This window comes from Plecotus auritus (genome assembly GCF_963455305.1).
Source record: "Plecotus auritus genome assembly, chromosome: 1".
NCBI lineage: Eukaryota > Metazoa > Chordata > Mammalia > Chiroptera > Vespertilionidae > Plecotus > Plecotus auritus.
In genome coordinates, this window is record NC_137770.1 from 65,759,696 (window position 1) to 65,886,944 (window position 127,249).

At 38.6% G+C, this 127,249-nt stretch overlaps 2 protein-coding genes across 6 annotated transcripts; both read right to left on the reverse strand.

Moving 5' to 3' along the window:
• Positions 1-1,326: 1,326 nt before the first annotated feature.
• SLC12A1 (solute carrier family 12 member 1) lies at positions 1,327-96,313 on the reverse strand. 2 transcript variants are annotated; one of them, XM_080645639.1, is made up of 28 exons: positions 96,267-96,313; positions 94,539-95,165; positions 84,277-84,411; positions 84,055-84,130; positions 78,716-78,811; positions 78,094-78,189; positions 75,585-75,724; positions 73,223-73,333; positions 71,227-71,338; positions 68,971-69,098; positions 62,631-62,715; positions 58,993-59,144; positions 57,703-57,810; positions 57,265-57,388; positions 55,401-55,502; positions 53,252-53,407; positions 49,932-50,031; positions 49,044-49,155; positions 39,904-40,044; positions 36,619-36,725; positions 32,741-32,823; positions 19,575-19,718; positions 16,773-16,904; positions 16,421-16,532; positions 11,061-11,147; positions 5,083-5,218; positions 3,634-3,701; positions 1,327-2,643 (listed from the first exon to the last, which is right to left on the reverse strand). In XM_080645639.1, exons 2-28 carry the CDS (start codon positions 94,953-94,955, stop codon positions 2,508-2,510), a joined length of 3,396 nt encoding a protein of 1,131 aa, XP_080501765.1. In that variant the 5' UTR covers positions 94,956-95,165; positions 96,267-96,313; the 3' UTR covers positions 1,327-2,507. The 2 variants fall into 2 exon arrangements, with proteins under 2 accessions (XP_080501765.1, XP_080501764.1); XM_080645638.1 differs by lacking the exon at positions 78,716-78,811.
• A 4,518-nt stretch (positions 96,314-100,831) lies between these two features.
• CTXN2 (cortexin 2) lies at positions 100,832-109,685 on the reverse strand. 4 transcript variants are annotated; one of them, XM_080674369.1, is made up of 3 exons: positions 109,603-109,685; positions 109,268-109,381; positions 100,832-101,242 (listed from the first exon to the last, which is right to left on the reverse strand). In XM_080674369.1, the coding sequence occupies exon 3, from the start codon at positions 101,183-101,185 to the stop codon at positions 100,940-100,942; it is 246 nt and encodes an 81-aa protein (XP_080530495.1). In that variant the 5' UTR covers positions 101,186-101,242; positions 109,268-109,381; positions 109,603-109,685; the 3' UTR covers positions 100,832-100,939. The 4 variants fall into 4 exon arrangements, with proteins under 4 accessions (XP_080530495.1, XP_080530494.1, XP_080530496.1 ...); XM_080674368.1 differs by lacking the exon at positions 109,603-109,685 and having other exon boundaries at positions 109,268-109,559; XM_080674370.1 differs by lacking the exons at positions 109,268-109,381; positions 109,603-109,685 and adding an exon at positions 109,109-109,196.
• Positions 109,686-127,249: the final 17,564 nt, after the last annotated feature.

Consider the following 127,249-nt stretch of genomic DNA (forward strand, 5'->3'; position numbering starts at 1 on the left):
AGAGAAAGCTGGACATCAATGCACATTCTTGGGCAACTTTCTCCTGCTGAGAAAGATAAGTGTGGACAGAAAGATGAGGGCTGGTTGGGTTAACAGAGTTGGGTGAAGCAAAGGACAAGGGCAGGACCCTGAGGGCTACAAAAATAAGCTGGCATCTGGCTATAGCCCCATTCTTTCAAAAATTTGCCCCTCTAACCTATCCCAACACAGCTGCTCTTCATCTTAAAACCGTCAGTCCCTCACTGCCACCCATCCCTTTCAGTCCATGTTTTCTCCTTTGTTAATATAGAAACCAAGGGACTTTAGTCACTCTCTTGCCAGTAGCCCCCAGAAATAAATAACTAGTTTAAGGTAAAACCACTAATAAGTGGTGAGGCCAGTCTGAAGGTTTCTGTATATGTGTGTGTATGTGTGCATGTGCGTGCGTGTGTGTGTGTGTGTGTGTGTGTGTGTGTGTGTGTGGCTGTAGTTTAACTACTACTTTATATGGCCTCTTTGGTTGGCATGGTGATGTCCCACCCAGACTTTGTTTAATGAAGGACTCAGTGTCCCAGCAACTGTGAGACTTCCGCTCTCAGGCCCCCAGGGATCCCGCAGCTGCAGAGAGCTGCCTCACCCAAGTTCACACCCCTGCCTGGCAGGCCACATCCAGTGACTGAGCAGTGAGGGCGAATAAAGGCCTGGCCCTCTCAGCCCTGCTTGGGACTGATTTGAAGGGATCTTCTGTCTCCAAAGCAACCGGTGGATCAGCTGAGGCTGCCCTTGGGTCTGCATCACAGCTCACCTTTTCCTCTACCCTTCCTGCTTCCTCCCCCTCCCTTCTGGGGGTGTGGATCCCAAGGGCACTCCTTAGTAAACTTGCTCCACAGTAAACTCTCTCTCAGAGTCTGTTTCCCAGGGAACCCAAACTGAAACAGCCTCTCAAAGAAACAAGAGCCAGACTCTGCGGTTACAGAAGTCAACACTTCTCACCTTTCCCAGAGACCCTCCCAAGTGTTTCAGAGAATGTCAGGCCTAAGAGGAAGCTGGGCACACCTGCCCCTGGTCAGGGCTAGTCATTTGGGTTTCGGGTGCATAGGGCTCAAAAGAGAGGGTCTAATCCAGGGCCAAGTCAATGCTCCCACACTAGGAATGGGGATAGCCTGCTGCCCAAGCTTCGCTGATTCTTGTCTCCCTGGTCATCTTTCTCGGCGGAGGCCGGAAGTCCTAATCTCAAATCCCCGTTTTAGACAGCCTTCAGATGAGCACATGATAGAAATTTTCAGGCCCACATCTGCTACACCATTGCACTGTGATCTTAGTGACTGAGAAATAAACACATGACCTAGGCCAAAGCAAACAAATTTCAGTGCTTTTATTTCAAGTTCATTGTTTCCCTTACATTTTATCAGTTAGAATAAGAAGTCAAAACATGTCAGGAAAAAAATCAAGGCATGCATCAGAAAATAAAATTTCATTTTTTAAATGTGATTAAGTATTATAGGAATGGAAAATGGGAAATGGAAAAAAAATCAGTACTTATATATTTCAAATTTTGCAAGCTTCTCCACTTCACATTTTAATTGCTCTTTTAAATCCATACAATCACTATATAAAGTAACTAAGTAAATGATTTAGGATATATTTCTTTATAATGTCTGAAAATTTGTGGTGCTTGGTTTTCAATTGCTAGACATCTATGAAGATTTCATCTGTGCTAACCACTTAATTAGAAAAATATGCAAAGTAATACTATGGTGGAAATTTTCATATTTAATAGGAAGAAAAGTTAGTTTCTATATTAAGAATGGAGTATATTTCATTTAATTAGAATATGTGCTGCCTTCTAATCCAGCTAATATACATTTCAGTCAGCAGCAAATTGAAGCTGTATGTTATCAATGATCGCTCAGATCATTCTAAGTATCTAATCTGTGCTACATTAAATAACCTTATTTAGGTAACTGCTTTAAACATTTTGTAGACTCAAGTACTTCTTAAAGTTTTCAGTTATTGATTTTCAAATCTTCTTTGTAGGTATAAGCCTCTCAGAAGGGCAAGCATAATCACGTTTCCTGCCCAGTTGGTCTTTTCCTTTGATAACCACCCCTGTTACTCTACTAGCCTGTCAATAAGCATTTAATGAGAACCTGCTGTGGGGCTGAAGCCTCTATGGGGGCCTAGAAGCAAACAAAAGATTAGGTCTGCCTGGAGAAGCTGACAATCAGGTTGCTGGTTTTCATGAGCATAAGCCAGCATGGATTTGCTTAATTTTCTTGTTTATCATCAGCAATGACAAAAGATGTTTTTTAAAAGGTGTACCATTAGCTCTGACACTGCCCTTAAGCTGATAGAAAAGAAAATAGTTCCCATTAACTAACAAAAAAATAGTGACAAAGTCTATGTAGAATCCTGTGGTATTGTCTTCAGAGGTTTGCATAACCACAGATCAGATTTACACTATAAAGTACTGGACTGGTTTTTAATTATCCATGCATTAAGTAAAAATGTGTTCTAATTTTTCATGTTTAAGAGTAAAATGTCAGGACATTTTTGTGGTTTCCTCTGACTAGTAAGACAGGAGGGAGGTTTTTCGTGAGGATTTCCAACCAAGCCATGTACAGCCAATCTGATATAGATCCTTTTCTTGCCACCGGAAGGCTCCTGACAGCATGGAAGAAAAGCAGAAAACAAAGGTGACAATTACTACAGACAGTAGCATCCCTAGTTGTCTGAGCTATTTAATAAGCAGTGTCCTGAAACTTTTATACCTCTCCTCCCCGAAATGAAGGCACTGAAATTATTTTGAATATAGATATTACACCAATGTATTTCTCAGATAATACAAATATCTATAAAGCAGAACAGTAGACTTAGGCATTGTAGAGACAAAACACAAGTATAAAATTTCACTCTTCTTTAAATAGAAAATATGATCAACCAATACTTCTCCCCCTTTTTTGGCAGAAATAATTTTTCTCAGTAGTTTAAAGCTCTTATATTTGGGAGAAACCTTAGAAACCAGCTATCAAACCACTCAGTTCAGGAGACCATTTTATATCTTTGATGGATAGGTCTCCAGGCTAGATCTTGCTTGAAGATATACTATCTACCTTTGTACATATGAGCCAGTTCATGAGCTATCAATGTGAAATAGTTGGAGATCTTCATATTTAGCTATCAATCTTTAGGTAAACGAACATTAATATTTTCAGCAGGTGCACCCCTAAAATTTGTGGGGTGAAGGGTCTCACCTTGGCCTCTCGATATATGGCAAGGAGCCTTGTGAATATGCAGTGGATGCCACACCTCAGGAGCACCTACCCAGCGAAGGGGCCTGTGAGCCTTGTTAGTTGGCATGAAGCTCGTTAGCAGGGAACCCAGGGCCAGGGTCCTGAAGCAGGCCTTGAGGGGCAGCCCAGGTTCTAGGTGGGCACTGCCCTGGACCTTAGAGCAAGTGGGGCCTTCAAAAGCCCCTGGGGCCCAGTTTTCTAGGTTTTAGGGTGACATTTATTTGCCTTCACTGTCTAAAATCCCACATGTTCCTTTTTTTTTCTTAACTTGACACCTAAATAGGCATGAGCTTTTCAATTGATTAACCCATTTACTGAAGATTTCTTTGTAATATTCTTAAATGTCTGCAATGTTACTTACAGGACTATCAGGTTAGCAGCTCTCGAGTGCTCCTGTAAGAGTTCATTCAGTCGAACTTGGCGGTAACTCTGTGGACAACATTCAGATTTTGTTGAGGGCTGTTTTCCCAGAATTATGAATAAGAATTTCTCTTCTTACCTCAAATTATGGACAAGTAGAAAAACCTCATTTTAAAAAATATTACAGTTATTTCATTCAGGATTGGAAACATACCGTGTTTTAAAAACTCATGAGAAACTTTAGAAATATAAAGTATAAAACCAGACTGTCCTTGTGCTATAGTGGCTTATTAAAATCTAAGGGAGGGACGAAGCACCCCATATGGATAACAGTAAAAAGATAACAGTAAAATGTGAATGGCCAGTTCTGGGACTAGAAAAATGAAGAAGAAAACTAACCTAATCTTGATACCAATTTGATATTTTAAGACTATATATTAAACATTAGTCTACCTTTCTTTAAGCTCTTTGGATATTTTGTCAGCATAGGGAACTGGTTTCAACTAAAATACCACCAAAAGACTAACTTGGGCAAATAATTACAATGGACTATTTTGCAGTGATAAGAGTAATAATGTATATTATTATTACATTTCACTGGTTTCAGAAATGTATATTATTATTATATTTCACTGGTTTCAGAAGTGCAATTTGCTCAATTATATGAAAAGTCCTTGTTAGAATTGGGCAGTTTAATACACACAAAGTTTATGATTCTTAGCTCAGTAAATAGTCTCCTAAATTTGAAAGGTTTTTACTATCTCTTGCTCTAATTTGTTCCAACTTCAGCTCCTAATGTAGTTTATTTACATTTTGTAGTTTAGAGGTCCTTGTAGTCCTTACCTTGAATGTCCAATCCAACTCAAATGCCAATTCTTCTACTTTATTCTATGTCCCTGCCCTTTTCATCTTCTCATCATCATGACTCCATTCATTGCAGGCCAGATGAGGGTAACTCCCATCTTGTGGGGTTTTCTAGAAAAGCTCAGCATTTTACACCCATCCTGTGAGCCTGATCCAACTTTCAGCTTCATTATACAAATTTCATATTTTCTCAGGTCCCTATGCTAGTTTTCATCGCTATCTTTATAATATTAAAACTTGTTGTTATTGGTCAAATTGTGTGTCTATCTTTATCTACTTTGCATACATATTGACTTAAATTATGTTAGACTGATGGGTCTGTCTCCTATAAAATTAAACTTGAGAGGCGATTTTAAAATATCTATCAATAACCTGTGTTTCTTTAAAAGGAATTGATTTTATATTAAATGAATAAAAAGTCTTCTAAATCCTCATATCCGGTAATATAATTGAAAAGCACTTGAAAAACGAAGGATCTTAAATAATGAAATCCTATAACAGATACATTACTTCTTGATCTTTAAATCAACCACTGTTTTCTTTTTCAGACAGAGAGCAAAGTAGAAATTAGGGACGACAAGTCTACCTTTTCCTTGATTGCTTCCAGTTCCGTATCTGTGATTTTCCATGGAGTTTCTCTCTTTAATTTCTCAGCAGTTGTTAAATCTTTGCAGCTTTCATGGAGACGGTATGGTTCTATCATCTCTTCAAAGACTTTCCAGCTGAAATAGGAAGTATAAAGGAGGCCTCACGATGGGAAGCTAACACATTATTTCACAGATACTCTAGGTTTGACTGGCTCTGCTGGCTGCAGATCAGAGCTGCATGTCATGGAAATCTTTTAAGAGTTATCTTTGCCAGGGACATGCTGTGAGTAAAACCGTGACTATAGTACTGCCTCCCTATCCAAGGAAAGGCCTTAACAGGTTTGAGACCTTGTTAACCTTCTAGGTCTTAGATCCTCAGTATAAGCACACAAACACATAGATAGCAACTATTCTGCAAGTACATTTTCTACGTAGTATAGCCAAAGACAGTTGTTATGTAGACACTTTAGCCCATAAATGAGTTTCCATCAGCTTATTTTATAGATTCCATAGAAGACCTGTGTGAATTAATGTAGGAGATAAACTAGGTTCCTTGGGATTTGGGTAGGGCTGCCCTCCTCACCTTCAGTCCACATGGTAACTCCCACTCATGGCAGGCAGGAGGCTCTGGGCAGGTGGGAGAAAGGCAAGGGCTCCCACAGGTTTAGTGGCTATAGAACTATTTGAATGTTGGCTGCAGATAATGCAGCCTTTGTCTTTCTGCTGTTGTTGCCTGAGCTTTTCAAATTACTATTAGGTGCATGTCAAAAGAAAGAACAAAAATCAATAATATTTTAATGTCTAAAAACCTGAGGCCGTTTTAGAGTAATTAAGAAGAAATCATCTAGTAGAAAACTAGTAGTATGTCAGCACTGTGGAACATTTAAAAAATTGCTGAAAAATCTCACTCTCATCTTTCATAACAATCTCATAAGATCTAGTTTTTTAAACGATAGAGCAAAACAAAGCTTATTAACTTACGAGGGTAGTTGTCTTTGATATGCAACTCTAAGATGATCTCAAATGTAAATACTTTTCTTCTGTTTTATATAAAGTAGCTTACTTATAATTTAGTAACTTTGGAATAAGTGATAATAAGATTCAATGTGCTGTTTGTTAGGCTAAGAAATCAAAATATGAAGCCATGAGTTCAATGATCTCTTCAGTTGGGGTGATTTGGGATTCTCAGATCAGAGTGCACAGATAACAAAGGAGTATGGTATGCCTAGCAGTGTGCCTTTGTTGAGGATTGGAAAAATACTTAAAGCAGTAGGTTTCTGAGAAGTTGGCTTATTTAGAATGGTAGACAATGACAAGGAAGGAAGAAGATTGATATGCCCTGTTATTCTTTCGACCACACAATACTTCTACTTGCAGTTCATTCCAACAGTGCTGGGCTTTCAAAAGGATCTTTGGTGATAATCAGTGTAAAGGTGCTGGCCTAGGAGAGAAGAGCCTGGGTTCTACCATGAGCTTTTCCACTGTCCTCCTCGACATAGGTAACCTGGCTATAAAAGGGGGTAATGGTGGCTGTTCAGAGCTGACATGAGGATTGGTTTGAGGGTCAGTGTGATGATTTGGGTGCAAGTGCTATAAAAAGTGTGCAGTTCCTGTAAAATCAAGGCATTCATTTACTGCACAGCCACAGGACTGAGGTTAGCAACTGAGAGGCTCTCTGTTTAAGCTCCCCATACACCTATTTTGATCAGGATAAGAGTTTTCTTTGCATCTTAGCCCAGATGCAGAAAGACCAGTTCAAAAATAGTTTCCTAAGAAATAGAAGGTGGAATGAAGGTTGCTTGTTGTCTCCTCAGCATTTATACTATGCTTCCCCATTATAGTCTGGGTGGGAATGACTCCATCCCCAGCATCAGCCAATCAGCACAATTCTTCTATTCCTTCTGCTAGAGTGGTTGGTCAGCATAGGCACATAACCCAGCCACCCTTGATGAACGAGGACCTAGCATTCCAGTTGACCATGGCGACTGGTGCAGTGACTTAGATTGGTACAACCTAAGTGGTGCCTATGACCTGAATTCAATGACTGAAGAAGACACAAACTTTTTCACTGAACACAAATTAGCAAATTTGTAGTCCTGGTTGCTATGGGCAGTCATCTTATTTTTATTAGCAAAATCAACTTTGACTGATGATTTCATAATGGAAGGTACAGTAAAGAGAATGGAAGAGAATTAGTCCTTGGCTGCAAAATTTACCTTCCAGATCAAGATTTGCCTGAAAGCCAAAATACACTTGGATTTTTCAGTGATGTTTGAACATAATTTCTATTACTTAAGTCTCTATTCTTTCACATGCAATTGAAACATGCTAAAGTGACACAGAAGGTTATCCTGGGGCTGTATTTGCCCAGTTGTTTTCTCTGAACCCTTACTACTCTTTGCCTATGTTTATCTTTGATTTCTTTACCCTAAAGTTCGCCCTTGAGCTGGTAATTTTCTTTTATTTTCTTCCTTTCTTTTTTTAATCCTCACCCAAAGATATTTTTCCATTGATTTTTAGAGAGAGTGGGAGAGAGAGGGAAAGACAGAAACATTGATGTGAGAGAAACACATCAAACGGTTGCCTCCTGCAAGGGCCCCAACCAGGGCCTAGTCTGGGGAGGAGCCTGCAACTGAGGTATGTGCCCTTGACCGGAATTGAACCAGGGACCCGTAAGCTGGCACTCTATCCACTGAGCCAAACCGGCTAGTAATTTTCTATCTTCTAGCTAGGTGATCCAAAGCTAGCTCAAGATTTCTATTTTGATTCTTATTACATTAATTTTCTTCTATTTTTTAATCAACTATAGAGTAGGCCAAGCATTACATGCTATTAAAAATAAATGAGAATTAATTCAATTAAAAATTAACTTCCAGCTGCCCTGCCTTCCTCATCTTGTTCTTCATAATAACAAAGTTTAAAATTGTTTTAATTGTGTACAGTTTTGCCTTAATTCATATAAGGTTTCTTCTTTCCAATTAATGTACTAGCTGTTTTTTTATGACTACTCTAGCATCTATAAATTATCTAGTTAATGGCTTCTAGTTTCTCTTTGATTTCTAGATAAAGATTGTTGTCTTTTTGGCCTATGACTTTTAATTCAGTCTATACAATAAAAAATGAAATCCAACCACGAGAGCTTTTCCATTTTTCCTGGCTCAATTAGTTTCTCATTAAATTTGCTTTTGTACTCCCTCTCACCCTTGTTCTATCATATTATAGATAATTTTTCTGTGATAAAATGTCTCCATCAAGACTTACTGATGTTTTATTGGTAGTTGAAAGATTTACTAAACACAATTTAAGGGCATTTAACATCAGCTTTCAACATGGAAATTTCTGACAAACTATTTTTGGTATCCTGTGACCAAAAACAAAAACAAAAAAACAGTGATCAGGAGATAATTGTTATTGGTAGATAAGGACTGCCCAGCCAAGAAGGCCCAGATGGGAGCTGGAATTGAGTGCTCTAAGCTTTGGGCCCTGGGCCCAGGGCTGCATCAGCCCAGAGAAAGAGTTCTCTTTCTCTAATTGAACCGAGGAGTGGCCTTTTTAAATGATCACAAAAGTGCCAGATGTGCTACCAGTGGCCACATGTAAGATTTACTGAATTATCATTCTTTGTTCTAAAATTTACATTCAAATATTAGAACAGTCATTGCCCACACCAGATATGTGACTGCTCTCTAAAATAATATGGCATCACTTAGAGCCGAGTCTGAAGAGAGGAGGATCGCGCTTCCAGCACACCTCTTCTTAATATGAGGGCACATTACTGCAAAAGTTCTTTAATTCCAGCAAGAACGACCCCTACTCCCCCATCTTCCTCAACACTTTGAAATATCAGGAAAAAAATATCCAAGATTGTGAAAATGAATTCATTTTTTCCTGAGAAAGGGAAATAATCTCTTCATTGCAGGATGAAGAGGCTATATAAGAAACACCCAATGAAAATGGTGTCTAAAATAAAATTTAAATACCAGGAACGAAGCAACAATGCCTGGGTCTCTGCTTCTTACTACAGTTCATAGAGTTTAATCCCTGAAAAGTGGAAACTATGGTACAAAGGTCAGGGGTAGTAAGATGAAGAGTGGCTCAACTATTCTGGGCAATCAAAGAATGAAGAGGCATGGTTTAGTGGAAGAAGTTCATCAACATTCTCAGTGACAGGACAGAAATTATGGGTATGAGAGGGTGACCAGGGCAGAGACTAGCTTGAAAGGAAGGGAAGGAAACAAGGATTTGGGTAGAGAAAACCATGTTGATGGGTAAAGAGGCAAAGATATAGGAATAAGTTAATCAATAAGGACAATCCTTAGCTGCTGATAATACAAACAACAACAAGAAGAATTCAGCTATAAGTAGGTGACTAATTTGTACCCAGGGTTTATAGAAAATCCAAAGTCAGTAGGGGACACTGTGACTACCCTTTAGACAATAGTAAATGGCCCTGTACTTGCAGAGCATTGGCAGGTTCTGGCCTGTTCCTAAGGGTCACATACTAGGGACTATTGGACCTTCTGTGTTATGAAGGAGAATGTATTTCCACCAGTTAGAGCAATACATGAGCTCATTTGATCACATCACTGCAAATGCCAAGAGGCAATGACTTAGGAATTAAAATTCTTCAAATGCAATGTGGAAGGCTACCAGAGATTGCATGAAAACCCAGTTCATATCAAAATATTAATTCCACTTACAAAGGAAAATTATAAATGTGTTCTTAATTTTTCCTAAGTATTTATAACTATAGAAATATAGGAATGCATTAGTGGTATATATGATATGAGGAAATATTACATAGTAATAACCTAGGTTGACCCTCTCGATTATAGCTATCATAGTTAAGGAGTTTTGTAAAGCCATCTTAAGTGACCTCATAGCCTTGGAGGAATCATGAATACCCTCAAACAGCATGAAGTTCAAGGGGGTTGTTCACTAAATAAAAATGCATCCTTAATTTGGATGATTTTCAGATATTAAGCTCATATAGGATAACAATCAAAATAAGGAAGAGGATGAAGACTTGAGGAATGTGGAATGGCAACCCAACCAGAACAGGAAAGAGAAATGATGGTCAACAGAAAGGAGAAGAGGTCTAACAGGCAGGTGAGGACCTGAGACACACTGAGACCTTTGTGACTCTCTCTACTCTAATCCTTGGAGGCCTCATTCCACACCAAATCAAACCCATAAAATCACATCCAGATGCAATAATAAACATGATTTTGAACTGTATACAATCAAAAACATAATTGCTAAATTATCACTCTAAGTAGTTCACTTAACTTACAATCAGCTATAATTTACAGATAATCTTCTTGTATCTCTGGGAACTCCTGTGAAGATCTAACCTACAAATTGTTTTTAAATATCATGGACGTGACAAATTCAGCAATTAAAGAGGGGTGAAATGATGTTATGTTTTGAATACATTTAAACAGTTATTTCTATTTTGCTATTTTAAAATTTTGGAGCCAATGCATTTTCTTGCCAGGCTTCAGATAGTTTTAAAGAATGCCTTTGGACTCTCAGAGGCTCGAAGTGTTGAATCCTTAGTGCCTAAAAGCTCAAATGGCCATGGGGGGCCGATACTATCATTGTGCCAAGAAGACACAAGCTGTTTCCACATCTCCACCGGAGCTCTCCAGCCGGATGCCTCACCAGTAACGTTAAATAATGAAACCTCGCCCTGACTGCTCAGGTTAGAATCCTTCCTGCTAATCTTGCCACCATAGACACCTAGAACATGAAGGGCAATTCTACAATGCCAACTAAACTGTGTTTCTACAATCCTCCCTCTCAAGCTCATCTTCACCACACAACTTTTCCTTCCATTAGAATGTACTTGATAGTGCTATGTCGTGATTATTTGAAGTCCCTTAAAAAAAAAACTCCTACCAGGAAGTCACTGCAATAAATAAAAATGAGAGAGTATCACAGATTTTAAAAATCGACCTTGTTAAATGTTTCATACCTTTCTTTGTTTGGCTTCATGTTGATGTCACCAATAATATGGATCTCCGCAAATTTTATCCTAAATTTGCTCAGAAGGGAAGCCATTCTGAAAATATAAGAAAAAACACTCTGTCATGCCATATTTAGCTACTTTTCAATCAAAGAGTTTTGTGTTTAAGCAATCATGTTTTATTTCCACTTAGTTTTCAGAAAAGGCTTTGGTTAGTGTTTGATTTTCATTATCGTGCTTGATGAATATAGGAAGTGTGGACCAAGCTATTTCACTGAAGGCAAAGAGAAATTCCTGTATGTGCAGTCTCTGGAAATAGCAAACCCAGTTCTGCATTTATGTTTCAGGGAAAATAATGTAGAGCTCTCCAAGTGTCACTATCCTTTGAAAACAGGATAAGTTTTAACATGTATTGCCTTTTATTTTGCTGATAATTTTTGGAGTTTATTGACAAATTGATAATTATATTGTGGACCCTAAGAAAAGAGATGCCTATCAAGAAGGGCTCCTGGTGGCTAACTGGGCTCAAATTTAAAAGCAGAGCCTAGCAGCTGTTTCTAAGCAGGGCCCTCTCACACAAACTGCACTTCAGGGAAAAGCCTACACTGATCTACCTGCTTCCTGCACTGAACTGCCTGCCTGCACTGAGTTCCTGCCATCTGAGCCAGCCCTTATAAGGAAATTATTGGAATTGTATTTCAACCACTAGGACTGAAACTTTCTTTTTCTTTTTTTTAAAATCTTTATTTTTCAGATTATTACAGATGTTCCTCTTTTCCCCCCCATAGCTCCCTCTACCCAGTTCACACCCCACTCCAGGCCTCCCCGCTCCCACTGACCTTGTCCAAAGGTGTAAGCTCTTTGTCCAATCTCTTCCCACATGCCCCCACAACCACTTCCCCCAGAGAATTGTCAGTCTGCTCCCTTTCCATGCCCCTGATTCTATTACATTCAACAGTCTGTTCTGTTCATCAGGTTTTTTATTCATTTGATTTTTAGGTTCACTTGTTGATAGATATGTATTTGTTGTCACTTTGTTGTTCATAATTTTTTTATCATTACCTTTTTCTTCTTCTTCCTCTTCTTAGAGAATACCCTTCAGCATTTCATATAATACTGGTTTGGTGGTGATGAACTACTTTAGCTTTTTCTTGTCTGTGAAGCTCTTTATCTGACCTTCAATTCTAAATGATAGCTTTGCTGGGTAGAGTAATCTTGATTGTAGGTTCTTGCTATTCATCACTTTGAATATTTCTTGCCATTCCCGTCTGGCCTGCATAGTTTCTGTTGAGAAATCAGCTGACAGTCATATGGGTGCGCCCTTGTAGGTAACTAACTGTTTTTCTCTTGCTGCTTTTAATATTCTCTCTTTGTCTTTTGCTCTTGGCATTTTAATTATGATGTGTCTTGGTGTGATCCACTTTGGATTCTTCTTGTTTGGGGTTCTCTGTGCTTCTTGGACTTGTAAGTCTATTTCTTTCACCAGGTGGGGGAAGTTTTCTGTCATTATTTCTTCAAATAGGTTTTCAGTATCTTGCTCTCTTTCTTCTTCTGGCACCCCCATAATTCTGATGTTGGTACGCTTGAAGTTGTCCCAGGGGCTCCTTACACGATCTTCATATTTTTGGATTATTTTTTCTTTTTGCTTTTCCGGTTGAGTGTTTTTTGCTTCTTTGTATTTCAAATCTTTGACTTGAGTCTTGTGATCCTCTAGTCTGCTGTTGAATCTCTGTATATTATTCTTTATTTTAGTCGGTGTATTCTTAATTTCTGATTGGTCCTTTTTCATATCCTTGAGGGTCTCACTGAATTTCTAGGAGGTTTCTAGAAGATTCTTGAGTAACTTTATAACTGTGGTTTTGAACTCTATATCCAGTATTTTGCTTTCATCCATTTCTTTCATTTGTGACTTGTTTCTTTTTCTCTGTATTTTGGTTGCTTCCCTGTGTTCGTTTCTATGTACTGGGTAGCTGCTAAGTCTCCTTGAGTTGATAGAGTGGCCTTGTATGGTAGGTGTCCTATAGGGCCCCGTGGCTCAGCCTCCTCAGTCACCTGAGGTGGATGCTCTTGGTGCACCCTTTTGTGGGCTGTTTGCATAGTCTTGTTGTAGTTAACCCTTGATTGCTGTTGGTATCACTGGGAGGAATTGACCTCCAGGCCAATTGGCTGTGATGACCAGCTGTGTCTACACTGGAAGATCTGTTGCACAGGAGACACCCTTATGGGGCAGGACTTGCTTCAGTGGGGCTTTGGTGCTCACTGAGTCTGCCCCTTGAGTGTGTCACTTATGGATGTGAAGAGTTGTAATCCGGTATGGTCTCAGACCACTGGTACACTGGCTCTTGGATCTCCAAGGAGGTGCAAGGTCAGCCACTGTCTGGGGCCGCCCAGCAGGAGCTACAGAGACATCTGCAGATTCCTCTGTTTTGTATGGGGTTTGGAAGTGCCAAGATGAGGCCCACCTGTGAAGCAAGGCAGGCTGCCGCTGCCGGGCCTTGGGCCTTCTTTTGGAAGCTCTGGGGCTCTCTGAACCAGCCGCGGTTTGACAGGTTTTAGGCGGAGAAAGGATAGGCTATTCATATACAAAAGCCAATGCACACAGTTTGGGGCGGGGTTGTAAATTGGGTGGGGCAGGGTCTCTGAAAAGCACCAGGGCAGAGCAAACAGCAATGGTTGCCAGTCAGCCCTGCACCGGAGAGGTCCCCAGGTCTCTGCATCCCACACCCCCGTGCAGGAACAATGATCGCTGCGAGCACCTCTGAGAGAAAGCCACCCTCTCATTCCTGTACCAATGCCAGACAGTCCAGTTTCTCCCTGTATGTGTCTGGGTCACCCAGAGTCTTGCTCAGAACTGGAGTTCAGAGCAAGCAGGAGCTTGTATCTCTCTCCCGATTAAAAGAGCAGCACATCCAGGTGCCAGCACTTTCCATGCCTCCGCACCTCTTACCAGTCTCACTGTGCTTTCTTCACCTCTCTAGTTGTGGAACTTCCACTCAGCCAGCTTTCCTGTGGTTCTGGGTGGTAGTTGTTCTGCCTTTTAGTTGTAATTTTGATGTGGTTGTGAGAGGCAGCAAGTTAAGGTGTTTACCTATGCCGCCATCTTGGTTCTCTAGGACTGAAGCTTTCTCAGTCCAATCAGAGCTGCATAGCTATAGGATCTTCACTGACCTATTAGAGCAGCTCCATTCCGACCAATCAAGGCTGTGCTTTTTGGACCAATCAAACTACGAGGATTCTAGTACTCATTTGCATGAGGACAGACCAGTCAGGGACCAGGGGAGGGAACTTCTCTCTACTAGTATAAAAGTCCTCGCCTCTCTGGTTTGGAGAGTGCACTGTCCCTATCCACCAAAGACAGAGAGTGCCTTTTCCCAGCTAGAGCTGAAACACCGAAGTCTCCCTGGAGCAGGGCACAGCACAGCAGGAAGAGCAGACTGGCATAGAACAGGTCAGCACAGGTGCAGGTGGAGCAGACTGGAGCAGAGCCGAGCCTCCTTGCCCCAGGGCCACCTCACCCCACGGCCATCTCACAACCATGCTGTTCCACAGCTGTGCTGCTTCAGAGTTGAGCTGTAACACTATTGAGCTGTTCCACAGCTGTGCTGCTTCAGAGTTGAGCTGTAACACTATTGAGCTGTTCCATAGCCATGCTGTTCCTGGCAGTTGTGCTGTATCACGAATGAGCTGTTTGCACTGAATCAAGTTTCCTTCTTCTCCGCACCCCAAATTTGGGATTCCTATTGGCATTGAATTGAAGCCAACAACCATCAGTTGACAATATATTTTTATATATTAGAGGTTTTACCCCCTGGCAAGTGAACATTTTAATATAATTTTGAAGTTATAGAAAAATTGCAGGGATAGTGTAAAGAAATCCCAGAGTCATCAATTGTTTATGATCTGCCCCATTTGATTTATTATTCTCCTTTTCTCTCTTTATTTGTGCCTATATCTACACCTTTCGCTCTTTCTTTCTTCCTCTTTCTTTCTTTCTTTCTTTCTTTCTTTCTTTCTTTCTTTCTTGCTTTCTTGCTTTCTTGCTTTCTTGCTTTCTATCTACCTGCCCACATACCTACCAAAGACATTCTCTTATAGATAGTACAATTTTTGAAATCAGGAAATTTAACATTGATACCATACTATCATCTAACTCACTAACCAGTTTCAACTTTTATCAGTTGTCCCGATAAGACACTGGAGGCTTTAAGAAAATATAATTGTTATAGACATCATATTCATTTCCAGTTTATTATGGCCCTCTTTAAGAGAAATTAAATACACAAACCTCCTAAGAAGGGGAAGAAAATATAAAAACATCACCGAGTAAGAGCCCATCATGATTTTGTGATTTCTGGGAGTAGGTTCCAGGGAGGGCTTGGGATTTGGACATGCCCCAAGGGACTGAGGGCTGCTGAAGGTCCTACCTCAGGTTTCCTCCAGAGACCTTCGGTCACATCACATTCTCCGCACTCTTGCTATCCTCACAACTACCCATCAGCACTTCACAAGTAAATGAATAAAGATACAGACTAATAATAACTCTTCCAAACTACAAATGAGATCCAGATATGAATATAGTGACTGTAGCCAAGTGCTGCAGCTCGGAGGTTGCAGGGCTGGGAGGAGGACCAGGTGCCGTCTCTCAGTTATCTTTGAAGTGAGCTGTGCTAGAGCGACAGCTGGGAATGGACAAGTTCAAGTCTCTCAGAAGAAGCTATTGGACACAAATTCCTCCAGGTGCTTCCTTTCTGGGGTACACTTACTAGTCAGAACACAGTGAACATTATACAAGACTAGAGGCCCAGTGCATGAAAATTCATGCACCAGAGTGGGTCCCGCACCCCAGCCTGCCCCCTCTCACAGTCCAGGAGCCCTTCAGGGGATGTCCTACTGACGGCTTAGGCCCACCTCTGCGGGAGGCGACCAGACCGATCAGGGGAAGGTGCCGCCCCCATCACCCTGCTGTTGCTGCCACTGCCGGCTGCCATGGCTGCCTTGCCCTGGACCCTCACAGATGCTGCGGTGGTTTTGTCTGGAAGGACATCTGGAAGATGTCCAGTCTATTCAGTCTAATTAGCATATTATCCTTTTGTTAGTATAGATAGATAATGACACTGTCATTCAAGACCTGAGATGAGGCTCCTTTTTGAAAGCACTTGTGGCAGTGGGTAAATGGACTTGAAGACAGTGATTAGAAAACTTGCACAGATAATTTATTGACCAGAAAACCAAGTTATCATGAGGCCTATCATGGAGGCTTTGTCTTTATATTGGTTGTACCTCAAAAGACACGTACACTTCTTATAAATTAAAGTATTGGAACAACAAGCATCCAAAATGTTCTAACACACGAGTGATAAGTTACTTACGCAATTTTTTCTTCTTCAATGCGGTTAACCTTTCCTCCTACATAGATTCTTAATTTACAGTCTTTCCATTTTTTTCTGAGAGTCAAGATATAGGGGATAAGGAGTGTTAGCCCTGAAAAAAAAAAAAGAGTAAATTATGACAGAAAAGATGAGTATATCCAGCTGAAAGGAAATTATGGCTTTCCCTCTTTTTTCATTCCACACCCACAGCTCCTAAATCATTTAAAGTCTTAGGAGAACACAGAAATGTTATTCTTTAACTGGTATCTTTTTCAGACACCTCCCCATGCTGTTTGTTATATTTATCAACACAGAAATTCTTCTCCCTAGTGTACATTCCAGAAAATTTTACCTCCATCATCAAACAGCCACCAAACATCAATTGTGCCCTTTCCTTGCTTCTTTTTAAATTGGGTGCTGGCTTCCACCAGCTTCTGGTTGAACTCCCCCACGTGCATGGACTGGATGGTGTTAATGCTGCTGTCTGTGATGAAAGAGAAAGTAGTATATCCATTAGTCTTTGGAGGAAAGAAACAAAATAACGTTCCAATAAATCTATTCAGGAAAATAGAGGAAGGGTCATGCATTCCTAACTATTTTTTATGCTTATAGGTAAATAGTGAGCTCTTTTCTCTGAAAAGAGGAGATAAAGGTCAAATCCCACAGTAATATTAATCACCTTTAGTAGATCAAAATGTTTGATATTGGTTTTATGATTATAATTTTCATTGTGGATTATTTTCAAGTCCTTAGTAATTGGTCTCAGAGTGGAATTATTACTTATACATACAACAATGCTAAATTATCTGAAAAGAAAAATCTTTATTTTTCCAAAAGTCAAATATAACTCAATTTAATCACACTTTCAGATTTACTTGAAAGTAAAACATGTGATGATCAAGTTTTCCCGAAATAAGCAAGTGAATTGGAAGTATTCCTTCATTAGGCTATGCATTCACTTGAGTGCAGTTTTGATGTAAATTCCATGAATGCCTGGATTGTAAAGGCAGCCAGGGATAATGTGCACCTTGACCTTGTATGACCCTTCGGTCCTAATGCCAGCCTGCTTTACTCCTCTGCTTTCTTTTCAAGGAGTCTGTGAATCTAAGATGAAGCCATTTGAATTATTTGAATTTCTGTGAATGAGATGAAAAAGCCAGGAAATATGGAAAGAGAAAATTCCTTTACTTGAGCTATATTTAAGGGTGCATATAAAATACTTAAAAAAATTTTTTAATGCAATTTCCAGTCTAATATGGACACAATGAAAGTGTTCTAGGGAACTAGGCCAGTGGTTGAATCGGACCCTTGTTTCTTTGTGCCAGCAGGGATTTCTTTGTTACACTGGATATATTATTTCTTATTTCCATGTCTTTCATAGTTGTGACTTTATTGCTTATTTCAAAGAGACGGTGTCACTGTAGTGCTTAGAGAAGAGCCGACAGCCGCTCAGAGCTTCCTCTCTGATCTAAGAGGTTCTAAAGATCCTTTGTTCTGTCTTTTGCTGTTTTCATGTTTTGGGCCTGTCCACTCTGAAGCAATTATCTTATATTGTTTTTATCTCCCTGGGACTGCTGAGGGAGAAAGTAAATGCATTTACGGAATGGACCAAATTCTGCCCCCACTTACATGTATATCAAAGCATCCAGAGGACTCAAGTATGAGCACCTGGAAGCAGAGTTGGTCTTGATCTAGAACTCAAAGAGTTGTTAACCAACTAAAGCCCAGAGCAGTGAAGGGGCCTACATTAGAGCTGTGTCTGAAATTTTAGGTGTTGAATATAAAACATAATATTATTTTGCTTTTCCAAACAATGAGACATGTTGACTTTCAGAGGAGCACATTTTTGCCTAAAGTATTGTGATGCAGAAACAGGTTCCTGAATAATAACAAGTCCCCTTTTATTAATAAGTACATTAATGCTTTCCTGCTCCCTCTCGGCTCCTGAATAGTATTGGGCTATGGCTTTGAATTTTCCATTGCTTTGCAAGACTCTACGATTGAATGGAGCAGATTCAGTGGATAGATAACTCTTCTCATGAATAAACCAAATATTTGGAAAGGAAAAGAAGATAGTAGTTAGCATCCAGATGGTCTTATCCTAATATTTACACCCTTAAAGTCCCGATATACCACTCACTTAATATTTAAACACATCATTTTCCTACAAAATGGGTATATATAAGGGTGACAATACATATTTGGCTCTCTTAATAGCCCATACAATAGTTCAGGTACCCAAGGGTACCTCTAGTATTTGAAGGCATATACCGGTATAAAATTTTATCCTTGGGATATAGTAGGAAAACAAGGAAACAAAACCAAACCTTTTCCAGGGTAGGAGATAGCCTCTTCAGAAGGCTGGATTCTGTCAGCCCAATCCAGAAGCCTGCTAAATCTCATTTAAAACACCAGTGGATGACTTCAGTAACTATGGGATTCTTTGTGCGTGACAGAAATAAATGTTAATATTCTAATTTTATACCAGCAGAGGTCGCTGTGGACCTCATTAACTTCAAACTGCCGTGTTTATGGAAAGAGCAATTTTCAAAAAATAAAAATAAAAAATCAGATGTTTAATTCACCTGTTTATGAAATTTATAGCAAGATTTCTCATTTTCTGGTCCTCTGTTCATGGGATGTATACCTGATATTCAGATATAAGTGCGCTACTGAGCCAAAATCTATATAGGTAATTAGTATCAATAAAGTTCAAGTCCAGAATTCTGGTCTGTGACAAAGATGCTTTTTTTGAAATTGGAATTCTAGCTGGATCTCTCATTCAAACACCTGAAATGTCTACAAGATGTGTGTGTGTGTGTGTGTGTGTGTGTGTGTGTGTGTGGTGAGGTTGGGTGCTGGTTTGTAAATTTTAACCCTTTTTCATCTTAACTAAGAAATTTCTGTTTCATGGCACTCAATCTTCTCCCTTACCAAATATTATTTTCAAAGAAAGTTTTTACAGTAAGATAGTACAAAGGGCTTGGCATTATTGATAAATGACAATAGCTTCTACTTTTCACTCATACGACCTTCTTGAAAAAATGTCTTCAGTTCTTAGTCAAGGCCTTCCAAGATCTTAGATGCTGACTTCTCACCCCTGCAGATACTGAAGTCACCTTGTAATATTGCTTATAAATATAACAGTACTTACCTTTCTTAGAGGTTGGCTTAGTAATGTTCAACTTGCCAGCTTTTTTAAACAAACCGCGGATGCCTCCACCTCCTTCTTCACTTTCATTGTCTTTGATAGTGGCTTCCAAAGCCAGCCTCTCCTGTTCTAATTTCTCCAGCTCATCTGGTGAGAGAAGACATGATCGCTTACTAAACTCAGAGAGAGAAAGCTTGTAGGAACACTCTTCTATGCTACTTTTATGTTAAACATGGACTATATGCAATAACATGATTGTTATATGATTTTTTCCTGAATTATTATTAAAGAGAAATGTATGTCAGTAAATTATATTCAGAAAATAATAACTACCCAGAAAATAGCTCTTTGTTAATTATAATAGGTGAAGTCACTAGGTTTTTTTGTAAGGGCTATTTAATGCCATCTTTACTCACTTCTGGCAAAAACCAAACAGCCAGACCCACTGAACATAAGATCTTATACACTGAAAGCCACTTATTTCCTGGCCTGAGTTACTGCGTCAGATATTTCACAGTGGAAGTGACAAAATTGCAGAAGTATACTGGGTATATATCAGGCACACAATAATGCCTCCTGAACTGAAACATAAAACTAGAGAGCAAGAATTAAGAAAGATAACCAAATCTTATAATAAACTTTATGGGCTCTGAATACAAATTACAGTGAACAATATCCACCAACAGTTCTTCCCGACAAGCAAAATACTTTCTGGAGTGACCGAAGTGAAAGAAGTAAAAGCTGAGATGTCTTGTGCCTGTCTGAACTCAAATTACTAAACAGGGTCTCAGGACACTCGAGTCTGGAATAAGAGTCGGGCTGTGCAGAATTTCCTGCCCATGGTTTAGGTCCACTATCCAAACTTGGATGTTGTGACTGGCTACCTTTTATCTTTTTTGGATTCTGATTGTGACGAAAAATTCCTAGCGGCTATATAATGCATTGCATCATTCTCTGACCTCAGCCTGCGTTGGATCAGGTAAGTAAAGACTTCAAAAGCAATCAGATGGCAGTGCTAAGGAATGATGGGCTTTTCACTCACAGCGAGCAAGGTGGCCCTCTTGTCAGATCCCTCATCTTCTTGTCTGCTGAGAACGCAGTGTAGAAAATGAGCAAGGTTCCGAGACAGAGAGCAGAAAACTGAGATTCAGTGATAGGCAATACTGGTAGGGCTTCTGTAAATGTCAGCCCTTAGAGCCTGTTGCCTTATCTATCTGGGAAGCGAAGCTATACAAACTCTGAATTTATCAATTATGCACTAACTAAATCTGTCAGGACAGGCACATCCCTAGACGGTGCTGTTATTCAGCTGCATGGAATTGTCTGGCCCCTTTCCAGGTCTTAGCAATTAATCTTTTGCCAGTGGCATGAGATTTAAGGTCAAATCACCCATGTGATTTCCCCAAAGCTTCAAAGGTTCTCAAGACCAGCAGCTATAGAAAATCTGAGAAATTAGACTGATGGTATTAAAGCTCAGACAGGAGTTGCTTACCCCTGACTTTTGAAAGGTGAACACAGGCTGCATTGCACGGGGAGGTCATGACCGATTACAGCTCTGCTGCTGGCTTTATGTGACATGAAGCAAGTCATTGATTTTCTCTATGCCTCTGATTCTCTATCTGTGAAATGGAAAATTGTAACCTTCCCCTTTCCCTAGCGCTGCAAAAAGAATAAACAACAGTTCTGGCATGGGGCTTTGGAGCTCCTTAAAGAACAAAGCAACCAGTGCATTCTCTAGGCCGAGTATTTATGCAACTCCTGGAAATGCGCTTAGTCATGCAAAGTAAAGTGAGTATTTTGGAAAGCCCGGGATTTATTCTAGCAGTCACTATTTATCACACACTGTCTAGGTGCTGGGGACTGTGCTGCATGTTATTCCTCAGCAACAACTCTGAGATAGTTACTACGATTATTCTCATTTTCTGGATGAAGACAGTGAGGATCAGAAAGGTTGAGTAACTTGTATGATGTCACCCAGCAAGAAACAGGGTTCAACCACAGAGAGGTCTGCTTGATTCCAAATCCTGCATGCTTCCAACTTTGAAGACCTATTGATTTTGGCTTATTACTATTATTTCAGAATTGTCTTATTAACACCCAACCCTTCATCCTCAGGGGAACCGGAACACTCAGGCACATGGTATAATGTAAGTTAATTCCCCAAATTATAGCCCCTCAATTGTCAAGAGAGGACCCTAATGGTACAGGTACATATGGCAGGCTGCCCAGAGTAGCAACATCATCAGCATCCTGGCCTGGGTAACAGCCCCCCACCCCCAGCTGTCATGTACATTTTTGGGGTGCTGCAGGGGCAGCTGTAGAGTAACTGCTCTCTGCAGTCATCTGGAAGGTGCACATTTGTGAGTTTCTTTGGGGGCAGTGGGGAGGGGTTCCTTTGCTCTCCTTTTTTGGCTGGCTCCAGCACACCCCGTGATTAGCCACTAGTTGCCATGTACTTTGTCCTCTAGTTTGGACAAAGGAGAAGAGAAGATAAATCCTCCTCTGTAACAGAGTCAGCTGGCTGAGTGCACTGGGAGCTGCTCCAACAATTTGCTTGAAGGTATGTACACAGCCCATCCTGGACAGAGCACACTGCTAGCTCCCAGCCTGAGAGACAAAACCAGACTTGGTTTGAATCAGGCAGATTCAGCAGTTCTCTCGAAGACGATGGAGACAAAGTCTATTCTAAAGGCTACAATCTGCTTGCGTGGCCATCTGGAATAGGCACCGAGATTTTGCAAGTTCTTATTAGAGTTAATTCTTAATTATTCACTTTGTAGGTAATCTAAGGCCCCCTTCTGTGCCCTCCCTCCCTTTCTCATTTCAGCACTAAGGAGCAGTGATGTTTGATGCTCTGTACTGCTTGCCTCTGTTTGCATAAGAAATCAAGAGCAGACTTGTCAACACATTTCTTTCAACGGGAGTGCTGGCTAGCTGACCATTAGTCACAAGATGGGTGAGCCAAGGTAGAGTGAACGGATAGATACATCACTGCGACCACCACCACCATCACGACTCCCTTTGTGACCTTCAGGATTCACAAAGCCCTTTCCACACAGTATCTTATTTGATCCTAACACCAGTACAGGGATGCAGGCAGAGCTGGTAATAGTCTCCCCACTTTAATGTAAAGGAAACTTGGGTTCAGACAGTTCAAGTGATTTGTCCAAGGTTGCACAGCTGGTGAGCCAAGCCTTCTGCTTCTAATTTTTTATCAACCTTCTTCAATGATGTGCTCTGACTGCCTGTTGAAGGAATACCAAATCTGCAGTTTGTTAAAGAAACCATCCACAAATTTCCGACTCAGAGAAATTTACATAATGCTCTACATTTCTATAATACTCTTGCTTCAATCTTTTTTTTTCTTCTAGTAACTATCACTGTGGGGCACAGAATATAGTTTTAAGATACATGTGTATTTTATCCCCACTAAACTGCAAACTCCTGGAGAGTAGCTTAAGTTATATTTTATTACCGCCACTTATTGAGAGTTTATTTTGTGCCAGGTACAATGCCAAACACTTAGAAGCCATCATATATTTTAATGCAAAATAATAAATCTGTAAGGTAGGTACTATAACTATTCCAATTTGAAAATGTAAAGTGAAACACAGAGAGGACGAATAATTTGACTAAGGTCACACAGCCAAAAAGGGTCAAGCTGGGATTTGAACCCAGGTCTGTCAGATTCCAGACCTTATGTTTCTACTTCACATAATTCCTCTCTCCCATTCTTAGTTGAGCCCACACCTCTCTGCTAGTGCCTACCACCAAAACAAGTACCCAAGAATAGTTTGCTGAGAAATAAAAAGAACAGGTCAGTGCTGTTAATATAGTCCAACACATTTGAAAGTATTTTCTCTATAAAGGGAGAAAAATGAGTGGATAGTTGCCAGGAATGGGGGCAAATAATGTGTGTGTAAGGGATAGGTATAAAAGACAGTGTTTGAAAGAAGTGAAATGAATGCTGTATACAAAGGTATGGAAACAGGGGCTGATGGAATATGACAGAAGGTAGGACAGGTGGATTAGGTGGGAACTTTAATTTTCCATGTTAGATAATTCCATACTCCATCATCTCGGAGAGCAACAATGAGAGAGAGAGAGAGAGAGAGAGAGAGAGAGAGAGAGAGAGAGAGAGAGAGAGAAATCCTGCCCTATTCTCATTCCAAGATGAAGGGAATCCCTAAGGTTGGATGAAAAAGCTTAGGCTTTAGGGTCTCTCAGTTGAGTGGGTTTCTAACCATTTGTTCAAACATAGCCCCAAACATTTCTCATAGTGAAAACAGAGAGTGAATCCTGAGCTGCATCTTCATGCACATGCCAATTCACTTGAATAGTAATTACTCTATTTTCTTTTCTTTTTTTAAAAAATATATTTTATTGATTCTTTTACAGAGAGGAAGGCAGAGGGATAGAGTTAGAAACATCGATGAGAGAGAAACATCGATCAGCTGCCTCTTGCACACCTCCTACTGGGGATGTACCCGCAACCAAGGTACATGCCCTTGACCGGAATCGAACCTGGGACCCTTGAGTCTGCAGGCCAATGCTCTATCTACTGAGCCAAACCGGTTAGGGCAGTTACTCTATTTTCAAGTGCTTTACAAATTGACTAGAGGCCCGGTGCACGGATCCATGCACTGGTGGGGTCCCTCGGCCTGGCCTGCAGGGATTGGGCCGAAACCGCCTGGTGCATGGATTCATCTAGGGCGTATCTGGTCTGTCTCGCCCAGTCCCAATCGGCCAGACCCCAGCAGCAAGCTAACCTACCATTCAGAGCATCTGCCACCTGGTGGACAGTCATAGCAACTGGTCGAAAGGTGGAACAAACTGTTGGACACTTAGCAAGGCTTTTATTATATAGGATTGTGTGGTAACCAACTGGAGTAACCATATTTTGAAATTTAATTTAGTTGCCAAGATTGCTTCCACTGTTGCATCCTCAGTCTTTTCTTTTTAAAGATGTCTTTTAGAAACAGGCAAGAGTCTACTCATTACAATTCCCTTTGAATTTTTAGGAGAGTAGTCAATTATCTCACAACAGAAGGGAGAACAGGGGAACCTCCTGAGGAATGGCATCCCTCCCACTTCACAGCATCCTTTTTCTTTATTAATTATTCAATTATGCTTTTTTCCATGGTCAATCAACTCAAAGCTATAAATGCTCACATGAATCAAGGAGCCATAGCCTGGTGAAGTCTAGTTGAACTGAAGGCAGGAAGCAATCCTGCAGTGGTCACCTTCCAATCAAGCAATTATTTACTACACTGCCATCTGTCTTTATTTTGCTAAGCCACTTCCTCAGACACAGCAGAATCCCCATGCTCTGAGATGGTCATAAATCGTGCAGCTCTTACATGGAACACTTGACCGCAATATATTGCAAATCACATGTCATCACTTTAGTTCCTACCAGAATAATATGGACTTTTTGTTGAAGTTGGAAAACTTGCTGAATACCCCTGGGAAATGAACAACATGAAATACTGTGTTTTTTTTGTGTTGTTGGGCAATAAATTAATTTATTAAGAGACACTATCAGCTACCAGTATTGGATGAGTTGCTGCAGTACGCAAGTGAGAGTGTTATGAGCATCGATCTTATTTATACAAAAGTTATTCTCTTCACATAAGCCTGTGACACAGTATAGAAATGATTGTCATTAGCTGGCAAATTACCTATAAAGCTGATTTCTATTCACTGCTTTATTAACTATAGTATATAGGCACTCAGAATTGCTAATATTTCCTTTAAATTATAATGTGTGATGACACCTTGGTGCCTGTGTTGGAAAAGCTATGATGATAATCATTAACATAGCATAATGCAATACTTAAGATTTATCAGGCTCTTATTAAGCCTTATATTACAGTATAATATAATGAAACACAAGCTTATTTCTTCCAATTCAAAATCTAATATGAGGGTTGTGTTGTAAATTACATAAACTTCAAAACAATGCATGGAAATGTGGCGTAAAGTTAATTTCTATCATTATGCTGTTGTTTTTCTGCATGTTCTTCATGTAGTATTTGTGTAATGTTGTTTTTTGTTTACCCCAGATAATTGGTACTTCTAATTATTTTATTAGCATCCAACTGTATTTTCCCTTTCTTGACTAAGAAGCAGAAATATTTCAAACATCAAAGTTGATATAAATCAGATACTTCCCTTGGGAAATTAAAAGGGGATGCAGTTCACTGCCAGGATTCTTTCAGAAATACTACATACAGAATGAGCTTTCATTTTGCTTTATAGAACTAAATTGATGGTGCATTTTGGGGGATGGAGCAGTGAAGGGTGGGAGCCATATTTTTTCAGCTACATAACATCTTTCAGCTTTAAGAGATCAACATTTATATATATAAAAAGCCAGTGACCAGGGAAGAAACCAAGATGGCAGCATAGGTAAACACCTAAACTGCTGCCTCGCACAACAATATCAAAACTACAACTAAAAGACAAAACAGACACCATCCAGAACCACAGGAAAGCTGGCTGAGTGGAAATTCCACAACTAGAAGGAAAGAGGAAAGCACATTGAGACTCAGAGGAGCTGCAAAAGGCTGACGTATGGAGACACACGCATACAGAGAGGACGGGCGGCTGAATGCATGGGTGGCTCAGTGCGCAGCTGGCTTTCTAAAGTGGGAGGGAGAAGGAAGCTCCTGACTGTGCTGAACTCCAGTTCTGGGCGAGACTCTGGGAAACCAGACTCATTCGGGGGGAATCTGGACTATCAGGAAAAGAGAAAGCACACTGAGACTCAGGAGCTGTGGAAGGCAGAGGTCCGGAGGCGTGTGCGCACGCGTAGAGAAGACTGACTGCTCAGTGCACGAATGGCTGAGTGCTTGGCTGGCTTTCTAAAGTGGGAGCTACTAACTGTGCTGAACTCCAGCTCTGGGTGAGTTTCTGGGAACCCAGACTCATTCGGGGAGAAACTGGACTGTCTGGCAGTGGGCGAAACTCGAGGACGGCTTTCTCTCAGAGGTGCTTGCAGCAATTACTGAGGGACACTGAGACCCAGGGATCTCATAGGGCAGGGCTGATGGGAAGCCAAGGCTGTCTGCTCCGCCCTGAAACTCCACCCCATCCAAGCTGAGCACAGAGGCTTTTGCAATTTTGCAAGTCTTGTCTCATAAGGGTGTCTCCAGCACAGAAGTTCTCCCAGTGTAGACACAGCTGATCCTCATAGCCAATTGGCCTGGAGGTCAATTTCTCCCAGTGATACCAACAACAATCAAGACTTAACTACAACAAGGCTGTACACACAGTCCACAAAGGGGTGCACCAAGAGTGTCCACCTCAGGTAACTGGGGAGGCTGAGCCACTGTGCCCTATAGGACACCTACCATACAGAGCTACTCTACAAACTCAGGGAAGCAGCAGCCAACATGCAGAGACAAAGAAACAGATCACAATTGAAAGAAATGGAGGAAAGCAAACGACTGGATATAGAGTTCAAAAGCACGGTTATAAGATTTTTCAAGAATTTCCTAGAAAAGGCTGATAAATTTAGCGAGACCCTCGAAGATATGAAAAAGAACCAACTAGAAATTAAGCATACACTGACTGAAATAAAAAATATTATACAGAGACCTAACAGCAGACTAAAGGACTGCAAGAATCAAGTCAAAGATTTGAAATACAAAGAAGCAAAAAACACTCAACCAGAAAAGCAAAAAGAATCCAAAAATTTGAAGATAGTGTAAGGAACCTCTGGGACAACTTTAAGCGTACCAACATCAGAATTATGGGGGTGCCAGAAGAAGGAAGAGAGCAAGATACTGAAAACCTATTTGAAGAAATAATGACCAAAAACTTCCCCCACCTGGTGAAAGAAATAGACTTACAAGTCCAGGAAGCGCACAGAACCCCAAACAAAAGGAACCCAAAGAGGACCACTCCAAGACACATCATAATTAAAATGCCAAGAGCAAAAGACAAAGAGAGAATATTAAAAGCAGCAAGAGAAAAACAGTTAGTTACCTACAAGGGAGCACCCATACGACTGTCAGCTGATTTCTCAACAGAAACAATGCAGGCCAGACGGGAATGGCAAGAAATATTCAAAGTGATGAATAGCAAAAACCTACAACCAAGATTACTCTATCCAGCAAAGCTATCATTTAGAATTGAAGGGCAAATAAAGAGCTTCACAAATAAGAAAAAGCTAAAGGAGTTCATCACCACCAAACCAGATTATATGAAATGCTGAAAGGTATTCTTTAAGAAGAGGAAGAAGAAGAAAAAGGTAAAGATAAAAATTATGAACAACAAATACATGTCTATCAACAAGTGAATCTAAAAATCAAGTGAATAAAAAAATCTGATGAACAGAATAAACTGGTGAATATAATAGAATCAGGGGCATAGAAAGGGAGTGGACTGACAATTCTCAGGGGGAAAGGGGTGTGAGGGGTGTGGGAAGAGACTGGACAAAAAGCGTATACCTATGGATGAGGACAGTGGAGGGGAGATAAGGGTAGAGGGTGGGGAGGGAACCGGGTGGAGGGGAGCTATGGGGGGAAAAAAGAGGAACAATTGTAATAATCTGAACAATAAAGATTTATTAAATAATAATAATAAAAAAAAGCCAGTGACCATTCGCCATAACGACCAGAACGACCAGTCACTATGACACCCACTGGGGCCAACCTCCCATGGCCCCTCCCCCCAGCCAGCTCCACCCCCTATTGCTCCCCTCACATCAATCAGGGGTGGTGCTGGCCAGCCAACCTCCCACGGGCCCTCCCCCAGCCACTGACCCCCAATCAACCCCCCCACCCCAATAGGGGGCGTGGCCTGCCAGCCAATCACCCGTAGCCCCTTCCTGTAGCCGGCCTGGCCCTGACCAGGCCCCAATAGGGGCGTGCCAGCCAGCCAACCTCCCACCATCTCCTCCTCCCAACAGGCCCGGCCCTGATCCGCCGATTGGGGCCAGGCTGTCTAGACCCCACCCGTGCATGAATTCGTGCACTGGGCCTCTAGTAACATATAAAGCAAATATGTAATTTAAATACAATCATATGTTGTATACTCATTGTTTAGATGGCAAAACATTATAGCACAAAAACCAGGCAAAATTAAAGTAAATATAGAAATTTAGCAACACCGCAGGTCTCTTAAGATTAGGTTCTTATAATTGTCTTCAACATCATGTCTATCTTACCATAGCCAGGCAGTCCCTATGTTGGGTTTTGAAGGAATAGGTGGAAATAGCCTTGTTCCATTTCAATATCTCAGATTTTTCCATTGCCTTTCATTATGTAAGTCATTGTCCTCTCTGGCTTTCCTTTTTAAAATGTAGAACAGTGCTTCAAACAGGCATGTGTTTGAATCTCAGCTCTACTGACTACCAGCCTTGTGAATCTTGGGTAAGCCTCAGTTTCATTAGTTGTAAGATGAGGTCAATGATCAAACTTTTCTTCAGAGGATAGTTGGGGTAATAAATGTTGTAATAGATGTGAACATGAAACATACTACATGGCACATAGTAAATACTCAAAATGTTAGCTATTGATGCTACTAGGATATTAAGTTCAATTAGGAAGGAATATATAAATTTATCATGAATACTGAGGAGAAATTAGTGTATCTAGTCTGTAAGTGTAAAAGGTCCATAAAAAGAGAAAGGGGCATAAGAAAGGAAGACTGAAGATACCAAAAACATATTTTGCATAGGATGAACTCTATTCTCATTGTATATAATCACAGAGTATACATATCAGATAGTGAGTGGTTCTCTACCCTATACAAACTCTTGATTCCTAGTTTCCTCTTTTTCTTCTCCTCCCTTACAATACACCAGAATGGTTGCATCAGAATATTCACCTAATCCACTCTTGTTTCCTTTTGTTATGATGGTGACATTAGTGAAATAACCAAATAGAATCTGGACCAGGGGTGGGCAAACTTTTTGACTCGAGGGCCACAATGGGTTCTTAAACTGGACCGGAGGGCCGGAACAAAAGCATGGATGGAGTGTTTGTGTGAACTAATATAAATTCAAAGTAAAGGAGCGGAGGGGAGCGCAAGAGAACCCTCCACTCTTTCAGCTCCGTGGGCCGGATAGAACAGCCGAACGGGCCGGATCTGGCCCGCGGGCCGTAGTTTGCCCACAGCTGATTCTGGACCTATCAGGCACCAGCGCTCTCAAATCCCTCACAAGCTTTTCTTTTCTGCTGGACCTACCCAGAAAAACCTTGATCCTCCTATACTCTGGAGACCAAATCTCACTAGATAAAAACTGGAAAATTAGAGAAATTGCTTCAACTTCAAAAACAAACAAAAAAAAGAATTGAGACTACTGTGTACAATCCTCCTCAACTCTTCAACTTATCACTGCACTCTTACAAAACGACATACTTCATCATCAATTCTCACCTCTTTTGCTATAATTTTAGAAGATGAAGCATTTTTCTTATGTTTCAGGCCAACTCTTCCATCCCTTCCCTTCCCCTGATTCTTCCTGTTCCTCCAGGATCTTACTCCAAGGGTCATTCTTGCATGCCACCTCCACTTCCCCTCCCCCCAAGTTTTACCTTCAATCTTTCCCATTCTCTTGGGCCCATTTTTTCAGTCAGAAAACATGCCTTTCTCTCTATTCTAAGGTCTGTATCTCTCCCTATAGTAAACCTCCTCAATCTCATTCCTTTCCTTAGCATCTAAATTTCTCAAAATGATTGGCCACATCCATATTCGCTTCATCATCTCATATTATCTCCTCAACCCACTGTAAACTGGATTCTGTCAACACTGGTCTACAGGAATTACTCTCACTAAGCTTATCTCTGCTGTATCACTTACATTTTATTCACAAATCTTTCTGGTATTTTCTGGTGTTCTGGACAATTCTGATGGTTCTTCTCACTTTGAGCACTCTGCTGCCATGATACCACAGACTTCTGGTTCATTTGCCTCTCTGATAGCTCCTATCCTGCTCCTCCTTTGGGGCCCTTTTCTTGTGCCTGGGGGCTCTCAACTACATACTCTCTTTGGGCTATATTTTCAAGTGTCATAGTTTCACCTTCACTATGATGTCTCCTTTTAAAAACTTTATTAGTTTGGTAGGGCTACCATAACACATACCACAGACTCACTTAAACAATATAACTTTTTCAGTTCTGGAGACTTGGAAGTCTAAGATTAAGGTGCTGGTAGGATTGATTTCATTCTAATGACTCCCTGACTTATAGATAGCCGTCATCCCACTTTCCTCTATGCTTGTCTGTGTCCTAATCTCTTTCTATAAAGACATCAGTCCTATTGGATCAGGACCCACCCTAATGATCTTATTTTAGCTTCTTTACCTCCTTAAAGATCATATTTTCAAATACAATTACATCTGAGGTCAGGACTTCAACATATGAAATCTGAGGGGACACCATTTGGCCTGTAATATATCCTAAATCTACATCTCCTGCTCACAATTCTCCTTTAAGTCCAGGACTGTCTAACTGCCTATCGGACATTTCCAGTAGAATGTCCCACAGGAGATTCTTTAAAAGTGAACCAGGCATCTCTTCATTAAACCTACTCTTCTTCTTGTGTTTTCCATTTCCATTGGTAGAACCATCATTCATTTAGTCAGCCAAGGAATATTTTTCCACTCCTCTCTCTCCCATATTCTGCACATCCAGCCAACCCCAAATGCTGCTCTTTGTACCTCCAAAGTACTTCTGTCCTTTTCTCTCCATCCCTCGCTCTAGCTCAGGCTGTCACCCTCTCCAGCTTTGTATACTATGAAAACCTTTTTTTATTTGTCTCTCTGTTTTCATTTACAGTCCTGACTGAGTCCATGCCAATGTAACTGAAAGAGTATGAGATTTAAAACCTAAATTTGACCACATTACTCTCTCACTTAAATCTCAATAGTTCTTCCTCATTGCTTACAGAATATGATCCACATTTTTTTTTAATATGGCAAATGAGGTCTTTTAAAATAAGGATCTTATATCAGCAGCCTCATATTTCACTATTGTCTGCTTCAACTTTTCACTTAAGTAACACTAATTTGCTTTTGGTTGTCCATGCATTCTTCCACATTCCCCTGCCTTCCCACCTTTGCTACTGCTCTCCTCTTTGCCAGGAATGCTAGTCCCCAAACTCTCTCATTTTTTTCTTCCCCAACATTGCCTAGTTAACTCCTACTCATCCATGAGGTCTCAAAACAAAGGAAATTTCTTCCAGAAAAGCCTTCTTCTTAGATGCCTCTTCTCTCTTTCCCACAATACCCTATAAATATACCCATTGTCACACTACTCATTTCCATTACTAGGCCGTGAGTCTATTGAGGACACAGACTCTTACTCATCTTATTGTTCCCAGTACTGATACCTACATCATGGCTGCTACATAAGAGGTACCCCAAAAATCCTGTTTTGGTGCCCAGGTCTTCAGTGGGATCCATTTTAAAGTTTAGTTAAAGAGATAAGTCATGGATTACTATCTTGTCCTAATACTTCAGTGACTTTTTAGATGTGTTCTTTATTTTATACACAAAAGGGTATGTTTAAGACTAAACAAGTAGTTGATCCTTGAGCAACGTGGGTTTGAACTGCGTGGGTCAAGTGAACTGTGAGCTTCAGTTGAACTGTGGTCAATTGAACTGTGCAGGTCAATTAAAAAAATCCTGTATAAGTGGGCCCACTGTCCTAGAGAAGAAGCAGAGTCACTAATCTGAATTAGCGATTTTGCCTCTGGCTTAAATTCGTGATTCACATAGCAAGATACATTCAGGCTCATTTCCATGTGAGTTGTAAACTAGATTATAGACTCTTAAAGACAAAATACATGGTTTTCCAAGGAAAGCATTAATCTTCATTTTTCTGAAACATCTTGCAGAAATTAATTCGCCAGGTTAATTTACCAAAGGTGTTTATTTTCAGCGATGCTGGCTTTGTGGTTTTGTGATAAGAAGAATAATTGATGACAGCCCTGGAGTACTCTATATTTCTGGTTAGCAGGACAAAGGCCACCTGTGTTAGCAATGGGGAAAGCACGAGAAGTGTACAAACCTCAGGTCAGCATAAGAATGTAAGCTCTGCTGTTATAGAGTTTTGTCCATATGGTGCACTGGTCTAACCCCAACACCTAGAACTCCATGCCAGCTATGGAGTAGAGGCTCAATAAATATTTGTTGGTTGAATAAAGAAAGTACATACCTTGTACCTGAAGAACCTGAGAGATGTCAAAGCCTTGGCTGATTCTGACAATGACCACACCAATCTCAAAATCAAACGCATCGCTGAAAGTGGAAGCAAAGTGGTTAGTGATTTAAATGACTCTTTAATCCTCAAGCTTTGGACAAATATTAAACTTGTTTCTAAGATTTTAATGTAATTAAATTAAGGAAATTCACTTTAAAATACAGCCAAGAGTTGATAGCTTTCTGTTAGGTTGTTTTCCCTTTATACCCATAAAAAACACATTCTGGGTAAAGGTAACTCATTCATTTACTCTGGAACCAATTTATTCAAATATACTATTAACTAGAATTTTGATTAAGAGCTTGTAACATACTTTTTTAAAAAAATTGATTATTTTCTAATGCAAACAAAAGAATCACTGAAATATTTAGAACAGAGAATTTTCAGACTGCAAAGACCCTTGGAAATTATCAGCCAAATCTCTTCCTCTATTGAGGAAGAATCCTACAACATTTCTGACGTCAAGTTCTTTGTTAAAAATATCTCCAGTTCCTCCGAGGAACCTTCACCAGTGACTCTGGACAAACCATTTGAAGCAGTGCTTTTTCATGGCAACCCCATGCTGTTGAAGTTGGCTGTTGTGCCTTCACTACATGGAATTAGATTATCTGGAAGGGAAAGAGAGCCTTGCTTTCTTTTATCTCCATTCTTGTAGAATTTTTTTACTCTGCCCGTAAATATGGGGCAAACCAATGAGTCCTTTGAGTTCATTTAAAATATTCCCCTTGGGAGTTCCTATGTTCAGTCTTCTTTGGATCAGGAGCCCGGACCTTTTCATTAGGTTGCCCTCCCTTAGAAACAAGGCAGGTTGTGATTAACTCACTGTACACAAACAAGATTTCAATAGCCCAAGTAAACCTAAATTTTCAAATAATGATATAAAAATGTTCAGTATAGTATGACTATTCATTTAAAATGAGTATGAGATTTAAAACCTAAATTGACCACATTATTCTCTCACTTAAATCTCAATAGTTCTTCCTCATTGCTTACAGAATATGATCCACATTTTTTTAAAATGGCAAATGAGGGCTTTTAAAATCAGAATCTTATATCAGCAGCCTCATATTTCACTACTGTCTGCTTCAACTTTTCACTTAAGTAAAGCTAATTTGCTTTTGGTTGCAAAACCATACATGATCTCTATTTAACAAAATAGACCCATTCTAGTAAAACTGCCACAAGGTAAATTCCTGATAAATCTTGTTTCTAATTGTCCTAGATTATAAAAAGCAGGCAACGTGTTCCACAGAAATATTTGGATTCTGTGTTAGGCAGAATCATTTCAGACCCCCAAAGACACCCACGTTGCCATCACTGGAACCTGTGGAGTATGTCACTGTATGGCAAAAGGACTTTGCAGATGTGATTAGATTAAGAACCTTGAGGGGGAGAGATTATCCTGGATTATCTGGGTGGGCCCAGTGCAATCACCAAGGGCCTTGAGAGTGAAATTGGGAGGCTGAAGAGGTTAGTGTAATGTGATGTGAGAAGGATTTGACCCATCAAATGCTTTGAAGATGGAGGAAGAGAGCCATGAGCAATGGGCAGCCTGTGGACCCTAGAAAAGGGAAGGCCATAAACTCTCTCCTAGAGCCTTCAGAAGGTAATACAGCCCAGCCCACACCTTGATTTTAGCCCAGTGAGTTAGTGTTCAGAATGTTAACCCACACAACTTTAAGCTAATAAATTTGTGTGGTGTTAAGCCACTAAGTTTGAGATAATTTGTTAATGCAGCCAACAAAAACTAGTACAGATTCTAATTAAACTTAAACCATACTTAAGAATATTACATGTATTTAAAATCTTTTATTCAAAGAAAAATGGTAAAGTACTAATCTATTGTAAAAATATCTTTCTGATATCAATAAAACTGTGCTTTAAGCCATACAACAAAACAACCCAAAAAGTCAGAAAGAGAAATATAACACAATATGGTTGTATGGTTGTCTTCCTTCTGTATTGACCCATTGCTATGGTAGTAAAGTCATTTAACTTTACCAAGCCAGCTAAATTTTATGCTATACAAATTTGAGCCACTTTAAAGCTGAACCTTATTACACAAAAGATCAATCATTAATTTGGTATAAAAGCCAGAAGTTTCTTCAGCTTAATATTACTAGGTTTGATTATTTTGCTCTCTTTGAATTTCCAGACTGTTTGGGATGGTGGGGAGGTTAGAATATGATTCCAGGTAATTTTGTATCAAATAATGGACTCTATGACTAAGATTTACATATTTCTTTTTGTTCCCAAAGTGAAGATAAAATTTCTTTCCCTGACATTCCTTTCTCCCCCCACCCCCACAAAGGTAAAGATGAAATTGTACTGAAAAGTCTGGATAACAGAGAGTATATATAAATCCATTTCCAAGAATGTCAGGCCAGCAACTGACTGTGATTATAAACCTTTCAGAATGCTGTTTGCTGAGCCTGGCAAAATTCTAGTGCCCCAGCAGGAGGCAGATGGCAGCATGTGGCATGGGACTGTATGTTTGCGGAACGCAATTCAGGAGAATGCATTTAATGCATGGGTTTCCTATAGGAGGAAGGCTAAGTGAATTTCTGTTTGGTCAGTAATGCATATAATTTTAGAAGGTAAAAATTATTTCCTTAGGCTTCTTTTTAGTAGAACTAATATTAGAATGCTTTAGTTATGTTGCCTAAATCTCCCCCAAATGATGACAAACGTGGTGCTCGTTCTAGCAGGGGCCAGAGGACATAGCCTGGGATAAGAAGTACTGAGTATATGCTTGTTTTAATGGGTGAGGATTTATTATGGACTTTTCAGCCATCTCAGGGCATGTTCTCTACCCTGTGCTATGAAGTCAGAGCGAAGTCAGGCCTGGGCGGAGGAAATCTTCCATTTTCAGAGCCGTTGACACAAAGATGGCTGCTGACCATAGCTAACATTGCCTCCCTTGAGATGAATCTGACTAAGTATTTTCAAGCCTGGAAGAAAGAATCAATTTTCTAGAAAGGTCACTGAGGATGCCTTGTGCCTCTCCATAAGTGTAGCTTCTGTCTTCTCTTATGCAAGAAGCAAGCCAGGCAACACTTAGGATGTATAAGTACTTCTTGAGGCAGTATAACCTGTGGTCAGGAGCTTAAACTTTGAATTCTGATTTGAAATTCCAGTTCTGTCACTTACACAACTCTGCATGTTTTAAGTTTTAATGTCTATGTCTCTTATAAAATGGGAACAATAGTAGTGCTTACTTCAAAGTCTTCTTGTGGGAATTAAATGGGATAGCTCATGTGAAGGCCATTAGCCTGGTGTCCACTCATCCTTTAATGACTATCATTATTACCTTTAACCCAAGACTCTCCCAATATTTAAGGATCAGATGTCACATAGCATTGAAAACCCACTTTCTGTGCACTAACCAACACTGCTACATGGCAGAGGAAACTGGCATATGGTACCATCATAGCAACAAAGGGAGATCTGAGGCTTTGGGCTAGTGACTACGTTCCCAAAGGCTCAGAAGATAATGACTGAATTGAGCACACCAGCTCGTCCAAGATTCCAGTTGTTTTGAAAGAAAATTCCTTTAGTAACAACCTATCCTTTGTTTTTAATCTCATAAACAGGTTTTAAGGTTGTAACTCTTAATATTGACCTTTTTCTTTGACACCAAATTCCCCCCATCCTGTTTCCTCGGATACTATGATTCCCTTGAGTTCTGTTACTGGCAGTGTTTTTGCTTTGGTAAAGAATTCAGAGTACCAGGGGAATGTCCTCTTCTCAGGCAATTGAATCTAGTATAACAGTGTCGTGTACTGCCCTGGTTAGTGCTTTATAAAGAACACATCTTGAAAGCCATCACTTACTGTATGATTCCCACGTAGTTTTCAATCTCTGTTAACTGAGCTTTCCTCCAGTTTCTTTTATATCCAATCACCAGAGTGTTTGGTTTCATTCTTCCTAAGCCTGAGGCCTAAACAGAGGAGATAGACACATGGGCAATCCTTACTGTACCAGGAAACCACCACTGCAAATGAAAAATAAGGTCTGACACGGGGGGGAGGGGGGAGGAGGGTTGGTAGTGGGGGGTGAGGGCATGTGCCGCGGGGTAGGGGAGGCTGGGGGCAGGTCAATGGAGGAAAAAAGGGAGACATATGCACTACTATTTGTAATACTTTAAACAATAAAATAAAATTTAAAAAAGTAAAAAAAAAAAAGAAGGTCTGAAAGAGCACTGAAGTAATGTTCTGATGACTCGGAAGATTAGATTACATTTTAGTGCATGTCCTTCATGCCCATACCCAAGCATAAAATAGGAAGATTAGTTCTAAATCATCTCAGCCATAAATGGATTTTAGATGACAGAAATGTAGCTTTTCTAAATTAGCAGTCATTTGCATTTCTTCTGACACACTCATTAAAATGGTTCAATAATTTAAAATCAAGTGAGGGTTGGCTTAACTGTTGGCATGCATGCTGTAACTTAGTGGTTCAAAGCTAATCTCCACCTGTTACATCCATAATGTCATTAGCAATAAAATCCATGTTTGGAAAATTCTTATATACAAAAATTACTGAAACTTCTACCTACATTATTTATTGAAGAGTAAATGAGCTATGTTTCCAGAACCCAATTCCTTTATATGACAGCATCATTAATAGCCATCTTCCATATCAGAAGTTTCATTCCCCCCATTAGATGACAGGATATGATTTTCAGTTAATTAAATTTAATCCAGCAATATTATTGAGCACCTATTAATTGCAAAGTACTATGTTAGGTGCTGTGGCATGGTAGTGAAACATACCTATTATTTGCCCTCAAAGACGTTAGAATAAAGTGGAAGAAACAAGATATTCACAAATAATTTTAGTTCAAGTGCAAATGCACTAGGAACTCATATGGAAGCATAAAGAAACCCTGAATTCCAGTTGAGGATTCATGGGTGGCTTCATGGGAGAGGTGCCATTTGTCCTAGATCTTGCATGTTGGTGAGAGTAAAGGAAGGGCATTCTGGATTATGAGAATAGTGAAACAAATGACCAGAACAGGAAATTTTAGAGAGGATAGTAGCAAGTAGAAGATAAGCATTGATGGAGGGTTCCTAAAATAAGCTTTGCTTCCACCACATTTGGTATATTGTTCTTAGAAATGTACAGGTAACAGAATAGCTCATTTGGCCCAGGGAAGATATATGGCAGTATGGATGTAATCTTTTCCATAACTAGTTTGGGGATGTGGTCATTCATACAATAATTTCTTAGCTGCATAGAAGGCTTTATCTAATACTAGAGGTCCGGTACATGAAAATTTATGCTCTGGAGGTGGGGTCTCTCAGCCTGGCCTGTCCCCTCTCACAGTCTGGGAGCCCTCAGGGGTGGGAGGTAACCCGGCGATCAGGGTAAGGCGACGCCCCATCACACCTCTGCTGCTGCCACTGCCATCAGTACAAGCCTCAGCTGGCCCTGGTTACCTGAGCCTCGGGTAGCCCTGGATGGCTGGGCAGCCATGATCAGAGGCTTTCCTGTGTCTCGGGCCAGCCCTGGGTGGCTGGGGGACTGAGGGGTTGGGGGGATTCCGGAGGCAGGCGTATGGAGTGGCCGGGCCCGCCTGGGGGCAGGCCCGGCCTTGCCACACACCTGCCGCCCCGGCGGGGCTGAGGGGACTGGGCGCTGCCATCTTATGGCTGTGGGTGCCGCCGTCTTTGAGGGCATGGCAGTCAATTAGCATATTCCCTCCTTATTGGCTGTGGGCGCTGCCATCTTTGCGACGGTGTGGGGGTCAATTAGTATATTCCCTCTTTATTAGATAGGATGGTATCATTGTCAGTGCCTCCCTTTGTTACCACGTTGTCCTGCCACTCTGGACTCCACTTTTCTTGGAAGAAACTCATGACCACTCTGGACTCCACTTTTCTTTGAAGAAACTCATGAGAACTTTATGCACTGCCTTTTTTTTTTCTTCTGGATTCATATATGAATTGTTTTTCATACCTATGTCTTTTCTCTCCTTGTTCTTATTATGTTTGTTGTCCTATTCCCAGTGAAAATGTTTATTATTTTTCCAATTTTCTATGATAATTTTATATTAAATGGGTAACCTTCCCAACATATTTAATCAATGAGCTACTGAAAAGTAGCTTGAGACTGAAAGAAAAATCAGCATCTTGCAATGACCTCTATTTTCATTGGTTAGCAAATTAATGACAGATGAAAAGAGGTTCATTTGGGGTACTAGGTCTTTCAGAAATGGGGTCTCTGCATGTGCAGCCATTGCGCAAGTTCTCGTCAGGGATGTTAGAGACAAGAATGCATAGAAGACTCTTAATCTTTAAATATTACAATGTGAGCCAAATTTTTTCTTTTCTGCCTACACCAGCATCAGAGTTATCTGGATACTGTTCGGAATGTTGACCCTCCTGTGTGTGACCACTCTGAAAGCTAAATGATTCATTCGGTATATATAGAATCAGGGCTATTCATCTATGTTAATGCCAGGATGATTAGAAAGCCAAAGTCTCTTGGATTATTTTAAGGAAACTAGTACTCCAAATTATGAAGATCAGAACAAGGGGAAGCATTTATGAATTTACTATAGAAGGGGAGGAAAAAAGATATAATGAGTGAGAAAAGATGGGAGACCTTTTAGTGTTGAACCACAGAAATTATTACATTTTAGTCAACATTCTGGAAATAATTTAAAAGGATAGAGAGATTTTTCATACTGATCACCAGGCATTTATTTAGCCTAGCAGCTGCCCTCACACCATTTGCAAAAGAAAAAAGGAAAAGAATGTTTCACTTGAGCATTACTAGATGCGAAAATAGTTTGAAGTTTTAATAGGATCCTGAATGTCGTCAACCATCAGAACAAATTTGCATTTCAATAAATATGGGGACAGAATGTATGCTGTTGGCCAAAGGCAATCTCATTTTCCTTTTCCAGTGTATGACTCATAGTTTATTGTAATAGAACCTCTCTGCTTTTGTTTTCGCTTTACCTATCCCCAGGAATTCAAAATGTATTCCTTAACCATCTGCATTGATCTCTGAGGTTAGACTGCACAAGTCCATTTGCTCTGGGAGCTTCATTAGCGTGGAGTGCTAATTGTCCTTTGCCTCTGTACTCATTCCTTCAATGCTAGCCTTACCTGAAGGAGACTTCGGACACCATCCCTGAAACAATCTGCAGCCACTGCAGCATAAAATGCCTTGATTTTGTTCTTTATAAGCCAGGCTTGCTTTTTCGCCATGCCACTGTTCATCTCCTTAACACACAGCTTGCGCGGTCCCTGTATGACACAATGAAATATTGGTTAGAAACTCGGCTATTACATATCGCACTGCTGTTGTTTTCTGAAAGGCAAAAATAGCTAGCAATGCCCCATTGAGTTAAGAAATGGGAAAGAGGGAAAACACCTCAGTAAAGGGGGTTCACGCAGATTCAGCGTTTTGGAGAGGACCTGTGCTGCTCCCATTCTTCACTTTCTACCCAGAATGTCAGATGTGTTAATACCTGCTTAATTAACTGCCTTGTGCTGAATGACAGAAACAGCTCAGGGCATCATGGCACATGAGGAAAATGCAAAAAATGTGATGGCAGAAGTTCAGAATAAATACACAATCTACCTTTGACTCAATAGCGAGAGCCTCTTTTAAGAACACCAATTAGGCCCTGACCAGTTTGGCTCAGTGGATAGAGCATCGGTCTGCAGACTTAAGGGTCCCAGGTTCGATTCCGGTCGGGGGCATGTACCTTGGTTGCGGGCACATCCCCAGTGGGAGGTGTGCAGGAGGCAGCTGATCGGTGTTTCTCTCTCATCGATGTTTCTCTCTATTCCTCCCCCTTCCTCTCCGTAAAAAATCAATGAAATATGTATTTAAAAAAAAAAAAAAAAGAACACCAATTAGAGTCAGAGCCCAATTGCAAGAAATGGATAGTGCTCTTGGGAACCAGAGCATGATGATTTGCAAATCCTGCCGTGGACTACCAGGACTTGACAATTCTACTAGGCCCATTGGTTGCTTTTTGTGATAAGGATACGGCTGCACCACTTTTCCCCTTGCAATGTTGACATACTCCCACTCAGATAAATCAACATTTCCCACTCCCTTAAGGAATCTGGTGGGAACAAAAGCTCACATACCTATGGCATAGGAAGAATACAAAAGATTATGCGAGAAGGGGGCAGGTGTTGTCATGGTAGATGAAGCATTTTGTAATTTCAAGATTTGAGTTCCGGAAACTCATTTTTAACTAAAAATTGTATTCTTGTTCCTCCTACCTTAAAGGTCCAACCTAGCTTTTTCTTGCATTATTCCAAATCAATCTAAAAGGTTATTTCTGAGTATCTACCATGTGCTGACAGGGTACAAATCTATTATTTTCTTGGGAAACTATTTTAATTCACGGAGAGATTTGGATATTGTTGACTTGTCTTAGATTTCTTACAATACACCTGGAATCTTGATAAAATGCTATGTGTCGGTCTGGAATAGGACTCAAAATTCTGCTTTTCTAACAACTCCTGGGGACATGAATGCCCCTGGTCCTCGGACCACACTTGGAATCGCACTCTTAGAGAGTCTCAGATTGGAGAGAAAGGGCTTCGATGCATTGAAAAGACACCAGACTTTTTGGCCAGACAGAATGGTTTTCAAATCTAAGCATGGCCACTTTGGAGGTAATTGATGATCTCTGAGCTTTTAGATATTATTCTGAAAACAAGGATAACAATCTCTATCCTTTTGCAAGGTTGTTCTAAGTAGTCATGATAAAGCCCCTTTTATAATGTCTGGAGCATAGTAGGTGCCTGTCCAAAGTTGACTTTTATTATCTTACCTGAGTGCTCACAATCTCATTGAACCTCCCAACCTAATTCTACAACAGAGATGAAAGAGGGTTGGGTTTAGGTCTGGCCCTGGCACAGACTAGCTGATACCCTGGGTATGCCATTTGTCCTCTTTTGATGTGGGTTATACATTTCAAAGAATAAGGCAGTTGTCTAGGTCAGTGGTCGGCAGCCACATGCAGCTCACGAGCCGCGGTTTGCCGCTCTGTTGACTAATGAGTTTGCCGACCACTGGTCTAGGTTATCACTGCCCACTGTGATAGCCCTTACCATATGTTACTATTGAGTGTTTGAAATGTGGCTGGTTAACATGGAGTTGTGCTAGAAATGTAAAAACATACTGAATTTTGAAGACTTACTATGAAAAATAAAGCAAAATATCTCATTTATAATTTTATATCGATTGCATTTACTATTCTGAATAGATTACATTAAATAAAACATATTATTAAAATAGAGAGAAACCAAGATGGTGGCATAGGTAAACACCTAAACTGCTGCCTCGCACAACAATTTTAAAACTACAACTAAAAGACAAAACGGACATCATCCAGAACCACAGGAAGGCTGGCTGAGTGGAAATTCTACAACTAGAAGGAAAGAGAAAAGCACACTGAGACTTAGGAGCTGCAGGAGGCAGAGGTACTGAGACATGCACATGAAGAGAACTGGCAACTGAGTGTGCAGCTGGCTTTCTCAAGTGGGAGGGAGACAAAAGCTCCTGACTGCGCTGAACTCCAGTTCCGGGCGAGACTCAGGGGACCCAGACTCATACGGGATGAAACTGGACTGTCAGGAAAGAGAAAAGCATACTGAGACTCAGAGGAACTGTGGAAGGCAGAGGTACCCAGGTGCGCCCGCAGAGAGGGCATGTAACTGAGTACACGGCTGGCTTTCTCAAGCAGGAGGGAAACAAAAGCTCCTGACTGCACTGAACTCCAGTTCTGGGAGAGACTCTGGGACCCAGACTCATTCAGGGAGAAAATGGACTGTCTGGCAGAGGGCAGAACTCGAGGGAGGCTTTCTTTCAGAGGTGCTTGCAGCGATTACCATGGGACACTGAGACACAGGGGCCTATTGGGGCAGGGCTGATGGGAAACCGATGCTGTCTGCTCCGCCCTGAGACTCCACCCCATCCAAGCTGAGCACAGAGGCTTTTGCAATTTTGCAAGTCTTGTCTCATAAGGGTGTCTCCAGCACAGAAGTTCTCCCAGCGTAGACACAGCTGATCCTCACAGCCAATTGGCCTGGAGGTCAATTCCTCCCAGTGATACCAACAACAATCAAGGCTTAACCACAACGAGACTGTGCACACAGCCCACAAAAGGGTGCACCAAGAGTGTCCACCTCAGATACCTGGGGAGGCTGAGCCACTGGGCCCTATTGGACACCTAGCACACAAAGACACTCTATCAGCTCAGGGAAGCAGCTAAAATGCGGAGACAAAGTAACAGATCACAAATGAAAGAAATGGAGGAAAGCAAACGACTGGATATAGAGTTCAAAACCACGGTTATAAGGTTTTTCAAGAATTTCCTAGAAAAGGCTGATAAATTTAGCGAGACCCTCGAGGATATGAAAAAGGACCAACCAGAAATTAAGCATACACTGACTGAAATAAAAAATATTATACAGAGATCTAACAGCAGACTAGAGGATCGCAAGAATCAAGTCAAAGATTTGAAATACAAAGAAGCAAAAAACACTCAACAAGAAAAGTCAAAGCAAAAAGAATCCAAAAATATGAAGATAGTATAAGGAGCCTCCGGGACAACTTCAAGTGTACCAACATCAGAATTATGGGGGTGCCAGAAGAAGAGGGAGAGCAAGATACTGAAAACCTATTTGAAGAAATAATGACCGAAAACTTCTCCCACCTGGTGAAAGAAATAGACTTACAAGTCCAGGAAGCGCACAGAACCCCAAACAAAAGGAATCCAAAGAGGACCACACCAAGACACATCATAATTAAAATGCCAAGAGCAAAAGTCAAAGAGAGAATATTAAAAGCAGCAAGAGAAAAACAGTTAGTTACCTACAAGGGAGCACCCATACGACTGTCAGCTGATTTCTCAACAGAAACAATGCAGGCCAGACGGGAATGGCAAGAAATATTCAAAGTGATGAATAGCAAGAACCTACAACCAAGATTACCCAGCAAAGCTATCATTCAGAATTGAAGGGCAGATAAAGAGCTTCACAAATAAGAAAAAGCTAAAGGAGTCCATCACCACCAAACCAGTGTTATGCTGAAAGATATTCTTTAAGAATAGGAAGAAGAAGAAAAAGGTAAAGATAAAAATTATGAACAACAAATACATATCTATCAATAAGTGAATCTAAAAATCAAGTGAATAAAAAAATCTGATGAACAGAATAAACTAGTGAATATAATAGAATCAGGGGCATAGAAAGGGAGTGGATTGACAATTCTCGGGGGGAAAGGAGAGTGGGGGGTGCAGAAGAGCCTGGACAAAAATTGTACACCTATGGATGAGGACAATGGTTGGGAGGGTAAGGGTAGAGGGTGGGGTGGGACCCAGGTGGAGGGGAGCTATGGGGGAAAAAAGAGGAACAATTGTAATAATCTGAACAATAAAGATTTATTAAATTAAAAAAATGAACATTACCTGGTTTTTTGACTTTTTTAATTGGCTACTAAAATTTTTAAATTACATTTGTGGCATGTATTAACTTTGTATTACACAACACTAAATGATCTCTGGGGTCCCTTCTACTTCAAGGTTCTATTTACATGGTATCAGATTCTTCAGGTACTTACTTCTACCAGAATATTTTCTAGTACATGTGACAACTTTTCAAAACAGTTTGGATGACTTACATTAAATTTAAAAGAACAAGAACCTTCCATGAAGATGGGGAAGGTAAAGATATAAGAAGGGTAGTTCATAAATCAGAAGACAGCCTAAGGAAAGGTGTCATTATGGGTCAGATTTTCCTCAGGGTTCTAGCTTAATGCATTCTGAACCACTAGTTCTTCTTGGGCATTCTAGACCTTATCAACTTCAGAAGGAATATTTTATTCAAGTAAATGCAATGATAAAAACAGCCATGAAATGAAAGAAAAACCAACAGCTAAGAAAGGTATCAGACTATCAATATATTGAGTTGCACCACAGTGACTTTGAAACCCTGAGGAAACTGGCATTTATTTTAAATAAATACAGTGTAACTGGTCTATTTGTAATACAGAAATCCAGATTAAACATTAACTGTGACAGAGAGATTTACTTTAATGCCTAAATTTGCCATACTGAGAAGTCATAAAAATATTTCATGCAGAATCTCTCTTGGCTAAAAAAATTATAATATCCTTTTAGCATACTTATTAATGTGAGACAGGGCTGCAATACAAATGTAGTCAGGAAAGAGTAAACTAACAAAGAGGGAAATAATTATTCAAGATTCAAGTATGTCATAGTCACAAAAATGAATTTTACCACCCTATTAAAATATTACCGAGATTAGCTCAGTTAGGATCCAAAATATGAGTATATAAATTAATTCAGAATTTTAACAAAGAAGCCCTAAACATCTTGAATATATTATAACTGACATTTATTGAGAGAAGGATAAAGAAATTATAATTATTTAGTCTGGAGAAGTTGATGTGATACTACTTCAAATAAATGAGTATTATGAAAAAGAATTTGCAAAGGAATTCCAATATCCTTAGGATTAAATAGGGGAATTTGGTCCAAGTGCAGTGTCCTTTCCAACTCTTATTTTTCAAAACATTGAGAGTCCTATTGCTCTGCTTATGCTTTCATTGCCGCTCTGGTTGGACCAGTGGGAAAAATAATTTTTCCTTTTCTAATTTATCCACATTTTATCTCAACATGCATCCTAGTGCCCATTCATAAGGCCTTTCCTTCTTCTTGTATCTGGTCATGTCATTATTTTATTAACACTATGATAGAAACTCATTGACTTAAGGAGAATAGTGCACTAAAAAGTGAATGCATTGTCTTCTTAGTGGATAGGAAAGCTGAGATTAAGAAAATGTTGCAGACAAAGAAAGAATGAGAATTTTCTCTGGGTTATCTATGCTTGAACTGTTTTTACAATGAGAGGAAAGGACAGGATGTTCAAGGTTTAAAGAATATTAAAGAGAAAAAAATTAATCAAATTAAATTTACATCTTGGTACACCGGTGTGAAATGACTAAAAGAATACCAATAAAATTTGGATAGTGTTTCCTCTGAGAGGGAGGAGAGTCATGGGGCTAATTGGTTATAAAGAGGACTTTAGCTTGATCTATAATGGCTTATTTCATTTAAAATGTAAATGGAAGCATCTATGACAAAAAAAAGTTAGCAGCTGTTTATTAAGAGAGGTAGAATATAAAGTCTCTTGGTATATAAGTATGTCACTGATTTATTATATGGTAATTGAGAGGAGAAAAATAGACATTAATTTAAATTATCAAGCTGGATTCTTTAAAAAGGATCCCCAAATTTGTCTTGATGAAGGGTCCCTCATATGAAATCTTTAGGCTGAGTAGGAAAAGGTCACGGGAGAAGGAAGAGGCTCTGAGGGGAGAGTGTAAGAGTTGGATAGTTGGAAGGCTATACTGTGGGCTATTGTGTAATAATAACCATCTTCATATCAATTTCAGCAGCTTTGAGGGCTATGATGTCTAGCCCTTTAGAAATGCCTTGGTTGTAGGACATAGCAGCTGTAGCCACATGCTTTCCATCTACCCACCAGCATCAAAACATTAGTGAGCTCTGAGCCTTGCTCCTTCCTTGTAGTATAATTGCACTTCAAGCTAGCACTTCAAATAGCTAAAAGCCACCAGAGGGATAGACACAGAGCCTGCTGCCCTGTGATTAGTCCAGTGGGAGTACGTTTCTCACTGTTCCATCCTGATCAAGCTGTTGGATACCCCAAAAGTTCAAGATCCAGTGTCTGGACTTGGTTTGTTTAAGAGAGAGTGCTTTAAGTTTCTGTTGAAGGGGGTATATTTTTTAAATGAAAATGGCAGACATGGTAATTAGCAAAAGTCATGATAATAACAATATCAACAATAAAAACTGAAATTAACCACATTTATTATTTGACAGACACTGAGCTGAGCACTAGAAAGCTAATTTTACAGATTTCTCTCAACAACCCTCAGAAAGCTGAGGCTACAGGGAAACTAAATTATGTACCCATGGGACTCTCTGCTAATAGATGGCAAAACAGTGATTCAGACCTTGACCGTGTGTCTCAAAAGCCCATGAGCACTAGCTTCTTAGCATTAAAAATTAAATTATCATCCCTTAACATCACTGTAACTATTACCTTCCCCACAAGGTTGGTCTAACCACCAACCACTGTGCTTTAGGAAAAAATTTTCTAATGGCGACTTTCTCCACATCCCCTTCCACCTGTTTTTTGTGGGGTTTTTTTGCAAAGATGATTGACAACTGAATATGGAAAATATTGAAAAATATTGACAGCATCCTGCATCCCCAGGAGCTCACAGAAAGTAACTAACTGGAAAGTCATTAACTGCAGCAGTAACTATTTTCTGTCCCCAAGAGAACCTCAGTACTTGGGAGCAAGACTCAGGGAGGCCAGCACAGCAATGTGTAATGTGGTCCGATATGCATGTCAAACAACAAGGACTATTGAAGTCACAGACTTAGGTACCTACTTCATATGAGATGACATTCCAGTATCACATTCTTTTATTATAGTCAAAGCAGCAGAGGGTTAATTAAAAGCAATTTCTTTTGTCTCTATAAAAAGACCTTTCCTCCCTTGCCAATATATGACTGTTTATACTCCCTGTTCATTTCTTCTGCCCTGAAGATATCTTATTGCCTGCTAAACTAAGTTTTCTCTGAATTGCTGGAGAAGAAAAACACCCCAAACTGCTTATTCCATCAAAACCCACTCCTGTATTATATTGGCCAAAATGAAATCCACTCATCCAGGGCACCAAAGTTGATAATATGAGAAAAGGATGCTTGATAAGATTTTTTAAAATCCTCTGGAGTCACAGTTGGTCATTACTTAACCTGTCAGTCTTATGTATTCAATAGGATCCCTTTCATCCCCAACTGGATAATTGCATTGAGTTATATTGTTTGAGCTTCTATCATATAAGCACCGAGAGGAAAGATAATATGACCAACCAGCTTCATATAGCAGTTAGAGTATTACCAAGTATAAAAAGATGCTAAGTGCTGGTCATGATGGCATGTGACAAATTAACATTTGCATGATGGCACAGTTGACTGGCCCCAGGGTTACACAGCTTCCTGATGGCCTTATTATTCACTGGCAGGTATTGGGTGTTTAGGTAGTGGTACCTGATTCTAATAACACTCTCAGGATATAAGTCTGCTAAAGCATTCTCCTCATGATGTAACACAGAGCACAATTGGTTGGCCTAGACTGACATCCTGGCTCTGTCCCTTCCTTGTCATTTGACCCTGTGTATTAACTTAATTTTCCCGAATCTCACTTTTCTCATCAGAAACGTGAGAACAAAGCTTATTTTCCTTTCTGCTCCATTGGGCTGTTATGTAGATAAAATAAAAACTATAGGAAAATGCTTTGAAGAATAGGTAACTATTCTAAAAATACACTGAAGTAGCTATGAATTTTGAGTGGTGTGTGCGTGCGTGTGTGTGTGTGTGTGTGTGTGTGTGTGTGTGAGAGAGAGAGAGAGAGAGAGAGAGAGAGAGAGAGAGAGAGAGACTGTTATGGGAATACAAGTAGAGATAGACTGGTTTGGAGGACTTATATTTATTATTTTGTTATGATTTTAATGCTTTCTCTTCACTTTAGAGATTGGTTACCAGTCAACAATTATGGTTAAATTTTTAGTTTCTACTTTGATACTTCCTGGGAAACCCACCAGTAAGTTATCTTTAGTCTACCTCGTACTTCCTGAACAATAAAGGGATTAGTTCAGCTAAGAGTGATGTTTATCTAAGACATGGAAAACTTGGTTTCGGTTCCTAGATATGTATAGTGTTATCAAGTTTATCTAAATATCTAATCTAAATTCTCTGTGCTCTCAGTTAAGGCCATGATGTCTGGTTCTCTCCTCCTCAGTTGATCTGTTAATAGCACCCTCTGGCTCATTTCATCCTTTTATGTTTCTGTGGACAGTTAGGACCCCAAATGCCCTTCACTTTCTTTATTTATTTCTGGGCCAGCTTTCTTTTTCTTGACTCAAAGGCCATCATTTGGAATATATATCACTTTTAGTTGGTCTCCTATGAAATCAGAAAGACATTTTATCCACTCATTTAAATTCAGGATCACGGTCTTTGCTCTGTGAACCAAGGAAAAGGGCTCTTGTCCAAGCTGCCTTGCCATTCTCCTGTCACTGCATGTACCCATTCAGCTGACCTAAAACAACACAAGGTGAGCAAGAAGGAAGCAGCACTTTTCTGGGATGAAGTGGCTCTTACCACAAAGACTTCACAGCAGATGCAAAGGCCACTGTTCTTGGTGAAGGCATGAGTTATGTCTAAGAGAGCGGGTCTTGTCATGGGTCCCCCTGTTAGGACAATGCACTGGGGCCTAGAAGTGGAGAAAAAGAAGATGTGAGAACTGACTGTTGCAAGAAGTCTATGAGCTCAGAACCACCCCGGTGGAAATGGCAGGTGCAGAAGGCTTGGCAAAATGGAACCAACTCTCCCCTATGTATTGCTTGGATTTCTCACCAGAAGTCTTGAGTCATCTGCCTGCCCATCTTGTCCTCTCTATATTCTTAGCTTAGTTAGTGAGCGCTAAAATGTAAAGTAAGGAAAGGAGGTCTTGAATTCCCCCGTCTTGTTTCCTCTGGACACTATCCTATTCCAAATCCCAACACAGCCTGTCCTTTTCCACCCAGTACTTTCCTTCATTCTCCTTTCAGAACTTATGTTTCCAGGTTCCATTCAAAATAAGATCTACCTAATAAAGAGCTTAAAGTGTTACTTCTAAGATAATTCAGTAAGCCACACAGCATTAAGTTGAATGGAGACAGCACCAAGGATTAAGGTTTGTGGGCATATGGAGACATCGATGTAAAATCACCTCACTTAGCTCACCTCAGATCACCTCTGTATCCCCATGCACGGAAGGTGGCCCTCAGCACTATGAGGGTTTCTAGTTGGGGGTGGGTGTAGCTCAGAGTGGAAGAGAAGAAGCACTTGTTTACAGAAGGTGCTGTCATGACAATGTGATAGTTTGTATGACTGCCTAGTCTTAGATTATACCCATAGCATGTGACTACTCTAGTGCATTTGTCCCCCATAAAGAAAGGCAACTTCTAATGTGGAACAACACCAGGATACCGGAGACGCCAATTTTACCTGAAATTTTTCACATGGTCTTCCACTGTGGTTAATTCCAGAGCATTGTCCAGAGCACTCACATAGGAAAGAGCCTGTGTGGAGGAGCCCCAGTTCACATCTGTGGATGAAAGAGGAATTTGGCATAAAAAGTACTGACCTTCACTCTGTCTATGGTGAATAATTTTTATAAGCGATTCCCTCTTATAATTTTCCCTGGCTATGTCAGCAGTGCCGAGTGCACAAATTAGAGAACATTATTAGAGAACATTAGAAAGAGCATTGTTCTTCTATGAGCATTTTGTGAATTCTTCAAGTAAGACCTCTGTTTTCAACTAAAGATCAGATTTGAAAGCTTATATCCTCAAAATTCTGCTGTGTGGTGAGGCTGGGTGATAACCACACGGCAGACAATAGACTTGGGAAAATGATTGGCCTCTGAATAAATTCAAGGGTTCTTCACAAATTCTTAAGCTGAATAAAAAGAGGCACTTGTATACACAGATAGCATGGAACAATCTTTATATTTGAAATTATAGAACTAAATAGCTCAGTAATTCTTACTTCTGGGTGTCCATGAAGAGGGTCAATCATTATTAAGATTTTAGTTTGATCTTTTAGGACCTAATCTTCATAAAAATGGAAGTAAACACTACCATACTTTGCCTTTTTCTTGAAAAAATTAAATATTAGATGGATTATCTAATTTTTATAAGAGAAAGTCCCTGATGGAATGTACAGATTCACTCCAGATGGCAGACAGAGCTATCTCCCCAGTCTTGCTTTGAAGAGTCACAGAAATGGTGGGGGATCATTATCTTCTGATAAAGAAGATTAAAATTGATTAAGTGTTGACTATGCACCAGGCATTTAACATACCTTAATTTAATTTATATTTATAAAAACCCTACTAGTCAATTGAATGTGTATAAAAAAATGAACTTTGAAATGAATTTTGAAGCATATCTCACATTATATACAAAAATTAACTAAAAATGGATAACAAACATAAGTTCAAAATTTAAAGCATTAAAATTTCTAGAAGTTTGTGACAATGGATTAGGGAAGAATATCTTGGTTAGAAGCAAAAAGCCAAACCATAAAAGAAAAAAGTGATAAATTAAACTTTATAAAAATTAAAACTGTCTGCTCTTCAAAACAAACTATAAGAAAAATAAAAAAATACAAGTCATAAACCTAGGTAATATTTGCAAGACACATACTGTAAAAGATTTGCACCCGGAATTTATAAAGAACTTTCACAGCTGAATAATAAGAAAACAGTTCCAAAAATGGGCAAAGGAATTAAAGAGACACTCAACTAAAGAAGATATATCAGTGGCAAATAAGGCATTCAACATTATTAGTCATTGGGAAAATGCAAGCCAAGCCACAGTGAGATAGTACTTCACATCTATTAGAATGTTATTATTTTTTAAAATCAACTCACAATACTAAGTGCTGACAAGGATGTGGCACAAGTAGTATATTCATTTATTGCTGGTAAGAATGGAAAATGATACTACTACTGTGGAAAACACTTTGGCAGTTTCTTATAAAGTTACATCTACAGTTATTATATAATCAGAAATCTCACCCTTAGAGGAATGAAAACATAGGTCCACATAAAATCCTGTGTGTGAATGTTTATAGAAGCTTTATATATAGTCACCCCTGAGCTGAAAACAACCCAATGTCCATCAACTGGTGAATAGATTTTTTAAAATATTTGAGACATATTCACACAATGCAATATACTCAGAAACAAAAGGAACAATTACTTATACACACAATAACATGGATGAATCTAAGAGCATTATGTCAGGTGAAAGGAAACATGCACAAAGGCTACATAAAATAGATTCATATCATATTCTCTAAAAGGCAATGTCCTTATTAGGACAGCAGTGGTTGCCAGGGGTTAGGTTGTAGGAAAGATTGCCTACATAGAAGTGTCAAGAAACTTACAGTGATGATGGAAATACTCTCTGTCTTGATTGTGGTGTGGTGGTTATAAGACTGTAAGTTTGTAAAAAATTATAGACTGTAGCCTGGCCAGTTTGGCTTAGTGGATAGAGTGTTGGCCTGTGGACTGAAAGGTCCCGGGTTCGATTCCGGTCAAGGGCATGTACCTTGGTTGCGGGCACATCCCCAGTAGAAGGTGTGCAGGAGGCAGCTGATCGATGTTTCTCTCTCATCGATGTTTCTAACTCTCTAACCCTCTCCCTTCCTCTCTGTAAAAAAATCAATAAAATACATATTTAAAAAAAATATAGACTGTACATGTAAAAGGGGTGAGTTGAAGCAAGTATCACTCAAGTTCATTGGGATTCCAATTACAAAATACTTAATCCAAAGTAGGAAACTGTGAGAGAAACACTCCACCATCCAGTTTATAATGAATGCTATCCTTTCAAAACGTTCTCTTCAATTAGATATCAAGTGGCAAAAGGCACATGAACATTAACATAACACATCAAGGGCACTGTGATTATCTTGCTAGATTATCAAGATTTTTATATCGCAGTTTGATTGAAAAGGAAAGAAAACATTAAAGCCACATTTCTATATAACTTCAATAAAGGTGGACTTACTTGAACCCCAGAAAAATAAATAAAAGGGGTGAGTTTTACCATATGTAAATATACCTGATGAAAACATACGAAGTAATAAGAATAAGCAACAAACAAGCCCTTCCAAGGTAGTTGCTACCTTCTCTGCTTTACTTGAGGAGTAAGGGTAAGGGAATTGGGGAGGAGGGTGATGCGGATCCCTGAGACTGGATCGCAGTACCTGACTCTGTGGTCTCCAGCCTCTCCCATCTGCAGTCTATGCAATTGTCTCCTTTTCTCAGCACTTTGTTCATGTCACTTTCACTTTACCTACTTATATTAATTTATTATATTACATAGTTCATTGCTTATGTGTGGGTCTGTGAACTCCTTGAGGACAGGGACTATATCTCATTTATTAGGACATTAGAAGGTGATGTAATGAGAAGCTTGTGGGGTTTGGTGTCATACACACTGTAGTTAACGTGTCAGCTCCATCAGATACTGACCATTACCTTGGCAAGTGGTCTACCCTTTGAACTCCAGTTTCTTCATCTGTAAAATGGGTATAATTATACTTAACGTACAACATTATTGTGAGTGCATGATACATAATAGGTGCTCAACAAAGTTACCTATTGTTATATTATATTATATTATATTATTAATATCCCCCATACACATGGCACACCTAAGTACACAGGAGCTGCTCACAACCTGGTTATTGAATAAAGGAGTAGTTAGAAACTGCTTTGTAAACCCTCTTCTATAGAGTCCTTCATATCTTACCTGGCTTCTTATAGGTCACATAGATATAGAGGAAGAACTCAATGATGTAGGTGATAACAGCTGCCCACCAGTTGATGACAAACATGACTGCACAGCACAAAACAGCTCCAAAAAGAGATACCCACATGTTGTAAATCCCGTATGCAGGTCTCCATCCTGAAAGTAAAAAACCAAATCTATGTGCACAAGAAAATCTTCCACACTATCACCATCATGCCATTGCATATGATCAGAATACAAGTAACATGTTTCTTCCCAGCATAGAATTAAGAATTAGGTCAAGTTTTCAACTCTGCTATTAGTTTTCTGTGATCTTGGATCTCTGGCCTATGGAGGTATAATTACACCAAATAAGGATGCTGTGAAATACAGAAAAATGTGTCTCTCGTGGCCCCTCCTGACTCCCTGCATGTCCCCTGATTGTCTTCCCAAACTATAACACCTTGAGCACCTCATATCTATGCCAGTAGGAGTTCAAAGGAGGCAGGAGGGATGGAGAAGTGGGTCTTGTGGGGAGGGTGGAGGAATTCCTTGGTGGGCCAAGAAAGAGAAGGTTAAGACAATGGGCTTACTTTCCCATGAAGAAAGCAGAGCAGTCATCAAGTAAATCCATTCATTTCCTGCTAGCTCTTCCTTTACCCTGAGAGGAGGATGCTTGCCCTTTCAGAAATAATAATTAATGGGAAGAGAGGAAGACATTTGTCTGCAATGTCTTCTTAAACCCGATGCATTAATATGTTTTGCATTTGCAATGAAAATATTTCTCACGGTTCATATATGCAAGTGGGGTTTCCCATGTTTTACTATTAGTTCCCTGAAATTAAAGAATCTGGGAGCCGGTGAGGTCGGGATGGGGAAGCTCTGATTTGAAGGGTACATTTGTTCTCTGGGTGAAGCGCATTTTAGATTTGGAGAGGCCAAAACACAGCAGAGCTTTCAGTCTTCTGGAGCAGTTTCCTAAACGGCCACAAGATGGATACAGCACTTTGAGAACATCACTGGGAATGCCCTTATTTTACAAGTCTGGCTGTGTGTGCGTGCATGCGTGTGTATGTGTGTGTGTGTGCATGTATATGAAAGAGAGAGGGAGGCTTGGAGAGAGAACGAGAGAGGTGGGGGAGAGTCTCAAGTTCTGGGTCTTTGTATCTATGTGTCCCCCTCTATGCGCTTCCCTGTTTTTCCTCTCTTTTCCTCTCTTCCTCTCCTTTTTTTCCCTTTTCAATCTTCCCCTGGCAACCTCTATTACTTTAAAAACGAACATAACATGGCATGGAGGCACACGTTTCTATGATTTGCTGTATCCTCTGACTAGAACTTTCTGTACTCTGCTTAAAAGAAGACAACACAACAGACACAAAAAGTCCTCAGTGTTTTCTGGAGCCTAGTGGCCTTGGGTGGCTGAAGGCTCCTCTTCCATCTACCTTTTGTCTTACTGGCAGCAGCTTTTTCAATTGTGGCAGGCCCTAAAACAGTGGAAATGTGTTTATATCCCTGATAAAAGCCCTCATGGCTAAGAACATTCTGAAGGTCGATAATGACAAGTCTCTGTTCTGGTGGAAAGGCAGAAGAAATCCTATTGGCCAATGGAAGCAAATTAGAGGTGATAAGTGACTAGATGGTGGAAGATTCCCGGGTGTGAATTTTGCTCCACTTTAAATCACAGTCTGAGAGCACGGGGATGTCAGCAGCTTCACTGTGAATCTGCATTGACTACTCTCAGCAGGTAATTATGGGAGCTACTCATCCTTCTCTTCTGCACTGTGGGCAGGAAACAAATTGATAGTAAGGAAGTTTCAAATATATACATTTATTCCACTTCTGTGGTCACTTTCACCGAGGAAATAAATAGTGATGTTTTTCTACTGCTGAAATAAATGTGGTTTCTCTTGCAATGAATAATTTATTGCCGCAGGAGAAAATTGACTTTACGGTTGGTCAGAAAGGCCACTGCTCAAATGATTCTTTTTCTATTGCATAAGTCACACACACCACCAACCCCCCCACTCACCAAACAAAGTGGATTGCACTGCCCACTAGGATATAAGGAAACAGATCAACACAAATTAAGCACTTTCACTGACTCATTTCATTTTATTGACACTAACCATTGTTGGCTTAGGCTTATTTTAATTTTAAAAAGTCAACTTACCTGGGGATTTGGCATAAGAGGCATGGAAGCAGGAGAAATTAATAAGTGCGTATGAGGCCAGGAAAAAGTTGGAGATGATGGGAGCAATGGTGTTCAGTTCCGCTGTGAACAAAGCAGAAATGAGCATGTACGTCTGAGTGATGAGACCAGGGGCTGAACAGCTGTTGCAGCCTGGAAGCTTGACTTTATTTGGAGGCTGAAACCATAGCTAGCATCTGTCAAAGTTTAAGAAGTTAGTGATTTTTCTTTGGGGCTGCATTTATTTTAAGACCTATTCTTAGCCAGAGTTTCTTTTCCATACAGTAAGAAGCAAGAAAACCTACCAATCTAAAAATAGGCAATCAAGACCTCTACTTGCAAAAAAAAAAAAATTGAGTGGGAATGGGTAGAGGGTTTGGGGATTGGGCAGATGATAAGGCCCTGTGGCTGTTCCAGGGGCGCCAAATCCTGTGTTCTTTATCTGCTATGCGCGCCCAGGCTCCGCAGGGTGCCAGATTAAATTCCAGAAATGCCTACTTGGAAATTTCTCTGCATGTACTCAACTTGCTCTCTCTGCCTTTCAGAACCCTTGTTAGTTATTTCTAGAGAAGGTCTACCAAATTTGTAAAAAAAATGTTTTACTACTATAGCTAAACATCCATTATGACTTAATCCTAGCTGAATTGTTTATGTTGTGATAGAAGAAATAATTTAGAGATAGTCCTATTTCTCTGAATGTCAGATGTCTATCAACCTCAGTGATGGAAATGCAGGGGGCAGCTGGGTGTGGTGCTACAACACGGGGGCCAGCAAGAAGGTAGGCAAAAATAGCTGGCACGCACCTGGAAGCTAATCTGCATTGTTCTAAAAGAGTGATTTTTAAAGATATTATTTAATTTATACAATTTTTAAAACTTTGTTTATTTGATCACTTAAATGCAGTAAAGAGCAATGATTTGAAGTCTTAAAGCTTAAATTATATAACTGAAACATCTCTACAGAATTACTTTTTTATTTAATTTTTTAAAAATCTAACAAACCTTGTTACCTTATAACAAATATCTTCAACCTCGTGGGAATCATGCGAGGATTCATGAATTACAGCCACTTCCTGAGTTTATGTGATAAGGAGGAGCCCTCGTCCTTTGGCATCTCTGTGCTGAGAAAGGCTCCGCCCATCTATGCAGAGCTACCATCATCCCTACCTCTTGCTTCTTTTCCTCTAAGCTCACCAGCAAAAGTGACGCCTTAGGGAGCAGTGAGGAATGTGCAGGCTACATTGATGCGTGTGCCTCTCCAAGATTATGTAGCTGTTTCTATAATGTCTAGGGAGCAGGACATGAGATTAAATCTAGTTTAAGTGGTTCTCAAACTTTAGTGGTCTATGAATCTCTTGAGGAACTTGTAAAAATGCAGATTCCTTGTCACCAGAGATTCTGAATCTAACTCGGGTTGTGCCTGAACATTTTCACTTAAACAAACCTGCAGGTGATTCTGATTCTTACACAGGTGGTCAACTGACAGCATTTGAGAACAGACTCTTTGACTGTCCTGCTAGCTGCCAGGCTAGATGATGTAAAGACCAGTGGTAGCTGGGGGAGACTCTGGGATTAGACAATAACGGGCAGGTTGAAAGATGGATTCAGTTACATTTGGGTGGATGAATTTCCAACACTCAGATTCAAAGAGATGAACGTCCAAAGCCCACCTCAAATCTTTTAAGGCCCTCTTCCCTCAAAGTTTTCTCATTTCCCTCTTAGACAGACTCGTCTATTCCCCAATGGAATATTGAACATAAAGCAGGTAACTTTTCAAGCTAAAAGGAAAACCCTATGAGTAGCAGAAGAGTTATTTGGCTTTGGGTAAGAACAAGAACCCTACTAACCAATAAGAATGAACGCCATGGCTATCACAAAAGTGAGGATGTATCCTCTCAGCGGCTCATTGTTTTTCCCATATCCTTTTGCGAAGAACTGCAGGGCTTTGTAGATGTTGTCCTTGCATAGAGCCTAATGGGAAAGAAGAGGAGAAACTCATCATTTATATCTATGTGCCGTCGTTTTCCCTGGGTGATTCAGACAAGAAGACTGGGCGAAAGATGGAGTGATACACAATATGAGGCACAAGTTAACACTGAGATTCATCATTCTTTATATTATTTGAATCGATCTTGACTATGTGGCAGACATAGCATTTGAGCCAGATGCAAACATTAAAGTGTTTCAGCAAATGATGGAAAATGATTGCCGGTGAGAATGAATATTTCAGGTTGATCCATGTTCAGCGGCAACAGCAGTTGGGAGAAACACATGCTCTGTATCACCTGGAACACTTTGGGAGCGCTGACAAGGGAGGCCAGGGCCGAGGAGAGCGTTGCAGAAAAGATGCCAGCCGTAATGAGGGGGCCGAACCCCGACACCATGCTCATGACCTTGAGAAGAGAGGTTCAAGTCAGGAAACTCATCCAATGGACAATAAAAATAAACAAACGGACAACCAAATAAATAAAAATAGCCATATTTTTATTCAAATGCTTTCCTTTCCACTTTTTGTGTTTTAAAATTTTTTTAATAAGCTAATTGCTTCTAATCAGATTTCTCCCTCTCTTGCTCATTTCATTCTGGAGTTGTTTTCAAGATGGAAATGGCCTTTTTGTTGATTATAAAAATAATAAATGCTCACTACCATACATCCAGAAGATACTGGAAAGAATAAAGAAAGAGGTTTCAAGGGTTTTGACAGCATTTCCCCCCTCTGTCCTTTGTGTATTTCCTTCATTATGGGAAATTCTATCTCACAGAAATTGGTGTTTTAATAAGGTTTGGGGAGGGACTCAGCTGTTTACCAGACCTTTAAGGCATTAGTCTTTCTTGGTCTTCCTGTGCCTAGAGGCTTTGTAAACCTTTGTTTTTCTGTGCTCATTAAACACAATTTTAGGTCTTAGACATGATGAGAGTCTGTCCATTTAAGTCATATTTTGGAATAATGACTTCAGCTGAGTTAATTTCTCTTTGTTGGTTGTTAAAATAGATGAATGAAGCCTTCATGACAAAGTTGCTCCTCCTTCTGCTCACTCATCGTTTAGATAAATTAATGTTTCAAGTCTTACAGTTTTCCCAACTTCCTTTGCCCCTCCCCCTCATTTATCTCCCCCTGCTCACCCCCCTCCCCCTCATTTATCTCCCCCTGCTCACCCCCCTGCCCCTCTGCCACTCACAATTTCCCTGTTGGCCTTGTCTTCCAGGAACACCAGAGAAACTGTTCCTAAACCGAAGCCCATGCAGGAAACGCATTCCATGCTAACTAATCTGTCTCTCCTCCCCACCATGAACTCTTGTACAATTGACTGGAAGGTACACAATGTCGGGAGGTGATCCTTCCCTGGTGGTGCAATTCACACAAGTGCCTGTTCTCTCCTACCACAGTAAATGTAACTCCCGGATTTGCTACATGTATGCCTGTATGATTCCCTTCCCTCTCACACCAATTGTTCTTTGCTGAATTCAGATCAATCAATAATCAATCAGTTGCAGGGTCAGAAGTGTCATTATACATGATGTTATCAAAAAAATACAATGGCAATCAACATTGTTATAATTACTGCAGCTCGAACCTGGAAATTGTTCATCAGCCCATACTGACATGGTTCATGTTGACATCTTGAGAAGTCATAGCCCAGCCCACAGGCCGCTGAACCATTGCAGTTCATCCCAGAAATGATGGTGTCATTCATGTTCCCAGTGGCATCTCGGACCACACAGGCCCCTGGGGAAACAACAGTGGCTTGTCATTTCTTTAGATTTTTGAGTTCTCTTCCCTTAGGGCAGTGGTCAGCAAACTGCGGCTCGCGAGCCACATGCGGCTCTTTGGCCCCTTGAATGTGGCTCTTCCACAAAATACCATGGCCTGGGCGAGTCTATTTTGAAGAAGTGGCGTTAGAAGAAGTTTAAGTTTAAAAAATTTGGCTCTCAAAAGAAATTTCAATCGTCGTACTGTTGATATTTGGCTCTGTTGACTAATGAGTTTGCCGACCACTGCGGGGTTTCTTCTGAAAACATACTTAGTTTGTTTTGAATCTGAGCAGGTGCATTGACTATCCTGTCTTCATTGCCAGTGCTTCCTGGGACATGGTACCTGAGGATTCCCATCCTCTGAAGCCTGGGGGGCACCCCCTGTGTCTAACAGGCTGCCACTTCAACCACCTTGGGTGATTTAAGTCCTGGCTCTCACTTGTCTCTGCAAGACCATTGCAGGTTGGAATACCTTACTTTCTGATCCCTTAAAATGCAAAAACAGTGCTTTGCACATAATACATACTCAATTCAGATTTCTGGCTTAGTGCTACTGATTCAGTGTTTTTCAAATAGGATTTATTGTCTCATTTGTGAGAGAATCAAGGGATGGCATTATTGAATTCCAGTAATTAAGAGAACCAAGCCCTTGCTTTCAACTAATGATATTCCTTGCATACTATTTTAAACAGTTATAATTATACTTGACTGGAGGCTAGGTGCATGACATTCATGCACTGGCCTGTGCCCTCTTGGGGAGCAGGCCTAAGCTTGCAGGCAGACATCCCCCAAGGGGTCCTTAGCACAGGCAGGAGAGGCTCCCACCACCGCCGTTGCGCTCACCGGTGGTAAGCCTGGCTTCTGGCTGAGTGGTGCTCCCCCTGTGGGAGCACACTGACCACCAGGGGGCAGCTCCTGTGTTGAGCATCTGCCCCCTGTTGGTCAGTGTGTGTCATAGTGACCGGTCGTTCTGCAGTTCAGTCAATTTGCATATTAGCCTTTTATTATATAGGATATACAATTTTAATGGTTTAAATAATAAAATATTTGGGGATAAAATATTAAGATTTCTTAATTAATAGTAATGATCAAATAATATTCTATCAAATATTTTTTACCTCAGTTTATTCCATTTTTTCATACATTTAAGTGTTCTTATTATTTTCTATTATAAATATTCTATGAACATCTTTATGCATATATATTTTTTTGTATCTTAACATATTTCTCTAGGATAGATTCCCAGAAATGGAGTTATAAACTTTTTAAAGATCCTTAATATATATATTTTAATCACCAATATTCCCTATGAACTTTTCTAACTGTAATCTGACATTATGTATTTAATAAGGTTATTGAAATATGTGAACATAGGTATGAAACATATACAAACTTTTCTGAACTACCTGAAGGAAAAATATTGATGCCGACCAACAAAACTGTTCTTTTTGCTTTTCAAACTCCAGCCAGGGTGAGTTCTCACTCCTTGCAAATAACTAGAAGAGAGGTCCTGTGGTAGGTAGGATCTAATGCAGCCGTGGGCAAACTACGGCCCACGGGCTGGATCCGGCTCGTTCGGCTGTTCTATCCAGGCCGTGGAGCCGAAAGAGCGGAGGGTTCTCTTGCTCTCCCCTCCGCTCCTTTACTTTGAATTCATATTAGTTCACACAAACACTCCATCCATGCTTTTGTTCCGGCCCTCCGGTCCAGTTTAAGAACCCATTGTGGCCCTCGACTTAAAAAGTTTGCCCACCCCTGATCTAATGGGAACCCTCAGGCACATTCATAGTCTTTAAATCCAGGAAAGACTTAAGAATCATAGAATCTGCAAGTTGAAAGAACCACTTAAAATAGTCAGTGCAGAGATTTTTTTAATATAGTGGTATGCCAGCTTGGTGTAAACACTTGAAATTATGGGTGCTGGTTATCAAGAATGATCCATCCCAGATTTTACTTCTTTGCATTATTTATTTATGTTGAGCTAACTTTTTTAAATCATGTATTTTGACTTCTGCATAATAGAACTCCCCAAATTCCCATGAAGCCAAGCCATGAACCATTATTTACATGACAAGCCATTGACCCATGACTATCCTTCTCCTATTCTGGGAAAAGTATAGAAACACAGATTTTTCCATCTAACAGGAGCAAAAACTAAAAGAATCTTTGAAATTAGGTCTATAACTTTATTTATTCCTTTATTTTTACTTTGTGTGAGAAAGAAAACCATTTGGGAAATTTAACTTTGAGTGATTTCAATATTTAAAAATATGTTGATTTACTAAATCATTGGAATAAAATCTCTTTACATGTAACTAAGCTTGGAAATGCCACAATAATACCATTAACAACATTATCCAATTTCCTCAAATAAGAAGCAGTGAGAGAAACAAGCAACTAAGTGAATTATTTTGCTTTTTTCTTTAGAAACCAAACTCAAGACATATGTATTTCCTAATGTGCTCCATAGTAAACAGAGGGTGACTGAGATGTGCCTTTTGGTAAAATTGTCGTCCAGATTCCCATAATGATACAGCCTGGAGCTGTATTCCCTAGTGAGCAAAGAAAATAGTTTTCTTCTCTGAATGTTCTACATTCTTTCCTCTCTAATAATTACATACAAGTGAAGTGACCCCAACCAGGAGGAGGTGTGGCTACAGGTAGAACAAGAGTCAGCTTAGGAATAGCAGGTGAACCCACATATTTTCTGCTCATTGGGTAATGTAGGGACTGGCTGCCCACACTGCTGGCAGCTGGGTCTTGTTCTGATTTCCTGCTGATCAGTGGCAGTGACATTTCCATAGTAAGGACAGCAGTGCAAGGAGGGGACACAGTCATCAGTTCTATATTTTTCATAATTTCCTAAGGCTTTTGGTGTTTGCTTTGTTTTATTTTGTATCTGTCTTCTTTTCTCTTTCGCTGTTCGCCGCCTGCCTTAGAGCAAGGGAGGTGGGTGCTGGCAGGGATGGCTTCCTTGGCGGTAGGAATCTTATCATCTAGAGTAGCGAAATGGGACCCTTTGTATTCAATTAAATTGACCAATCTGATTACTTTTACCCTATCTCTGACCCAGAGACACTGGGTTACAGTTTCATTGCATTCAAACCTCGATGTCCTCAAACTACGGCCCGCAGGCCACATGTGGCCCGCCGAGGACATTTATCTGGCCCGCCGGGTGCCACTGCCTGTCCTGCTTAGCAGCCGACTCAACCCAGGCCCGCAGAGCGCATAGGAATTTGTTCAGAGTTGTTGTTTTTTTAAACTATAGTCCGGCCCTCCAACGGTCTGAGGGACAGTGAACTGGCCCCCTGTTTAAAAAGTTTGAGGACCCCTGTGTCTAGAGTATCTAAGAAGGGAATTAAAATAGTTGCCTTTTTGAAAATATGCTACTTATGTTCTATTGAAAATCCACTGGACATGAAAATCCATCAGATACCAACATCAGAGACCTACAACTTACCTACACAAATAGCAACGCCTATGTAGGCGACGGTGGTGATGAAAATGGCCAGCATGGTTCCTCTGGGGATGGCATCTTGGGGATCCTTTAAAAAATAATGTGGAGGTACAAGGAGACAAGGTGGGATAAGAAACAGAGATCAGTTGGAGTTATTTCTGTATTTTCAATTTTTTAGGCTACTCTTCCTGAGGCAAGTACTCAAGAAAAGATCAAGCTAATAGCAAAATGGTGAGCTCAAGTTTTTTGGGGGATAAAGATAATGTTCTGAGAGTGAATAAAGAAATCTGCAGAATTCTGCGCTGAAAAGAAGAGATCTCTAACTGTCCAGGAGGGAGCTATTATAGAAAAGTATACCAGTTAGTTCACTCACTAATGCCTCTCTCTCTCTCCTTTATCTCCTGTGAATTCCATGCAAATTCATAAAACCTGAAATTATTAGGAGAAATATCCAACCATACCTGGCACATTGGTGATATCACTCTGTGTGTTTGTTTTATACTAAGCTTAAGCTTGCCTTAAAAAAATCACTTTTGATTGAGCACAAAGGTTGATCTGCTAAATTCTCCAATCCCTTAAATTTCCCCTTTGGAATCTAGCTCAGGAATGACTGCAATGGGGATATTTAATTTCCAGAAGCAGGCATGAATAAAGAGGCAAATTTAAGCTTATACCAGAAATGGGCTTTTCTCTTGCTTATAAGTGTATAAAAATTCACTGAGCTGAATTCACATCATATATAATATACCATTTTATATCCTATTTGCAGGGGCTAACTCATATCATAATCAATTCCAAGCAGCATAACTTCTAAATAATTGAATTCAACTTAACGGGGATTATTAAATAGAGATTCTAATATAGTTATTGATTGTACAAGACAGTGCCTGGCATACAGTAGGAGTCAATAAATATTGAATTGAGGGAAGCATAGTCTCAATAGGCGTTCATTCCCCCACCAGAGGACATGAGACTCATCAATACAAATAAGAAATCAATGCAGTTAAAGTAAAAGTGTGGTTTATTTTGTTTCTTTGTTTTTTAGCTTAAATCCACTGATCAAAACCATCAAAAAGGTAAACTCATGGTGACTATAGACTCAACCTGACAGCTGCATAATCAAGCCAGTCTGTCCCTATATAGGAGGAAGCCATCCCTATGGAGTCACTCTGTGGTCATTAATTCCTTCCCACTCTTTCAGGAATATCTCCACACATGGTTTGTCCAATACAATGATTTGCACACATACACTAATTACTAAAATTCTGTGGCACACCACAAAATAAATTTTTTGCCAGTCTGCCCCCCCCCCCCCAAAAAAAAAGATATAATTTTGATTCATTCATACTTGGCAGCTACTGTTGTGTTGGCTGTTGGCATTTTTTTATTTGACAATTTAAGGGGAAAGAGGCAGTGCCCCTGACAAAATAGTCAGGTACTGCATGTTTTAAATGTTTCAGCGGCACACCGGTTGAAAATTGCTAGTCCAATACATATATGTGCAGCCTCTTCCTTCCAGGCTATTGTCTCTCCAAGTGAATGAGGCAGTGTGTGCAATTGAGCAGCACGTGGAGGGAAGAAGACAATCGTGGCTGAAGTGAGCCCCACTCAATCTCCTAATTCATGTTACATTTCAAAATTTATCTATTGATTAAGGATTTCTTGGGATCTGAGTGAAATGTGAAGAACTGATTTAAATGGGAAGAGATAAAATATATGGAAGGATAAGCGTTGTGAAGATGGAAGGCAGTCTTGTACCTAAAACACAGAAACTTAGATTTTACTTAGAACTATCTGCTACAAGTTCTAAAATTACTTATTTAGAATTTATGAGGGTCAAACTGACCTGATATAAATCAGAATGCCAATATCTTAATGTATGATCATATGTTCACATTGTCTGGCCTATAGATGCATTTCCCCCACAGGGCTCAGGACTTTGACAAATGCTTAGTTTTCATCCCCTCAGCGATAAACCTAAATCTAACTTTCCTTCACCTTTCTTCATTATATATACTCAGCGACCAGAATGGCAGAATGACCAGAACGACTGGTGACTATGACTTGCACTGAAGCAACCAACTGGCCTGATCTGGGCTTTGATCGCCCCCCTTACCCTCGGCCGGCCCGGCCCCCGATCAGACCCCAACACCCCAATCAGGGCCAGGGCCGGCTGGCCAACCTCCTGCGGCCCCCTCCCTCCTGCCAGCTGGGCCCGATGGGCCCCCATCAGGGCGGGTTGGCCGGACCCTACCCATGCACAAATTCGTGCACCGGGCCTCTAGTGTATGTATGTATGTATATGTATGTATATGTATGTGTGTGTGTGTGTGTGTATATATATATATATATATATATATATATATATATATATATATATATATATTGGATTTCTGCTTTTGTAGTGTGTCAACCATACCCTAATCTTGCATCTCTGAAAGTGTATCTTAACTGTCTTGATTAGACTTGGGTATCTCCCAGATCTTCTTCCAGGCACATATTTACAGATTATCAATGAGTATGTTAACAAATAGAAGGTTCAGGAAGGAACTTTGTGCCAACTCTCATTGACTGCCATCTTCAGAAAAATGCTGGGTTGTGAGCAGAGGTAGCATCTTACATATTCTTATAGTGTGAAAAAAATAAGTGTTTACTAAGTTGAATGGAGTCCATGATGTTTTGATTATTTTAAATTTCACTCAGAGAGAAATATGTACTGATGTTTCCTTGCCACTTCCCAATATGCTGCCACCTCTCAGTCCTTAACATGCTTGACCACTCTGGCTTTTGATCATGTAAGAATAAGAGAAATATTACTTCTCAAAGCATTATTCTCCCTTGGCTTTCAGGACCCCACTCTATCTTGGGTTCTCCTATGCCTGAGGCAGCTTTTTCTCTTTCTTCTTCAAGGACTCCTTCTCCACCATCAGTACTTTGAGTGTTGTTTCCCAATATGCTGCCTTGTTTTCTCCTCTCCTCCCTTTTGCACAGACCAGGATGAACTCATGCATGCCATGGCTTCCAGTCTTGCTCTAGCTCTTTTCTAGAGCTCCAGACTCAAAAAATGAAAAGGGTGTTTTATTTTACTATATTTTGCAGTAAAAAAACAAACATTATACATCACAGCCAAGTGTACACATACAGAATTTTTCTCAAACAATTCTTTACTGCAAATGCTGTCTTCTGATTATTTTCACATCAGTGCTGTAATAGAATAAAATACAATAGAGACATACCCAGAAATCTCCAATCTGATATCCTTCTGCCTTTTCAACCTCAATGGCCAAATATGAGCTTCTTTTTTTCTCATCTATTACACCATGCAATCAATTCAGTAGGTTGCACCAGCATGAAATGAATACTCTATTGTATTTTATTCTATTACAGCACTGATGTGAAAATAATCAGAAGACAACATTTGTAGTAAAGAATTGTTTGAGAAAAATTTTGTATGTGTACACTTGGCTGTGATGTATAATGTTTTGTTTTGTTTTTTTATTGCAAAATATAGTGAAATAAAATATCCTTTTCATTTCCTCTTCTAACTCTAATAAAAGCTGACCCTTTTGATCCATATTCCCTACCATAGCCTTAATTCAAGGCCATGTCATCTGTTGCCCAGACTTCTGTGATATCTTCTAATTGATCTTTTGCCTCCAGTCTCCCTACTATCAGTCTCCTTCTCTCCCCCTCCCGCCTCCAGCACACTATCCATCCTTCACAATCTGATAGCAGGCTCTCTCTAAAACATATATCTAATCTTGATCTAACTTCCTTAGTGTCTCTAGCTAGTTTTGGGATAATATCCAAACTCCATTGTCTGTAGTTTAAAGGACTTCTGAGTTCTATTTACTAGTATAAATGAGGGTATGTGCTGAAAGTTAAGCTTAATAGTAAAATCACCAAAGTATTTTTAAATGGAAAGGAAAAAAAACCCACCTTTTAATAGCAATACTATTACCACTTGTGCCCTAAAAATCATGAGATAGCCTCTTCATTTCCTTCACATGCAAAATCAAACTTAGTGATTTCTCAGTACAGATTGATAGATAAGTAAAAATCTTTACTAATATAGCATCCCTAACTTAAGTTAGCATTTACCTCAGGAGAAAGAAATTGTAAGTTTTGCCTTTTTAGGTAGTCATCTTTTTTAGTTCTTTGCTTACTCCCAGAGTGCCCAGGACACAGAGAAGGCCCTTTATAAATGTTTATTAATATATTGATGCAAATATTTTTCTTGTGTGCCCTGTTCTGCAGGTAAACTAATTCCCATCAGAAGCATCTGTCTCTGTGCCTTTTTGCATTCCATTCCTTCTGTTTTGATTGTCCCTCTCTTCTTTGTTCTATTAATGAAGTCCTTGAAATCTGGATTGAATGTCCTTCCTCTGAAAGCCTTCCTTCACTTCTTTAGGGACAGCAACTACTGTTTCTCCTTTACCTTGCATGTGATCTGTTTTTGCTTCTTAGGACTCAGTTAGAGTAATTATGTCTCCCCTTAGACCACGAGCTCCTGGAGGGAAGGGCTGAGGTCTCTGCTTCCCCGGTGCCTGGTGTAAGTAGGCTCAGTAAGTGTTGGCTGAGCTGAACTGACTACTAAGCATCTAATACAAAACTTGTCTTTAAGAAGTCTGAGGAAAGCACAGGAGTCTTTCATTCAAATGTGTACATGCAGTTTATAGAAGCTTAAATCAATGGCATCTGATACTTTTCCAAATCTGAGAAACTAGAAGCTCAACATCCACAGCTAAGTTTCATGAAGCAGTGATATTTACCACTTGAATAATTTTGAGCAACTTTATGTTTCTGAGCCTCAGCCTAATCTTTTTTTATGCCATATTTCTGCTCAAAAATTTACCGAGGCACTGTGGTCCTTAATATAACAAATCCTAAAGCCTTTATTCATTCACTCAATAAATATTTATGGAAGCTTTACTAGCTCTGAGGTTACAGCAATGAACAAAACCAAAGGCAAAACCCCACTTTCATGGAGTTATATTCTAGGGCAAGCACCTCTCACTTGGTCTCTCCAACAGCTTCTCCTTACCTTATAAGGTTATCCAGTATCATGAGAGCTTTTCCAGTTAAGATGTGAGAGATCCTTACTGGTCCTAGTTTTCCCCTTGCCTGACTGTTCTTTTGTTTCTCTGCCTGTAGTACATTTTCTCACCAATAGTCAATACTTAGCCTTTGCTTTCAGTTCACACTCAAGCGTTACTGCCAGGAGAAAATAATCCTTAACTTAATAATTATTCATTCATTATTTTATCTTCCAATCCATTTGGCAGTGCCTATGGTTTTCATTTATACATATCTCTTGATGGCTCTTGCAAACATTTCTTGTTTTCCAAAGTAGGTTATAAATTTCTTGAGGTAAAATCTGTACCTTCTACTTTATGTGTGTGGTGGGGAGATACTGTTTATTGTCTCCTAATATTCTTTCTCACCTTCTTCCTTTTACCATAGAACCCTCTAAAATGTTATCTGGACACATGACAGCCCAGCTGGACACATTTGCCAGCCTTCTTTACAACTAGAAAAGGTCACAGACTAAATGCTGGCCAATGGAATGTCAGCAGAAGTGATACATTGAAGGTCCAGGAATTGCTTGTCCTTTGCTTCCTATTCATCTTCCGATGGACTGGAATGTGATCTTGGAAATAATCAGTAATTTTTGACCTTGCAGATGAGGGAAATCCCCAAGGGAATGGTAAAACAGGGAGGTCATTTGGGTTCCTGTGCTACTTTTTGGAGCAGATCTTTCTTACTCCACTGGGTGGCTATGAGTTCAAATTTTTATTCACTAAAAAAAATTTCTATATTGTTTAGGTCAAAATTACTGGTCTTTTATACAACATTCAAACCATATCCTAACAAATACAATGCTCCTTACAGTAGTTAACATAGAAAAATATGAGTGTCAGATAAATACCAATTAAACAAGTGTATGTATCCCTAAATTTAACATCAGCATTCAGCAATAAAGTAATTTGTCTTTGTTTCTTGTTTGTTTTTCTTAAATGTTCCATGTTCTTACACATTATGTGTTTAAAAGAGAAAGTGGTGGTTCTGATATTTTTTTCACTGAACTGTATTTATTTGGTTGGAAATGTGACACATGCTCTACTCTGCCTTTTGATATCACTGAATAAGACTTTGGAAGGACTACCAGAAATAGGATAGTTTGGTACTTAAAGATAATTGAATAATCAGGAAACCTTACAGAAATGTTATGGTTTGAAAGCTGTAGAGAAACATGGTCACTATTGATCTCTGTAGCTCTTTGTGCTGCCCACCAACTGCACCACCACCTCCCGGGACTACAAAAACAGAGAAAACAACATACCTCCAAGTCTCCTGAGATATTGGCACCTGCAAGAATCCCAGTGGCTGCTGGGAAAAAAATGGCAAAGACAGAGAAGAAACCTTCTCCTTTTGTGAAGCTTGGCCCAAAGTTTTCTGCAAATATTGATGCTGCAACACAAATAATGAGAAAATTATTATTAGACATTCTTCACAGAGTAGGAGATAAAGTTACCTTTGGCTTCTATAGCACTAAATGCAAATGAGTTCCTATAATCTAAATGAAATGAACTGAACGATGTTGGTGTGCTCCTGATGAACCTCATGGTAATATTTGTCAAAGGTCACATACATATCACAAGGTCTTAGATCTCTAGAACAGAGCTCTGCAATTTTTTTATATTTTTTAAGTTCTTTATTGGCCAAGGTATTACATATGTGTCCTTATCCCCCCATTGCCTCCCTAACCACCCCCCGTGCCCTCACCCCCCTAGTGTCTGTGTCGATTAGTTATGCTTATATGCATGCATACAAGTCCTTTGGTTGATCTCTCCTTGTTCCACCCACCCTCCCCTGCCTTCCCTCTGAGGTTTGATGGTCTGATCGATGCTTCTCTGTCTCTGGATCTGTTTTTGTTCATCAGTTTATGTTGTTCATTATATTCCACAAATGAGTGAGATCATGTGATATTTATCTTTTTCTGACTGACTTATTTTGCTTAGAAGATTGAAAAATGAGGAAATGGAGAATTCTCTCATGGTCATATGGGCATACTCACAAATATGCCACAAAAACACTCTTCTACACATATACAACTAATTCTCACATGCATAAATACCTTAATCAACACACTGCTTTTCTATGCCTTTTTTAAAACTGCAGAACCTTGTGGATGGGGCTACCTTACAATTTTGCTGTTATTATTCTCACCTACTCACCCCTTGCTGAGATTGAATTTTAAATCCTTATACCAAATTATTATCTACTAGAGGCCCGATGCATGAAGATTCATGCAAGAATGGGCCTTCCTTCCCCTGGCTGCCAGCACTGACTTCGCTCTGGCCTGAGCCGCCTTTTCACTCAGGCCTGGAGCTGCCTTTCTGCTCTGGCCCAAAGCCGCCTTTCCACCTTCCCATGCTGCCCAGAGGCCCAGAGTGGCTGGGGTGGTGCGGAACGCCTGCAGCGTCGCCATCGATGACACAAGCATCCCGCCCCGCCCCGGGCCACTTGGTGCCTGTGTATGCAAATTAACCCACCATCTTTGTTGGGTTGATTTGCATACTCACTCCTGATTGGCTGGTGGGTGTCGCAAAGGTACAGTCAATTAGCTACTCTTTTATAGTGTAGATGAGAGAATACTATTGCCCCAGGTTGTCACCAATGAAAAGGAAATAATCTAGAAGAAAAGGAAATGGAAGCAAGAAAAGAATGAAAAAATGTGAACAAAAGAATCTGGAATAATGCAAACACAAGGAAAGAAAACTTATAGCATCAGAAAAAAATACATCAGGAGGTAGAAGGAGAGAAAAGAATAACAAGGAAAAGGTTGTTATCATGCAAAGCAAACAAGACAATCCTTATAAAGAAAAAGAATCAGAAAGAAAGAGATATCATATAAAAAGGAAATGAACACTGACAAGTGAGCAAATGAAGGGAAATCTTTGTAAAATCTCAGCAGTGGCTCCATGAGTAAGCTAGAGTGGGAAGCTAGGAAAGAGTGAATCTGTGGGGTAGGAGAGGGGAGAGAAGTCAAATTCCATGCTCAGTGACACTATCTCAGGATGCTACAGGAAGTAACTCCTACAGTCTTTTATGCTTGAAAACCCAACAGTGATACTAGGCAATGCTATTAAAAAGCAAGGTGCAAAAAAGTTGAGCAATGAAAAAAAAAATGACTGTTTTTTCCTTTAGTGCTCTCAGTGGTTGAACCAATGGTCTGAGCTTTCTCCTCCTTTGCATGTGCACTCTGCTTCTACTCTTTTGACAGTAGCAAGCTGTCTAGCATTTAAAGGTTTTCAAGACACTTTTACATCCACGATCTTACTTGCTTTTTAAAAATCCCCTCAGGAAGTTTTTATTACCAGCTTATCAGGAAAATCTGAGACCCAAGCATGTTAGGTGAGCCTTCTAGCTGGTAAGCAGCAGGGTTGAGACTCACGCTGGCTCTCCTGAATCCAACCTCTGGCTCTTCCCTGGATCACTTGGGGATTCCAAGGATTGAGTGGCAGTTACAGGGATGCTGATGGAGGTGAGCAACAGAGAGCTATTTATTGCAAAGCAACTCATTTGTCAACTGTACCTTGGTAGTTAAAGAAACCTCTGGACTTCTTCTCATTGTTGGATGGGATGACTGTTCCAATGAAGAAGTTTGCAATAGCAATAAGAAGAATGATCAGAAGGATCACTTGAGCCTGGAATGGCAAAGTAAAAGAAGGCCAAATTAGATTTATTTAACAATTTTGTGCAAAAACATGAAAGTTATGTTCCCCTAATGAAAGACTCTGTCTCATTATTCCAGTTGAGACTCTATTTCCCAGAGTAGGTTATAAGTAGATCCTAATGGAATGACATCTTAATAAGCCTTATTTGACCTGAGTATACATATTACATTTTCAATGGGAATATATGCTTGGACACTTGAAAGTGACATTACAAGAACATTCTAAGTACTAGGTAGGTAACTCAATGAAGTGTCCTCAGGAATATAAGTGAAACCCAAATTTTTAACATTAATATTAATAGAGCTTATTTCCTTTTTAGGCAGAGCACCATGGATTCTTCCCATCCCCAGTGCTAACTGCAGAAGTACAAGAACACAGAATGACTCATAGAATTCCCTGGACACTTAGTGTATTTGATGTTGGGCTGCCAATGTGTTCCCGGCACAAGCAGCCTGCAAAGTTGACCAGCCAAATTGTCTATTTTTAGTTTCCCATACATTTCAGGGTGTTTATTGACTTGGCATTTCCACACACTGTTCCCTCTGCTAAGAAGGCACTCCTCTTTGCAGAACTATTTCCTTCTTCTCATCCTTTCAGTCCTAGTTACCTCCTCAGACAGGCCTTTCTTGACCACTGGATCTAAATCAATAATAGCTAACATTCACCAAGGGTTTACAATATAACAGCTGCAAATTTAACTTTATCAGTATTCTTTCAGAAGTAGGTAGTATTATCAACATTTAAAGATAAAAAGAAACTGAGTCATGAAGATAAATTAAACAACTTACTAAGGATCATACGGTTATAAACTAGATTTGAATCTAGGCATTCTAACAGCAGAACTTTAACTTCTACCCTCTATTATCATGAAACTATATCATCACCCTCAGGGAATAAAGCCATTGAAAGTGGATTTCCCATTATTTTCTATCTCAGTGCCCTGCTTATTGCCTTCATAGTACTTTTACAATTTACCATGTTATATGTACTTGTTATATCCTTGATTATTACTCAGATCCTCATAGACCATGTACTCAACTAGGGTAGAAATTGTGCCTGTTTTATTCAGGGCTGAATAACCAGTTCCTAGCAGAATGCCCAGGACAAGTACTTAATCAATTGTTGTTTAATGTGTAAGTGCATAATCCATAAATAAGTGCCATGTAGGAATGTTTCTTATTGCTTTCTATAGATGGATGGCTTTGGCCATCTTTTCATAGCCGGTGATGCAGTCTCATTACTGCATCTTTAGGTATATAAGTTCAATTTCAATTAGACTAGTCACTGTATAGTTACAAAGCATTCAGAAAACATGATCCCCATCATTTAGAAGTTTACTAACTGTTTTACTACTCTTTAAATCCAGGCATTCTCTAGTTCCAAGGTCTGTCATGCCCTCTAATTTGCTACTGAAGTACTAAATTTCAGAGAATGATCGTTTTTGCCTCTATTACCTTCTTCCAACACATTTGCCATTTCTTTTGAGTTTCAACAGCCACCTTGAAAGGGGCTACCAGGGGTGTGATGGTGAAACACAGGCTGCCAGCATGCACTATTGCTATGATCATAGGGGATCTGGGCATGAAGATGGCACCAACCATGGTGGTTGTATCACTGTGATGATACATAAAAAAGGACAAAGCACTGATCTGATCATGTCACACATGAGCTGTGAGTCATGACCACCTGGATGTCATGCTTGGAGGGTTTGGTGTTCCATGTAGGCCTAACCTGCAACTTTTCCATAGTAAGTAATAATAGCAATTTTTTTTAAAATATGGGCCTCCTTCTGTCCCTGCAACTTGTTCCAGACCTGACCACCGGTTGTTGATAACCTCATTTTGTGAAATTCACCTTTGCCTCCCATTCCATTCCAGCTACTGAAATTCCTAAAAGAATCACCACTGTGATTGAGCCTATGATCCGGATATCATTGGTTGGATCCACCATCATTGAATCACTTTCCTGGGGGGAAAAATCACAAAAATAGTTAGAGATGGAGCTTTTATTTTTTTCCCTTGTGTATTTATTGTATTATTTAACAGTAAGATGAGGTACTATACACTACTGTCTGGGGCCATACAGGATAATGGAAAAATGAAGTGCTCATGAATTTGAGAAGATAAAGAACTGAACATTATCCTTTTCTAGAATAATAGGCCTTTGATAGCCAAAGTTAGGAGTTGGACATTTTAGAGATTCATTCTAATTACAGCTTTAGAAGCTATTATAGCACTAAGTAAAAGTATGTGTAGATACACATATCATGTATTGTTTCAGAAGAATGACTAGTTATTTTTGTGTGTCAGAAATTCTAGAGGAATAAAAATGAGTGTTTTCCAAAGTGTATATTGGAATATAAGTTTTATTCAATTAAAGAACAAACTACACAAAGCAGGCAATGCATCTCTTGAAGAGAGCATACCTTATGAACTGTATGACCCACTCATTTATTCATCTAATTTTTAAATAAATATACTGTTACCAATTAAATTCAGTGAATGCTATCACTACCACAGAAAGAGAACTAGAAATTAGGTCATATACCAGCTAATGCACACATATATACCACCTAGATGGGGCACCTCAACTAGGAAACGCCTAGTTTTCTGCAGTGGGTTATTCTAATGTTTGAACTTTCTTTCTGTTTGTAAACCTATAATAATAATAATAATAATAATAATAATAATAATAATAATACAGTAGTCCCCCTGCCCTTATCTGTGGCTTCCCTCTCCATAGTTTCAGTTACCCATGGTCAACCATGGTTCAAAAGTATTAAATGGAAAATTCCAGAAATAAACAATTCATAAGCTTTAAATTAAGTGCTGTTCTGAGTAGCATGATGAAATCTTGTGCTGTCTGCTCTTTCCCACTTAGGATGTGAATCATCCCTTTGTCCAGTGTGTCCATGCTGTATACACTGCCCGCCTGCCTGTCAGTCACGCAGTAGTCTTCTAGGTTATCAGATCAACTATCCTGACATCTTGGTGCTTGTGTTCAAGTAACCTATTCTACTTAATGGTTCCACAGTGCAAGGGTAGTGATGCTGGCAATTCAGATATGCCAAAGAGAAGTCAAAGTCGTAGAGAGCTTCCTTTAAGTGAGAAGGTGACTACAGTACAATAAGGTATTTCAAGAGAGACCACATTCATATAGTATTTATTATCGCATATTCTTAGAATTTTTCTATTTTATTGAGTTATTGTGGTTAATCCCTTGTGCTTAATTTATAAATTAAACTTTATCATAGGTATGTATAGGAAAAACATAGTATATGTAAGGTTTAGTGCTGTCCACAGTTTCAGGCATCTACTGCAGGGCTTAGAACATACCCTCAGTGAAGAGGGTGGGACTACTGTATTGCTGCTGCTGTTAATAATAACCATTATTTAATAACCATTATTTACTATATGTTATGCAGTATTTCATGTACATTATTTCATTTGATCTGTACCACATTTCTATGAAATGCATAGAAGAGTATTAGTCCATGTTAAAGATTTTGAAAACAAGATTCAGATGAATAGAGGGATTGGTCCAACAGCTGGTAAATGTGAGTCAGGATTTTTTTTTTTTAAATATATTTTATTGATTTTTTACAGAGAGGAAGAGAGAGGGATAGAGAGCCAGAAACATCGATGAGAGAGAGACATCGATCAGCTGCCTCCTGCACGCCCCCTACTGGGGATGTGCCCACAACCCAGGTACATGCCCTTGACCGGAATCGAACCTGGGACCCTTGAGTCCGCAGGCCGACGCTCTATCCACTGAGCCAAACCGGTTTCAGCAATGTGAGTCAGGATTTTAAGACAGATTTGTTTTTGTTTTTTTCATCCTCACCAGAGGATAATTTTCAATTGATTTTTAGAGAGTGGAAGAGAGAGGGAAAGAGAGAAATATCAATATGAAACACACCGATTGGTTGCCTCCTGTACAAGCCCCGACCAGGGCCTGGACTGGGGAGGAGCCTGCAACCGAGGCACGTGCCCTTGCCCAGAATCTGACCCAGGACACTTCAGTCCGCAGGCCGACGCTCTGGTTAAGTCAGTTTTAATGTCAAGCCTAGGGCTCCTTCAACTATATCCAAGTTCCACATTCTGCAGAATAAATCTATTTCTTCTCATCTTGCCATAATAATATGCCCTACTGCCCTGAAAAAGCAAATTAAGCCAAATTATCTTGCTTGAATAAAAAAAGAAGAGCTTTTACTTACCTTAAGAAGGTCTACCACAGTCTCAGCAAATCCCACCACATACATAGCAACAGCCACTGCGTTGGCAAAAGCAAAGATCAAGCCTATAGACCCACCGAACTCTGGCCCTAAGCTCCTGGAGATGAGATAATAGGCCCCACCTGAAACAGAAACAACACGCTTTACATGAGGAACCACTAAGGGATTTAGTTTATTTATTTTATAAGGGACTTAGTTTATATGGCAAAATAATTCTGAACATCTGAGAACATGTAAAATATTAATTGTCCTAATAAAAAGATAATATTTTCTTAATAATTTTAGGAATCTGTGTCACCTTAATGAATAGCTTAAACCTTCCTTGCACTTTGTATATTATCTACAATAGAGCTATCCTGACTCAGTAAAATCCAACTTATTGAAACCTAATTAAACACAAATGTTACAAACAAGAGTACAGCAAACTTTACCAAAAGTGCTTTGTCTTTTATAAAATTTCATTGGAAAGTTCAAATCAATAATGCAACTGAAGTAAAATTTTATATCTGAAATTTCCAAAGACAGGCAGGCTAGGCAGAAAATGAAGTAGGTGAAGTTTATCATTGTTATTCTAACTCCCTTTCTGTTATAATTTTCTGGTACATATTTGCTGTGTGTAAAAGGAATCTGTATAGTTCTGTGTATCATCCACTCTATAAATCATACTTGTGGGGTTTTTTAAATGTTTTTAGTTAAAGAAGGCATGATTGTTGCCAAATACCTCTATGTGTATGGAGGTGACAAATGGGAAGAAAGGTAGGGAGGGCCTGGAACAATTACTTCTCCCTTGGACCTTGAAAAGGTATCTCTATATATGGCTGTGTACTTGTGTGCACATGAAATACTGAGCTGGATTAGCTAACTGCTTAGAGAGTACTGAGAGTTGTCAGTGAAGGTAAAAAAGATTAAAGGTTGAGAGGCCTGGATAACTTGATATTATCACAGACAATAGTAAATTAATAACTTCCTATACTGAGCTTGTTTTAGAGGTAGACAGAATTGGTAGGGAAATGACATTGAACAAACGTATCTAAAAACGAAACAAATTGTCTTTACCGAAAAGGAATTTCCTCCACTATAGTCACTCCTGTGGGTTAAGGGGTCAAAGTCTTCTCTGAAAATGTAACCTATTATCTAAGTGGGGCAAATCCCCATTATTTCCTTTGTTCATATTACATTAAATAATTCGGCTAGCCAGTTACTTAGGCTTGGTCAAAATGAGAGCCACACAGAAATAATGAGAGGAGGTATGTTGTGGGTAGCAAGGTATTTTAGAAGCTCTTGGGTGGGGAGACTTGGGTAAGATACCCAAATAGAAACCCTGAGGAACCAAAGCAGAATGGAAGGGGGAAGAAAGAAGTTAGGACATTGATCAACTTTAGGCACTTCGTTTTCTGTTTAGGCCTGCTTGTTCTTGGATAATTTGAAAGAAACTGTTTTGTTTGTTTTTCTCTTTAAAGATCTTCTCATGGCTGTTGGACACTGGAAGGATAGTGTTGGGGTGAACTCTGAGGACAGAGTGGGATGTTTCAGCACTGACAGTTGGGCCACTGAAGAAGACCCATGCTGAGGGGACCTAGGAGAGAGCCAACAGGGCTTGTCCAAGGCACAAAAAATGCCCTCTTTCCAGACACCTGGTCACTCTCTACTTTATAAACATGTTCAATCACTGGACATGGGTTGAAGAAATCTTTTCTGGAGATCTCTTAATATTAGTTGAGAAGAACGTTGTCTTACTCCTTACATTTTGGGTTATTTTGTCTTATTTTAAGGCTTTGGAGACTGATTATCAATATAAAATTTTTACTTCCAACATTAAATCAACTCTAGATGTTACTACATAACCAAGCTTGCAGTCATAAGTAAATGAATCGGCTTACCTCCTCTTACTACTCCATTTGTGCAAATGGCAGACATAGAAATACCTGTGAGTGTTGTCACTACCACACTCAGGCCAATGATGATGACTCCAAGACCTGCAAAATCCCCCAAGAAAAGTGTTTGGCTCCAGTACTTCAAGAAGTCCCCAGTACATCAGGAGGCAGCAGTCTGCCTCTTGTCATAGAAGGTTCAGTCTCCCCATGAGAAACCTGAAATGTTCTAAAGAATCCTTTTCCACGAAGGTCTAGGAAACACCTGAAATGTACTAAACTTTAAAATTGAAGCCATGTCCAGGAATGATTTTCCAAGAAACACCAGGAAGAGGAGTGCAGACTAGCCTGAAAAATAAAACATTTGCGCAAGGAAGTTGAGCATCTGGAAACTGGGACCTGCAATGTGCCAGAGAGTCCATTAGAAAAGAGACCACAGAGTGGGCCAGGTCTATATACTCACAGTACCTCATATTTCCTTCAGCATCCAGATCATCCAAAGAGTTAGTCAGGCTTCAAGAACATTGGGCTCCTTTCTTGTTCCCATAAAAAAAAGTATATAAAAAGTTTTGCCTACCCTTAGTAAGCGATGAGAGCATTAGATATCTTAGAAATTTTACCTCCACGCACAAACCCATTAGTTGCTATTGCAGAAGTTGACAACCCAGTAATAGAGGTTACCATGGTGGAAAGAAGAATTATGACAACTCCAAGACCTGTTAGCAATGAAAGATAAAAGATAGCACATTTTACTTTTCTTCCTTGGATTCCGTATTGCCACAAACTATACTGCCTTTTGTTTAAGTCTTCATGTCCAAGACTTGGGCCACAACGGAGTTCCTTTGTGCTAAAGAGAAACTGGTTTGCCTGGCATACAGATCAAGTCAGAGGACTGCTCATTACGATGAAGAATGGTTTCCAAAAGTAAACACAACTTAAACTGCAGCCCTGGAAAGGAAACGTTGACTTGTGCTGATGTCCTAGGAGAGAAACTACCCTGGCTGTGAAAAGAGAAAACATGACATTTGACCTTCTCTCTTGCTTGAGAGGAATGAATGAGAGAGTTGGGGGTTGACAAAGGTTAAATCCTTCCCCATTCTTCTTGCATCTCTCTTGCCTGAGGAGGGGTTGGGGAAAACTTGGATTACCTTTAAAAACACTCCAGAAAGGTCAGTGGTGAACTATTTGAGCCTGTGTTGCCTTTACCTTACAAATGATCATGCGGGTCACAAGTTTAATTACCTCCTCTGACATATCCATTTGTGGCAATAGCAGAGGTGGATAAACCTGTGATAGCAGTCACTGTCACGGCTAAGCCGATGATAATCACACCAAGACCTCAGTTGAGAGAGGAAAAATAAAGGCAATTAATTGGTGGAACAATCCATTAGGTCATTTGCATAAAAACCAGCAAGTCTAGGGTAATCACCAAAGGACCACATTTGGGTTAATAAGGTGGCCTAACAATTGCCACAGAGTAAGTGCTCAGTTCTAAAGTTTTCTGTCAATAGTAGTACAGATCCTACAAACTCATGAGCTAAGATGTGGAGTGTGAAATTGAACACAATGAAGCAACTATGGCTGGTCAAAATTTAACATGAACCTCACTGATGATGATGATGATGAAGTTCTAAAATTTACAAAAGCCTCCATTAATCAAAAAAAGGGGGATAGCAGGGTAATATCATGTAAGGAAAAATATCCTATAAGTAAATTACATCTAGAAAACTTTTACTTTACAAAATTAATTTTCATTTGTAATGCTAACAGCAAGACACCCATGAAAAACACACATGGTATCTAAATAAGACAAAGGAAAATCGTTTGGGCAAAAATAAAAAGGATCCCAAATCAACTATATAGAAAAGATTCCTTTATTAACTTTTGGTCAAGAATATGTTTGTATATTTTCAGAAAACAACTCCAAGACCATGTGGATTCCTGCAACAGAGAGGAATTGACAGGTCTGCTCCAACCACGAAAACAAGAGGAGAAACAGTCCAGAGATGGAAGACGCTGATGACACCTTGCCACGCTAGCAGTCAGCAGCTGTGTGACGCAGCAGGTTGCCTAAGACCAAACCAGAGAGGGTCGGACCTGCATTGCCACCATGTGCCCACCATCCAGATATCATTGCTGACATGTACACTTAAGGAACTGTTTGACATTGAAACGGGGACTCAGAACTGTTGGACATTGAAATTGGGACTCAAACATTTTTTGTTATTATACGTTTATTTCTAGTCTGCAGAGGCAAGATTTTTTAAAAGAAAGAAAAGGGGAAAAAATAGATACAGAGGCAAAGAAGCATTGAACAGACTGTCAAACTACAGCGGGAAGGCAGAGGAGGTTGGCGGGGGGGGTGGAGGGTGCTGTAAGAGATCAACCGAAGGACTTGTACGCATGCATATAAGCATAACCAATGGATAAAAGACACTGGTGGGGGGGCAGGTAAAGGCATGTACTGGGGGGAAGGGGAGGCCGGGGGGAGGTCAATGGGAAAAAAAAAGGAGACATATGTACTACTATTTGTAATACTTCAAACAATTAAAAAAATAAATAATAATAATAATAATAATAATAATAATAAAATAAAAATAAAGACACCTATACACATAGTAATTGGCCTATACAATACCAAGCTGTTAATATAACTAAAGAGTAAATGTTCATCTTTCCAGGTAACTATCTTTTTATGTACATTTGGTTGTGTGGGAGTGAGAAATTAGCTATAATCTAACAAATTGTTCATCTGGCAGATAAGTAATATGGAAAGAACCAAATTGAACTACTTTCACTCACTGGCTATGTGACTTCTGACAAGTCAATAATTTTCTGAGCCAAAATGGCAGTGAAATGAGAAAGAATGCATGTGTGAAGTGGCCAGCATTGTGCATAGAACACAGTCCACAATCAGTGGCACTGCTTTGTGATCTGATCCATAATAGTCATAATAGCTATTGTTTATTAAAAGCCTACTCTCTATCCAGCTATGTGTTAGATAACATGAGAGATACAAAGAACAAATAAAATTAAGAAAGCTCCCCTCCAGGATCTTATGATATAGAAGTCAATGATTATGAGAGGGAGAGAGTGGTAAACCAGAATTCAAAGGAAGTCAAGAGTGCCCTCAGCTAAGGATTATTTTGAGCTAAAAGTAGTTGAAAAGAAGCAGATACTTCCCTCTATTTGCCTAAACATAGGACATAAATTTGTAAAGGTGCCAGAGACAAGTCTAAACCATTACCAGCTGGAATTGGTACCAGAGGAACATAAGCTTATCTTCTATTAGTTCCTCTATATATTTGTCTTCCCACAATTTGCCACCCTCTGTAAGTGTTGGCAGGCTCTCTAGGTCCAAGGATGATTAGAAGGGTTATCAGCCAAGAGAGGTTGTGATCTCTCTGGACATTCCCCAGGAGAAATGGAAGTCTAGGGAGATGAAGAGAAGAAACGGGAACATCTTGGCTCTAGCATAGGTCTCTAGGCTATTTTACAGGTGCAGTAGGAAGAGGCTAACCATGGGTGAAACATGCAAACTCAGACCATATTGCTTTGGCACCTGTACATTCCTAAGTGTGGTGTCCTAAGAAATAGTTGCACTAAATTTTTTTACATCTATTGCAGGAGTCCTGGGGTGAGCATCACCTCTTCATCACTATGTAGCCTCAGTTCTTTGTACCTCTAAAAGTGATTTCTTTTGACTTTTACACATCATTTTGCTCTTGACTTTGTTTTCAGTAAGTTTGACCAAATGTTTAGTTCACCCCAACTATACAGAACCATATAGTTTGCATTTCAGGGCATTAAACCTACTCTGATTTTATTTCCCTACCTCAATTTTCCCCTTGCCTCTATTTTCCCAACAATTCTTAATTTATCCTTTGGCATTGCATACATTTCTGTAAATCATATGCAATCCTGAAATAAAATTTATTCATTTAAACAGTAGAGGGATTTGTTTCTCTCTCACAAACATAAAATCCCAGGCTAAAAAGTAAGGTGGAGAACATTTAGTTCATAATTTTCTCAAAGTACAGTCATCTAGTCACCTACTCCAGAAAATGCCTGGGGCACCTACTAAAAATGCCCATACTTACTGAGTTTGATCTTTCAAAGTGAACCCCTGGATTCTACAGTTTTTTTAAAAATATACTTTATTGATTTTTTTACAGAGAGGAAGGGAGAGGAAAAGAGAGTTAGAAACATCGATGAGAGAGAAACATCGATCAGCTGCCTCCTGCACACCCCCTACTGGGGATGTACCCGCAACCAAGGTACATGCCCTTGACCGGAATCCCTTCAGTCAGCAGGCTGACGCTCTATCCATTGAGCAAAACTCGTTAGGGCGATTCTACAGTTTTAAAATTTAACATCCTAGGTAATTTTTATGCACCCCACAGTCCGAAAACTATTGCACTATCCTCAGCCTGTCTAATTGGTGTCTGCCTATTCAACAAGGTTTTTTAGCATTTATCTTCAAAGAATTGATTAGGAAACCATTAATCCAGCTCCCTAATTTTTAGATGACAAAATGACCCTCAAAGAGTATAAATTACTTGCTTCTGGTCATACCTGCTTTTCACACCCTTCTTCCCTGCCTGAGAGTTAAGTTTACAGGAAACTATCTGGCCCCAGCCGCAGTCTCCAAGGCAGAGAAGAACAAGGAGATGGCATTATTGGCTCATTCTACCATTTGCTTTTGGGGACAAGACAACCAACACTCCTGACTCCAGAATGGTTACCTAAGGGCTACAGTTGGTTACTCCTGGCTCCAGCTTTCTTCTGGCTTTGTTCCCGGGGTCTGGGCTTAGTGTATTCAGGTTTCTTCTCCACGCTATCCCCAAAGCAGAAAGAAACTATTTGTATTGTTTCTTTTCTTACCCAATAAAGGGGACTCAAATGGGACCCAGGTGGTGACTTAATGAACTCATTTAGCTTTAAATTTAGAGCAAAGGCCAGTAAAACTGAGTAAGGGTAGTAATATGTTTCTACTACTCACTAAAGTCTATTCTCTGAGAATTAAAAGAAAGGGTAGTGTGAAACTTATTTTAACAGCCATTTAGATAGAACTCTATCTCTTCTAAAGTAGGATTGAACTGTGTAAGTAAAAGGTCTTTATGAAAACAAGACTGATGTCTGAAAGCATAATAAGCAGTTTAACAGAGGATAGGATTCTTCCTATTTTACAGTGTTGCAATAAACATAAAACTGGATTGACTGTGAAGAGTAATGTAAGATCTGATTAAAGTTCAGATTATAGCCCAAACATATGGATGTTAAATAAATTGCATTAAAAAGAATTACTTTTGCCCTTGGCTATGCCCACACCTCCAAACAAAGTAATGTTTCTTGATGATCTCAATAAGTTACTAAACTGCCCTTAGAAACTTAATTTTGCATGAAACCCTGGAGCAAAAACTTGGCAATATTAAGATGCAGATTTTCCATGGAACAGCATATACTTATTTGGGACCCTGAGGCTGTAAGCATTCATTTGACATGCATCATAAAGCCAGCAAGCAGCCCTTTGTCAGGAACCCAGCCTTTGCCAAACATGAAACATGGAAAAACTATGGGAACAGGTTCCAGTTTTTCAATTTACAACCCAGACCTTTCCTTTTCCGAGTTAGTCTTCTGATAATTCTGAATGTGTTTTGAGGAGCAAAGGTATTAAATAATGATCAAGTACCTTTTTAATGAGAAGTGAGATACATTCTGGAATAGTATCTGAAAGCATATCCAAATGTCTATGTTCTTGATACTAATGATTTATAAGTCTTCCCTAAGAGTGAATCCATAATGTATTTTCCATATATAGAGTAGAACACATTATTAATTTTTATCACATTAAATCAGGAACTTCGATAAAATTCAAATACATTTTTATATAAATTTTATTAATATACTTTCAATAAAAAGATTTGCCACAGGAAATAATACTTTAAATAGAATATAATATTTAAACATTAAATAATCACTCATAATAATTTCAACAACATTCATTTTCCATTTAGAAAAATTAGCAAGAGTTATATATATGATCTCAGTCGTTTTATCTATCACTGTACGCTTCCATCTGGCAATACTTTATTAACCTTTGTTTTCTTACTGCTGATATCTAAAATGAACAGAACTATTTTCTTTGGAAAATGTTCAACAATTCAGCATTTTTAATAGTCAGGTCACATTTTCACTTGTTTTCCTCAAGTTATTTTTACTTAGTGAAGTTTTGCCAATAATCATAAGGAGGATACTCTGATAAATGTCAGTATGTCACAAATATGAATACTATTATTTAATATGAATGTGTGTATATATTCCTATACACCTAAAACTCTATGAAAATGTAGAAATATTTCCTTGAGCATTTATCTGGTTGGCAAACTGGAAAATTCCAGTCTCCCAGGAGTTAATGCTTCACCTTTCCTCTCTGACAAACAAGTCTGAGAGGCAAAGCAAGAGTACAAATGCTCTTCTGTGACCTTCATCTCACATTCAGCATTAATGGTGAACACAAACTGCTTATTGAACTTGAAATTGACATAAAAAATTATATAAGAGAGGGGAAACATGCTTACCGATTCCAGCTTCTCCAACAATCCAGGAGAGGCGAATGAAGAGCATGACACCCCAGATATTCAGCATGCACCTTACCTGTGGATGGAAGGATGTTGAAAGGGACATGAGAAGTGATAGTGCGGCAAACCAGGTCTTTGTAACCCTGGTGTTCAGGCCTTGTTAACAGTCTGCTAGAACATTGAATGGATCATTCTCATTTGTAAACAGAGGAGCTTTCTCACCAGCACACCTTTCACCCATCCAAACTTCACAGCACCAGATTTATCATCTTCTTCTTTGTTTTCAGCTTGTTCATCTCCAGGCATCCCATCACCGTTAGCAACCCTGTCAGTTGAACCTGGGGCCACTGCCACATTCTGCATTTTTACAGAGAGCACAAACACAGTATACGGTCAACAAACACACGTTTCCATAAAAATTTCAGAGCAAATCAAAACAATGGACATAAACTCTTAGAAAAAAAATAATTCTAGACATTTTAAGATAACAATTTCTGCCCTGGGAAGCTGAAGGCACTAAGACTACCAGTGTGGTGAGCAATCTGGACAGTTCTTCTACTGGTAAGAATATTGCCTTACAGGAAAATGGACACAAAAGGAACAAAAGAGAGAAGAAGGGATGCAATAAAAGGAGGAAAGTCTGTGAATGAGGATCTTTAAGAAGACTTGGTAAGAGGACCTGAAAGTTAACCTTCCTTACTAAAACAGAGTACCTGGCCTTCCTTCCATTATTCTCTCTGGGATTCATTTTATTCATCTAAAATAATAATGATAAAACTTCTCTACTCATGTCAGAGTATCTTTAAGAAGATTCAATGAATGGATACAATTTTTTTTTTCTTTTTAAGAAAAAGGTTTAAAGGCATCGTATGGCTACAAGAATGCTATTCCTGTAGGGAAAATTTCTTTTCGATGAGATATGCCTTTGCCTGAGAACTGTGGGCTGTGCTATTAGTATTGTACAGAAGGAGAGAAGTCTCACAATTAGAAAGATTGGCTGAGTGTGAAATGAGATGTAGTATAAAAAAGCTTAAAATCGTTATTTATTTATTTTTTAAGTTTATTTTTCCTATGGCCTAACTTTGAAAAAGACCTTCCTCATTAGTAGAAAGTCTCTGAATTCATTGGGGGAGGTGGTAGCTCTGTTTCTCTCAAGAACAACTCCCTAATTTCTCTTTTAGGTATGACTTTTATTAACTTCAGAAGCATCCACTTAATTTAGCCTACCTGACACCTTCCTGACTCTGTAATGGTTAAACTATACCCCACTGTGCTTCCCAAAATCAATCTTTCCCAGTAAGGGTTTTGAAACCATTAAGGAAGTCTTTTAATTCAGCACTTAATTATCATTATTAAAGAACAACTTCATTTGTTTAAATATTTTAAATTTATTTAAGCCTAGAATGATATGTTCTGACATTACCAGCTAAGAGGTCTTGAACAAAGGTATCCCCGCCCCCTAAAATGGAACTGGCATGAAATAAATATTCCATATTAATTATAAGGACCTTATTTGGGGGCCATCAGAGTTCTTGCCCTTGCCATGCTCAGGGATTCTTGCTGCTTGAGCTTTGGTGTACCGTTAGCCTACACACTGTAAACTGGCTCTAATTTAGGCTGTTTATTAAAAATGAGTTTGACTTCCTGTCTCCTTCTTCCAGCATATTTTTTTACTTCTCTGTGTAAGTGAGAATATTTCCCAATTTTGTTCTCGCATAAAACTTTTTTCATGATACTTATGTGACACTTGGGTAGCCAATGTAATATAATACTATAAGTCATTGTATGTCAACTAAACTGAAAAGAAGGTGGTGGTATTGCTTACTTCTCCTCAATGTCAACTAAGGGCCTTATACATCAGGCTATTGATAAACACTATTGAATCCATAAAGGGGACTTGAAGGTCACCTGCTATTTATCACGTAGGAGCAGACAACTTAGTTCCTCATCCGTTCTTGCTTCCTATTTCTTTTTTCTTCCTTCCCTACCGGGTATTCCCTTTCTCATGCTTTCCTTTGTACAGGCCACATTTCAAAAGGGAGAGGAAAGGAATAAATCACAAGCCAGATTATTTTATTTAACGACATCATTGGAGGGGAAAGGTTGAATGAAAAAAGATACAAATTAATAGTTAAAATTTAGTTATGAATTACCTTGAGTATATATCTTAAGCATCCTTAAATCCCTATTTGCACAGATAATTGAAAGTCGACAGCATATATTTACATCAATGTAAGATATGGATGAACAAAGTCCATGGAAGTAGAGGCTGAACTAGCAGGGCAGAACCTGGCTCTGTATTCCAGCCACAAAAGCAAGTCATGCATGTAATTCACAATTTTTCAGTAGTTAATTTTAAAAAAGTAAAAATAAATTAGTAAAATAACATGGGTTCAGATATGGATTCTTAAATTTTAAAAATATACTTAATTTCTGCAGAATATCATATTCCTAATACCTGCAATGTAAATATTCATTAACAGCTGTGGAACCCCACACAGTAGATGGGTGAAACAGTTGAGGTTGTTCTCCAGTCAATTAAAAATTCAACTTCTCTCTGAAAGGATTCTACAAACATAAGGCAGCTGAGTGGGTCAAATGTAACTTTCATTTTCTACAATTGGAAAATCAATGAGAACAGGGAATTGAGAAATGTGTTAAAATGTCCATAACAGTTGAAGAGATTATTTAGTTAGGAGATTCATTTATTGACTTAATTTGAGAAAAAAAACTTTGAAAGTTGTCAATAATCTAGTTAATCAAGATCCCATGGCCAGATTAAGAAGTACAAATTGCCAATTATAAAAATAGTCATGGCGATATAAAGTACAGCATGAGGACTATAGTCAGTAACATTGTAATAACTATATATAGTGTCAGATGGGTGATCACTTCATAAGGTGCATAAATGTCTGAGCACTATGTTGTACACTGAAACTAATATAATACTGTATGTCAACTATAATTGGAAAATAAATTAATTTTTAAAATTGTTATTTAAATGGTAATATGCTTTGGAAAAAAAGATCCCATGGCCAGACCATCAGCAGTTATTCATTCAGAGAGAAGGCAATTTCCTTTTCCTGGATTAATTGGGGATCCCATGAGACAAAGCCTTAATCACTTGCTTTACAAAGGCAGTCTTGGGAATAAAACCCATGTTTTATGATTAAACCTGAACTTGAGGGTCTGGTCCAGGAAATTGCTTTGCTCTCTGATGAACTCTGAGGGTAACTGTGACCCTTAGATCTGGATTAATGAGAATACCAATGGCTGTAAAAAAATCTTACGAAGTAGGTTAAAGGATGAATAGAATATTAATATTTCCTCTTAAATGAACATATATTTCTGATTGATGCCCTTCTAGTCATGTTTAATAGTTCTTCAACTTATCTCTATATAAAGCAAAAAGTATCTTCTATAGGACGTGTCAGGGAAATCATCATATATGGAAATTAGTAAGGCAATAATTTTCTCAACTATTCCTAAATGAAGTCAATGTAGGATGTATAACTCTCCCTTAGGTAAATATGTTAAACCTGCTAAAGTTTCAAAATTTTAAATATATTTATACCTTAAAGGGGGGAAAATCCTTCAATGTATATATTTCTTCTATTGACTTTAATGGTCTGAGAGTAAATTTATAAATACAGAATCTATTTCCATTGTTCATTCCCAGAGTTGAGAAACTGCTGCACCATATAAACTAGAAGACTTGGAATACAGTTTGGGCTATGCAATTAATTCAGGGTGTGTCCCCCAGCGAGTTACTTAACCTTTCCTGGATAAGGCAAATGAGGATACATCCACTGGGTTTTCTGAAAATCTTACTTTGAAGTAGTTTACTTGAAGGCAAATTCATTTTTCTGTTTGCCATCTTCCTGTTCTGACATGGCAAAGCAAAACTTGGTTTCTCTTCTTAATAAATGCCTTGTTTGCAAGCCCAAACAGCAATGATGATAAAGTACTGAACAGGACTTTGGGGGAGGGTTTGTGGGTGCTTGGTGGCTGTGGCAAGCAGACTCCTGGCTTCTGCATGTTCTTGGGACCAACATCTTAAAGACTAATAAAAGTTTTATGCTTGCTGCCTGGAACCAGTTTTTTCCCTTCATACTTGGAGTTAATTTGTTTGTTCACACTCCATTACCATAAACGATGACCCACAACCTTTATAAATGCATTTTAAATTGCATAGCTTTAGGGAATGATTATTTATTTACTAAGAGTTTTTACCTGTGCATTAAGTATTCAGAGAAGTTAAAATAAAGTGCATTAAAAAGAAAGACCATTTGATAACAAACTTTGTTCTGCTAATACTAATAAAGTAGTAAAGCTTCAACTGTATATAGATTAAGGGGTAAATGAAAAAATTGACATATTTATTCTTTAAGTTCTAACTAGATACATTTTCAAGTTTTTAGCCTTTAATCTTGGGGTAGTAGAAACTTTAGACCATCATTGAGAAGTAGTTTCATAAATATTTAGGCCTACATGATATCCTCCTCATTATTTTAAAATATTTTTTATTATTGAAATATTTAAACATATGCAATGATAAGGAGAATAATATATCTCATGTACCTATCATTCAGCTTCCACAATTATCAACATATGTCCAATATTATTCCCCTAGACCTCTCAGACTGCTGTCACTGGATTGTTTTAAAACTAATTCCTAAGGACCAGATCATTCCTAAGGTTCATTTCAGAATTAAAACAGCAACAACATGATTCTAATCACATTTGTATATCTTAATAACCAATATTATTATGTTTGTACATTTCTAGCCCTTTGTGATAAAGGGGAATATTTTAAATTGTGAAAATAAACAAAACAAAACAGAAACAGACTCATAGATACAGAGAACAAATTGATGATCGCTAGATGGGAGGGTGTGGAGGATGGTGAAAAAGGTGAATGGTATTAAGAAGTACAGACTGCCAGTTATAAAGTTAGTCATGGGGATGTAATATCATAGCATATATAGTCAATAATATAATAATAACTGTAGGATAATATCCTGGTGATCAACCATAAGGTATATAAATATCTAATCACTGTGTTATAGACTTGAAGCTAATGTGATATAGTTAACTATAAATAAAAATAATTTTTAAAAAAAGAAATTAAAGAAGGTTTTTTTTTTATTGTTCTAAAAGTTACTATAGATTATGCCTCTAACTCATACCAATGGAAGAATTTACAGTCACAGTATTTTTACTACATCTGAAAAACACATGGCTCACACACAAATGGACTTATATTTTTGATAACTTGGGCCAACATAGAGCTACATGTGATAAACCATGACAAACCAGAATAAGAAAATGAAATGAAATGATTCTTAGTATTTTCTAAGTATATTTTAAGGGAACTCCTACTCTACTCACCATCTATCACTGAACAATTTATAATGGAAAATTAATCTTTTTTGTTTGTTTGTTCCCATAGAGTATTTTAATAGTAAGAGCTCCCAGGTGTGACCTTGGGTACTACAAACTCGACAGGTATTAGAATGAGCCCTTATTTGTAGTTTAACTCCAACAAATATTTTAGGGGTAGCTTCTGGTCATCCCTGGCCTTTAAGGCATTTATTGCCTCAATTTTAATGTCTATTTTATTTGCTTGGCGATATTTCTAATAGCCCCAGTTTGAATGTGAAAGCTCCAAATTTGAACCTTGAAACACTTTAGAAAAAGTTGTTTTATGGGGAATGCATTTGTACATTTTGTTTGTCCTTTTACAGAAGATAAGCATTTCTACATTGACTTCTGTGGTTTAATGCTTAACTTGACTACATATCCTTTATTTCTACCCATAGCAATGCCATTTGACTTATAAAATTTTAAAATCTTTTTAACTCGCTTTATACAGAAGCTCTTATAAATAAATGGCTAATAAATACTTTTAATGGTGACAATGAAAATTGAGATCTGCAATTAATTCAGTAGGGGAAGCAAAGTAATGTCTTGGCACAGTCCCCAAAATAAGAAGGAATTGGGGTCTTCTGCTCAACCCACATGACTGAGGTGTGATTTCTTCTTTGTGCCCAAGTTCCACCAAATTCCATTGCCATGGAATGAGCTGAGGCAAAGGACTATGGGAGAGTAGGCTGAGGATGAAATATGTAATAAAGAGCATGGGCTCTGCAGTCATGTAGGCATGGGTTCAACTTGTCAGCCATGTGACCTTTAAAATAAAAATAAATTTTAAAAAAGGAAATAAGAGGGTTTTTTGACCTTGGAAGTTTTGAGTTCTCTAAGTCATTGTTTTCTAAGGTCCATAGGATTTTATAACACTTTCACCAGCTATAAAATAAAAATAATAGTACCTAACTTGAAGAGTTGTTATAAAGATTGAATGAGAATTTGTCAAATGTTACCATTCTGCTTGATATATAAAAATTCTTAGTAAAAAGTTTATTATATATCAGAGTTACACTTAATGCTTTTATTCATAAATTTATTTTAGTTGCTAACAATCTAATGACTCATATATGAAGTCATTCTATTGACTTTGTTTAGAATCAGTTTCTAAACAGTTGGTTTCCTTAAGAATAATATTTTTATTTTTATAGTATTTTATACATTTCATAGGCAATTTATTTCAATGACATGAGAACAGTGATTTTGATGGAAAGGCTACGTATTTTCCTGATTCCTTTATAATTATGTTTTTTCTGAAATGCTAACAATGGTAGTTAGTAAGGCTGAAAAGGAGTTCCATGAAAAGATGGAGATAAGAGTTACGGTGGATACTAAAAGCGGGATTGTTTTTACAAAGTAAAAATACTAAATTAACCTTTGCTAGATGTATTATATAATGATCATTATAAATGTTTTGATATGGGAAGATCTCCAAAGTATATTTTTTAGTGAAAACAACAGAGTCCAAGAGAATGTGTAAAATATGTCCTAATAAATGTTTAAAAAAAAGAATATGGACAGAAAATTATATATATATATTAGTATAGGCATAAAAAATTTCAGGATTTATAAGAAACTCTCAGTAATGATTCCCCTGAAGAGAATAACTGAAGATTTACATTAGATAAGAGATAGTTCATTACATATATTTAATACTTGTTAAATATTGGATTGGTGTATATTTTACTTTTTAAATAAAAAATTTAAATTAGCTAGTATAAAAATTACCATAATCATTATTAACATTTTTTGAGTTTCTATCCTTTGGAGGCAATATGCTAGACTTTATATGCATATAAACATTAGTATTCACAAGCATCTTGCAAGATCAGCTGAAGTTATGTAGCTTGTATAATACTGTAGAGCAAGTAAGGGATACAGGACTCTTTTTTCTGCTTTTAATTAGAGTTTTTATAAATTCTTAATTCATAATCACCAGTATAGGCATTTAACTCTTTACTATACAGAAAATAAAGAAGATTTCTTCAACTATGATTGCAAATCATTGGCCTACCAAATTCTGTCAATATCTACTCCTACTAGAATTTCACTTAAGATTGATACTTAAAACAAGATCTTTCAAAGTTATTTTTTATTTTATCGATTAGGACAAACTTGTATTTTTTTTCTGACTTGGGAATTATAACCACAAAATCCAATTAGTTTCTGACTAAATATGTTTTGCCATTTAGTATAAATGTACCATTCTTAAGTGGCTTTTTAAAGTAGTATAATAATGGATACAAAAAGATCACCAAACAAGTAATATGTCAATTACTTTCCACTTTTAAATTAAGTAAACACTATCACTTACAATTTTTTTGTGTACAAAAATCTGTGACATATCTGAATATTATCATATAATGTTTACTCTAGTTGTGATTTGAGAAACTACCATAAAAAATGTCAAGGACCACAAGGAGGTGGCAGTAGAGTTACATTACATTACATTGCAAGTCTTCATCTTTTATTTGGGGGTGTGGGGTAGAGGAAAGCCTGGGAATAGTAGCAGCAAATTCACTGGGAAGGAGAGAGGTGAATTGAAGAAGGCACTGCTAATGTCTTGCAATCAAAGGATATCACAGGGTGGAACACATGGGGAGGCAGACTTGTCCCTACAACTTTAGTGACACTACAATGATCCTGGCTGCAGGAATGTCCCACTGTAGTTGCTGTGGTTGTATTTGAATTCTGCTCCCAAGTGGGCTCTGTGGGTACTTGTGTATGATTTAATCAAAATGAAGTACCTTACATAAGTAAGGGTCAAGTCCATACAAAAAGTAACTTATTGCTGTACTAATTCAGAATGATTAGTCAGGGCATGGGGCCTAAACCTAACTTTTAATTTGTTTAATTTGCCACTCCTTTGTAACTGAGAAAAAAAAAATGCTTTAAATTAAAGTTAAGTCCTTAGTCTCATTTTATCTTTCCAAAAAGAATATGATAACTCAGCTATCACATCTGTCAAATGCAGCTATTGCATTTCTACTGAATCAAATGGTTTTATTAACAACGTCGTTCCCTCTGAGTTATTCTTCCTGTGTATAAAGATTTACATGTTATGGCTTTAGAAATTGTAAATACGCTACTCTTTTCTCTCCAGAATTTCAGTCCTAAGAACAATGTGAGTTTACTCCATTTCCTTTTTAATAGAGTTAAATTTATTTTCTTTTATTGTAAGTTGGGGAAGGGAGTGAATGAGAATATTTAAATTTTGATCACAATTTTATGAAGGAGAAGCTTTAAAAATTATCTTGTAGAGTGTGGTGGAATGGAATTTCAGGTCTTTTTAAAGAGGACTTTGGCTCATTTTACTACTTCAGAATAAATTGAAATTTCTTTATAAAATGCCCTAAGTTTCTCTTTCTACCCCTCCCACATCTTGGAAACCCCTTATACACTCTTTTCTCCGCCTTCTTTTCCCTCCTTCCTCTCCCTTTTTTCTCTTCTCCTCTCTTCTTCCCTCAAATAGAAAAGGAAAGTGACACCTCGATCTGATTTCAAATTGCCCTCTTCTCAAAAATCTTCTGGGGGTGCTGAAACCGGTTTGGCTCAGTGGATAGAGCGTCAGCCTGCGGACTGAAAGGTCCCAGGTTTGATTCCGGTCAAGGGCATGTACCTTGGTTGCTGGCACGTCTCCAGTAGGGGGTGTGCACGAGGCAGCTGATCGATGTTTCTCTCTCATCGATGTTTCTGGCTCTCTATCCCTCTCCCTTCCTCTCTGTGAAATATCAATAAAATATATTTTTAAAAAAATCTCCTGGGGGAGTTGTCATATTGTATGACATTGCCACATTGCTAACTCCTCTTGACTTAGCATTAATATCTCAGAGAGTCTAAACCATATTCCTATAAAGAAAACAGCCATGTAACAAAGTGTTGCAGAAGTAGTGCACAGAACAAGTCAAGTCTGGTGGGGAGAGGATCATGGGCTCTGTCTCCCTTCACCTCCATCCCCTCTCCCCCAAATCACTGTCTCTGGTTGTAGAATCTAGAGTCAGGGACCTTACACAATCACGGGGAACAAGTTTTGGAGATTGGTTTCCTTGGGGAAAGAAGGATGAGCAGAAACTAAAAGGAACTTTTCACCTTTATTAGCATCTTTCATGAGATCAGCATTCCTAGAATCCCCAGAGTAGGTGATCATTTAATAAAATAAAAAAAATTGTTGAACAAATGAATGATTATAAAAGAAATTGTTCCAACCAATTTTTTCCCTCATCTCAACACTTGGGCAAGAGTAAACTATATTTGGATATGTGACAGTTAATTCTTCTTCTTAGCAAGTGATTATATCCACAAAGAATGATATTCATTCCCAAATGTGTTCCAGAAGAACAGGAAGATAAAGTGCATCAACATATTTTAGAGCAGGTTATGGAAGAAGAAATCGACGAAGCTTACACATGATTTGCTGCAAGATTAGAAAAAGTGCTGCCTTATGTTTCTGGCAGATTTGGGAACTGTGGCTATATTCTTTAAATAATAAAAAGTTTAGCCACATCTGCTGCTTCTGTACTTAAATTTAATTTAGTTACTTTTATATGTTTAAGTGTACTCGGGAGCCACAGGCAAAGCTTTGAAGTGGAAGGGATAACATGCTGAACCTTATAAATCTCTGCTGTCTCTTTAAAGAATATGGAAAATACCCATGTGCACTAAAGGCTGGTACCACAGAATTAACTACAGCAAGCACCAGGGATTTTTTTTTTCACAACTGTTGTAGAAGCATTCATCCCAAGGTGAAATCAGCTTAGTATTCAGTTTGACATGTTTAACCAAGTGTGAATGGAGTAGACTACAATTGTAAACAAGCTAGGACATATTGCCTAACTTTCAGAGTCAATTCTCTAGTTTTCTTTCCTCAGTCAGCAAACATCTGTGAAACACTTTTGTGTATTTTCTGCTTATTGGGAACGAGGAACAGCCGTGTGAGTAAGATGGACAGTTTGGAATAGACCTCATCATTGGACGCTTCTATATTCCTAGTGCTACTGAAGAACAGGAAATCGCCTGAAGAAGGAAGGAAGGATACCTGCTTGTTCTCTTAAACTTACCTTTGCAAGTTGCTCGTGGATTTCAAGCAGGCTGGGTCGGTTGGCCTTGGGCCCACTGAGGCTGCCGGTGTTGCGATAGTACTCGATCTTGGGGACAGCATCCATGGTGTTGTGGCCAAAGGTTTGTAGGTAGTATGTGTTTGTGTGAGAATCATAAACATGAAAACTAGCATCTGTCTTAGTAGTTTCTCCATTTTGGAGAAAATTGTCATAGCATTCCTGTTTCCCAGGCCTAAAGCTGATTCTGAATCTGGTCTGGGCTTCATCCCCAAAGGAGGTTTCCTCATAATGTGGAGGGTCGCTGTTATCCGCTGCCGCACTGCCCTCAGGGCCCTCATTTATGACATTAACTTGAAAGCGATTGCTATTACTGGGCGCAGGGTCCAGAAATACGTTGGAAGAATTGTTCAGGGACATCTTCCAACTAGATTTTTTTTTTTGGGGGGGGGGGGGGGAGGAGAACTCAGCTATTTACTTTATTATTGATTTTTTTAAAAAATTATATATTTCCTCCTCAAAATAAACACTAATGTGTTTGCATTAGGGAGCTCCTGGCTTTTGTTAGAAGAGCTCAATAAGTAGATTCTTGATGTATTTCCTATTCAATCTTCACATTGTTCTTCAAAGCTGTCATTGAAAAAGAAAATTAAACTTGGTTCAAGTAATAGAAATATATTTAAGTAGGAATGGGGGTGTGAGGAAACTGTTGTTTCACAAGAATATATTTTTGAGTTAATTTCATTAAAAAGTGCCTGTCCAGGAACCTTGATCACCTGAGTAATTAAATCCCATGATAAATAACTGGGGATTTAGCAAACCGAGTTTCCAATAGAGTCATTAAACTGTTACCTGTGTTTGTAGTAATTGCTTAGACTCTGTGCAGTTGGATTCAATAAGAAAAGATATAACTACTGATTTAGTACAGTAAGAGCTGATGAGAACATTCTTAGCCTGAAACACAGTTCATTGACAGTACTAAATGTTGAAACTGCAAGGTATTTTTTGATTGATATCTATATAATTAAATGATAAGTAAAATTTAAAAATATTTAATCTTCTAAAAGTATATTCTTGGTAGATTTAAAAAATATGTCCTGTCAAGACGATGTCCCTCTAAATGATGAGCTTTTTCACTTGCCTTCAAAATGTTTGATTTGCTCAAAAATGTGTCTGTTTTACAAATGCTATTATGAAGTCTTTAAAATAACACATGATTAATCAGGGTAAGGACATCAATCACAGTCCTCAGAAAAGTCGTGTTCGATATTTAGGTTAAACAACCATGCTTCTCTGATTCCCCTTAATTAAATATTCTGAATCTTCACTGAGAAGCTTATATGTGACTTTTAGATAAGCAGAGTATTGAATCATTTTCAAAATCCATGGTATAACCCCATCTTAGTGCATTCTTTCTTTAGAATAATATCCTTTTATTTATACCTTAACATTTGTCTTTTCCAAGAAAGTTTTAGAAAGATAAATACAAAAACTTGTCTCTCTCCTGAAATTAATAAAACTATTTATTTGAATTTAAAAAATTTCAACTTCAACTTTCAAGTAACCTGTCCTGGGGGAATCCTAAGCGACTCTGTTGTCTCTTCAGTTTTTATGGAATATCCCACTTCTCTTTATAGTCCTTGATATCCTCGCCCTTACTCCACTCCTCAGAATCTACTTTATGCATAATATTAAGTGGCATTTTACCCTGCCCAGAAATGTTTAACTCACCACCAGGAGCCTTTTCTCAGGAAGGGTAACCTGCTTCAGCATCACCCAGGCATATATGGGGCACTAAGCTTTTATCTCAGAATCTTAGCCTTCTTCTTATTGGTTAGAATCTTCCTTGAAAGAGATGACTGAGCAATGATTGGCCTGGAATAATACAGTAGGGTCCCGCCCAGTAATTAGCCCTGAGGAACCTTAAGTACTACATCAAATAGTAACTACTAGTAAACCATTAATCTTTTTAGATAGAAAGTAAAATAAAGTTTCTTTAATTCATAAGGGGAGTTGTGTTACTCAACAGCAATTATCCAACAAAATTACGAGCAGTGCTTTAGTTGTTTGGAACTAAATAAATTCAATCCCATCTTCTTATTTCACATGATTCTTAGTGACCTCCTAGTGTTTGGCATGTGCAGAAAATGTAGTCCTCCAGAAATAATTTCTATACTTTGTAACTAGAAAATGCTATTTGAGATTATTTTATCTTGCTTATCATACCTATTACTTTGACTCTTCTCTGCATGGGAAGTGAGTAGATTGAGAGTACAGTCAATGATTTATTGCAAATATTCCTATGTAGTAGGAAAACAATTTCAAGAAGAAATCACACTGTAGGTAAGTTTCCCAGTGGCACTGCTAAATGACCTTTTTGTCTCCCTTTGGGAAACATTTTATCAAACTCAGATTTTGAGTTTTGTAGAGGGAGAGGTTTGGCTCACATCTGGGAGATGGTAATTATTAAGACAGCACAAACAATTTCGCCCTGCAGGTTCTGTCATGGTTTTCAATTGTGAAGATTGAATAAGTCCTCCTGGTGTTTTATCTAAAACTATGCAAGTGAGTTCCAGTTGCCTGAGCAGCATGGCTGTGGTGTGATACAGGGAGTGAGAGCAAGTCTCTGGAGTCAGAATGCTCCCTTCCCATCCTGACCCTGCCACTTCCTACCTGTGTGATCTCTGGCAAGTTCCTCAGTCTCTTTCTACCTTTATTTTCTCATCTGTAAAATGCAGTTGTGGATAATAGTGCTACCGACCTTGTTGTGGAGTTATTGTGAGGAATAAATGAGTCAATTTGTGTTTATACTTAGGGTTCGCTTTTACTATTTTGGCAATATTTTCAATTGGTGACTTTTACTTAGCCACATCCAAGATTCTGGCGTGAATCATTAGAGAGTGAGATAGATCCTATGCCTACTAAAATAGGGAGAAACAGATGCCAGACTATTTAAAGGGGACTAGAGGTACCTAAGTAAAACCCCTTAGATGCTCTTAGTCAGGTAAGGGTCATGCTAATCAGTCAGGCTAATGTATGAGGCTGTACATCATATAGAGACAGAATTGCAAGTATGTACCTATAACTCCTTCTGCTCTCAAAAGGCCGCTGGGACAAGGAATTTATCTGCTTTACAAAGAGTTCTGACTCCCCAAGTAGAAGGTAGTCAGGCATAGGAATTAGTCACATTTCAGATTCAGCTAGGTGGGGCTGGTTATTTAAATCAGTTGAGATGAGGCTGAAACCAAAAACAAGTCCTGTTCACGGGCCTTGGACAGGCTGTGGACTTACTTGCAGTTACTTCTGCCCCCTCCAGTCTCCCTTCCTTCAAATGTTCCCCCAATACCTGCCCCTTTCAGGAGCCAACCTATTTCTCTCTTTCTTGTTTTCTTGGGGGAAGGGAGTACAATGGACACTTATTTATTATATTCCGTGTCCCAGATATGGTGCTAGGCAGGTCTTTTGTTGTTTGCTTTTGCTTTTGCATTTTTACTGTGGTAAAATACACTTCACATAAAATTTACTGCCTTAATCATCTTTCAGTACACAGTTCAGTGATATTAAATACATTCACATTGTTGTGAGACCATCACCATCATCCATCCCCATAACTCTTTTCATCTGGCAAAAAAAAACACAACCCTATATACCTACTAAACAATATCTCCCCATTTTCCTCCCACCTCCATTTCCCATTCTGTTTTTTTTTAATGATTTTTGACTACTTTACTAGTAAGTACCTCATATAAGTGGAATCACACAGTATTTTCCTTTCTGTAAATGGCTTATTTCACTTCGTGTAATGTTCTTAGGCATATTGCAGAATTCCCTTCCTTTTCAAGGCTAAATAATATTCTATTGTATATATTTACCACAATTACTTACAGTTCATCCATTGATGGACTCTTGGGTTGCTTCTATATTTTAGCTAATGTAAATAATGCTGCTATAAATATGGGTGTACAAATATCTTTTGGAGACTTTGTTTTAAATTTCTTGGTCATAGACTATGTGGACAGTGTTGGAGTGCAGCAGAGTGTTTCCAAACAAGGACTCTGACATTAGATTGCCCAAGTTCAATTTCTAACACAACCATTCCCTAGCTTGGTGATCTTGGGAAGTTAGTCTCTCTCAACTTCAGTTTCTTACCTGTAAAATTGAGATAATAAAGTGAAAAAATAGTAATACTGAACTCAAAGGATTGATAAAAGTATCAATTCACATAATAAATGGAAAACACCTAATGTAGTGTTAACTCAGTAAATATAAGTCATTCTTTTTAATATATATATATATATATATATATATATATATATATATATATTATTGATTTCAGAGAGGAAGGGAGAGGGAGAGAGAGAGAGAAACATCAATGATGAGAGAGAATCATTGATCGGCTGCCTCCTGCATGCCCCCACTGGGGAATGAGACCATAACTCGGGTGTGTGCCCTTGACTGGAATCAAACCCGGGACCCTTGAGTCCGCAGTCTGACACTCTATCCACTGAGCCAAACGAGCTAGGGCTATAAGTCATTCTTTTTTTGGTATGTTTGGCAGTGTTGTATTCTCAAGTGATACAAATATTTTTATGTTTATTTATCTCCTGCTATTCCTCCATTCATTGATTATGGAGAATCAGAATTTTATAGTTGGAAAAGATTTTGGAATTATAGAATTCTATATTTTCACTTATCAAATGAAGAGAATGAAGACTGGAGAGTTTGAATAATTTACACTAAACCATTGCTTTTTAAGGTTTGGGAACCTTTATTATTCTGACCAGTGAGGATAATAAATAATGATAGAAAGGTATGTTTAAACTGGGTTTTATGGTTCTCAAATTCCTTTCACATTCATCGTGTCACTTAGTCCTCTCAGCATTCCTACAAGACATACAGAATGGGCTTCTTTATCCTTGTTTTGCAGATGTTGAAAAGAAGTCTGCTGTAGGTAAATATCTAGGTCATAAAGCTTGTTTTGGGGTGGGCCAATATTAGAAATAATATATCTGAGTTTAAGCTCTTAAACTAAAATTCTTTTCATAACATTTTAAGTCCTCATTAATCTCAGATGTCTGGGTTGCCAGACATGTTTGTAGAGTTCACAGTACACTAGGATTGAAAGGTACATTAAGCATCCTCTAGTTAGCCTCCTCACTGAAGTCCACTGAGATTAGATGACTTAACCCACTCGCACAGCTGAAGTGGTAGCAGGGCAGAGACTGGACTGCTTGTTCCTGGACAAGTGCTCTTTCCACTAGGCCATGCTGGAAACTCCCCTTTTTGTGCTGTTGATAAAAGGAGAGAAGGATATTCTCAAGATCCATCCATGTTGGCCCAAATGGCAGTATTTCATTTTTTCTTAGGACTGTAGTATTCTATGGTCTATATGTGCCATATCATGCTAAGAGAAATAAATCGGACAGAAGAAGTCAAGCACCATATGATTTTCCTCATATGTGGGATATAAACTGAAATCAACAATGGACAAATAAGACAAACAAACAAACAAAAACTCATAGACACAGACAACAGTACAGTGGTTACCAGTGAGAAAAGAGGGTGGGAGGAAGTGAAGAGGAGAGGGGTCAAGTGTATGGTGATGGAAGATTTGACTTTGGGTGTTGGGCACACATGTATCCTAAAACTGCACACTTGAACTCTATTTAATTGCATTAGCCAGTGTCACCTCAATACATTTAATTTAAAAAGGGCAAGGAGGAGGAGGAAGTATCAGTTTGAAGCAGGTCTGGTTTGGATCTCAAGCTCAGGGGTTTTATTGTAAGAGATTCCAGAGGGAGAATAATTAGAAGGGTCATGACACTGTGATAACTGGGGATCTTCAGGGCCTGTGGCTATTTGTAGGTTTGTGTATTAGTTTTGTGAAATATTTTTTCATCTGTGAATATTTTTGACCAATGGCTATTACTAGGAAAATCATATTCGATTTATCCTTTGGACCAGGGGTCCCTTATGTTTAAGACACTTGATTCTCTAATGTTAAGTGGGCTGGAGTTGGGAATGTGGAGAGGGTGTCCTAACCCTAACCCTAACCGTGGCATTGCAGAGGGGCAGAAGCAGGAAGCCTCTAGCAGAGTTCATTTGCACAAAAAGAAAGCAGGGATTTAAGGCTGATGTTTGAGATAAGAATAAAGATGGTATATATGGTTGAAGGATCCTTTTACTCTAGTCATTAGACACCTCAATATTAGGGGATAGAGGAAAGTGAGGAAACCCAATGATGGTTTATCATTTACACAGCAAGGTGGATAAATTAACCACGCATGTTTATTGAATTTAGTGAATGAAATGAGCCTCTCTCCAGCAGCACACTCAAGGTAATTACAAGTGTATTCACCACGTGTCCCAAAAGCACATAACTAAAAACCATGAAGCTGGATCTGTCATGCAAGTGCATATTCAAATGTCCCCTTATCAAACTCTTCAACTTCATCTTCCCATGTAGAGGAAGGCATGCTACTATACGGGTCTAACAGGATTTTGAAGCATCTGATAATAAGAAGTCCCAAGAAAATACACAAAATCCCAACAAAAGCAAAGCCAGTTTTTTGCTCCAAAGTCAATGAGAAAGCGGATACTTCGTTGACACTCATCTTAGCTGAAGAGTTGCCACAGTAGGAACTACTCATTATTCACTGTCACATCGTTGTGGCTCTTGAGAATTCCAGCTGGAGTCACCTCTTGGCCTAGATACAAAATTGAAATCAGTTTAGTTTTATCAATGTGTGATATTGAGCAGATAATTGTTTTATAAAATCTGGCATTTTTCAAGCCCTCTTGACTTAACTCACAAGACATCTGAAAACATCATTAGATATGAATCAGGATCAAATTAGCATTGGAGATGCTGCTTCTATTGTAGCAATTCCAGAACTGCCTTTGTGGACACATAAAACTGTAGCTCTATATGCTCAATATAAAACCAAGTATGGCCCTAGCTGGCTCCAAAGGGTCGCTAGTTCGATTCCCAGTCAGGTCACAAGCCTGGGAGTGTGGGCTTCATCCAGTAGGGGGCATGCAGGAAGTAGCCTATCGATGTTTCCCTTCTCTCTCTCTTTTTCTGTCTCTCTCTCCCCCTCCCTGTTCATTACTCTTTCTCTAAAATCAGTAAAAACACATTTTAAAAAAATCAAGTATGAAGGTAAATATTTAAATAATTAATCTTAAAAGCTTTTAGTCAAAAGCATTGTGAGGTAAAGTCACTGCTTCTTTGACCCAGATTGTCATCTATTTTTTTGCATGTGTAGATACAACCACATATAATTATAGAGTGTGAGCTGGTCACATTCTCTAAGGTCCATGTTACAAGGCCCATCTCTAGTGCCATTTTGTCTGATACAAATTCTGATCTTTTTTTTTTTTTTATTGACTTCAGAGAGAGGAAGTAAGAGGAAGAGAGAGATAAAAAGAAACATCAATGATGAGAGAGAATCATTGATCAGCTGCCTCCTGCATTCCCCCTACTGGGAATAGAAACATGATCTCCTGGTTCATAGGTCAATGCTCAACTACTGAGCTACACTGACCAGGTGATTCTGATCCTTTTAATGTCTTCTCTCTTTTTCCCTCCTTAGCTTTTAGACTTATGTTCATGTATTTTCTTTTCTACAACTACTCCACACACTAAATCTCAATTTGTTAAAGAGAGAAATTGTATTTTTAAAATTTTGTTTATAAGTGCAGTATCCAACATAGCAGCTTGCCGGAAACAAGCAGCAGTAAATGTGGGCTATTAGCCATCTTTCCACGATCTCCATTAGCTTTCAGAACACCCTTAATAAACATAAAATTCAAATTAAATGGCATGTTTCCTATGAAAATGTAGCTTCAAGGCAAGCTCCTCAGTTCCCTCCCAGCTAGATCCCACACCCAAGCTTCTACTATTCTGAGATTCTGAAATTACAACAAAAGTGTTGGTAAAAAAAACAAAAATAAAAGTGTATGCTGACTTGAAGCAAAATAATTTTCCCATTTGATGTCTCAATGTTAATTAAATTAATTACCTTTAGAATCAGTTAATCAAATCAATGTAGACAGAGAAGCAGGGTCACAGCTGATCATTAGAATAATTAAATCCTGTTAACTTGGCTCTTAGCCAGTGATTAATCCACTAGACTCTGTCATTCTTATTAAAACCACCAACTGACCAAATAAACAAACAAAGGTTTTTTCTAGTGCTAGCAATAAAACACTCAACTCATTTGTCACTACTAATTAAAACAAGGTATCTTTCTACAAATAGTTACAAAATAGTCAAGGAGATATAAAGTACAGCATAGGGAATATAGTCAATAATATTGTAATATCTATGAATGGTGCCAGGTGGGTACTGAAAAAATCAGGGGGAATACTTTGTAAAGCATATGATAGATAACCACTATGATGTATATTTGAAACTAATGCAAAATAATGTTAAAGATGAATGGTAATTGGGGAAAAAAAAAGAAATAAAACAAGGTATATTCCTATTAAAGATACAAACACTCTTATATTTTATATTATAATTTGTCTAACATCCTATCTAATAAAAGATTAATATGCAAATTGACCATCACTCCAACACACAAGATGGCTGCCTCCATGTGGTCAAAGATGGCTGCCCCATTTGGACACAAGATGGCCACCACAAGGTGGCCGGCAGGGGAGGGGAGTGGGGGGGGGGACAGGCCTGCAAGGGAGGACAGTTGGGAGCGATCAGGCCTGCAGGGGAGGGCAGTTAGGGGTGACCGGGTCGGCAGAGGAGGGCAGGTGGGGGAAACCAGGCCTGCAGGGGAGGGCAGTTGGGGGTGATCAGGCCTGCAGGGGAGGGCAGTTAGGGGTGACTGGGCTGGCAGAGGAGGGCAGTTGGGGGGGACCAGGCCTGCAGAGGAGGACAGTTGGGGGGAACCAGGCCTGCAGGGGAGGGCAGTTGGGGGGACCAGGCCTGCAGGGGAGGGCAGTTGGGGGCAATCGGGCTGGCAGGGGAGCAGTTTGGCATCAATCAGGATGGCAGAGGAGTGGTTAGGGAGCAATCAGGCGGGCAGGCAGGCAAGTGGTTGGGAGCCAGCAGTCCTGGATTGTCAGAGGGATGTCCGACTAGGATCGGGCCTAAACGGGCAGTCGGACATCCCTCAAGGGGTCCCAGATTGGAGAGGGTGCAGGCTGGGCTGAGGGACATACCCCCTCATGCATGAATTTCATGCACTGGGCCTCTAGTATATCAGATATACTTTGTTCTTAGAATCTTAGACAGTCTGTGAATTGAGTTACTTATCATTTTTAAAGGAAAAATAACTACTACTAAAGTAGTGGCCATAGTTCTTGGCATATTGTAGGTACTCAATAAATACCTAAATTGAATTAAACTAAATGTATTAAAAATGTAATTTTAAAAAAGTACATATTTTTACTGATTTCAAAGAGGAAGGGAGAGAGAGAAATAGAAACATCAATGACAAGAGAGAATCATTGATTGGCTGCCTCCTGCACACCCCACACAGAGGATCAAGCCTGTAACCGGAGCATGTGCCCTGACTGGAAATTGAATTGTGAACTTCTGGCTCATAGGTTGATGCTCAACCACTGACCACACCAGCTGGGTGAAAATATAATTTTTGATGAATAAAGTGCTGGCTTAAAGATATCTAAGTTTGAAACACCCAGAACCTGAAAACGTATTTAGTCAAAATAAAATGAACAAAAAAACTTTTATTTGATTTTTTTAAAATCATAAAGATACCACACAAGAATATTTTTTGATTTGTTACTATGTTCTAGAAGACATGGACCTCTCTACTCAAAGAGATTCCAACTTGTAAGGAAAGCGATCCATGCACAAACAAGACTTAAACAACGTAGGCTTCTACAAAGGAAACAAACCTTCATTTAACATATGCTGTTTACCAAACACTGCTTAATGTGTCATTTCATTGAATTTCCATAACAACAATCCAGGGTTGATATTATCTTTAACATCTTGATGAAAAAAGGGATTCAAAGAAGATAAACACATTTAGGGAGGAATAGAAATTTCACCCATTAAGGGACCAGGGAAGGTTTCCTTGTAAGAGATTGTATTTGAGCGGAGTCTTAAAACTCAGAAGATTTAGATATGTGGAGAAGGAAACAGCATGACAATAAATATGAAGGCAGAGAAGTACTGGATTTTTTCAGAGGATAGTGAGCAAGTTTACCCAAGCAAAGGAGAGTATTGGAACAGACCACTGGAAAGGTAGGTTGAAGCCAAAAGGTGAAATATCTTAACTGTCAGGCTGATTTTGTAATTTATTTGTCTAAAGGCCAAGAGTTTAATGATGACACTAAAGTAGACAAAGATTTCAGAGAGGAAGCATCATGGAAAAGAAATGATCCAAGTAGGAAGCAATGAGGACCTGGACTAGGAAGTAAATGTGTGGAAGAGGGTATGGGCTTGAAAGATATTTATAAAGACACTAGAGGCCCGAATTCGTGCACGGATGGTTGGGGGGAGGGGCCATGGGCGTTGGCTCACCATCCCTGCCCCCTGGTTGAACTCCCGGTCGAAGGGACAATTTGCATATTAGCCTTTTATTATATAGGATGAGGGATAGGATTAGGCAACTAGTATAGTGGGCCATGAAAAGAGAGGCATCAAAGGTGATTCCATTTTATTAAGGCTGGACACTTGAAAGAAAGTGTTTTCTTTCTTTTTTTTTTTTAATAAATTGATTGGGTGACATTGGTAACATGAACATAAAAGTTTCAGGTGTGGGTTTCTATGTTACAAGATCTGTATATTGCACCATCTGCCCACGACCCAAAGTCAAATCTTCTCCTGTCACCATATATTAGGAGACAGTGTTTCCATTAACCAAAATAAAGGAAATATGAGCAAAGTGTAAATTTAGAAAGCAAATGAAGAGGTTTTTTCTGGACTTAGTGAATTAGTGGCACACATTAGACACTTTAATAGGCAGTTTTGAATAAATTAATCCAGATAATTTTGTCCAGCATAAAATTGCCAGTGGGGAGAATATCTTGAGGGCCTATTGTCAAGTAAAGTTTGTGTAAAAGAATGCATCCTGGGTGGAGAGAGTCAGATACATAGAAGCATCAAAACTTCACAGATCAAAATTTAATAGATGGAAAGAACTGTGGAGTTTTGCCTAGGAAAAGAAAGATCAAGAAAGACGATAGCTGTATTCAAATATTTCAAGTGTGATCCTCTGGGATCTACTTGTTCTGGATTGATCCAGAAGGCAATTTTGTTGTAATTCCTTTAAGGTTCTATTTGCAGGTACTAGAAAGATTGAAGATGCAAGAAGCCTAGGAAAGAGCCTCAACAAACAATTCTCTTATGAGGAGAAAATCATATCTGTTTGTGGAGTCGTATATGGAGTGATCGGAAACACAAGGAAATCTGTAGTAGGAAGTTCCCCTGGAACAAAGGAGGCTAGAGTGTCTATGAGGTGTGGCTAAACTATGTCAAATTCTGCAGTGGTAATGGGAACTGAAAAATAGGACATTGCCATTCAGAATTTTTTCATCATTTAAAACTTTCAGTTGAATGTCCAGGAGGGACACTAAACTGAAGAAGGTTTAGGAGTGATGGGGAAAGAGAAAATGGGGTCAGGCCCTAAAGGAAACTTGACAGAAAAGAAGTTTTAATTGTACAAAAGTTAAAAGTACAGAAGCTGAGATCATCAGACTAAGTACTTTCAAGAATAAGGATATGATTATACTGTATATTCAATTTAAAAAAATAGAACCGAGTAAATTCACTTGGGGTTCAAAAGAACTATGACATTCCCATTTTTAATAAAAAATGTTGGGATGAGAAAGACAGATGTTTGGTAAATATCTTAAAAGGAAGAACTTAGACTTTTATGTTAGTCCTAAAATTCTACCTTTTATTAAAAATGAAAACAAAACACCAGTCAAGAAGAATAACTGAAAGCCTAGTATTCAAGGTTGAAGAAAGTGTAGCCATTGCTCCAAGCTGTGTCTACACAAGCAAATAAGTAAAATGTTAAGCAATTGCCTAACAGTATCTTTAGCAAATAGATGGTCTTGGTAATTTAAGCCATATACATAGTAGTTAAAATACTACTATTTTCAGACCTAATTTTTTCAAATCTTTACCCAAACTTTCCATTTTTCTTGCTCTGTGAAATGAACAATGTGAATGAACTTGGTGTCATTTCAACACCAAGTCTTAAAGTGTTTGAGAATATACTGCTAAGTATGCTGCGCTTTGCACGTTTCTTTCTTTCTTTTAATATATTTTTATTTATTTCAGAGAGGAAGGGAGAAGGTGAGAGAGACAGAAATACCAATGATGAGAAAAAATCATTGATTGGCTGCCTCCTGCATGCCCCTCTACTGGGGATTGAGCCTGCAACCTGGGCATGTGCCCTTGACTGGAATTAAACCCGGGACTCTTCAGTCCGCAGGCCATCGCTCTATCCACTGAGCCAAACCAGCTAGGGCTGAGCTTTGCACATTTCTATTGGTATAGAGAATAATATGACATAAAATCAATGGTAATAACTAGATATTGTTAAAATAAATAGAAGTCTTCAGTTACAACACTGATTTCTCATAATTAATAAGTATCTAAAGTTACTCAACAACTCTGGATAAACAATATAGTTTCAGTTTCTCTAATCCCTGGAAGAGATTGGAAAGCAAATAAAAATAAATCAGCTGGCCAAAACCGGTTTGGCTCAGTGGATAGAGCGTCGGCCTGCGGACTGAAAGGTCCCGGGTTCGATTCCGGTCAAGGGCATGTACCTTGGTTGCGGGCACATCCTCAGTGGGAGGTGCGCAGGAGGCAGCTGATCGATGTTTCTCTCTCATCGATGTTTCTAGCTCTCTATCCCTCTCCCTTCCTCTCTGTGAAATATCAATAAAATATATTTTAAAAAAAATAAAATAAATAAATCAGCATGTTCTTCCTGCTACACAACAATCATTTTAATGCCTACCTCAAAAGGAATCTTTTTACTGGGAAATAGTACATGAGCGCAAAATGACAAAAATTTAGAGCATGAAATTACAAAACCATGAATAAATTTTTATGAGAAAAAAATAGTTAAGAAATAAAATTTCCAAAAGGGAGTAGAACGTTAAAATTGTGTGGCAAAGTTATTTGAAACATGCTACACAACAACAACAACAACAAAAAATGGGTAAAATTATCAATATTGTACAGTTTAAATATCAGGGTCTATATATATTATGATTAAAGCATTTAAATACAATTTTATAGTACTAGTGCAAATGATAAAATATTGCCTCAAGCCATATTCACTGGAATAAGTATTTAGGCACCCTTAGAAATGAATAATTGAGTTGAAAACATCATTTCCTTCATGGAAATTGTCAGAAACTGCAATCTCTAAGTCCTGACAAGTCATAGGATTAGGCCAAGGGTATACCTGTAGATATAAAAAGGCCCAAATCTCACTGAGTTGCCTTGTAGTTATTAATCAATAAATAAAATATTTCTATGTTAAGCCTTACAAAACATACCATCTTTAGTAGTCAAACAAAGATAACAGTATTTTTATACCTGATATATAGCATTTTATAAACATGACTGTTATGTGTGATGTTTATTTCTTCTATGAAATAAGTTTACTGGTTGGAGGTATAAAATTTATTTTTCAGAAACAGATAGTTATTTAATTTGCATGCAGCATGTGCAATTGCAGAACCAATATTGAAAAGTATGTGCCCATTAAAAATAAAGACTCTCCTGTATTTTATTTTAATCAACAGGTTTTCCCCCATTTATTTATCTATTAATGATATTCCAAGCAGGAAATCTGAAATAACAGCTATTATAGTGGAATATGATGTTTCTGGGTGAAAAGTATTTTGATATTGGTCATTAGATATGATAATCTTTAATGGTAATAATATGAACATTCATAATTTCATAAAATGAGACATATAAGAAAACCCAAGCTTAAAAAATAATGAATCCTCTCATACACACACGTCCAGGCCCCCCCCCCCCCATATATCAAGATTATTAAATCCCATTAAAGCTAAAGAGGTAAAACGAAACATTATTGAGGCCACATCTGCACAGAGCTAGTTAATCATTAGGAATGAAATATGTTGTAATCAAAGGAAAACCTTAAATTACAAACCCAGATGTCTTCATCATGATGAACTGCATAAATTTCAGGCCTTGCCAGGGATCCAAAACCTTGGGATCTGCCAGAACCACCCCTCCCCCTTTCAGATTTCAACCTTAAGAGAATTCCCTTCTTAAGAGAATCTTTGGATAATTCCTCAAGGACTCTGATATTCGTTCCTTTCAAAGCACTGAAAACCTAGTCTGAAAATTCTCAAAATGTCTCACTAGAGAAACCTAGACTATCATAATCATTATGCCTTGTTTGTCTCAGTTCTCTTTGGACATACTAGACTGGAGAAGCATAGAAATCTACAAAACATGGGAGAAGCATCAGCAAACTGCACACATACGTGCTCTTTTGTTTTGTGTTGCTTTTTCTTTTTGGCAGCAACAGCAGCAGCAGCAGAAACATTAGTGCTCTTCCTCCTTTAGAATTGGAACTCACCAGACCTGCAGGCTCCTTTCCCCCACCTCCTCTCCCTCTTCCTAGCTTCAGAAATACAAGAGAATGAGGACATGCTTCTCATCTGGACCTGCACTGGAATCCTTCAGTTAATGCGGTGGGTAGGGGGAGAAAGTTACTTCTTGGCCAGGGTTGTCTCACCTTCCATGCTTGTTGCCATGGAGATGAAATCCAGCGAGTAGACTTAAGTGTTGGCAGGTTTGTCTGTGTTCGCTGATCTGTTCAGTAGTAATGTAAAAGGCATGTCCTGGGAACCTGCGTGGAGTCACAGGACCGTGGTTAGCGCTTTCCTGGCCTACCTGTGAAAATGTATCTGTCAGCGAGAGGCAGGAGCCGCGGGCGCCCGCGAAGTACTTGTGTGTGCGCGCGCGAGTGTGTTTTGCAGGAAAATGTGCATGGATTTCTTCGATGTAGCAGTGTGCTAATATTTGCTGCGCGCGCGCGAGTGTGTGTTTGTGAGGGCTCTAAATTCTTACGTCTTTCTTCTCCTCCAATACGGGAAAGACTCGAGTGAAAGCTTTAACTGGGGACTGCATGCGGCATTTGGGGTTATTTTCCCCTGCTCCCCGTTTTCTCCACTACGCAAACCCAACCGGATCCCCTCCCTTTCTTAGGAGTAAGTAGGCGCTGTCCGTAGTGCTGAAGCATTGCGTAGTAAAACCTAGCTCCCACTTAAGAAGATTCCCAGCGAGGGGAGCTCTGATAAAACTCCAATGTGGTTTTGAGGCACGTTTCTAAACAGTGTTAAGGAATCCAAGCCCAAACCACATTGAAAGCAAAACAAAACAAAAACAACAAAAATCTCTCATCTCATTCTTACTTAGGGGGTCTTGTTCTCCAGACTCAGCTAGAACATTCCAATTCTATTCAAGTTTGGATAATATATCCAGAACCTACAAGTTGTGAGCACCTGTAGATTTCCTAAACATTAATTATTGACCTTATGAGTAATTAAATTGTCAGCGTTTGGGGAAAATATAAATACAGAATTGGGTCATCGTTCATGTAAAAATAAAACATGATGTAAAGGTGTGTTATAGTTTAATAATAAAGTGAAGACAAACTTTGTGGTTATTTGGAGTGTTTACTAATTTAAAAAATTTTAGAGTCTTGCAAAATATGTGCAATGTACAACTGGGAGTTCATAAAATACTTCATTAAAAACAAAAAGGTTATTTTTTTTTTCATTTAAAACTAGTAAACACCCTATAATATAGGTCAGTGGTCGGCAAACTGCAGCTCGCGAGCCACATGCGGCTCTTTGGCCCCTTGAGTTTTTAGCAAAGGCCAGCTTAGGAGTACCCTAATTAAGTTAATAACAATGTACCTACCTATATAGTTTAAGTTTAAAAAATTTGGCTCTCAAAAGAAATTTCAATCGTTTTACTGTTGATATTTGGCTCTGTTGACTAATGAGTTTGCCGACCACTGATATAGGTGAATTAACTGCCCACCAAAGGCAAAAAAATAGGAGTATCTTTCTCCAGTAACATGATCATAGCCATGATTTTGACTTTTTTTAAAGCTCACTAAATCCATATTTTTTTTTTTTACTAAATGCTAAAGAAATGCCTATTGAAATTTAATGTGAATATGAATCCCCTGGGGATATTGCTAAAATGCATGTCCTCATTCAGCAAATGTGAAGTTGGGTCTCAGGTTCTGCATTTTGAACAATACCCCAGGGGATGCTGGACGTTGCTAGTCTCAGAGCCATGTTTCAAGTAGCAAGGTGCTAGAGATATCATATTCTGGAAATGAAGTCACTTATAGAGTATGGGAAGGAGGTCATTTTCTTCCCTCTGTTATTCTATATATGTTTCCAGACTGTTGCAAGAATAGTCTATTCATGTAAATGCAGGGGTTAACCATTTTGTACAATATTAACAACAAACTTTATGAATTTGATTGACTTTGACAATGTCTGAACACAGGCTATATAGTTTACTCCACTATTTCCATACTGTGATTTTCAATCACCCATTCTCTTTTCAAACCCAGCTCAAGGAAGCAGGATTAAGTTACATGATTCTACTGTTGATGTATGTGCCGCACTCCAAGAATTTATTATGATTGGAGACCTTGACTTGTAATTTATGACTTTAAATATGGCTCCACAGTAAATGCTCATGACACTGATTTTAAAAATCTGTGTCAAATATAATTTAAATATATAGAGAGATGTTACAAATATAATTCTTACCAAGTTTAGAAAGTGAGATATAGCCATTGTTTCATAGATCATTTGAGTGAATGCTGATGCATTATATTTTGAAGGTTCCTCTGGATGGTTTTCTGGTATTTAAAAAACTCCACACCTCCATCAGTTGATGCAATGCTTTTAGTTAATGATTTTGAATTGATGCCAAAGGAAAGTTTTGACTATAAATTAGTTTCCTTGGTCATAGCGGGTGCATGACCTTGACCTTTTTTAAACTATTTGAACAAGGGTGATACTCTGAATATTCTGCAAAGTGGCTTATTCAGGAAAGCATAATGGATTAAAAATCCACTAAGTTCCACTTTCTTTGCTAGATGCTGGGACACAAAGATAGATGAGATTTGGTATTTGACCTTGATGAGAAACATTGCACAACAACTTGACAATTTCTACAAAGTTCTATAGAAGCATAGAGATTAGTAATTTATATGTTAATCTCTATTGCCAAAGAAGTTATGAAGAACAGTAATGAATGATAGAATAAAACCCAGAATGCCTGTATTTTAAATTCTTACCAATGTCTGCTGCCAATAAAAGCTGTTGAAAGGGTCCAGCTGGTGTGGCTCAGTGGTTGAGCATGGACCCATGAACCAAGAAGTCCCAGTCAGGGTACATGGCCGGGTTGCAGGCTCGTTCCCCTACTGGGTCTCCAATCATAATAAATTCTTGGAGTGGGGCCCATACATCAACAGTAGAATCATGTAACTTAGTCCTGCTTCCTTGAGCTGGGTTTGAAAAGAGAATGGGTGATTGCAGATCATAGCATGGAAATAGAGAATGGAGTGCAGGAGGCAGCCAATCGATGTTTTTCTCTCATTGATGTTTCCATCTCTCTGTTCCTCTCCTTTCCTGTCTCTCTAAAAAATCAATTAGACAGAGAAGCATTGATCAGTCTGTCAAACCTCAGAGGGAAGGTAGGGGAGGGTGGGGGTAAGGGAGAGAGATCAACCAAAGGACTTGTATGCATGCACATAAGCCTAACTAATGGACACAGATAACAGGGGGGTGAGGGCATGAGTGTGTGGGGGGGTTGGGAAGGTAATGGGGGGATGAGGACACATATGTAATACCTTAATCAATAAAGAAATTAAATTGAAAAATCAATTAAAAACATATTTTTTTAAAAAGAAAAAAAGTTGTTGAAATATATGAAATATTTTAATGTTCTTCTAAAGAACATGTAGTTAACCTATACTCCTGGATAGTCCATTATTTATTTTCATAGCAATCAAAGTTATTAGAAAGATAAATATGTGGGTAGCATTGTCTAGACCTCCCCCAGACAGAATTGCCTTTACTATGCTGTGCATTACCCTTTCAGCTTATACACAAATATTCTATATAAAATAACCTCAGCTTATAAAAACTACAGGATTGTTAGTAAAGACTTGCCAAACACATGACTTTCTATTTCTTTATGATATTCCTCCAAAAAACATTTCTTTCAATATTAATTTCATGAATTGAACTCTCATACCCCCTCCTACTCACTTAAAGGAGGTAAGTGGTGTGTTCTCTTTTTAGATACAATGTATTGTATCATGTAATTGATTTCATTTGCCTTTTCTTTTAGTTACCAGGGATGTCAGAGTCAAATTAACAGCTACAAATTAGTAACTCTATATGAGGACATGTAAATGTCCTCATAAAATAAAAAATGAAGTCAGTAAATGAAAAATAAGTAAATAAACACATATATTTCTCTACTTTTTGGCCAAAAATTTTGACTATTGGGTGGGTTTTATAAATTTGTTTTTAGCAAGATACTAAAATACATGGTTCTATTGTTGATGAATGGGCCCCACTCCAGAATTTATTATGCTTCTATACTAAAATATAGAAAAAAATGATCATCTAGATAGCTATGAAGGTAAAATCCAATTTATTATGATTAAATAATAAGCTCATAGGAGAAAATTTCAATTCATATAACTATCAATCAGCTTTATTTCTAAACATTTTGTGTTCCTCTTTCTCCTTCTATACACTATAAACAGTGTCCCTTATATGACTAGAATTTTTTTTGTTTTGTCAGAGAGTAGAAATGTTAATTATCTACCCTGTTAGAAGACATGGTAACTTTAGAAATTTAAGGAACATGACAGCTCTACTATAATGAATATATTCTCGAATGAGGGTATCACAAAGGAACTGAAAGCAAGAATTTCCTCTGACAAGCCAGCTCAGAGTTCTTTTGAAAGGAAAATCATGCTTGTTATGAATTCTTGCTATCCTGGCTCCAGTTGACTTCTTGCTCTCATTTTCTGTAGTGGGATCATCCCTTGAACTTATTAGACCATCATGTTACCTTCAGCTTTTCATTGAAATCTGTCTGGCTGAAGTTTGATTATTCTTTCTGAGTTAAAATGTTTTAATGTTGCTGTGCCTTTTTATTTGATACTAGAAGCCCGGTGCACGAAATTCGTGCAAGGGGCTCGACCCTGGCAGCTCTGGCTGCCTGGGCCAGCCCTCGCAGCCCTGGCTTCGTCTGGAGGGTCGTCCTGAAGGACATCTGGAAGGTCATTTGGCTGTTTGGTCTAATTAACATATTAGCTCTTTATTATATAAGATGTATTTACTCAAATGTTAGATATTAAAATTTTTGAATAAAGAACTTAAAAAATGATTAAAGACAAATATAAATTACTTTTGTGATAAACATTTAAAAATTAATCCAATGCTTACTTAGCTTTAGGTGGGATTAGAGAATTACCTATATCCAAAAGTCAACTGTTTTTTTTTAAAAAAATATATTTCTGCTTATTTTGAGTATCATTTGAAGCTACCCATACTTTTTTCTACATGCATGGATTTAATATTTTTGAAGGATCAAGAATGATTTTGAAATTCCAATAAGAAATATATGCCCTCTACCTAAAAATACACAGATGCAGATAATTTTGCTCACAACCCAAGGCATTCATGGGCCCCTCAAAGTCCATTTGTATAATCCCAAAGTTAAGCAAGGAACGATTTAAAAATTTCTCCTATAAATGAATGATCCATCATCTCATTCCCAATTTTGCAACTAAGTATTGACAGACTTAAAGACTTGTTTTTTGTTTTGTTTTTTTTTTTTTAACCATCCCGTTATTTTTTGGTTGTTTCCCCCCCTTGGATTTCCTTGGAAATTAGATGGAATCATTTTACCACCTGATCTCTAAAAAGTAGCCAATACTGAATGTGCTGAAATAGGATTTGAGTACAGTAATAGGATGGATTTGATTAGAAAATGGCTATGTGGGATTTTTGTCAACAGTGAAGAAATCATCTAAGTGGAATCGTAAGTGAATTGAGCGTGATGACACTTTAGTGTAGATAATGATCTACCACTGTCTATTTGATGAGCCTCACTGACAATGAGATATTATGTTTTGCTGGTAAACTATTCTGCAAAGAAAAATGTACTAAATATTACAATTCAGAGTGATCTATGATGTTTTATTTAACTGGTTTTAATTTTAGTGCTCATAAGCCTTAAATTGATTCATTTAAAGTGCACTTCAAACCCTGTGCTATATTTACTGTTGAATCTAATGAGTATTATAAGGTACCTTGGGCACAATCTCCAAGAATGTGTAAGCCATAACTACAGCATAATATATTTAATTGGCTTAACTTATTTTGCTGGGTTAAAGAAACAGGGAAACAAAAGCAGTTTATTCTGCTATGATCTATGTTTCTGTAATATCAATCAGTTATTGGCAAGTAGGGATATCAATAAAACGTGGAAATCAATTGGTTTATACATGATGTTCTCCAGTACATTAGTGTTTTGACTTCCCAGTAAAAGCAGCTTAACCCTCACCCCACTAACCCAGCTGAATGCAGTAAGCTGTGGAGGAAAGCAGTTCTATAAAGCTGTGCCCATCCTCTACTCATTCCTCTTGGCTCAGTTTTGCCACATGCTGTCTTGAAATGCATATTGAACAGTTTTCCTGAACTTTGTGCATTTGTCCTTATTTTCATAATGCAAACTTGCCTTATACTTTTGCATCATTCTTTCTTAACTACATTATTCTTTCAACTCACTTTTGTAAAGTTCTATATATTAGTATGTGTGTTTTTAACTTTTCACTTTTAACTGTGGTAGTATTTTCATTAGGTTTGTAAAGGGTTATTTGTAGTGCTCTGGTTGTGAAGTTGTAGGGGTTTTATAGTGGATGTTTCCTCAACATTTTTTCCCTAAATATTTCCTATTTTCTTTTTAATTGAATGAACTTTTTTTTTAGAGTAGCTTTAGGATTACAGAAAAATCCACAGAAAGTTCCCGTACACCTCTTTTCTCTTACCCCATAGTTTCTTCTGTTATTAACATCTTGCATTAGTACATGCATGTGTTATAATTGATGAAGCAATATTGATACCTTATAATTATTAAGTATAGTCCATAGTTTAAAGTTCACTCTTTGTGTTTAGTTTACAGGTTTTCATATTGTTGTGTATCTATCATTATATATCATAACAGAATAGTTTTACTTCCCTAGGTATTTCCTGTGCTCCACTTATCCATTCCTCTCCTCCCTCCACTCCCTAGTCAACATCTGGAAACCATTGATCTTTTTATTGTAGCTATAATTTTGTCTTTCCCAGAATGTATGTATAGAGTCATGTAGACTCTGTTACCTTTTCAGACTGGCATTTTTTACTGAGCAGTATGCATTTACAGTGCTTCCACGACTTTTCGTGGCTTGATAGCTCATTTTTTTCATTGCTTTGTAATACTCCATTGCTTGGGTATACCGCAGTTTAAACATTAACCTATTGAAGCATGTCTTGGTTGCTCCCAATTTTGGGAAATTATGACTAAAGATGCTCTAAACATTCATGTGGAGGTTTTGTGTGAGCATAAATATTCAATTCATTTTGGTAAATAACTAAGTATGATTGCTGGATTAAGTGGTAAAAGTATGTTAAACTTTATAAAAAACCAGCAATACTGTGTTTCAAAGAGGCTGTACCATTTTGCATTCCTACCAGCAATAAATAAGAGTTCCTGTTGCTTCACATTCATCATCAGCATTTGGTGTTGTCAGTGCTTTGGATTTTAGCCATTCTAATAGCTATGTAGTGGTATCACGTTGCTGTTTTTGTTTTGATTCTCTAATGGTGTAAAATATTGAACATCTTATGCTTATCATCCATCTGTATATCTTTGGTGAGGTATTTGTTTAGATCTTATCCCACTTTTTAATTGGTGGCTTGTTTACTTTTTCTTTTTTTAAAATTAAATCTTTACTGTTGAAAATATTACAATGTCCACCATTGACCCCTTCTAGACCACCCCAGTCCCCTGCCCCAGACCTTCACCACCCTATGTGTCCATGGGTTATTCATATATGCTACAAGTTCTTTGGTTTGCTTTCTTACCATTGAGTTTTAAGAGTTTTTTGTATATTTTGGATATATGTCCTTTATCAGATGTGTTTTGCAAATATTTTTATCTTGGTCAGAGCTTGTCTTGTCTTTATCTTAGGTTGCCGGTTATTTTTAGGGCATTATTTTTTAGAACATGAGGTGTGTGTTTTTCCCCAGGAATGTGTGTATTGTTAAAGATGAAACACTTGCATATTTGATATAAGATTTCTAAAACTAAGCTAGTCAAATAAAACTCACACCTCTCATATTTTAAGCAAAACTAAACTGAATGAGTAGTAAGATACAATGTCACTTTGGACAACTATAGAAGACAATTGGAAAGACTACAAAAGGGTCTTATCTTTTAGCTACCTACACGGCAGTATTTAAAAAGTTGAAGTTAGTGGCTATTTCATAAAAGAATATTTAAAATATGAAGGTTTTAAGGAGAAAGTTCAAAGAATGTTCTGAGGACTGATTAATTTTAATAATTTTTACATAGCATTTTGTATACAGTATACAGTTGTTCTTATAGTACTGTTCCAGAACTTTAGATGATGTGCAAAGTAATAAACAGTTGGGAAGAATAAGGTCTGATGTTCCAGAAATGTTTCTGATATCAGTTTCCAGAAATATTAGGAGGCCAGTTGCAGAAATATATAGGTGGAAGTAAATGGACACATTTCCTCAACGACTTTGGGGTTGTCAGACCATCTACCTTGACATCTACCATGCAGTCTCCTTAGGAATCTGAAGACTATCTAGGGGAACTCAAAGTTGAGATTTGTTGGTGGAGTCAAGAAAATAACATAATTTATAAGTGTTTTTACATACTTAATCTTATTTCGAAGTGCAGGCATTCCCAAATCTAACAGACACGATGAATGAATGAATGAATGAATGAATGAATGAATATAGTAATTCTTTCCTTTGTATTTGAGTCTGTGCCAAATATTACTTATTGATGCTCAGCATAATCCTTATCCTTAGAAGCTCTCCCTTTTATTAAACATTTCTCAGACTCTGTTGCCAGCAGCATTCCAACTTGAACTCTATCACTGAGGGGTAGGTGCTGGTGCAGATTTTTAGAGGAGGAAGACGAAGAGAAACCATTCATCTCAGCAGCAGTAATCTTGTAGGTATTAGCAAATGGCTGATGAGATGTTATGCCAGTAGCTTTTGGATATAAGAAAAGTTTGGGACTTACTGCCACAGGCAACAAAGATCATTGATGCTGGTTCCCCATGATCCCTCCCCACCCTAACTTTTTTGTTTTTGTTTGTTTATTGATTAAGGTATTACATATGTGTCCTTATCCCCCCATTGCCTCCCACCTGCCCACTCATGCCCTCACCCTGCTGGTGTCTGTGTCCATTGGTTAGGCTTATATGCATGCATACAAGACCTTGGTTGTTCTCTTCCCCTTCCCCCCACCCTCCCCTACCTTCCTACTGAGGTTTGAGGGTCTGATCGATGCTTCCTGACTTTGGATTTATTTTTTTCATCAGTTTATGTTGTTCATTATATTCCACAAATGAGTGAGATCATGTGATATTTATCTTTCTCTGACTGGCTTATTTTGCTTAGCATAATACTCTCCAGTTCTATTCATGCTGTTGCAAATGGTAAGAATTCTTTCTTTTTTACCACAGTATTCCATTGTGTAGATGTACCACAGTTTTCTAATCCACTCATCTGCTGATGGGCACTTAGGCTGTTTCCAAATCTTAGCTATGGTAAATTGTGCTGCTATAAACATAAGGGTATATATATCCTTTCTGATTCGTGTTTCTAGTTTCTTGGGATATATTCCTAGGAGTGGGATCACTGGGTCAAATGGGAGTTCCATTTTTAGTTTTTTGAGGAAACTCCATACTGTTTTCTACAGTGGCTGCACCAGACTGTATTCCCACCAGCAGTGCACCAGGGTTCCTTTTTCTCTGCATTCTCGCCAGCACTTGTCATTTGCTGATTTGTTGATGATAGCCATTCCGGCAGGTGTGAGATGGTACCGCATTGTCGTTTTGATTTGCATCTCTCAGATGATTAGTGACTTTGAGCATGTTTTCATATGTCCCTTGGCCTTCCTTCAGTCTTCTTTCAAAAAGTATCTATTTAGGTCAGTTGTCCATTTTTTGATTGGGTTGCTTATCTTCTTTTTGTTAAGTTGTATGAGTTCCCTGTAAATGTTGGAAATTAAACGCTTATCGATGATAACATTGGCAAATATGTTCTCCCATGCAGTGGGCTTTCTTGTTGTTTTGTTGATGGTTTCTTTTGCTGTACAGAGGCTTTTTATTTTGATGTAGTCCCATTTGTTTATTTTCTCTTTAGTTTCCATTGCCCTAGGAGCTGTATCAGTGAAGATATTGCTTTGGCATATGTCTGAGATTTTGCTGCCTGTGGATTCCTCTAATATTTTTTATGGTTTCCCGTCTTATGTTTAAGTCCTTTATCCATTTTGAGTTTATTTTTGTGTATGGTGTAAGTTGGTGGTCTAGGTTCATTTTTTTTTTTTTTGCATGTATCTGTCCAATTTTCCCAACACCATTTATTGAAGAGACTGTCTTGACTCCATTGTATGTTCATGCCTCCTTTGTCAAATATTAATTGAGCATAGAGGTTTGGGTCGATTTCTGGGTTCTCTATTCTATTCCATTAATCTATATGTCTGTTCTTGTGCCAGTACCAGGCTATTTTGAGAACAGTGGCTTTGTAATACAACTTGATATCTGGTATTGAGATCCCTCCTACTTTGTTCTTCTTTCTCAGGATGGTTGCAGCTATTCAGGGTCTTTTTTTATTCCAGATGAATTTTTTGGAGAGTTCAGTCTAGGTCTGTGAAATATGCTGTTGGTATATGGGGAGTGCATTGAATCTATAGATTGCTTTGGGTAGTATGGAAATTTTAATGATGTTGATTCTACCAATCTGTGAACATGGTATGTTCTTCCATCTGTTTGTGTCTTCCTCTATCTCTTTTTTCAGTGTCTTATAGTTTTCTAAGTACAGGTCTTTTACCATCTTTGTTAAGTTTATTCCTAGGTATCTTAATTGTTTTGGTGCGATGGTAAATGGGATTGCTTTTTTAGTCTCTCTTTCTGTAAGTTCACTATTGGTATATAAAAATGCCATAGATTTCTTTCCGTTAATTTTGTATCTGGCTACATTGCCGAGTTCATTTATTAAGTCTAATAATTATTTGATCGGGTCTTTAGGGTTTTCTATGTACAGTATTATGTCATCTGCAAATAATGAGTTTTGTGTTTTCTCTTCCAATTTGAATACCTTTTATTTCTTCTTCTTGTCTAATTGCTCTATGGCTAGCACTTCCAGTACTATGTTGAACAGGAGTGGTGAAAGTAGGCATCCCTGTCTAGTTCTGTTCTTAGGTGAAATGGTTTTAGTTTTTGCCCATTGAGTATGATGTTGGCTGTGAGTTTGTCCTATGAAGCTTTTATTATGTTGAGGTATGATCCCCCTATTCCCATTTACTGAATGTTTTTATCAAGAAAGGGTGCTGGATTTTGTCAAATGCTTTTTCTGCATCAATTGATATAACTATGTGATTTTTATCTCTCAATTTGTTTATGTGATGTATTACATTTATTGATTTGTGGATATTGTACCATCCTACTTGGTCATGGTGTATGATCTTTCTGATGTAGTGCTGGATCCAATTTGCTAGAATTTTGTTGAGGATTTTGGCATCTATGTTCATAAGGGATATTGGCCTGTAATTCTCTTTCATTGTGTTGTCTTTATCTGGTTTTGGTATTAGGGTGATGCTGGCTTCATAGAAAGAGCTTGGAAGTGTTCCTTCCTCTTGAATTTTTTGGAATAGTCTGAGGAGGATAGGTTTTAGTTCTTCCTTGAATGTTTGGTAAAACTCCCCTGTGAAGCCGTCTGGCCCCAGGCTTTTATTTGCTGGAAGCTTTTTGATGACTACTTCAATTTCCTCCATAGTTATCGGCCTATTGAGATTTTTAGATTCTTCCTGATTGAGTTTTGGAAGGTTATATTTTTCTGTTGTTATTTCACCTCTCTCATTTCTGATTTTGTTTATTTGGGTCCTCTCTCTTTGCTTCTTGGTGAGCCTGGTTAGAGGTTCATCAATCTTGTTTTTCCTTTCAAAGAACCAGCTCTTGGTTTCATTGATCTTTTTTTTTTTTTTTTTTTGTCTCTATGTCATTTATTTCTGCTCTGATCTTTATTATCTCCTTCCTTCTGCTCCCTCTGGGCTTTTCTTGTTGCTCTCCTAAATACTCCTAAACCTTTGCTCCCCCAGCCCTACAAGTTATTGTGGTAAACATCTAAGTGTTTGTGCATTAAATCCTACATGAAATATGTATATTGTTTGACTTGATCCAAAACTTTATTTCTTTTCCTGCTGACTAAAGTAAGACATGAAAACCATGGAAATACACCTTATCATGTTTGTTTCAATACATATTTATGTGTATATATTTGCATGTTCAAACAGTTTGTGAATTGAAATGTAATGACATGAAATAATTTCAGCCTACTAGTCTACAATACACCACAAAGAATGTATAATATTTGCATACTATTGAAAAATCATTGCTTCTAACAAATTAGGCTCATAAGTAGCCAGCAGGAATGGTGTGACCCTTGTTAAAAAGAGCTGCAAAAGGGTAGAATTTTTGAATTTGGTTCCGTTTCATAAAAGTGAGGTAACAAATCCAGTGGCAATGCCTAAAGGCAATGGGGGTTATTTTTCTCTCAAAACAAGAAGTTTGGATATCAATAATCCAGGGCTTATACAATGGTTCTATGAGGTCATCGATGTTTCAATCTCCTAAACTAATGATCTGTCATCTGTAGCTTGTAGCTTTTGTCCTCAGAACTGTTGCCTCATGGTTTCAAGAGGGATATTCCACCCTCGAGTTCTATAGAAAAGAAGGAATGCAAAGAATTTACTGGGAAAGACCCTTCTAGAATTCGTAGCATATTTGTTTTTACAACTTCTTAGATAGACTTGTGTCCTATGGCCCCCTATTTTACTAGGCACATTGCTACTCTCAGCAAAATTGTGGTTCTGTCAATAAGAAAAAAAAGGGAAATGTATATCAGATAGGAAACTTGTAGTGTTGTATAGCATAAAGCAAAGGAGCAAATAAAAACCAATATAAATGATATCTTCAGAAAAAAAATCTTAAAAGTAGTGTTTGTGGATAAAAATTGAGACTCAAATAAATATACAGAAATTAAAGAAATCTTTAGTCTTCAAAAAAAGTCCCAATATTTCTTACAAAAAATCAAAAGTAAATATTATTGGACAATAACCCCAGCATTGTAAAGTTGAAAAATGGACAATTATCTAGGAAATTCAAGCAAAACCTTTGGTATTTTCTGAATTATTTGAATAATTGAGGTGAAAGTAAAATTTCAGCCTGGATTATTCAGATAATTGCCCTAATTCTAAACTTCACTTCACTGGTAGAGAGCTTTCTTCAGAATGTGTTTTTATAATGCTAAATGCTAAAAAATAGATTCCTAAATTAAGCAGAGCAATGAAGGTGGAGGGAGAGAAATAGAAAATAGTTGATTGGCAGAATAAGACAGTACTTTTCTTTCTAGTGACAATAACTTATCCATTTTTTTAAAAAATCATAGAATGAACTTTTATGATGCAAAAGGAAACTACATGTGGATTTCAAATACAACCTGTAGTATTTTTTAAAATATATTTTTATTGATTTCAGAGAGGAAGGGAGAGGGAGAGAAAGAAACATCAATGATGAGAGAGAATCACTGATTGGCTGCCTCCTGCATGCCTTGTTGGGGGATCGATCCTGAAACCCAGGCATGTGTCCTTGACCAGAATCGAACCCTGGACCCTTCAATTCCCAGGCTGATGCTCTATCCACTGAACCAAACCGACTAAGGCACCTGTAGTATTTTTTTTTAAGTTATAAATTCCATTTTAATTCTCTAAAATTTGGAAACTCAATAGCTCCAAATTCAGCCATTTAATTTTATAAAGTCAAGCAAATTGACTTCAAAATCATACTATACTTTCTGTTTGACTTTCATATGTTTGGTCTTTGCCTTTGAATTCTTTAAAACATTTTTATTTTTTAATTACAGTTGGCATATATTATTTTTTGTCAAATATGGAATGCTTCACAAATTTGTGTGTCATCCTTGCTCAGAGGCCATACTGATCTTCTCTTTATTATTCCAGTTTTAGTATATGTGCTGCCAAAGTGAGCATGGCATACATTATTATATTAATTTCCAGTGTACAACACAGATATTTATACAGCTTAGGAAGTGATCACTCTGATAAGTCTAGGACCTGTCTGACACCATACATCTATATATATAAAAAGTCAGTGACAGGAACGCCATAATGACCAGAATGACCTGGGCCAGCCTGCCAACACCCCCACAGCTCCTCCCCCTGGCCAGCCCCACCCCTGATAGCCCTCCCCACCCCAATAGGGGGCAGGCTGGCTGACCAACTTCCTACAGCCCCTCCCCTGGCTGGCCCACCTTTGATGGACCCTCACCACCCTTATCGACCCGTGGCCCCACCCCTCAGTCAGCTCTGCCCACAATCAGCCCCCTACTCTGATCAGGGGCAGGGTTAGCTGGCCAACCACCCATGTCTCCTCCCCCAGGCCTCTGGCCCCCAATTGGCCCCCCCTACCCCATTCAGGGGTGGGGCCAGCCAGCCCACAGCCCACAGTCCCGCCCCATGGCCAGCCCCACCCCTAATCAGCCCCCACCAACCCATCCACCTGTAGCCCCACCCCCAGCCAGCTCCCCACACCAATTGGGGGAGGTGATGGCTGGCCAACTTCCCACGGCCCCTCCTATATGGCCAGCCCCACCCCTAATAGGACCCCCCACCCCAAATGGGGATGGGGCCCACCAGCCAATCACCCTCGGCCCCTCCCACCAGCCGGCCACCTCCTGCCATCTCCTCTTCCCAACAGGCCTGGCCCTGATCCGCCCCAATTGGGGCTGGGCCAGCCAGACCCCACCCATGTACGAATTCCTGCACTGGGCCTCTAGTACTCTAGTAGTTATTATAATACTAGAGGCCTATACTATAATACTAGATGCATGATAAATTGTGCAAGAGTAGGCCTTTTTTACCCCGGCTGCCACCACTGGCTTCCCTCTGGCACCTGGGACCCGGGCTTCCCTCCTCCAGCCACCAGCAAGTGGCAAGTACCCGGGACCCTGGCCGGCTTCCTCCTCCCCTCCCCCCGCCCTGGCTTTGTCAGGAAGGACGTCTGAAATGACGTCTGGAAGACATCCAGTCTAATTAGCATATTACCTTTTGTTATTATAGTTATTAACTATATTCCCTACGCACTACTTTACATCCCTGTGACTATTTTTATAACTGGCAACTTGTACTTTTTAATGACTTCACATTTTTCACCTATCTCCTAATCTCCCTTCTATATGGCAATTATCAATTTGTTCCTGTTTGCTTATTTTGTTTTTTAGTGAAATCATATGGTATTTGTCTGTCTTTGTCTGACATATTATTTAGCATAATACCCTCTAGGTCCATCATGTTGTTGGAAATGGAAAGATTTCATTCTTTTTTATGGTTAAGTGATATTCCATTGTATATATGTACCTCAAAGGCAAAGATAAAAGGATGATCGCATTCTAGTTGCCACTAGAATCTCTTCTTTGGAAGTACAAGTCTGATTAGTGAGCCCAAATGAAAAGTTATTTGCCAACCTTCCCTATAGCTGGGTGTGTCATGTGACTACGTTCTGATTCGAGTGGAAGTATTTGAGAATTCTGGATGCAATCTTTCTTTCCTGGACTCCAATGCCCACAAGATGCCTAGATCTATAGCAGTCACCTTGGGCCTGAGGGTGACCTTCAGAAGGGAGGCCTCACACTAGGGTGGTCTAAGATTAAGATGGAAAGAATCTGAGTCCATGATGATGGTGGAGCTACCATATGTGCTCGGAGACACCTTCCTCTGCACTTACTTTTCTCAAGAGAGTAATAACTTCTATCTTGTTTCAGACACTATTATTTAATTTCCAGTCTCTGTTACTAGCAGGTGAACACAATTCCTAAATGATGCACATGTTAAACATTAATTGAAACTATTTTGGGATTTTAGGGTTAAATTCCCATATATACATAATGGACTCTCTCTCTCTCTCTCTCTCTCTCTCTCTCTCTCTCTCTCTCTCTCTCTCTCCCCCTGTTACACACACACACAATGTACATGCACACATTTCAATTTGTAAGAAAAAAGCTAAGTGGTTATGTGAAGTTGTATTAATACATTTTATGCAACTGCAAAGGGTCACATTTGTAAGAGGAACTGTAAGAAGACAAAAAACTAAAGCATTATAAATTATTTCACAGCATGTATAATTAGATTTTAAAAAGTAGAGGGAGAAACAGAAACAGAATGTAGCAATAGAATGTTAATAACTTTTTTATTTTTTGTAGATTTAGCTAAGTACAATATTAATAGCAAAAGGGGGAGAAAAGATCAATCTATAGAGCAGTCAGATGGAGTGGTTAGGATTAATCATTTTCTCTTCAGAAGCTGCCCCCAATTCTCTTCATCTTTTAAGATCCAGCTCTTCTATGCAGCTCCCAGGGATTCCCATGTAGGAATTAACCTCTGCCCTGTATGCATTTATAGAAACAGGACTAAGGTACAGTGAGTAAGGCATTTGTCTTAGGCATAAAATTTAAAAGGGGGTCAAAAGCTCAATAATCATGATACATATTTTAATGGAATATTTAATTATAACACTACAGCATGCAGGCTGGTCTCCTGTTTTTGTAAATAATTTTTTTTATTAAACCTTTATTGTTGGAAGTATTACATAGGTCCTCCTCCCCCATTAACCTCTTCCAGCCCACAATACGTTTTTAATTGTACTTTGCTTTTATCTTTATTATAGAACTCAAATAGTGCTTTTTATAAACATGCCCAACAGGCCCACACTTCTTTTTATATTCCTCATGCACCTACTACTCTGTTTCAAGAATAAAGGCCTCTTAAAAATATTAAATTAGATATACTGAGTGATTTTGCAAAAATATACTCGGGACTGCAGGATTAAGTTTTCATCATTAAATTCAACTATAGCAAAATAATAACTAGAGTAATGAATCTTTTGAAATGCTTACAATTCAGTTATTGGGAATATCACCTGACTTCTCTATGACTAAAACCCTACCCAGCCTGGAGAGATAGGGAATTGTAACACTACTTTACATTCATATGGCGCTTTGTGCTTTCTTTTAATACTTAATCCTGCAAGGCTAAGTATTACTATTCCTGTTTATTGTGGAAAAACTGAAAAGTTAAGTGACTTGCCCAAGGAGTTTCAAGAAGAAAATGGCAGAGCCCGCATTCTAACCCAGGTTTCCTGTGTCAAAATCCAATTCCCATCCTGGCTGGTGTTGCTCAGTTGGTTGAGCATGGTCCCTTGCACTGAAAGGTTGCCAGTTCAATTCCCAGTCAGGGTACATGCCCAGGTTTTTGGGTTCATCCCTATTTAGGGTACATTATTTCTCTCTCTCTCTCTCTCTCTCTCTCTCTCTCTCTCTCTCTCTCTCTCTTCCCCCCCCTCCCTTCCTCTCTCCCATTCCCTTCTTCAAACAGTCATAGGATTGACTGAAAAGAAACAATTTAATAGAGCAACTATAATAGAGTGTATTGTGTTTAAGAATCTCAACACCTTAAGCAGCAGAATTTTAGCAAGTGTACTTGATGATTAAAATTGTTCTGATTTTTGTGTGTTTGATGACATAGATGAACTCTTCTAGCATAACATCAAATGTTATGATTAAGCACAGAAACCTGCATATTGAAATGTCAAAGAACAGGGGGAAATTATGTAATAGTTGAGTGTGTTTCTAACTACAACTTTACTACTAACGTGTGCAATATTTTGCAAAGTATGTAAATCATACATGTTTGCTTCTTCATGAAAAGAAATATTTGAGAAATTCTTTGAACTTTTCAGCTGAAAAAAGTTATTTCAATGTGAAATTAAAGTACTTAGTAGTTAGGAATTAATCTTAATGGATTATTTTTATACTTAGGGGAAAAATCCATGACTGTATTTTAAAACTCCATAGGGTAATTCAATTTGGTTAAGAGTCTATAACTACTTCAAATATAATTTCCATCAGCATATAATAAAGACATAACCAAAAAACAAAATATCTATTATTAGCCAATCTAGTAGATTTCTTATAAAAATTATTGGTTCTCCTCAGTTCTCCTCATTGATTATTTCCTAGAGAAATGAAAAACTTCTCTTCTTTTTATAAGCTGAAAGCTGAGTTCCAAGGAAAGCCTTTGTCAAGAACAACCAGAACTCACAAGAAATTCAAAGCCATTCATTTTCTTGAATTGCAACCAGTCATCAATTACTACATTGAACCACAGGGTGCCTAGGCATTCAAGTGCCAAGTGATTTATTTGCATTATTCAAAGGCTTTCTAAGGGAAGCCTGAAGATTTGCAGACGCCTTTAAAGATGCAAAGTGGTGTGTGCTTCTCTC

Coding starts and splice junctions, on each gene's coding strand:
- SLC12A1 (XM_080645639.1), bottom strand. CDS start 94,955: ATGTCCCTGAACAATTCTTCCAACGTATTTCTGGACCCTGCGCCCAGT. Junction 84,131..84,276: donor GATGGGTGAAAGGTGTGCTG/GTGAGAAAGCTC, acceptor TTCCATCCACAG/GTAAGGTGCATGCTGAATAT. Junction 78,190..78,715: donor AAATGGATATGTCAGAGGAG/GTAATTAAACTT, acceptor CATTGCTAACAG/GTCTTGGAGTTGTCATAATT.
- CTXN2 (XM_080674369.1), bottom strand. CDS start 101,185: ATGAGTAGTTCCTACTGTGGCAACTCTTCAGCTAAGATGAGTGTCAAC.